Genomic DNA, 136,365 nt, shown 5'->3' with positions numbered 1-136,365 from the left:
ATTTGCTTATTCCTCCCTCTGTCAGTATACTCAGATCTGGTTATGCAGCATTGTCATAATATGAATACTATTCACAATGCAGTTAGGTAGAGTCAGAGGCATGCCTGTGCCGGAGGAAGCTATTCAGAATTACCACCCCCTCCCCACCCCAAAGAGAAAATAACACTTTTGTTTTAACACTAGCTGGTTTGGGACTTAGCAACTTATATTTATTTTTCTTTAATATCACAATTACATTTGAAAACATCATTATATACTTGTGGTAGGCGCCAGGGCCGCAATCAGAAATCGTGGGGCCCAGTACAAATGAAGCAGACAGCCCCCCTCTCCCTACCCGATCAACCTCCTCCTAAAATATGCCTGACCCTCCCCCACCCCTCCCCCCAATAAAACTCATTAAAGTATTTACTAACCGCTAATAAACAGAAAAAATTAAAGTTGTAGCTAGCTATAATTATTTCCAGTTTCGGAAGAAACTCTGTTAATAATACTGGTGGTAATTAAAGATACCAGTACAGTCAACTGTGAGAACCCGCCATCAGGGGGTACCCCCTGTACCCCCTGATGGCGGCCCTGGTAAGCACAACACACTGAGTGATAGGACAGACTGCCCACGCGAGCAACACAAATCTGAGGTTAACCACACCCCTAAATATACAACCAAAATCGTTAGAATTGGTGCTCAGCATATAAGACAGCATACAAAGAAAATGAATGAAATATCAGTTAGGGTGATGCACATGTACTATAAATAGACTCATTTAAGTCTATTCTAAAAGTGAACAAATAATCAAATGTCCATTAAATGTCCAAAAGTAGAGTTTACATTGGAAACACCATTGTCAAACTGGCATTCGTTACGGATGTAAAGTGATCTAATGACCTTGCATGTGAAGGACATTAACCAGACGGAACTAATGCAGCTCACACTCTTGCAGTCCCTGATTCTCCGTATAATGGTTCCCCTGACTTGCCGTGCAGAGTGATCAGCTGATTCAATAAAGCAAGCTAATAGGTGATGCGGATGTCAGTGAACTCGAGGGAGATGATAAGGGATTAAAAGAAAGGGAAGACAATCGTGAAACTATCAAAAACTCCTTTTAACAAACAAAGAATTGCACTTACATAAAAGCCATTAAAATCAGCTTTCAATAATGACAAAGTGTAGATCATGCAGTACACCCCCAACGCGTTTCATTCATATGTCTGGACTTTTCAAGGCCATTTGGACATTTAATGGACATTTGATTATTTGTTCACTGTTAGAATAGACTTAAATTAGTCTATTTATAGTACATGTGCATCACCCTAACTGCAATTTCATTCCTTTTTTTTGTATGCTGTCTTATATGCTGAGCACCAATTCTAATGATTTTGGTTGAACATTTGAAAAAAAAAATTCAGACCAGAGCATTTTAACATAAATACTTTTAACGCCCATGTATTGCTTTACAAAACAGTGGACTGCAGATACAATATTGAATTGGTTTTAGTTTTGTCTTTATAGATTGGTGCTATAGTGAAATGCACTCTGAAATAGTGTCTCAGAGGACTATGGGAGCAATAGCTAATACATATGCAAACACCGTCTTTTATCAGCTATTATTTCTTATTTTTACGAATATCTGGCCTTATTTAGAGCAAGCACAATTTTGCAGTCCAAACATAGGTGTAAGCCTAACGCCATACAATTGCAGCATTACATGTATATTATGAGTTGCATGTATTTTAAGTGCAACTCATAATGCAGTAGAGTTGTTTTACAATTGCTCTTAATGCGAATAATTAAACAAGTTGTCTGGAAGTACTGACAACTCTGAGTGAACGGTCGCAGTTGGTTTATTTTAAAGTTGAATCTAGGAAGGAGTTGAATCCAGGAAGGGGTCAAATCTTTTAAGTGGCTAGCAAAGGTTAGTAGTTTCGGGTCTACTCAAGATTATAAGGGGTTAAGTTAGTTATAATAAGATGAGTGGTAACAGGATTGAAGTTCTCACTCAATGCACATCTTGTCATATGCATGCACACTTGAAGCAATTGTTCTAAGGTATAATTGTTCTCTGTAATTGTTCTCTGTAAGAAATGTGAGCAATTTGTTTCTTTGGAAGCCCATGTAACTGATCTAAGACAGACCATTGCAACATTGAGGGAGATTGCCAATCTGGAGCAGAGGTTACAGCTCACCATTGATGCGTTAGCGGGGTTGGGAGGAGACAGAGGAAGATGCACAGGTAGGCAGCTGGGTAACAGTTACAAGGGGTAGCAGAGGGAGGAAGAGGTAGGCCAGTTCTGAGCTGTGCAATCCCAACAGATTTGCCAGATTGGATGAATATACTGTGGAAGGCAGTTCAGAATTGGTAGAGTTGGGTGAGACTGCTTCCTCTAGCAACCAGGGGAACGGTCTCTCCAGCATTGAGGGGACCAATGTTACTCGGAGACCTATGCAGATTGGGGCGGTAGGGGACCCAATTATTGGGAAAGTGTCATGGGGTCCACGAGGGATGAGTGGGATCCTGCTGTTTTGGCTGGGATTGACTTATCTCCACCCAGAGGCGCGGAGTCTAACAGAGCGGAACGTATTCACCAGGGGTCCCCACAAGGAGATTAGCGGCTTCCACCCTGCAGGTCACGGCCCTATATGGAAGTTCCCAGTGAGACAGGACAGAGAAATAACTTGAGAGGTGAGGGGAATACCCAATAACTACCAGAGGTAGGATGAGATGAGACTGAGGGATGAGACCCTAGGAAGGGTAGAGAAAAGGAGTCTATAGCAGTACACTGGAGAGGAGGAGGCGATGATCCAGGATAGTGCCATCCACAAGTGAAGCAGGTAAGCAGAGATCAGCTGTGCACAGAAGATACAGCAGACGATGGACCACAACTATTAACACTTGGGAGTGGAACGGATCAGCGGTGAGCGGTGCATACAGGATAGATAGTGAGCGTTGATCACAATCAGGAGAAGGGAGCTGCTTCCAGGCCAGGTGTAGACTCGAAGAACCAGCACTGAAAGGTGAGGGGAGGAGCCCTTCAGTGCTGGTTCTTTGATCACAACCAGGAGAAGGGAGCTGCTTCCAGGCTGGGTGTAGACTCAAAGAACCAGCACTGAAAGGTGATGGGAGGAGCCTTATAAAGGGGTGCCAACCAATGGAAAGATAGGGCAGGTAAAACAGGTGAGGTGACTTGCACAGGTGCAGAGTGCCGCTGACAGGACGGCATGCAAGTTAGGGAAAATCAGGATGAGGCCAGGTGTGCCAATCCTTGAGTGGTGGTCCCAGGAGGTCGGCGTGTGACAGAAAGTAAATAGGGCAATCTGTTACTGGGACCATGCGTGCCAAACAGTGTGTTGTCTCCTGGGTGCTCGGGCTCAACATATTGCGAATCGGGTGGACAGATTGTTGGGAGGGGCAGTTTGGTGCATGTCGGCAGCAATGGCCGAGTTAGAAGAAGATGGGGTGTCATAAAGAGTGACTTCAGGGACCTGGGACGCAAGTTTAGGGCAAGGACATCCAAGGTAGTATTTTCAGAAATACTACCTGTGCATGCGCTAGTCTAGGGAGGCAGCGGGATATTAGGGAGATTAATGCATGGCTAAGAGATGTGTAGGAATGAGGGTTTTGGATTCTTAGAGCACTGGGCTGATTTCTCAGTCAGTTGCCATCTTAATTGTCAAGACAGATTGCACCTGAATGAGAAGGGGGCTGCTGTATAAACTGGGACACAGTTTTTGAAGTAAGAGGATGGTTAGAAGGTTGGAGGAGATTTTAAACTAGGCTTCAGAAGGGGAGGAGCAAGCAAGTATTTATGGGATAGACATTGAGAGTAGTAAGGGGGGTATTTAACTAGAGACAAGGGGCTGGAGAGGGGGGAAAGGGAAGCGCAGCCGTTCAGGAGTGGCCCCTGTGAAAGCTAATAAGAAAAACAGTGATATCAAAGCAAAAAGGAATACTGAAGGAAAGAAATGAACTCAAGTGCATGTTTGCAAATGTAAGCATCCTGACAGGTAAAATGGGGGAGTTAGAACTAGTAGCAATGAACAAGCAATATCATATTATAGGTATTACTGGGACCTGATGGGATGATACACACGACTGGGCAGTCAACTTGGTGGGTTATACTCTCTTTAGGAGAGAGAGAGTATATAAAGGGGGAGGAGTATGTCTTTATATCAAGCCAGTGTTAAAACCAAGTATACAGGAAGTTATTATAAGGGTATTGGTGATAATATAGTGGCATTGTGGGTGGAAATATCCAGTGGAGGAAAAAGTTCAGAGAAGTTGCTGATAGGGACATGCTATGGTTAAGGAAGCCCAACTTCTACAGTAAATTGAAAAGGCTACACACCTAGGTCTAGTTATAATTATGGGAGATTTTAATTATCTGGACATGTTTCTGAGCACACTAAAAAAACATTACATGTCCCAATTAGTAGAGGAACCAACCAGGAACTGGACTGTACTGGATCTAGTAATAACAAATAATGTGGACGTAAAATCAAATATTCAAGTAAGTGAACACTTTGGAAACAGTGATCATAATATGGTCTCATTTAAAACTAGTTTCCAGAAGCAACAGTGTAAGGAATCAACTAGGACTTTAAACTTTAAAAAGGCAAATGTTAATATGCTAAAAAAGTCTACAAAGTGCATAAACTGGGACGCAGTTTTTGAAGTAAAAAATAAGAAAAGTGGATTTGTATTACAAACTCACTTGTATTTTGTATTAACTTAACAGTAAAAAATGTTTTCAAGCATTAGTGTTAAGTTAAATATTGAAACAAAACACTGCTTATGTCACACTCCGCTCCCCGGGTATCTCCACCTGAGCCTCAAAGCACTGATTCTCATATTAAACCTTCTTGGTACAGGCTGTCAGCCACGCTTTACATCTGTGATTACTTCACCTGTGGTTTTAGTCATTCTACTATTGGCCAGCCGTCCTTTATAAGACTCTTCCTTTCACCTATCCTTTGCTGGTTCTTCAAGTCTACACCTGGCCTGGTTCAGCTGCTTGTTCCCCTTATATCTATTCTGCTTATTTGTTCCGTTCATCTGTGGTAATCGCTGTGATCAACGCCCGCTAAGCTACTCTGCATACACCGCTGACTGCTGCTACTCTTTCCACATCCCTGTGGTAAGCCGTGGGTCATCGTTGCTGAATTTTCGGAGTTCGTTGATCTCTGCTCACCTGTTCCACTTACCTGTGGTAATCGCTGTGATCAACGCCCGCTAAAGTTACTCTGCATACATCGCTTACTGCTGCTACTGTTTCCACATCCCTGTGGTAAGCCATGAGTCATCGCTACTTAGTGTAGTGAGTCAGCGTTACTGTTACTTAGTGTTCGCTGATCTCTGTTCATCTGTTCCATTTTATCTGTGGTATCGCTGTGGTCTACCGTTAGCTCTCCTACATGCATCGCTGTCTACTGCTGAATTGGTCCACACTCTTGTGGTAAGCCGTGGCTCATCTTTGCTGTATTTCTGATTCCGCTGATCTCTGCTATCAACACCTGATAGCTACTCTGCATGGACTGCTGACCATTGTCGACTCGTTCCACATCCCGGTGGTGTCTGTGTCCCTTCTTTGTTATTGCATATATTGATACAATCAAACTTACATTCTATTTGACTTTTAGTGGTACTCACTGTTGCTAATGCTCACTACGTTTCAGCTTGAACCGTTAACTCCATTGACTGTGTCTATTCTCCTGTATAAACAGCCGTACACCACCATCTGCAGTATTGTCTGCACTCCAGTGAACGTTGTATTTGTATCCCACTTCCTAGGAGCCCTTGCTGTTGTCTACACTCACTATGTATTCTGCTTACATTGTGGAACTACGTTGATCGGTTCTACCCTTCTGCACACTGCCGTGGTTCATCATCTGCAGTGCATCCTGTACTCCATTGAACTTGCATTCATGTTCCCAGGGCCGTAACTAGGGCTGTGCGACAGGGGCGACCGCCCAGGGCGGAACCCTGAAGGGGGGGCGCAATTTAGGAATAGTTTAGGTTAATTTGGTTAAAATTGAGGGCTAGGGGGGCGGCATTTGTCTTTCTCGCCCAGGGCACTAGAATTCTAAGTTATGGCTCTGCATGTTCCACTTCTAAGTGGTAATAGTTTATTATCAATTGATACCTGAACTGTATCTCTCTGTATGCTGTTTAGATCTGTTCTCCCATCTGTTACACTGGGAACTTCCCTGGAGGGCAGCGACCTGCAGGGGGGGAGCCGCTAATTCCAAATTCCGTTGCGGGATTCCCTGGTGACTACCCTCCACCCTGTTAGACTGCGCGCCTCTAGGGGAGTCTAGCCAATCCCAGTCAAGACAGCAGGATCCCACTCACTTCTTCGTGTGCAAACCTGACAGCTTATCACTTTTTGGGATTTTTTTTTTATGATAGTACAGACATGTGGAGACTTTCTCTTTGTGCATATGTGTCTATATGTCTGATTATTTGCGGGTCTGACTGGAAATATGCATAGTGGGAGGTGTATAAATGTCACTACAAATTCCATCATATTACCACATTAGGATCACTCCTTTCATTATGTACAACTTTCCATTTCTCCAAAATACTATTACTTATAGTTTTATTAAGTCTTAAGAAAGGGGGCTCTATTTGTTTCCCTTGGAATTGGTCTAATGTAAATATCAAATGATTAGTGTGTGTCCGTGTGTATGAGAAATGTATTAGTGTGTGTCCTTGTGTCGCTACTTATTTAACATCTGGACTGGTTCACTCATGGCTCGTCTTTTCATATTTCCTGTACCTATCCTTTTTTCCCCCAAACAGGAGCCCAACATTACCTGATCGAGACAAGCAACTACTGAGCTTAGGACACCAGGAAGTGAAAGCTAAAAGAACAGGTAGGAGAGGGTAGGATAGCTGCCAACTGTTCTGATTCTGGTGGGACAGTCCTGATTTTTGGTGACTGTTCCGCTTTGTACTGATCTAGGGGCTGGGGTCCAGTCTGTGCACTTTTTGCATACACTGCTGTCACGGTTTGGTATTCTGGACTCTTGGATCCACCCAACAGATGTTACCCCTAACAGGGCATGGAGTCTAACGGGCGAATGGTTTTCACCAGCGGTCACCGCAAGGTGACTTGGATTTAGCGGCGTTCGCCCGCAGGTCGCGGTCCCTACCAGGATGTTGGGCAGAGTCCTAGGGGAGTGACACTACCAGTGTGAGGTAGACACACTGGTAGTGTCAGTTCTATACCCAGACAGCGAATAGACAACAGATGCAGGCTAAAAGTACAATCAGCGATTTAATGATGATTGGATGATCACAGAACAGTCTTGGTATATTGGCACAAGGAACATAGGAACAGGGTGAGCAGTGCCACCGGCAATGTAGTATGAGTGAATACAATATAGCGGTATAATCAGTGTATTCAAATATAGCAGTAGCATGAACAGTCCAGCAACAAAGTGGAGATGGTAATGCAGCAGGTATATGAGCCCACAATGAGGCAGCATGATATCGGAGGTACAAGTAACAGTCCAGCCAGCAAGGTAATCACAGTAGATGCAGCCAGAGTGGAATACCCCGTTATGCCACTGTATGCATAGATGAAAATAACAGTTCAGCCAGCAGGATGAGATAGGAACAAGCAGCTTAGGTGATACGACCTGTGATGCCACTGAGCCACTGAGACAAATGCAGAGTGGAGGATCTTGAGTGGTGCAGTCCGTGGAGGGGTAACACAGTAGAGTTAGATGTAACTTGAGAAGCACGGCCCGTGTAGTAGCAGCACAACAAAGATGTAGTGTAGCTTAAGCGATCCAGCCCGTGGAACAGCAATACAACAGAGGCAGGTGCAGCTTGAGTAGTGTGATCCGTGGAACAGCAACACAGCGGAGACAGGTGCCGCTTGAGCAGTATAGCCCATGAAACAGCAACACAGCGGAGACAGGTGCCGCTTGAGCAGTATAGCCTGTGGAACAGCAACACAGCGGAGACAGGTGCAACTTGAGTAGTATAGCCCGTGGAACAGCAACATAGCGGAGACAGGTGCAGCTTGAGCAATATAGCCTGTGGAACAGTAACACACAGCAGAGTCACTGACGATCCAGGTGGAGGCTCACAGAATTGGTAGGAACCTACTCAGACAGGTAACTTGATCAACAGGCCCAGAGGAAAGGGAGGAGGTGCCTTTTCAAGTTTAGAGCCAGAACCAGGAACCAATAGGAATCTTGCCAGCAACAGACAGGTACTCAGTCTGCACATGTGCAGATCAAGACTAAGGGTTTGAGGTCTGCTAATGAGGCACAGGTGAGTGTCTTAGTCTTTGTCTATGGAAGCTGAATAAGCGCCGTGTGACAACTGCATTCTTATATTCTACAATATGGTCCTAGCTATGTCCTCAGTGAGCTGACCATGCCATCTCTAGTCACACACTCAGATGGCTGGCCACACCCCCTTTGGTGGGCCCCTGCCATGACATCCCCTGGTGGGCCCTTCATGTCCCAGTCCGACACTGGGCTCTAGGAAACATTATTTGTACTTGGGTTGAAAACTGGCTGGAAAATAGGGAACATAGAGTTGTGATAAATGGAACATTTTCTAATTGGTCAAAAGTTTAAGTGGTGTACCTCAAGGTCCCATGCTACCACTCCTTTTTAATTTATTTATTAATGACCTTGGTGATGGTTTAGAGAGCAAAGTTTCCATTTTTGCAGATGACATCAAACTCTGTTGTCCCAAATCAATGCAGGAATACAGCTAAGGAGCCATGAATAAGGTAAAAAAAACATTCAAGTTTATTGCTGAAGAGTCTGAACAGATGATGTAATGAGATTGCAGTAATTACCAGGTATACAGCAGTTGCAGGTAAACAGGAGGTGTGGAAAGATTCCAGGCAGCAAGTACAGGGAAATGCAGAGGCAAATACTAGGTTCACAGATGAAACAGGTCAGCAGAATGTAAGTAGAGATCTCAAGCAGCATAAACCCAGGAGCACAGCAGGAGGAAGTGACCACAGAGTGTAACATCAATAACCAGCAATGAATGCTGGGGGAGACAAGTATTCATAGGGAAAATGAGAACACACTCAGGTGTATGGGATAATTAGTGAACAGGTTAACTCCTAACTCAAACAAGAAAGGCACAATAGCAGCACCTCTGGTAATCAGAGGTACTACTACAATACAATAATAAGGACAAAAGGCAGGAGCTGCCAGGCAAAGCAGCATGTAATACATAAGCTTGCAGACAGATCCTGACATCTGTAAGATAATAAAATCAGAGCAAGATGTAGTTTTTCTGCAGAAATACTTAAATAAACTGAAGGATTGGGCGGCCAAATGGAAGATGAAGTTTAACATAGATAAATGTAAAGTTATGCACTTAGGGATCAAAAACAAGCATGGAATCTATATATTAAATGGGACAAATTTAGGGGAATCTAAAATAGAAAAGGATTTGGGAGTGCTTGTAGAAAGTAGACTTGGCAATAGTGCTCAATGTCAAGCAGCAGCTGCGAGGTCCAACAAAGTAATGGCATGTATAAAAAGGGACATAGATGCATGAGAAGATGGTGTAATTCTGCTACTATATATATCATTGGTAAGACCTCATCTAGAATACAGAGTACAGTTCTGGGCACCACTCCATAAAAAAGACATTTTGGAACTAGAAAGGGTTCAGAGAAGGGCGACAAAATTGATAAAGGGTATGGAGTCATTAAGTTATGAAAAAAGGTTAGCCAGTTTAGGCATGTTTACTTTAGAAAAAGAAGAGGGGACATGATTACTATGTACAAATACATTAAGGGTCAATACAGAGAACTTTCATGGGAAATATTTACGCCAAGGGCTGTACACAGGACTCGCGGTCACCCCCAAAACCCAAAGATTAGAGGAGAGGAGGTTTCACAAACAGCAATGGAAAGTGTTCTTTTCAGTAAGGGCAGTTAAAATATGGAATTTACTGCCAGGGAAGGTTGTGATGGCAGATTCAATTCATATGTTTAATTCATATGTTAGACAAATTTTTATCTGAAAAAGGTATTCAGGGTTATGATCGCTAATTAAAATGAAGGACAGTAGTGGATCCAGGGAGAAATAAGACTCCAATATTGGGTCAGGAGGGATTTTTTCCCAATTAAAACAGATTGGCGGTTGCTTTATCTGGATCAATTTCAAATATAAGAGAGGGATTGCAGGAGATAGGTTAAACTTGATGCACTGGTGTCTTTTTTCAAACCTCATCAACTATGTTACTATGTTATTATTTTTTTAATTTTTTTTTAATTGGAGGTTTTAGCAAATTATAAATAAAGGGGAGAGAAAAAAGGGCTAAGGAAGGAAAAGCCACTATACAATTGAGGCTTTCAGCATACAGTAGAATACAGTCTTGTGTTTATACACAGCCAGAATTAACAATAAAGTTTAAATTACCAAAGCAGACAATAGACACAGCCAACATGGAAATGTTCTCAAACCATCATTTAGTAGTGTGCACTACTCTACAGTGGAAGGGGAGTAGAGAGAAAGAGGTGGAAGGTCTGGGAATGCAAAGTTGTCCAATGATCCTTATTTGATTCAAATAGTAGATTTTTAATTAAAAGGATCTGAAACTGTGTAGGCTCAAGATGCATTGTCCAAGTTGTCCAATCTCCTGTAAGTTTGTATGGTGTGTAATGCAGTATGCTTGTGCTATGTTCTAAGTGGCAGGTGTGATGATAGATGGGAGGGAAGGGGGGGGTCTGTTTGTTTCCAATGAGATGCTACATGATTAATATGATGTCATTCATATACTATATACCATGTACATCTATATAGTATTTTATAACAATTCTCTTTTATTCTCACACATATGGGACTCTTGGAGGAATTTTCTCTAATGGATAAAATTCATCTATATCCAATAATTCCCCTGTGTCCTGCTCCCACTTAATCTCATCTTTTATAGGTTGATTATATGAGATCAGCGAATGGTATATGATGGAGATAAGGCCCCTTGACAATTATCGGCCAAGACACAAAACCTCTAGTAAAGAGAATTCAGGCAGACTCCCAGGGTTATAAATCAAGGTGAATATGTTGAGGACTGTGTTTGTGCCTGTAGCTCTCATCAATGTGTATGTGTATGTGTATGTGTGTGTGTTTGTGTTTCTATACCTCTTTTTTTTATTAATTGTGCCACTTTGATTAATTTTCATAAAATAACACAATCTGACTGATATTAACATATTCCAAAGTTAGTCTCTTGTACAGTCACAAAACCTTTGATAATGACACAAGTATTGGTTTTCACAAAGTCTGCTGCTTCAGTGTTTTTACATGTGCACTTGTTTCCTTGCAGGTAACCATGGTTAACAGAGGAAGAACAATGATTTCAAGCACCACTCTCCTTTTAAAGCTTCTAGTCTGTTATTCTAACACAATCAGCATGACAGAGTGATCTCCAAACAAAAACCCACAAATTCTGTCAAACTTCAAGCATTGATTAGGCAAAAATGGGCAACCATCAGTCAGTATGTGGCCAAGAAGTTGATCGACAGCATGCCAGGGCGAATTGCCGAGGTCTTTAAAAAGAAGGGTCAACACTGCAAATATTGACTTTGCATAAACTTAATGTAATTGTCAATAAAAGCCTTTGACACTTAAGAAATGCTTGTAATTTTACTTCAGTATACCATAGCAATATCTGACAAAAAAGTCTGAAAACACTGAAGCAGCAAACTTTGTGAAAACCAATATTTCTGTCATTCTCAAAACTTTTCGCTATGACTGTAAATCTACAATAATATTACTGAACCTAGAATTTCGCATAAATAGCTTGACAGAGTACACACATATTTCCATGGCAGTTTGTGATTACCCTCATAGTTACCTAATTATTCTTAACAGCAATTCTATTAACCAAGTTTACATACACAGGGACTGATTCATCTTTGGATGTAAGTCCCTTTGCATGCTGTATCATGCATGAAATTTCTCTGCGCATGCTCAGAAAGGGACTTTACGCCAATGAACGAAATTGCATGCAATTCATGTGTGAACGCAAATGACACTTGGCCCTATATAAATAAATGTTGATGATGATAGGATTATGATAGAACAAGCATAAATACTGTAATCTAACATGATATCATGTATACAGCCATTAAGGAAAGATGTGTGGAGACAATGGACATGGAGAGCTCAGTCTGCATAGTACCGTGTGTCATTCCTGTTGAGCATAGACATATTGGAAAACTGTGCATTACGCTAACACAGTGATGGCTAACCTGTGACACTCCAGGTGTTGTGAAACTACAAGCCCCAGCATGCTTTGCCAGTTATCAGCTAGTTATCTACTGGCAAAGCATGCTGGGTCTTGTAGTTTCACAACACCTGGAGTGTCACAGGTTAGCCATCACTGTCCTAACACCAACTAATTCCATATACTGGATCCAAAGTGTTTATGGGCATGTACACAAGTGAAATGAAACACTGTACCCATCACACCAAAGGCTCTTCCTCCTTACCGCTACCTCCAGCTTTCAGCACATGGACAGATATGAAGAAGTATTTAATGCACTGTGCTTAGAAATACATACCTAATACTCAAGGGCAGAAAAGAATATGCTGAGTGATGTTGCTTATGGAAAGTTGAAATTGATGGATATTTATCCTCATTATTTCAACCTAAACATCTATGTAGCTTATTTTGCCTTCCAGTTTCATACATTTTTATTTCATTAATATTAATCCTTACCTCAACCACATTTAATTCACTTTTCCTAAAATGCAGTTCCATTGTTATTGTCAGGAGCCACCACGGCCACCGCTGCGACTCCCCGCTCCTGGTCTCTGGCGTCCTGGCCGTTGCTATGACGTCCCGCTTGCATCTCCCTGCCGCCGCGCCCAGCCAGCTGTCAAACAGCCGGGCACGCGCGCGCAGGGTTAGTTAGTTCAGTCTCCTAGGGCTCATTGGATGATAGTTCTTGTTGCAGACATCTGGCTGATTACTATGCAGCTGGGCACTGCATTGACTGGCAGAGCCATTTATTAATTAAGTAAAACCTGGGGATGCTTTCAGGGCTCTGCCCTGGTTGGCTCTAAGCATTATTTAAGGCAGTGAGGACTGAGCCTCACTGCCAGTTATACCATTCTGTCTCAGTGCTGCTGCCTGCTCCTATGCGTGTTTGGTGTTGAACCTTGGATTGATTTATCTGTGTATGACCTTCTGCCTGTCCCTGAACCATTGCCTGTGACCCTGACCCTTTGCCTGTAGTGGGATTCTGAACCATTGCCTGTGACCCTGACCTTTTGCCTGTACCTGGATTCTGAACCATTGCCTGTGACCCTGACCTTTTGCCTGTACCCGGACTCCGAACCATTGCCTGTACCCGGACTCCGAACCATTGCCACACATACTCCCTCTGCACACATACTTTACACACACATACCCCCTCTACACACATATTTTACACACACATACTCCATCTGTACACATATTTTACACACACATACCCCATCTACACACACATTTTACACACACATACTCTCTCTGCACACATATTTTACACACACATAATCCCTCTGCACACATATTTTACACAGACATAATCCCTCTGCACACATACTTTACACACACATACTCCCTCTGCACACATACTTTATTCACACATACCCCCTCTGCACACATACTTTACACACACATACCCCCTCCTCATTACATTACATTTCTTACACCTCTTTCTTCACCAGTGACAGTTCCAGCTATACAGAAACAGTAAGAGTTCCAGCAGCCTGTCTACACTGTGTACCATGTGACTGCTGCAGCCACATGACCTGGTGATGTCACAGAGACATTCCTCAGCAGCAGCTACACCATAGTTGCCTAATAACAAATGTGGTAAGGCGGCACCAACCAAAATACAACGTATGGGGTGGGCTTATTCACTAAAGAATTTTAAGGTGATTTTACTTGCTACTTCCTAACTGCTAAACGTGCATTTTTCGTGTATATGTAAATGACTACCTTAATTAATTAAAAATCACAGAAGACGAAATTATGTTTGTTCTATTTATTTTTTACACATATCTTACTTATCTTATCTATGTTTATGCTAAATGTGAAGGATCTTTTTTTCACTATTCTGCAATGGAACTCGTGCTTTCTACTCCATTCAATTGCTTTTGCCACAAATTAATGCATTGAAGGAGTTTAATTATCTTGCAATGACCTCATCAACAAGAGTAAAACAGCAATTACAACTGCAGCTCAAATGTTTTCGTTTGACATTAGTTTTTAATCCATTAATTCAAATCTTATTACAACTAGTAAGGAATTAAGTTACTTAAAATGATTACAAACTATTTTACCTACAGATTTACAACATGAGTGTGCCAAATATGTCACCAATCCGCAAGACAAAAAAGCAGAAGGAACTCATGGAGAAACTACATACAAATGCAAGCTGACATTTGTGTGTAACTTGCTCATATTGTAAAACCATTTATATGTTTGTTTGTGATAATCTGACATTGTATCAGTTCTGGGGGCCTGTTTATTAAGTCTTGAACCATGCAAAACGGCTGAGTTTTTTATGTTTGGTAAATATGGTAAATCCATGTCCTTGATTTAATAGGCTCCAGTAAATAATATTACCCTATGATTGGAAACAAGATTTGAAAGGAACAATTAATTTGTAGCAATAAAAGTTAATTGTTCTCTGCCAAATAATTTTGGATCAGTAAATAAATAACAATAGTATTGTCTGCCTGCCAAGTCTTGTTCTGAATATGGAAAGGCGTGTGGAGGGTGGGGTTATAGAAGGGGGGGGGGGCTAGAGGAGAAGACCTCAGGCGTCTGTGTTTTCAAGTGTACCATACATGTCAGCTGAAATCTCAGTCTCACAACAGAAAGGCTGCAGAAACCATAGCCACAAAAATTACAAACTATCTTAATATAAATTGGGGGTATAGATTAAAAAAAAAATGTGGCTTTTCACTTTAAGCAATGCCTTTTATGGAGTTGAGAGCTTCATGCAGACATAATGGGAAAGAGTCCTCGTTCCCTTTCTCTGGGTCCTCGGAAACAGCTAGGAGTGGTGACAAAGCATTGGCATTTCATGTCACCTCTCAGAGACAAGAGACACTCTTGTACTAGTTTTAGAGCTTATTCATCTGCCTTGGTATTGAGGATGAAGAACCCGACGGGGATAAAGTAATGACGGTATAAAGAAGGTTTATTCCTGGGAAGACAGACAATATCCTGGTTGATGTTTTGGAAGACAATAGAGAACGGTTGAGAGGTCATTACCTCTATATGTGGTTTTCTGCTCTATACAGAGCCATAACTTCTTACATTATAAACAGTATTATTGTATGTTTTGTAAGCATCTTTTAAACAGAACTGCCATGAACACGCTCCCAGCTGCCGTGACGTTGGGGTGTTTGCTGTATGAGGTCACACACGATTCCAGCCCGCAGTCTCTCTCTACCTATCACATAGGTTATAGACCTTTTACTGAATCGTCCCCAAGCAGCGCTCACACCTCACACACTTCAGGTTTGCCACCACCTATTGAATACAGGCAATAGGACCCCAATATACTATCCCACACTGGCACACAAGGCTTCTAGCTGCTCACAGACTAGCAAGACCCACACCAGTGAACAAATGGTTAACTCTTCATACCTCCAGACTGTTACACAAATGTAAATGCAAGCACATGCTAAGCTTGTTAATCAAATGTATCAATAAATCACACCCTGGCATTCAAAGGGTTAACTTGGTCGAGCTATATTCTTAACAGGCTAATGGATTTGTTAGAGTATCAAGGACGGAACATATTAAATTATAGATTTATTATACAAAAGTACAGGGCATTCAGATATAAAAATAACATACACAAGCAAAGCAGTTTAAAATAAAAGGGGTTACATTCAGAGTAGCACTTACATGTGTTGCATTTTCTGGCCAAGGGAAATTGGTTTGGAAGATGGACAGCTTATCAATGTGAATTGATTTCCCACAAGTGTGACAATTTGCTGTATCTGGTCTCAGCCTTTTAAAGACACTTCCACACCTTTTTCTACCCCCAGGGGGTTGTGGCCTGTGACACTTTTTTCAATCACCATTTGCATGTTGCCTGATTTACTAACCAATTCTAGTATGTGACCTAACTTTTCTGTGGAGCGTCACACAGATCCAATTTTATCATTAATACATCTCCTTTGAACTGGTCCATCTTTTGATATCAAACACGCCCAGATACAGTGTAATCGTAGAGCTTATATTAATTTCCTTAACTTCTCTGTGGGGCAGAATTCTTAACTTGACATATGAGCTGCCCTTCATCATGCTATTGAGGATTTTGTGGTTGATCACTACCTTTATTGATTTTAAGTGGCATATTTTAAAACTGATTTTTTTTTATCTATATCACATATAGCCTACATCAGCACATGGTCTCTTTGAACCAGACAACATGCTGAGTGGTTCCTAAAAGTCTATTCAGGTGTCACAGTTCCATTCCAGGCTGTCAGGATCTGCCTGCAAGCCCCTTGCAGTACATACTGCTTTGCTTGGCAGCTCCTGCCTTTTGACTTTATTAGTGTGTATTTGCAGCAGTACCTCTGATCACCAGAGGTGCTGCTATCTTGCCTTTCATGTTTGCATTAGGGGTTAACACTTTCTCCAATTATCCCATGCACCTGGGTGTGTTTTCTTATCCCTTATATATACCTGTTCCTCCCAGCAGTCATTGCTGGTTATTATTGTCCCATCCTGTTGTCACATCCTGAGGTTATTCTCTGTGGTCACTTCCTCCTGTTTGTGCTCCTGGATTTATGCTGCTGGAGATCTATTTCAACATACAACCTGCTGACCTGTTCCTTATGTGAACCTGGGACTTATCTGTGCATTTCCCTGTGCATGCTGCCTGGAATATTTCCTCACCTCCCATTTACCTGCAACTGCTGTATATCTGGTAAATTCTGCAAGCTATTATGTCATCAACTGTTCATACTCTCCAGCAATAAACATTGTTTGTTTTTTCACCTATCCATGGCTCCTTAGCTGTATTTCTACATTGATCCGTGACACAGGCCAGGGTATATCTCAACGCAGGAGCTATTTGAAACTGCCACAGGTGACACTCCTATCTTCTCAAACTGGAATGTGCAAAGCCATCAAATACATTTACATCAGACGTTTTACACTTTAGTAGCTAAACGTATTAATGGATTCATTTGATATAACATATTTACACTGCAGTTATGACTTTAGGCCTTATCCCCCACCATTATGTGTTGGGTTAGCCCTTAAAAATAACTGTAAGTTCTCTATGTTCACGACAAGAACATTTCCAGTAAAATTCCCTTTTTACAAAAACATTTGGAGACCCGTCATTTGGGCAGCATGGTTACTTAGTGGTTAGGACTTCTACCTCAGCACTGGGGTCATGAATTCAATTCCCGAACGTTGCCTTATCTGTGTGGAGTTTGTATGTTCTCCCCGTGTTTGCGTATTTGTGTGGATTCCTTCCTGGTGCTCCAGTTTCCTCCCACACTCCATAAAAATACTTGTAGGTTAATTGTCTGCTATTAAATTGACCTTAGTCTCTCTTGGCTTGTGTGTATGTTAGGGAATTTAGACTGTAAACTCCAGTGGGGCAGGGACTGATGCGAGTGAGTTACAGCGCGGCTGAATTTTTGGCGCTATATAAATAGATGATGATGATTTGACTAAATGGAGTGCCTCTGTAACATTCCTTCATCATCGTCAGCTATTTATATAGCGCCACTAATTCCATAGCGCTGTACAGAGAACTCCCTCACATCAGTCCCTACTCTATTGGAGCTTACAGTCTAAATTCCCTAACATACACACAGACAGAGAGAGACTAGTGTCAATTTTGTATGTTTTTGGAGTGTGGGATGAAACCGGAGCAACCGGGGGAAACCACGCAAACACAGGGAGAACATACAAACTCTACACAGATAAGGCCATGAAAATAAAAAATAATAATTCTTTAAGTGTGTCGATGCTGCGCCCCCCCCAGGACCCAGCGCTCCAGGCTGCAGCCTGAGCTGCCTGTTGGTTGATCAGGCCACGTAACAGATGTGATTGCTCAACCAGATCACAGAATAACTGGGCATGATCTGTGACACATGAAATTGCCATACATGTGGAAGTTTTAAGTGATGAAAAATAATAGATACATTTTAATTGGCAAATGAGTTTGATGCTTACTATCAATAAAACAGGACGTGCACATACAGATAGCTTTACTTTATTGGCTTGTACATGCTCTTAACATGACACCTCCATATCAAAATAAAGAGAATGATGATGATAACAAAACAATACATAAAATGCAAACAAATTATTTTCTACATTAAATAAATAGGATGTTTCATTTAGAAAGAATGTTACTCAAAAACAGCATTTCATGCACGGCGAGGCAGATTAGCAGTTGTCTGGCAATCATGGAGTTAAAGCAAGGTGTGTAACTAGACATCTGTGGGCCCCATAAATGTGAAGCAGATATTGTATAGCTACATTGACTTACTGAAGTTTCTTTCACTAATCAGTCTCTGCCTTCTGGTATAGTAACCAATGGGAAACATACTACACTGCAAACCAATCACAGGCTTCCTCTTGACAGCAGCCATGGCCTGTGATCAATATAGGGAGTTTAGGTAAGCTAGAGAAGGTGAGAAATGATTGCAGTCCTACTGCTGGTGCATGGGGCTTTGACAGGAGAGGTGTGCTCCGTTCCCCAGCTATGGGCCCCATAGTATCAGCACCACCTGCTACCTCAGTAGTTCTACCCCTGGAGTACATACTACATACTTGCCGTGGCTGAATTTAAGTGTTTAGTGATTTTTTTCACAGAGCTTAATAAACAAGTAAAACACTAAGTGAACAGATAACACCATGATCCACAGTATGAGCAATTACACACAAGACATCCCAAGAGAGTTTATCTTGTTTCATTTTCTTCTTGTTTGAATGCTCTGTGCTGCATTTTTTTTTATCATCTGGCACTTGTTAGCCTCCCCACAGAATTATATGGGGGTGAGTGATTATTATTATTCTTTATTTATAAAGCACCACAAAGGGTCCATAGCAATGTATATAGGGGATACCGTTAAACAGTACAATGAAAAAACAGTATAATACATAGCAAACTGCATATGATGCATTCCAGATATGCCTAACTTGCTTTAACAGCCCATTACACCCCCACCCAGAATTAGATTTCTGACTCTGAAAGGTCCTTCTGTAATAATAAAAAATAAAGTTCAATTTGTTGTAAAACAAACAAACAAACCAAAAAACAAACAAGCAAAAAAAAAAAAAAAAAATCTATAAAAGCTGCCTGAAAGCTTATAAAGCACACAGTGGACGTATAATAAGTGTATGCTAAAGTACAGCTAAACTACAAAACAGTTTTAACACAGTGTACGCAGCCTAATAGTGTAGTGTAATGCTAAGTAGCAGGGTTTTATAAACTATTACTATCTGCTTGCAATACACATTTATTATACCAAAACGTGCATATTTAGTCACAGAAATACCAACAAAGACATTGATTGGCTTTTATTCAAATATATATATTTTAAGTAAAAAAAAAAAACGAGATCAAAAAACAGTTTCACTCGTTTCAACATAGCATCACCAATCTATTTCTAGCCCCCCTGAAATATAAAAGGTTTATCTGGGAGCTATTGCCCCCGAATTGAGTCTATAAAAGGATTTGCTGGAGGGAGATTTCCCCCCTCCTATTCGGTCATAAACTCTGCCCCTTTCTCGCATCCTTTAGGTATCCAGAGAATGTGTTCAGACCCCAAACCCTGCATTTCGGTCAGACCTTCCCCTAATATGGAGTTGGGAAGATCAGACTGTGGAGGGGGGGAGAAGGTGGGCTGATACTCCCCCACATTACAGGCTAGGACATAACTTTTATCTCCCCATCCTTCTCCTCTCTCAGTCAGTACTTGGAGACAGAGACTATCGACCAGTAGCAACCCGTGAGTTGGGGCGAATGCAGAGTGGTGGTTTGGGGAGGGGGGCTTAGAATGTGGGCGCTGCGTTGATTTTGATGTAGATTTCACCTGTTTTACAAACGCGATCAGGATTTTATGTAGACGCGTTGTAAGACAGGTAATATCAAAGGAAGCTTTACTATGTATGTATGAAGATGTGAGCTCCTGCACGTATAGCAGAGAGTGTAGAACTACAAGTGGGTGATTAGAGGCCGTACTACAAAATGATCAGGTATCAGTGTGACATGAATTATGTAATAGGTAGCTGTGACCACTGACTGTCATTGATATGAGGTTACAGCGGGATTCTAAATAAGCAAAGTTATAAGAATGAAATGCTATCTCCTGTTAACTTTCTCTGTGGATTAATTGCTGAAAATTGCAGTTCTGTTTCATTTCCCTTATTCTGTTAAGACTAGGTAAATGTATCAAGCTGAGAGTTTGAAACATCAATCAGATTCTAGCTATCATTTATTTAGTACATTCTGCAAAATGATAGCTAGAATTTGATTGGTTGCTATAGGCAACATCTCCACTTTTAAAACTCGCTGGAAAACTCTCAGCTTGATACATTTACCCACATCGAGATCAAAGCAAGAATAAGCAGCACATAACATAGTTACAAGCTAATATAAATAATAATGGCACATTGGAGTTTAGATGAAGATTTAGCGGAGCAAGAATGCAAAACGTATGTGAGCATCGCAAATTGCACTGACATTAATTTGTTTTTCAATCTATAACCATAACAAGTGATTCAGTTTAGATAATTGTATTGAGGAAAGAGTGTTAGGGTCATGCTACGGCAGCAGACCAGTTAGTGACTGAGCCCACATAATAGTTACTCAGAAACAAGTGTAGTGATTTTACAGATGTTGGAGCCTCTAGATCAGAGTTCATGAAAGCTGTTGAAAATGTATCATTTGCTTAAGTGCCAACTGTCCCTAGTCTGCAGGAAGTGAAGTTCTAGAATCTAAAGAGTTCTCTGGAATATTTTGTCTCTAGCTACGCCTATGGTATATAGCATTTTTCTGTGATCTTTATAAGTAATTACTAAAAATGTGTATTTTAAAAGTACAAAATGCCACTAGAGCCATGTCATGATGGATTTGTAGTGGAACAATATCTGCTTTGCCTTCCCTGCTCCTGATGTGGTTAGATGCACCTGCACAGCAGTAGAAATTCTGCTCAAATGTAGACAAATATATGCTATACAAATGTTGTAATATCCATCTACACTTGTATTTAAATGTTATAAATTATGGTTGTATTATTAAGAAAAAAAATTGCAACATTGAATAAACATCTTCCCATTCAATAGTACATCAAAGCAAAAATATTGTGTATCTAACATGGCAGCTTACCAGTGCACTAGCTAAAAAAACACACAAGAGAACAGGCTGCAAAAAGTTTAATTTAATTAAGTTAATCTCGAGTTATTTGGGATATTAATTAATGTTATCTTGGATGTGATAGCTGTCATAATGCAGGACAGGCAGCCCCTTCTTATTGCCAGGATGAATTGTGCTTGATGTTTATTTCTTAATGATATATTGTTTATCACGTGTTCAGGTCCAAGCAGCCATGGCCAATAAAGGTCCGTCCTACGGAATGAGCCGTGACGTTCAGTCGCGCATAGAGAAGAAGTATGATGAGGAGCTGGAGGCTCGCCTAGTGCAATGGATTAAGTTGCAGTGTGGTGGAGATGTGGGAGAGCCACCTGAGCAAGGCAGATATGGATTCCAGCAGTGGTTGAAGAATGGAGTGGTGAGGACAGAGAGGCCCAAAGTGTCTCAGCTATTCACTCAGCCAATGCCAGAAAAGTTCACTATCTAGGTTGTAAATGGCAGACTGACAGGTCTATTTTTGAACCATTGCATTTCTGTCACATTAATTATTATTTTTTTATCGCAATGATTACAAATAATTTATCGCGATTGCAATCACTTTACTTACAAGTTTTTTAATGATCTTTTGAAACTTGCGATTGGGGAGTGGCGTACAAGGCCTGCTGGGGAGGGATGCGGAAAACCCTCTTCTGCGATGCTCTCCCCATAGGAGCGAATGGAGCACTAGCTGTTGGGGTCAAGTTCTGAATATCAGAGCTTGATAATAAGGACATTTTTGCAGCCTCTATAGACATCTATGGGCACTGCATTTGCGATGGAAGAGGCTGGGACCGCAGCAGATATTGGAGATATCTGGTGTGATCCTCTAATAATAAATAGCCTCTTTACTTTAAAATGCGGAAATCCGCCTAAGACCGCAGTTTGCAGGGGAGTTAAACCTCTTTGAAGGTTTATAGATAAGACCTAAGGAGTTACTACCACTGGGTCCATAATATCTTGTTCTGCTATTAACCTATAATATCATGTGTATACAGTTTACTGTGCTGGGATGTCCTCTATCACTCTACAGTGCTCTGGTGTTATATCATAGATACTTGTTGAGTATAGTGGCATAGAAAAAAACTATTGCAGCCATGTTGATCTAATCAACTGCCCTATTAACTGATTCTGGCTTATAGTAGAAAGAAGATACAGGAAAACAGAGCATAAAGCAGTTTCTTCCTACATTGCAGAATGATATGTCAGATCATATCATTCTGCAACATGTGAGAGGACACTTATCTCTCTGCTGTCTCATGTGAAAACTTTTGAAAGAGACACCCTAAATGTTATGGTGCTGTGAACTGTAAAGCTGTGCATTAATAAACATATACAAATGAAATCTGAGCCAGGCTCGTAGTACTGTAAAATCATGTAAGCATGTATCCAATAACATCATCCTGGATACAGGATATATAAATGACCCGTGCCCATAGAGATCAAACAATAAAATACTAGGTAGGGAGGCTGCATATTTTTCATTTATAAAATTTATGTCTTGGCATGCAATGTTTTGGAGAGATTATTTTAAGCGGCCCTTTTGTCACTTACTTGCATTTATTGAATACTAGTTAGTTCTGAGAGTGATAGACATCATCATAATCACCACCATTTATTTATATAGCGCCATTAATTCAGCAGCGCTGTACAGAGAACTCACTCACATCAGTCCCTGCCCCATTGGGGCTTACAGTCTAAATTCCCTAACATACACACACAGACAGACAGACACACAGACTAGGGTCAATTTGTTAGCAGCCTACTAGTATGTTTTTTTTTTTGGGCGTGTGGAAGGAAACCGGAGCACCCGGAGGAAACCCACGCAAACACGGGGATAACATACAAACTCCTTACAGATAAGGCCATGGTTGGGAATCAAACTCATGACCCCAGTGCTGTAAGACAGAAGTGCTAACCACTAAGCCGCTGTGCTGCCCATCCTATTAGTTCCATAGTATTAATTCAAAATCACTTGATACTAATCAAAGACCACAAAATGTTGAGGCTAGCCTATAATATATAGAGCCTATTGTCTGTGTTACTCTATCCTGAAATTCTCTTTACCTTTACTTCAGATCCTTTCAAAAATGATTAACAGCTTATACCCTAAGGGATCGCAGCCTGTTAAGATCCCAGATCCTCCTCCCAGCATGGTCTTCAAGCAGATGGAGCAGGTGGCGCAGTTTCTGAAGGCATCAGAGACTTATGGAGTGGTGAAAACAGATATCTTCCAAACTGTAGATCTGTATGAAGGTAATGTCTGCATAGATAAGACCTCAGTGATCCTAGTGCAGTTACTCTATACATACACTTTCTGCTCTTTAATAGTAGGAATGGTACCTAATCAACGGATAATAAAATACCCACATTAAGGTACTTGTACAGGTTACAATTTTGTCATACAACTGGATTGATTATTGAGTTGTACAGAAATCTTTGTGTGTGCGTGCCAGACATGCAATCATTTAAATAAAAAGGATACAATCGGATGGTTTCATATTAAATAAGCCGAGCTGGTGACACTTGCTGAGTTATTCCAACTGCAATCCAATGTGTTTCTGATATCATAAAATGTCAATGTACTGGGAGTGGGGTAATTACAAAGCAATTCATATAATCCACATACAAAAATTGTGATGTAAAAGATAGTAGTGTGTGTAGCTATATACTCATAGATAGTTGCAGAAATTGCGGTGTTATTAACCCAAATTCACACTCCTCCAGATCTTCCAACACTAAAAAATTGTTGTTTGATTGTTGCTTTCCATATTTAAATAGAACTACAGGTAGCAAATCTGTTTACCCAGAGACACCTGCAGTGAATGTGAACTAAATGCTAGAATCCTCAATGCATCAAAAAGAGGAAACTTTGTTCCACAAGTTTTTATTATATTAAGTTTGATGTGATATTTTAGATATTGTTAACTTACGGAGATCTTAAGCTTTAGGAATAGCTGTACCCACCTGAAGTACAGACCTATTTAAATAAGCTTTCTTTTCCAGTCATATAATCAATGTTATAACAGAAAATGTCCCGAGATAGCTGGAAACGTAGGCAGCTAGGCCAATCTTAAAACCTCACCAACAGAGCATGCTTACTGTTTCTTCTAACAAGAACATAGGTGGCTTAAAGATGTTTGTGACATGCAAGGCTAGTGAGACATGAGGACATGTTAAAGGGTTTCTCTACACAAATGTTAAACTTTGCATAGTAAAATGATAGTATCCATCAGCACCCATCAGCCGTTCCTATACCAGCATCTATGCACTCGCTGCACCGCGCTAAAGCAAGGTTTAATTTGATCTACAGCCAGGCTTTGACTACCTTCCATACTGTGCATAGAGGGGAAAGCTGTCAAATTGTAGTTCAGAGCTAATTATAGCCAATTTCAACAAGGTAGAGAGAAAACACCGGCATTGGCCTACGAACGGATGGCAGGCGCAGCAGGTGGCAAGCTCTATCATTTGTCTACGTACTGCCCATTGGGAAAACACTGTGATTTGAGATTACCCATTTAATTCCCTGCCAAACAAAACTCCCAAAAAGTACAAATGGAATGAATATTTATTACAATGATTACAATATTTTGAAATGAGATGCTGGTTGATTATAAAGGACTAGATGTGACTGATTCTAACAGATCTTCTGTTGCCTACAGGTTAAATGTTATGATTTTCATCTTCTCTGTAGGTAAGGACCTGGCTGCTGTGCAGAGGACAATAGTGGCTCTTGGGAGCATCGCAGTCACAAAAAATGATGGACAATACCAGGGAGACCCCTCCTGGTTTATGAAGTAAGTGATGACCAGAATGAACATTTCTGGAAAATAATCTGAATACATATTACCTACAACCTTCTAGAATTCTGTGAACTCAACCACATTTTAATTCTATTCCCTCAGGAAAGCCCAGGAGCACAAGCGGGATTTCAGCGAAGACAAACTGAAGGAAGGAAAGCATGTGATTGGTTTGCAGATGGGAAGCAACCAAGGGGCCACCCAGTCTGGCATGACAGGGTATGGCCGCCCAAGACAAATTATCAGTTAAACTGTAGGATAGAATGGTTAACCTCTGCACTGCTGGACAAATCCCTGAGCAACATAAAGCAGTGAAAAGGTGAAACACCATCCATGCAAGCTCAATATACAGTCCCCATCATGTCTATGTCAGGAGGTTCATAATTACAGCCCATCAGTGGCATGTATCTGCATAAACTTATTGCTTTCAAAGCAGTAGTCACCTTCTTGCAATGTTGTCTCAGATAATGTGTCTTACTGTACAATATTACAGACTGTGCCTCATAACCTCCTGTCACCATTAGTTACTGCTTGAAGCCATGTGTTAGATCACTTCATAATTTCTCGGTTGGCCCCTTTTCCAGAGTTGTGTGTGTGTGTAAACACTGCTGCTACTGTGTCAGGCTGATGTAGACATTTACTAATGTCTTGACATCATCTACCTTACATAGCAGGATGGACAACCTATAAGGCTACAACCGCTCCTGAACTACATTTCAAAGTATGCTCAGACAACCATTGGAGACGTAGTTCTCAAACAATGGAAGTCCCAGAATTATCCATGTATGTTCTTTGCTTGCTGTCTAGTTCTATTATCTTTGATAGTTCAACACTGTGCTCCATTCAGATCTGCATGTCACTTGGTCTTTTCTTTTCTATCCCACAGCAACATTTTAAACTTTCTTCCCTACAGCAGTAAAGAGGTTACTCTACTTAAGTCTTAACTAAGAAAATTTTCAACTTCAATGTTTAATAAGATTTTTTTTTTAACTTTTATTTTTTGGTCCAAATAAAACTGTCTAAAATATTAAGATTTTACTTTACTTTTTTTCATTATAATAGTGTGTGATGTTGTATTCGTGACAGTGTGGAATTTTGCCATCTATAAAATGTCTGTGCTTTTAGATATAACTGATCATATTCACAACAATGAAGTAGAAATACTTTAATCAATCAACACACTAAAGTTATGGTTAGGCACAGCGGAGGTATGGAAACTGTAAGTGAATGGAATTTGATAGTGAATTGGCGGTATGGCATACCACTGTATACACCCCCACTGCTACCACTGGTTAGACATGAGATTTTGTGTTCTATAAGAAAAGGTTACTGCCTTACGGCAATTCACTGGACACTTTACTGCACAACAATAATGCCATTTGGTGCTTTTGTGACTTTAAAATGAATCATATGATTCGGATATCTTGGTGTGAGTGCTCCCCACCTGTATAAAATGTAGGGAATAACCCATAACAAACAGATGACAGCCGCTTTCTTTGTGTGATTACACCGGTGGTGTTTTGTGACCTTAAAATGACCAACATCATTTTTCTATTAGCTGAGCATTTGTATAAAGCTGGAACAAGTATATAAATGTCTAGGGATATTGTCAGTGAAGGTCTCAGGGTAAGTCAGCAGCAGAAATGTATCTGACGGTTTCTGCTGTAAAACCATAAAACACAAAAGTTTGGATAGGATAATGTAATATTGTACCATACACTATCACCTCTCACCTCGTTAGAAAGAATTAAGACATTTATCCGTGTAAAACCTTTTATTGCTCTTAAAATATAATTTACATCAAGATATCCATCTTCATTAAAACACACACCATTCCCTCTCCCAGTCATATTTAAAAGAAAAAGTATTAAATAAATTAACTTCACGGTGTACAGCCAAGAGAGCAGATTATGTTTCATGATTTCTTTGTGTATCTTGTAAACTTTGCAGTTTCTCCATCCTGATAAAATACTTAAATGTTCTGTAACCCTTTACTTATGTCAGACAGGATCACAGTGAATGGAAATACAGTATGTCTCTGGGTGTCGTACTAAAGCAGATGGTCTAGATCGATGTTTCTCCACAATTTATTACCCAAGTACCCCCTATAAAATGTTCACCAATTACCCCATGCATGTAAATGTTTCCCAAGTGTTCAAAAGGTTAATAAGTAAATAACTTATTTTGAGTTAAATTTAAAAGGCTATGCCTTCAATTTGAGTTACTCTAAGAGGTTCACCTAACCTAGTTACTTTAAGCAGTCTTCCAATTTACTCAATACACTTATTTACCGGCTTTTTAGTGGAGTCCCTGGAACCGTATACCAAAACACTTATTCCTGGGGCCTCTCAGTTTCTGTAATATAAGATCTTTTTGTTCACCACTTTAAAATGGCTGCAGACAGGGAGTGTGAGCAAGACCAGTAAGAAGCTTCAATCTCTATTTTGGTCTGAGGTCACACCCGCTCTGTAGCTTTATATATCCCTGCTTTCAGTTGGGGCTAAGACGTAGGACAGTGCCCCGGGAAAAACGGCTACATGGAGAAGATCCAGCGCCTCCAGTGAAGGGAGCATTAGGTAGGGTGTGGAGCTTCAAACACTGGTCTATGAATTTATTCTATCATTGTATTACTGAATGAGAGCTAACAATCCTGCAAGAAAATACTGATCATATTCTTTACATCTTGGATCTGCAATTTTCATGGGAAAGTATTTTAAGGGACAAAACTCAATTATCCCACAATATATCTCAGCCAGCAGGGTAAAAAAAAACAGCTCTACAGAGAAACTGTAGGGTGACATTTCCCAAAACTCCATTCCCCAGCAGCACTGGTTAAAAAAAAAAAGAAAGCTTGCAGGACAGTCAGAAACCACACATACAATTGTAAATACCTTACTTTCTGTCCCAATGTGGCAACATTTACACAGCATGGGAGCATCCTGTACTTTGGGTAACAACAACATTACTCATTGCAGCAAGAGCATGGTAGTATTAAATAATTTAAATGGAATTATTAGGACATCATAACATACATGAACCGTTTCACCTGGTACACAATTACCTGTTCCTATTTACCCATACATTCTAATATGCAGTAATCTTGACTGAATTAAAGATTGTAAAGCGGTTTCTTTATATATCAATTGTGTAACTCAGTCCAGGTTATTGCAATAAAAGAATGATCTGAAAATTGGGCAGACAACTGTACAGGTCATGTGTGAAGGTATGATAATAGAGGACAGATTTTTTGCAAATATTGGGATTTACAGTATAATTAGATGCTCATGTAATGGATTATGTGGTGGGGACGGTGGTTCCACCCTGTAATGTATTTTAGTATAGGTGTCTCCTTCAACCACAGTGTCAAAACCCCATCCAGCCACTTCACTAATCTAAGAGGGTGATGGTCACTGACATATAAAGCTGTACTGGTGCAAGGATTGTTGGAGATGGACTGTGAGAAAACCAAGATTAATGGCTAAAATCCCTACTGTGTCACATTTTATAAACAGGTTATTACATTTTAATGACACGTTTTGTCAGCATGTCCATAGTGTCACTCTGCGACACAGACAACCTTAGTTGAGGTGCTTTTGCGAACTTAAACAAAAACATAAAATGGAAAAATCTAACAAAAAAAAAAACCCAAAAAACACAAAACACTTCTGCTTTTTGATCTTTCATACAATTCTGCATTTCCCTTTGGCATGATCAATTGGGCTCCACTCAGCAGCGATCTGAATAAAGGAACAGTAATGTGAAATACCAGTTATAATGTAAAGCATACGTTACTCAGCCGATTGTTATCTCTGCTCAACTTCTTGCTGCATCAAATTACAGGGGGCCAGTGACACCGCTGGTAGCTTATTGTCCCCCCACAAAACTATAAGTAGGGGCTACTTGTAGAAACATGTGACATTAATGAGGCAGTGAAGTCTATAATTGGTATTTAGGATTCATTTATGAAATCAGGTTTTTTTTCCCATAAAATATACACTACAGGATAAGTTTGTAAAAAGATTTTCTTTCATATAAAAAGTGTTTTTGAGGTTAAGTGTCCTTTGAAACCATGTGAAAATGATCACCCGTATTAAAGAAAAATCCTAAAAAATAAGAGTAGTTTTGAGGTTTTTTTTCCTTTTAAACTGCTTAAAAAGGGTCACCCGTATTACAGTGAAATCATAAAAGCCCAATTATATATATATATATACTCAATACTTGGAGACTGACAGTGTCCGCAGTCAGGAGATCACCGTATACTACATAGGAGCCCAGTGCAGCCTGCGCCTGGCCTCATCGCTTACAGTCATCACGTCACCCAGCATGAGACTAATGGGAAATCTTAGCATGTACTTTACACTCTGGGAGTCACTTTATGTAATAAGCTCATTATTTAACAAGACAAGTGGTGGTGTCTCACAGACGCTTTTCCAGCATCCCCAGTGCTCAGGCCTAATATATATATATAATTCAGCTGGTAAAGAGCAGGGCTTTTACAGCTCACAGCCTATAATGAGCGCTTGAAACACCCTGGGTGACAGGTTCTGCTCAGATATAACGGATTTCAAATAGCGATCCGTGTTATTCAGTGTTTTGGACACTGGCCCAAAAGTGTCCAAAGAGTTAAAAGAAAAAACAAAACGAAAATGCTTGAGATTAAACTGCTCATTTGACTTCTCCATTTCACGTAAAGAAGTTATTTTAATTTGGAGCACTTACACTCTGCGATTAAATGTAAAGTGAAGAGCGCCAGTGTGATACCACCCACAAAGTAAGGCAGAAAACATAAATTTAAATACTCTTAAGTGCAGACTGTATCAGAAACTAAGTTTCCATCCTGTATCCTTTGCTTTCTTCCTGCTCCATAGATCATTTCTACTTTTATCCATCTTCCTTTAAGTCACTAAAGTTTGTATCAAGATCACGCGTATCGAGTCTTATTCTGTCCATGTGCAGCTGAAAATCAGTGGCCACATTTTGCCTGTGTCCTGTCGGATTCATGTTTTGTTCTCTAATTTGATGCCTGTGCAGTGTAGAGAGCTCTTCCTCCTCTTCGTCATCCTCTAAAACGGTGTCCTTTAACCCGCAGAGAGGCAACGATTCTATCTCACTGCCTGCTTCTAGCTGGCGGGGGCTGGGACTTCCTCGGCGGCGGGTCCAGATACAAGGGGATCCTTCACAGCTTAGGTCCAGATCTTTACTACTGGAAATCCGAGATAGGTACAGCTCCACAGTGTAATACAGGGACCAGAATACAGCAAAACAGCCAAGGAGCATGAGGGTCTGGGAAATGAAATCAGATAGAAAAAGGGAGTCAATAAAGGATACAGAAAATGTTGAACAAAAAAAAGGTTAAAAATAAAGAAGAGAACGAAGCTAAGAGGGAGATCAGGTTTTTAATCAGCATTTAGGGTTATGTTTCTTATCATAATGTCAATGCCTATTAATCAAATGTGATATATTTAAATAAATATAGACTACAATTTGGAAAAGGAAGTGTTTATACAGTAATCCATAATTATTTTTTTTCCGGAAATATATGCAAGTTCAGCAGCACTCTTGATAAGTGATGTAACATGGCTTTAATAGCAAACAATATAATTTGCCTTAAGAGTTTAACTCCAATCTCATGTAATCCAATGTGCTACCATTTGTACAGTTAACAGGAGTTTATGTTAGTATATGGCAGTAGGTTGTATATCTACATCCGCATTGTAGAGAAACAGACTCTTACCCGCAGGGTGTTATTGGTGATAAGATAGTTATCCTGCTCAGAGATTTCCAGGCCAGGGGGACAAGGAAGGGAGAAGTTATCGTTCAGAAATTGCCCACTCTGTGAAATTTCCACCAGACTAAGAAAAAGAAACAAAGGATGGGTATGTATACATAGATGGTAAAACAGAATGCACCCAGACGTGTGTTACACCTCTTAAGATGCATGTCCGGACAATGCACTAAAGATACATCCACACACGCCGCTATGTATGGAATCAATATATTAGAAGCTTTAACACAGATCTCAACTGTGCCTAGAATGCATGAAAAAAAGAGAGTCTTCATTTGTACAGAAAAAGTTGGGACAGAGACAGAAAATCATGTTTCAGTATACTCTAACTATAATCAGTACAACATGTTCTATGTACTCCCAGAAATGCAGGGTTTTGAGATCTATGTGCTGACTACACATATGGAGACTTATGGATGTTTAAAGCACCATATATAATTTAGCATCTTTCATAAATTCAACGCAATTATTACACTTTCTTTCACTTCCCTCTATTTACCTTCTTCTTTCAGCAACATCCTCAGATGTCCAAGAAGAACCATAGAGTGTTAGCTGCCAGGAATGAAAAACCCCTGTTTTGAGAGACTCGTCTCCTGTTTGAGAAAAAACCATGGGGATTGAGAAGTTGACAGAAGATTACCCAATGCTACAAGCCCAGTACAGGAGCTTTTAAACCCACACACCAAGTTCTTCTCCGCTAGACGTGGAAGAGACACTAGTGATCATTAATCACAGCCCATGCATGCAGCATTCCTTACGCAACACAAGATGATGGATATGTCCATCCTGTGCTATGTAAAGACGACTAGATGTATGGGCCATGTATACAGGATATGCTTTCACTGACATAGAATGATCACTAGTTTGCAATGTATCTTCCATCTACTAAAATAGGAACAAGCAGATGAAAATCTCCCATGTGCACAGAACCATAATATACTATTATATTACTACATGTGACAGAAAGGTTATGTGTGCTGTAAACAACCCAACATGTCCTATATACATCACTTTTTGTGTATGTGCAGTTTTATATTGTAATGGTTTCTATATACATGGTATAATTGTGACACACCACACTATTGGAAGCTTACCCATGTCACTGATCAGAAGTCTGTACATCCCTTCTGCATTCTCTCCCCAGCAGCGAACTGTGGAGAATGTCCAGTCAGAGAAACCACTTGGGTCACTAAAAATGAGGACAATAGCAGTTATATACAGCGGCAATAAACATTCACCCCTTTACTCCACTATTCCAAAACCTGGAAACGGTGATTTCAGTGAAAGGTTACATAGACACTTGTGATTGATCATTATAAAAGAAATAGCGATTACACGTGTTCAGCAATGCACCATACTGCCCAAATAACTAGCAACGCCAATTACGAGGATGACACACCTGTCAATTTTCCGTGTGGCTCCAATGAGGGATGACATTCCACTCGGACAAAATAGCTGTATTTGCAAGTTTCCACGGCGTGGGTGTGTGATAGTCACTGTCACAGCTACATGCTCCAAGGTTCTCATCCCTGAGAGCAGCAGGTCAGCAGAGGTCACTAGCAATGGAAAAGCAGAAAATTCATTACAGATGAAAGGAAGATAGATAAATGCAGCACTGCTAGAACTGATCACAACTGTAACCTTTATCAAATAACACTTAAGGATAGTGGGACGAGGACACAGTACAGACAAAGTAGAGAGAGATGTAGAATGAGGTCATTAAACTCGGGTAACAGGCAGGATAGGGAGAAGATGTCAGCCAGGAACTGAACCTGGTAGGATGGAAAACATGGCCTGTCTCTATCCACAGAAACAATTAGCAAGATTATCCTTATTGCCTTCAGCAGATTCCCTCTCCATTGAAAATGACCATATAAGGAGCTGACCTGGGGAGGATGACTTCCCAGCTCTGGTCCAGAACCAGACCCCAGTGTCTGACAGATGTGTGAAGGAAGAGTGAGAATGATAGTAAACAGTGTGTATACCAAGGGATCCATGTGCCGATGATGTGAGCATGGTATATAAGCTCTGTAGACCAGGTATTTTACAGTTTCTGCTGTATCATCTCATGTTGAGTCATTATGACCACTTTGGAGGTGATGGGGTTACAAAACATACAACATGGGTTGGAGAATAGACTTTGGAAGAGGTTAAAGGAGTTTTAAGATGGCCTGGAATATGTAGTGTCAGAAAGGGCACTTCTAAGTGTAGGTACCGTTCTCTTTATCCCCTTTCACCTGCACCATCTAAATCCTAACCCCATTACCAAATATTTCCTCTCCTCCTCTCACACAGCCCATTATACTGTTCACCTCCATCCTACTCCACCCCTCCCATCACACTGCTTCTTTTCTCCTCTTCTCACATATTTGCTGGCCAAGTCAGAAGCAGTAAACATTGCCTAAAAAGGACAGAGAGAGAGAAATCCTGAACGTAGCTTGGCAGATGCCCAGAGGAGGTGAAAGTGCCAGTTGCACAACAATTCAAATCAGCAGCAAGGGATTGTACAGCAGAAAGGAGCCTGCACCGGGAAGCAACAGGTTAACGTGCAGGATCCAGATTTACAGTGCGCTTGGAAGCCGTCCTATACACGTCAGCGTTCATTACATAAATCAGATGGAAGTGATGTATAACCACACTCCGATTTATGTAATGTGTAAAACATACATTCCCAGCTCACCATCTCTCTAACAAATGGAAATCCTTGTCTGTACAATTTGGCTTTTAGAATGCGCTGTTTCTGTAACATGAAAGGGGATGTGTGATAAAGAAATGTGTTCTTACAAGTGTCACTTCATCAAACGTACTTTACCATGTGCATTATAAGTGTTAAGCTATTTTAGATAGCAATGAAATATTTCATATGCAATATATTTTACTTCATCTTCAACTTCCCCATTCTGGCATAATATTCTCAATTCGTCCACATTGATAACTTCATGAGGACAAACCTCAGTTCAGGGAGTACATGTTATGTTTTCAATTAAATGAAACAAAAGTTTGTCATATGCTGTCTGAGGGCTAATTTGCCACTAAAACTCAAATATTTGTAATATTAGCAAACATTTAGTGAACATTTCTCCCATGGCTGGATTTAAAGGTTGGATTTGCACCCTATCTAGAAAACTGCAAGTTACTGACCTCTATGATTAGTTCTCTGCAGTGGCTTTCATTAGATGCAGTGAGAATGAGGTGAAATGTGTTTTGTTATAAGGTCCCAAGAAGCTTTCTCATATGTATTTGTGAAGGCTAGCAGCATCTCTTTAGTATGAGACAACGGTATACAGATTTAGCGGTACACCTCATTATAGAAAACAGGGCAACACACCACTGAAAAGAATGTGAACGAGCGTCTCCATGTACAAAATATCCACTATTTCCATGTCAATCTTTCTAATGAGCACACTAAATCAAGGTAAAATAAGTAAACAGTGAATTCAATATTAAGTGAACACAATCAGGTATTTGGTTATATAGTGAACTTTATATGCTTAGTTGAAGTTGAAATTTCCACTAACAAATTTTCAAGTAATTGATTACTTTTAGAGAGAATTTTTCAATAAAATGTAACATTTGTGTAAATTAGTACCCACAAAAATCTGTGTATTTTAATTCAAAGGGATGAATTAAGATAAAAAAAATATACAATATTTCTAAGTAATACTAACCACTACATTTCTGAATAAATTAACCTGGGTTAAAGGAATGAATTCACAGTAATACATTCTTTTGTCCTTAAATATGCTCTATGTCACTCAGACATGCAGGCATACAGAACAGGAAGAACATGCACACAACAAATGTCTTTTTATTACTTTTACTCGCTTTCAATGACAATTCCATATAGGGGAGCTGGGCTCTCTCTGCTAGTATATTTCATATATAGTGCTGTCTGTTAATGCTGTCAGCTTAAAACTCTGCCCAAAACAAATGAGAATGATATACAATGGAATTGAATTTGAATGATCTTTTATTGCGAGAAAATACCTGTCCGTGAGCAATGCTGTCACTACTGCTAAGCGCTTAAAAGGATAAAATTAAATTTTTATATTTCATTGTTTATTGTGTTAAATTTTTGTTTCATGCTGTGTCTTCTTTAAATAGGTTTTTTTTGTTTGTTGTTTTTTTAAAAGAATGAAAAAAACAAAACAAAAACAAAAGGATCAAATTTACTATAATCTGACTTCCGATTGTAGAATTTTGCAAGTCATTTTTGTAAAACAGGATGTAAGCAAATGTTTACGCTTTCAATATAGTCTTTATTACATGAAAACTTGATTGGTGGCAACAGTCTACCATAACACAATCTAAATTATTTCCCTAGCAACCTTATTTTTTCCTAGCTTCTAACTCTGTTCTCATCCCAACCACTCTAGTTTACTTTAGAGTTTGGGATGAAAGATATATCCTGTTTGGAACCACTTAACTTTTTCCTTTCCTCCTTCACTGCTGCCTGATGTTGACTTAAGTAGTCTTTCAGTATAATAAGAGCGAACATCAGGTATAGTGGCGTAAGCATTATGTACTATTTGGATTTCTCACAGCAGTAAGAAATATCACTCTTCTGCACCATGGTGGGATAAACATTAGAGTGTACCTTTTTATGTTTGTGTAGAGAACATGTTCTCTGCTTATTCACAATCCTAGATTTCAGTGGGAGCATGACAATTATCCATTACACAAATATTGAAAAAGCTCCACTTAGCTAGAATATGGCCATAGTCTTGAAAATAAATGAAGAGAATGATTCCCCAAAAAATGTAAATACTACATAGCTAAGAGAAACATATAAGGGCGATTCAATTGAAAGTGATGGGTCACCAGACATCACTGCGATGAAAGATTGTGCAAATTTCTGGCAGTACATTAATAATAGATAGAAAATTATAGGGCAACACAGATGTGGAATGTAAGCAGTCAGAGGGAAATAGGGAACCCTAGACAAAATAGGATATAATAGAAAGTACCTCGGCGCTAAAACATAAAATGTATAGTGTGTTTATTGGTACACAAAAGAAAAATGTGGTCTAGCCAGACCCATAAAACAAATGATATTCAGAGAAATACATATGATCACATAGTGAACGGAGTCACAATAGTCGCCATAGCGTGGTGTTCTTTAAATAGTTGTTTGGCGCCAGGCTGATCCAACCAAATAAAAGGCTTTTTTAATTGATAGTATCCGTAGGTAATCAATTGGACTTTAAGTACTATTAACTCTTTTATCTCTAATAAAATTACACAGCGCTATATATAGTTTGTTCCCGAAGACTAGAATGTATGAACAACTTCAGCAAATCAACGGAAGTGCACACCGATATACAAACTACAAGTATGTGTTTAAAGTCCAATTGATTACCTACGGACACTATCAATTAAAAAAGCCTTTTATTTGATTGGATCAGCTTGGCGCCAAACAACTATTTAAAGAACACCACTTTAACACTACTACATTCCCTGATGAAGCCCGCCCAGTGCGGGGGAAACGTGTTGGATAATTGTACTTATTACCACTGTGACCAGCCGAACTTTTGGCAATTATTGGTCTCACACCAGAACTGAGATCCCTGCCCGCTAAATACCTAAATACCACACTGAGCACTTTCGTGGATTTGCAGCACTGCACTACACTGTCTGAGTGTACATCCACAACAAACAGCTGGGACGCCAGCGATGCTCTGCGTATGCACGCACTGAAGGACTCCAGTTTATCAGCATTTCACTGTTCAACTACAAACCGGAGAGGACTTCTCTGTATCAACAGGAAACATCAGGAGCTGATCGCTTCATCGCAATAGTAAGTCCACAGCCGCCTTACACACGTGAATCCAGCCGATTGAGCTGGTTGCCAAAACGGACATTATCTATTGATTGTGGGAACACAAACTGCTTACTACACCTGCATCTATTATAGGATTTATCTGCACCTAAGGGAGGATTTCCTTCCAGAACTGGAAATCCTACAGCACTATCCGGCTGTTTACACTGGTCATTGACATTATTGACACTTATGCCATTTATTTCTATGGCGACTATTGTGACTCCGTTCACTATGTGATCATATGTATTTCTCTGAATAACATTTGTTTTATGGGTCTGGCTAGACCACGTTTTTCTGTTGTGTACCAATAAACACACTATACGTTTTAGCGCCGAGGTACTTTCTATTATAGTACATTAATAATACCCCAACATTGCAGATTTTCAGGCGCACCTCGACAAGGTGGGAGGAAAAATCTGCAGTGCTGCATCGCCTTCATGATTATTCTGGAGGCACTACGCAGCACATCGCCTGAAATCAAATCTTGCTCATAAAAAGTTTGTAAAATAACACAGACGTCAGTAAAGTAATGGGATGTACACAGAGTGCATAGTGCATGACGTGTGGTGAAAAAGAATGTGTTCCCAAAATATTAGACCACTCAAAGCCAGCAACAAATAGTGTCCAGTTCCAACAGCAACCTGGACAAGCCAATCATCTAGGTCAGCAAATGGGCAACAGTTGGCCCAACAGGCCTTCGGCTGCAGCCTCCCAGCTGGCTGTTCCTAATCTTATAGGACGGGGCAGCCGACTTCCACGTCATGTGACCTCACTGCACAGTGCAGGGAGGTCACACATCATACATGAAGAGACTGCATTATGCTCTCCCCTCCTTCCTTTGTGCGGCCCCCTGAAGGTTGGAGGGCAGCTATTTCACATTGCCCCGCACTACTCCAGGTGGTCAGGCAGTACTTACAAGTGCTATGCTTTTCTAAACAGGCTTCATGGCCCATCGTTGAAGGTTAGTGTAAATGTAAATCACTTGTTTTAATATGGACATGTCTTTTTATGCCAACAAAAGTACATTTCTTTATCACAGTAATTACCAATTATTCTTATGTTCCTATTTTTAATGTAGATTTTGCCTAGATCTCAATTACCCAGTTTCCAATGCTTTAATGTGTATCTTTCACTTACACATACTGAAGCAGCCATTTGCATTCATCAGAGTGGAGGCTATAACTAGATCCAGTGCCTCATTAGTATTCGTAATATGTATTAATTAGTCACAAAGCTACTAACCAATATCTCCGGGATTCTTGTGAATAGGCTGCCTTTATTTATGAAAGATAGAAGGTACAAACAAATCTAATCACATTTTAAAGCAGGGCTTATGCATTCTTTCCAATAGCTACCCCACATTCAACTGTCAGGGGTATATTTACTAAACTGCGGGTTTGAAAAAGGGGAGATATAGCAACCAATCAGATTCTAGTTATCATTTTGTAGCACAGTTTTAATTACTCAGTGTCCACCATCTGCATACTCAGTGAGCTGATAATCTGGAAAGTTTCAGGGACTGTGTGTGGCTCAATGTAACCTAACTCAATAAACACTGCCACTCAGGTACTACTTGCTGTGGGGGCGTATCAGCAGGGATAATCAGGGTTGCATGCATTTAATAGCCAGATTTTGGAGCATTCTGAACAATAGGATACTGGATAACAGGTCACATACCTGTATAAATCATTTGACGCTGTGCCTTAAGAGGCTTGCTGCATTAAATCTATTGACAATTCAAAGTATTTACATGAATAGGGTCACATTAATATTATGACTACTTGGTTGCAGGCTGAATACCATTAAAACATGATGTCATACAATAGAGCATATGAAGGCTGACAGGGAAAGCAGCCCATGGACATCCAACTGAGTAGGCCTGATCTGTAGCATACCAAGATAGAGAGTTGGCTGAAGTAAAAAATATACAATCATCATCATCACCATTTATTTATATAGCGCCACTAATTCCACAACGCTGTACAGAGAACTCACTCATATCAGTCCCTGCCCCATTGGGGCTTACAGTCTAAATTCCCTAACATACACAGAGACACAGACTAGGGTCAATTTGTTAGCAGCCAATTAACCTAATAGTATGTTTTTGGAGTGTGGGAGGAAACCGGAGCACCCGGAGGAAACCCATGCAAACACGGGGAGAATATACAAACTCCACTCAGATAAGGCCATGGTTGGGAATTGAACTCATGACCCCAGTGCTGTAAGGCAGAAGTGCTAACCACTAAGCTGCCCAATATGCAAAAGTGTAGGAGGCACTATCAAATTGTATGTTTCAGCGACGCTCTTAAGTGACCACAGATGGCCATTACCTTAAAAAGGAAAAAAAATGTTTTTTTTGCATTTTAAAAATAAAAATAATAAAATATAAATAGGACACATGCAATTGATCATGTAGCACTGGTAGTCAGTGTGGTGAAACAAGGTATTAATATCACCCTAACCATCCTGTCCCTCGTTTCTCACAAAATGTGGATTACAGAATGTAATTTTTATAGCCCTTGCTTTTGTTCCCCAGCCCAACTGCAGTGTCTAATTACATGTGGATAAGAGGACATTGTAGCTTATTGTAAATATGTATATTGTGTATCGTATATTGATGATGTGGCAGCGAGGTTGTTATTCATTGTCCTTAAAGTGAAGCCAGAAGTGTTATGGGTAGGAATCAAGTTGCAGGATACAGGTGAGAGGGAATGCCAATTAGTATCCATTGTTCTCAACATGACTAGTTCAGACATTTTGTCTAGAGCCCAGCAGGGGACCTTCTGTGGAAGTACAGCTCATCTCCACTCCCACTCCCCCTCCAACGCCCTGGAACAGGAACCACCAATGGTTAAGAAGGATAGACACAGGATTTTGTCCAGGGTAGGGGAAACACTGTAGAAATTAGACCCTAGCTATAAGGAGCCACTCCAGGGAGGGAGAATATATTCATTCTGGGACTGGAAGCTGCAGGGTGGCTGGTTTTAGAGTTGCCATTCTCTACCAGTGAAATACATTGGCAGATCCATGGGTCGTCAAGACCAGACAGCCAGGTGACTAACTCTTTAAGCTAGTGGGGTAAGGGACAGATAATGTGGTAAACCTGCCTGGCATTTATTTACTGTGTGTATATAATAATCTACTGTTTTTGTCACAATAAATGTATTGCTTTATTCTCTAACTGCATTTGCCTGAGTGACTGAGAACCCTAGAAGGTACTGGGAAGACTTCCCTGGCATAGTAAGGCACCCGTGGGTGGCCAGCCAGTGTGAAGTGGGTAGCATTGGGCTAGATAAACTTGGTATCTTCACAGTCAGCACTTTGTTTCCATTAGCTAGCCAAGACAGTTTTCCCTTTACTCTTGTAAAAAAATACATGTGCGTCCAATTGAGCATCAGGCTCCTCTTTTTTTTTTTCTAAACATCAATTGCTGCTCTTGTCGCAAGGAAAATGTGGCCCAATCCGCGTATATAGTGGGGGGGAAAAGATGTGGAGTACAACCTCTGGGGAGGGAGTTCCAGTTGTATTTAGGACCTTGCTCGCCAAGCTAAAGACCTCCCTACCTAGAGGTTGAACTAGGGCAATTCCCGAAAATATGCATAATATCTCCCATTTCATTGTAATTACACCAATGTAATTTCTATTTTGTAAGGACACTGTGTAATTTAGTGAGGTGAGGTATAGTCTATGTAATAATTCAACCTACATCTTGGGGTGTTTAGTAAAATCACAGTTCTGTGTTAGATTCAAAATGTTTTTTTTTAGTTGTTAAAAATAGAAAATAGTAATGATGCATTAATTTGTAGCAAGATACTAGCACAATATTAAGGTTGTGTCAACTTCTTTTTTTACTTAGGCAATCATTGAAACACAAAATGGCTTATATAATCAAACCGTCACGAACGACAATGTTCTCTAAGGCAAGGCTTTTTGTGTCCCGAGAACTGATTTTTGATCTATTAAGTGGGGTTCCACAATGTTCTGTCAAGGGGCAAACATAAATAACATACAAGCTGGTACTACTAGAATAGTCTATGTTTTTTCGAATGACACAAAATTCTACAGAGTCCATAGAATGGGTGGCATCTTTACAAGAGGGCAGACACAATTTAGCAGATTGCACAGCAAAATAGCAGCTGAGCTAGAATGTCAATAAATGTAAGGATATTAATTTGAGGACTCTAAACAAAGAAGCAACTTACACCATAAATAAGACAATGTTAAGTGTAATGATGATAAAGACCATCAACAAAGCTGCACCAACATACATCTCCTCTCTTGTCTCAAAATATCTCCCAACTCGGCAACTCCGTTCACCACAAGATCTGCGTCTCTCATCCACCCTCATTACATCCTCCCATTCCCGGTTACAGGACTTTTTCCAGGCTGCACCCACTCTATGGAACTCTCTCCCTCGCACAATAAGACTCTCCTCTGGTCTACAAGCTTTCAAGTGTTCTCTGAAAACCCACCTCTTCAGACAAGCTTATAATATTCCTCAAACACCCTCTTAACCTCACTACAGTACCCTATTACCACCCCAATTTCACACAAGGCAACTACCCCCCGACCAACACTGTTGTGTGACAGGATCATTTAGCTTATGAGTCACTTTTACCTTTGCAGTCTGGCTGGACCGAAATGCAAAATGTAGACTTAGCCTTAGCCTCATGTGTCAAACTCCCATTGTCCCATAGATTGTAAGCTTGCGAGCAGGGCCTTCTCACCTCTTTGTCCGTTTTACCCAGTTTGTTTATTAGTTTACTATGTTTGTCCCCAATTGTAAAGCGCTACGGAATATGTTGGCGCTATATAAATGATGATGATGATAAAGAAGTATCTTATAATATGTATCAGACAAATTGGAACATTGTTTTGAAATGACTAAGCAAATGTAACAGGGCATGTGATGGAAATCTCACATGTTCTATTTGATAAAGAAAATAGTCTGGCATTAAGTGTGATATATCTAATTTATTCCAGACATCTCTTCCACGTAATACAGACTGGGACAGGAATGTGAGCTTTTATAGGTCTTCTCATCTGACGCTGCTCCACAATATCTCATCTCCCACCAGCTCTTATTCTATAAGAAACACATCATTTGCAACAATTTCTTTAGTGAAATGCAGCACCAGAGGTGGCTATAATGGCATAAAAGATCTGAAGCTAGTGCTACCTTTGTTTGACCTATTTCTCTCTATAATCTGAATGTCTGATTTCTTACAAATGATTTTCAAAGTTTTTACTGGAAACTAGAACTTCGGCTGCTGAGTGGAATATGATCACACATTGATTTCCTGCTATGAAGAACTGTATGGCCATTGTGGTTGAGTTTCAATAGTATTTAGCAGTGGTTCCCAAACTGTGCCCCGAGGCTCCCTCAGGCGATCTTACAGGGGTACCGTGGCTAGGGCCGATGGTTATGCAAGGCAGGGGACTACTTGGTAAATATTTTGGCTTAGGGATGCCCTGAAAAAATTATGGAGACCCTAAGGGTGCCTTGAACGGAGAATGTTTGGAATCCACTGGTATATGGTTTCAAACTGCATTCTCATCTGCATGGAAAGTCATCAACATCAAGATTGTCAACATTTTCTGACAAAACAGAGTCACCTGCCTTTCCCCCTAAGTAAAAAACCCAAAAACAAATATATACATGGCTTAAATTGTATTATCTGAGACATGTATAGACACTGAGATAGCAAATCACAATCTGCAAATACCTGTGCTGGTTTCTGCACAATAGCCGCAGTAAGAGAAAACACCCACCAGAGGGGGCAATTACTACAATTTTACCAAGTAGTCCCCACAAGCAGTACATAGTATTTTTTAGTTTCAGGTATTGAATTCCTTTAACTAAACAATAGGAGCAGCATATACCTGCCTAATTAGAAACCTGAAAGCAAAAGTTTGTGTATGCGAACCTAAACAACCATTTCACCTGTAAAATACGACACCATTGATTGGAGCCAAATTTTTACTCATTGGTTTTGCAGAGGGAAGGAAATAGAGGACAGCAGCAATTACGTTGCTATTATATTGTACTGTATTTTGTGGCCTAGTGCCTTAGAGAATATTATTTCCATATATTAGAAATGTACATAATCCACAGTTTCCTGCCAATTCATGTACTCTCAAAATTGCATTTGACACAACCCTGAACCAAATCCGAATTGGAATAATAAAAAAACCCCAAGAAAACACAAAACAAAAAAAACATACAAAGCATGAAATGATCCAATAGAGTTTAGGAGTTATTTGAAATGAAGGCACAAAGACGACATATTTACTAGAGGGTTACACATTTCCAAAGTTTTGTTTTATGTCACAGTAGTGGTTATATGTTACTGAACTGACTGTGCCAGAAGAAACCGAAAAAGAGTTTCTATTGTTTTATCCTCTCGTCTCTTAATGTCACTCTCCAGTTTCTTTATTAAGCCACTGTTATATCTTCACACCTCATATCTTCATTAAATCCCCCACCACTGATTTGCCATCACTTCTATACTTTTATTGCTGCCTACATTCTCTCACACCTTGTTCCTTTATTAGTCCCTACGCTGTCTCTATTTCCTGTGCCTTTATTAGTCCCTATGCTGTCTATATTTCCTGTGCCTTTATTAGTCCCTACGCTGCCTTCACACCTTTGTCCAATCCCCTTGATAAGTTTCTATAAACCCTCCCTTCCACTTGCTTTTCCCTCACCTCCTATTGACAAATAGTAGTATAGAGTATATCTGATCTCCTCCCACTCAGACTCAACTCCCTGAGTCCAGCTTCTGGCTGTCTCATTACTGAGAACTATGAGTGACTATAGCTCATTGTATCATAACCAGATGTCCAGCCATGTAGACCTGTCTGTTTTATGTTTACATTTGTACTAAACATGGGCAACCTATTATACAGGAAATAAAGCTTATCAGTGAGGTTGTTTTTGTTTTTAATGAATATTGGATATAAAACGTATCCTTACTCTGTCCAGAGCACTAATTTCTAACTCAGGCTCCCAAACTGCTTATTTGGCCAATGCAAATAAAAATAATTCCCATAATCCGCAACAGAACATTGCCCCCAACTGTCAGCTTATTCTAATCAAATCACAGACTTTGTATATTCATCAAGCAGTAACTATTGAAGTTTTATTCAGCAAGAGGGGCTGTTATTCTACTAAAACACTGACATATTTGCAGAACATCTCTGCACAAGGGTTACTCTGTAATTGGACAGAAGATCTGAAACCTCACAGTACTACATTATTCCACCTATTAATGACCATTACAGACATATGCTTAAATGACCATGAAGCAGGAATTAATAAGTGTATTCGTACATCAAAAATAAATGCAGTCATTCCACAATACAGCATTTTTCTGACCCAACGCTACTGAGTTACGTTACAGGCATACATTGCAGAGAAAACACAAATGCATATCTAGCAACACTTAAAGGAAATCCTTAATAGGGGATGACTTGGGAGTATTGTAGGAGCTTTGCAGCTTTACACTTGGTTGAGATAATGGCAAAATCCAATTACGACTCCAACAGATCGTAAATATCTTGTATGCTTAGATTAGTTACTTAATAATAAAGTTGACAGACAGTTGTTCTAATGGACTCATAGGAAATGTGAGTTACTAAAAGCACCGTCCACAGAGATCAGATGGAAGGGCTTTAATAGGTGTTCTGTAAAGCAATAGCAACAATGACTCAACCACTTGTGCTAGCAAGCACCCCATTAAAAACACATTTAAAGAGACACAACCACTTTTTATGGTATGGTGGCTGATACTTGCCATCTTGTGGTTACTAAAACATATGTCTTTATATGAGGAAAAGATATTTCTATTCATTTCCCTGAAATATAAAAAAAAAAAACCACACACCACAACAACAACAACAACAACAACAATAGTAAATGTTGCAGGGAGGCGGAAAGGTATGTACAAGCCAAATCATAAAAGCAGAAAACCACAATTAAATGTTTTTTTCTCCTTTAAAAAAAAATAAAAAAAAATATTACTGCTTTTATAACAGGCTAGAAGTTGGATATTACACCTCGATTGTATTTTTTAACTGAAATTGGATCTATAATCGGTGACTAACAACAAGGGTAATTTTAGAAAAACAATCAATACAAATGGGCATAGGACAATGATGGAGGAAGGCATAGGGGGTGTACACAGAAGAAAAAAATGGGGTACATACTAAAATATTAACAAGATAAGTACCGACCATCTATGATTATCAGCTGGGGTTCCCTGGGTGTGGGATTCTGGTGCACCAATGCAGTGTTTTTTTTCTCCCATTTGGGCTATGAACCAGATTTCGTTACTTTATTCTAGAACTGATGATAATGTGGGCTATTTCCATTTTCAGGTTATGGCCATTCTAGCTTCTACAAGCTAATTCGCTGCTGTGTTTATTAAGGTTAGGAATGTCTAGTTAGCAATAAGCACCAAGAATAAATTAATAGCAGTGTTCAGAAGACTTGGGGGGAAAGTGTGTACCTTTATCCAGAGGTTCGGAATAAGAGGGCAGTGCCACCAAATGTGTTTAAATGTCCCTATATGACCTCAATTCCTGCAGTACAGAGGGTGGGCAGAGGGGGGGGGGGGGGGGTTGGGATATATCTAAAGGAGTCACCAATGGCACAATAGTTTCTAGGAATTTTCTTTAATATTCTTACGAATTGGACATTTCCTCTCCGTTTCCTGGATCCTTTCCCACTCTGATGTCTTGGTTCAATTGCAGTATATATTACTAAGATTTGAAATGTTTTCTTGTGGACCAGACGACACACAGGGTTTCTTGAGAGGGCTGGGAAGCCTGATTTGGGTTGTAATGAAACTATAAAATGGATATTGTTCAAAAAAATGGTCTGGTCCCAAGGATGTTATTTGAGAGCATAACTCAATGTATAAGTAAAGCCTATTTAAATAGGGTTAGGTGTTGTATACAAGTCAGCCCTTTATATGTCCAGGCATGAAAATGACTAATGATTTGGCCAGGTGTAAAAAAAAAAAAAAAAAAAAAAAAAAAAATAGATGAAAGATGGAGAACATTGTTATTCGTTATGTATTTAGGAACATCTGAATCTCAGTAATTCTGGGTTCATAGGGTCTCAATTGGGAGTACAACTAGTAAGGAATATAAAATTGTTCCCCTGCCTAGTCTATGGTTTTTAAGGAGTTGAATATCCTGGGATTTTGAGGGCGTCCTGTTTCCAATAAGGAAAGACCCATTAAATTATTTTACAGTACTGAATTGTAATAATGTGTGAATGCTGCTTTGATGGGATGTGTGTCCTATGTGATGAAGCCTAATTACGCCTCTTAATTTGTTGTCTAGGAATCTCTCTGCCTTATTATTGTTTTTGTAGCATTTTTGTTTATTCCACTTCAGGGACTTCTCAATTGGTTTGCTTTTGATCAGGCTAAGTTTGCCCCTGAATTTAGTAAATTCAGAAGCCCTAGATGAGTGGCCATCTTCTGAAGCAATCGCTAATTCTAGACCTACTGTTCTCCTGAATAAGGCCTGCATATTAGTTTGCTACAAATAGACAGCTTTATGGGTAACTTGCTTGAATTTGTAATCATAATCTTTACTGCGGTGACTTTGTTTCCACTTCTGGACTTTAGAGCATAGTCCAGTGCATTTTACTTCCTTGTAAAAAACGTATAATTTTCGTTAATTTTATTAGTACTTTCCTTGTTCATTTAAAGCCTCTGAAAACCTGTGCATAATTTGAACATTTCTGGAGATTATTACGGTACATGAAGAAAGGGCTATATCTACAGCGTCTTAGAACAAGCTGTTGTAAGTTCTTTAGTTACACATAATACAGCTATAGATTAAGTAACCAGACTTAAGAGTTTCTCTGTCAAATAAAATATTCAGAAGCAGAGTGACAAGATTTGTGTTGTCTAACTTCACATTAATTTGCAGTCCAACACTTTCATTAAACAGGTTTAGTATATACAAATGTGATTCTCCGTTAAACAGGGCAATTAATAGCTTTCTGATGTAAAAGCATCATAATGTGTTACATAAGAGGATTAGTTGTATATTTATGAACATGTGACATCTCAGGCACTATAAATGATCTTACTCTTAAAACTAAACCTGAGGTAGTAAGTTTGTGCAGATCAGTTCAAATAAATGGGGGAATGTTAAAAATTAACTGCAAGTCAATAGTTCCCCCTAGAGTGTGAAATGTGTAAAACATAAAAGAGTTACAGGACAGATTATATTTTGCAACAAGTAATGTCCAAACATTTTACCCTACAGTGAACACATGTATATAAAATAGATTGTTTAAAAATGTATTCTCAGTCTTCAAAAACACACCTAATTTCCCAACATATGTACATACAATTCAACATTGACAGTTCATGTTCCGCTTCAGCTACAGATATACAATTATCCTGCACTTAATTGCTGTCTGTGTTATATTTCATCTGTGATCAGTGGCATGTGTTACACACTGACTACTTATCTTATAGTATCTCAGCTACAGGATGTCACATGATAGTTCACTATAAATTACACAAGATTAGAATATTTATTTTGGGTAGTTAAAGAGAACTCAACCAGAGAATTGGCCAGCGCCAAATTCAAAAGCAAAATAACAAAAAACACAGAATGACCTTATAGTGAAGAAATAATTTTGATTTATGGAACGGCTTGCATATAAATTGAACTATTATACATTGTCATTACCGAAGGTGAGAAATGTAGATGACGGAAGCCGTAAATTTAAATTAGAATATAAACAAACCAGCAAAAAAAAGTAATGAACAGAAAAAGCAGAACAGACGGGTAACTCACTGTGGACGCGCAGAGCGGACGGGTAACTCACTATGGACGCGCAGAGCGGACGGGTAACTCACAGGGACATGCAGAGCAGATGGGTAACTCACAAGAACATGCATGCTCAGTAATTTCATAGATCAGCAAAGTCTCATTGTTCTAGACTCACCATTCCAGCTTAGTTCCAGCATGTTGGTAACTAGAGGGATGTTCTTGTTCTCTTTAAACACTGGACTAACATAGGAAGCTAAATACGGAACAGACTCCCATACCTGCAAATGGGGGAAAAAAAAATAAAAATAACTTTACTGTCCTGTAGGAAGCCATTATCAACTTAACAATGGGGATGGAGAGCCTGTCTCGGCTGAGCCAAAGATCTAGAGACCTACTGCCTAGACTACTAAGGTAGTAGAGACTGGCTGTCTGGGTTATACATTACATTATTTTGCCTTTGATAAAAGCAAGGGTAAAAAAAAAAAAAAAAAGGGATAACAAATTTGGGACAATAACTTGATGTCTAATGATGTAGAATATGGTAAAGAAGAAGAAAAAGAAAGAAGTTGAAATGACAATCATGTAGTGCTTGCTGAACAGTGGATACGAGCCAGTAACTCTATTACACTAGAGTGGAAGGAAAACGGTCACAGTGCAGGGGATTGGTCCAACATATTCTCAGTATCACCTTAGCAGCATTAGTAAGACGCCAGGCATTCAAGAGGCCAAAACCATGCTGATGACTATGACTAAACCCAGCTCCATTGGTTTCCCAGGCTGCTTGATGGTCTTCATACTGCAGAGATATGGAAAGATTGAGATGAGAATTAAAAATAGAAATATAGAGACACGATGATATGCAAGTAAGATATTATATACAAATAATAAGAGGCATACAGTGGCTATTAAAAGTTTTCAGCCCCTTTGGCATTGTTCACATTTTATTTTCTTACATAATGGAATGAAAATGTATTTATTCTGGAATTCTTAACACAGATCACTACAAATACTTTGTGATGTCAAACAAAAATGCTTTAAGAATTTTTTACAATTACAAATCAAAAACAGACAGTAAATACACCCATACCTATGTTGTTTGTGTATGTCATGAAATTTGTTCTGTTAATTGCATCCATGCATTTATTATTATTCTCCTCTGTAGCCATTGTTATGCTTACTGTTCTTATGTATGTCTATGTTGTATGATTGTGTCAGGTGCAGTGGCGCACGCAGGGGGGGGGGTTTCTGGGTCTCCAGAAAGTCCCCCCTCCGCGCTAAAACAGTGCCCTGCATATCGGCACTGTAGTATACAGCAGCCACGGCCGTGCTGTATTGTATTGTATACAGCACCGCTGCGGATGCTTCTTTGACAGCGCCGCGGCTGCTGTATACTACCGTGCAGCCGAAACGGAGCTGCCGCGCTTGCGCGGCAGGTCTCTAGGGTTTGTTTTTTTCCCGGGGGTGGAGGAAACCCCCCCCCTGAAAAATCCTCTGTGTGCCCCTGAGGTGCTACAGAATCTGTGGCACCATATAAATAAATGATGACCAACTACAGCTCTGAGTTCATTTGGATAAGTCTCTACCGGCTTTGCTTATCTAGACACTACAATTTTTGCCCATTCTTCTTTTCAATATTGCTCAAGAATTTTAATACAGGTATCTGTTTTATATACATAAAACTAAATTATATATTTTGTGCCAAATTTTATTATTTAAATGCATTTTTCTATATGGTGGAATGGAGATTGTGATCTCTGTATCTTTTCTCCCTCTCTCAATAGCACGTTACATTTTGTGGAAAGGGGATGGCTACCAATTCCACTCATCAGTCAGTTCCCAATCTGTGCAACCAAATGGTGAGCCTGCGCCCACGAGGACTCTAAGTCAGTAAAGTAAAACAAGGAAAAAAAAAAAAAAACAAGAGAAAATTTGTAAGAAAAAATTTGAGACAACAAATATTCATTTCTGTACTGTACCTTTGTGGCTGCGAATACGATTATGTGCTGAACATCCCGCCAGGTCAGACAAGGTCGGACCTGCAGCATCAGAGCAATCATTCCTGCAGCTATGGGCGCTGCTGCAGAAGTTCCTGTATGGCCTTCTGTACATCCTGTTCCCTTCTGCAAATCCCAGTCTGAAGTTACCTGAGAGAAGGGGGAGAGATGTAGCAAAATTGGCTTGATAACTAAAAGTATTTGTTTCATTTGTTGAAGTGAGGTTCCACTCCTGTTTACTTTGTCCTAAAATTCCATCTTTTGCATGAATTTTATTCTGTCCTACTCCACCTTGCTTTCTTTAACTGGTGTGATCCAAAATCTCTTACCATTTTATACCTGCTAAAATTGAGATACAAATTTGAGAATTAGAGTCAGAGTTGAGTATTATATTTTAAAGATCTGTGTGAGTTCTGTAGTACCATAAAAAGTAACAGTCTGAAGCCTGGTGCAGGCCCACAGGTTAAGAACCTTTAGGAGGTTGATGTACCGGGAGCCTGTCAAGCACGATACAAAAGTAATTTTAAAAACTGAGAATTAGACTTAATTCTTTTTACAAGACTACTTCAGGATAGTGCTTAACCAATAGGAAATACAGTCCTAACCCTGTACATACATAGCAAACAACACCCATACTCAATAACAAGTCTGAACAAAAAAGTACTGCTTAAAAAATATTTTAGGATGGAAATATAAGATGCTGTCCTAGGAATTACCTGGAAAATAAGTATAGTAACGCTCAATTTCTATTACATTCACTGTGCAGCAAGAGGATAGCTAGGGAAGAACTATGGCTTATAGAACTTAATGCCACAACAACAGGTCTTGAGTATACTATACATCAATTCTGTAAACGCATAAAAATGAGGATTCTGGTCGCAGCTTTGTGCTAGATAGAGGCCCTACCTTCCTTTGGGTCAAGAAGGGACAACTGTTCTGGTAGAAAGAGAATTAATTAATCCTAGTAGAATTTTCTTTCTTCAGCACTTTATATGCTTCCATAATTGCCAGCTCAATCCACCTGGCAATAAATGCATTAAACGTTTTTTTTCCCATTATATTTTCCTTGGAATGGGATAAAGAAGAATGTAATTTGCTAAAATTGGCCAACACTTTAGAAAGAAAATCTGTATATGAATGAAGAATCAATCACAATCTTCTAAAAACAGTGGAGTTTGATAACAAAATGTGTGTAGCTCTCTTCTGGAAGTGATCTCCAACAAAAAGGCCAATTTAATAGTGAGGTCTTTAATAAATGATCTTTTGACTGATAACTAATTAAGGTACCTTGGGGTGGATGCCCTATGCAAGGCTTTTGAGGAATAGGACAAGAGGTGTCCCTGGCACTGTCGTAGGGCCGAAAGGTAGATCCCGAAATTGAAAACGATGGGACTGCATGGCACTGGTGTCCATCCCAGATTGGAACATGCAAATACGCGTCTGATGTCCATGGACATCATGAACTCATTCTGTTCCAAGCTGTTGACGACTGACATCAAGGACTCCATCTTGAACCTGTCAAACCAAAGCTGGATGTTTACGATTTTCAGGTTCAGTATGGGTCGAAAGGATCAGTCCGGCTTCTGAAGAGATTTGAGTAAAAATCCTAACCCTTCTGCTCTTCTGGGACTGGAACAGCTGTCTCTAAGATCAAGTCTTCAATGGTTTCACGTAGAGCAAAACACTGTTTTGTCTCCAGAAAGGTTGGTGGTAAAAAGTAGCCTGGGTTGGGACTTCAGGAGATGATGTATCCCCGATAATGATTCTGCTTTCCCAGGAGTTGGAGGTGAAATTGAACCACCAGTCCCAAACGAGAAGCAGAAGGGCTCCTACCGCTGGAGATTCCAGGTGGGTGGCCTGCCCTTCATGTATGCAGTTTGTCCAAATGCTTGGGATCTTAGCTGCCCAAGACTGATTTGAGCCTTCAGCCAACTCACTTTCCTTCTGGGATAGTCTGATCCCTCCCAGGTATGCAGAACAGGCAGAATCTGATGCTTCTGAAGTCTAGAAGTGGTCATAGTTTCCATGACCCTTTCCAAAGAAGATGAAACCTTGACCAGTACCTGCAGCGACTTCAACCGCCAGGCCGACTAGTCAGGTGCTGCAGAGGAGGGGCCAGAAGGCCCCTGGTCAAGAACCTCAGGGATTGTGCCACTACCAAAGGCTTTGGTGGTAGGGGTTGTGGAGGAGGGAACCCTCTTTTTCAAATGTTCATAAAAAAATACACTATTATGAAACGATAGGGGACAACAATGATGGCAGGATAAGCATGGAAATAATTTAGCAAAGACATAATAAAGCACCAGAGTGAATGTGTACACTGTAAGCTAGGGAGAGAGATGGTGCAGCAAAGGGTGTAACAAAAGACTATAAACACAAGTACTCATTTAGAAAGGATGAGGCGAGAGACGTAAATGGTTACAATAGGAATTATTTCCTTCTACTCACAATACTTCTCATCTGTCTGTCTCCGCTGCTGAAGGTCACCGCTAACATTGAAGCACATTCTTCAGCATAGAAGGGCATTTTACCAGCCTCATTAACAGCACCTGCAATAATAATATTTGAACTTAATTATACAGTTTTGGGAGTCTTTATTTTAGCTCTATGACAGTAGTTCAACAAGCACTGGTACATATGGTACATATTAAAAAGTAAATTATGATTTTAAGTTAAAAAATATATTTTTAAAATGTTTAAATTTACAAATTGAAGCCAAATAAGATACTTGAAGATGGAATAAAAAAAAAATATCTATATAGTACATATGCAAAACTTCAAAAAGCAATTTCATTGCTATTGTTTTACAGATGAACTTCTAAGCTATGAAGAATATGTGGAAGTAGAAGACTTAGTATGATAAGGGGTAAAAAAGGAAAAAAAAAAAGTTTGAGAAGAAAGAGCCCAAGTAAAGGTAAACAGAGGATACCAGGGAGCAATGAGAATAAAATCACCAGGGAGACCACTAAATGCATCCTGAAGTGAACTTGTGGACTGAGTACTGTTACAGAACTACTTCTACACCATGGCACAGCCAGAAGATGTTTTGGTCCTGGAGAGCAGCCAATAGTCACCAGGCATGCTGCCCATTGCACGACACCAAACATTCCTCACCAGTCAAAAATGGTATGTGAAATATATGACGGGGAAAACCCAAGTATCGAAAGATTGAGGAAATGAGGAGGGGCAGCCATCCTGGTAGTATACTAATTTAGAGCAGTTAGCCAAAACACGTGTTTTGTAGGACGAATATTCCTTGTATTTGAACAAGGAGAACCATGTAGAAGTGAAAAGATCCTCCAGGAGAGAGTGATATCATCCACCCATCCACACTGATATCATGTACTTTACTTCCCAATTGTTTTATTTTCAGACAATAGTTATTGAGGACCTTACAGCATTGCCTATGTAGATTATTTGAGAAGGCTATTGCTGGGTGCACACTACAGAAAAATTCTCCTAATGTGATCTCTGTAATGATTTTACCAATGATTTATAAAAAAAAAAAAAAAAAAGTCAGAATCAGCATTCATTGTTTTACAAGATTTACTTCAGATCTGTGCTCTTCATCTGTCTATAATTGGCTGAAAAATCATGACTCTGCACATTCCATAGTGCTCTATGGACACTGTCGGTCCTGAGTGCATACACACTGCAGAATTGTTCATTGTTGAACAAGATTTTAAGTTCAGTTTAAGAATCAAATTAAACGATACCAAGTGCTTTGAAAAGATAATCGTTCATCGTTGCAGCGTACACTAATGCTATATATAGGGCCGAACGGTCATTTATCGTGTGATTGGCCGATCATCAGCTGAAAACACTGTTGCGAGTACCCAGCCCTTTACCTGCTAATCTTAAATCGATTTTGGTGAAGTAAATAAAAGGGCTGGTCAGCTAATCAGTTACTTCCATCATGATTCCAATCAAATTCTGACAGATTCAAAAGACATGGAAAAGTATTCCCTTCTCACTTCCGTACCTCCAGCACACCAAGGAGAGCAACAGAAAGAGTTATTGTAAAATAGTCAGAATGCTAAACAAGCTGAACAAGATTTTATAACCAGGATTCTGGTAGAAACTAAAGACTTGTATGGAAATATTAAGTGCCGAGACAAGTGTAACTTGTACTTGGGGTCAAGAGTGCACTTACTCCTTTCTTTATAGAGATTATAAGCATCTAAAAAAAAGTTGTTTAAAAAGCACAACAAATTTTCTCTTGTTGCCGAGACATTGAGCATTACCAAGCAAATGCGTGAATGTAGTTAAATTACACCTTTGCCCCCTCCCTTCTTTCCCTTTTAAATTTCTATCCCCCATCCTACAGAGTGTTAAGCAATGACACCTCTTTTGGTGTGTTCACTTATATTTTCTTCAGCTCTGTGAAGCAGAAAAGGATGTTTATTTTCCTAACAAATTGCAAGAACCCCCTTGCGGATGCTGTTGAATTTGTGAGTGTTGTTTTGTAACAAAAAGCTAAAAGTACTGTACCTTTGTTTTCATATTGTTACATACCTATGTACCGTATTTCCCCATGTATATGACGCTCCACTGTATAAGACGCACCTGTATAAATCATGTGAAAAAATTGAGGATAATGTTTATTGTCTTTTGCAGACTAATTGGTGACTGCAAAAAACATTATTCTCACTTTTTCAGAGTAACTGTGCAGCGGGTACAGAGAGGAGAGACGGAGTTCTAACCCTATTGCTAATTCTGCCATACCCTGTCAGATGCTTCCTCTGTCCGGTAAAGTCTTCTTTCTTCTGTCCATTCTGATCCTGATGCTGGAAAGTCGCTTACCGTCCTCTTCTTGATGACCGGATGTCCAATCAGGACTTTGACAAGGTCCTGATTGGAAAAACACCAAATGCAGAAACCGGAAGTGTGAGTTCTAACTGCGGTTCACGCACCACATCCGGTCATCGCGGAGAGAACGGTAAGCGACTTTCCAGCTTCAGGATCAGAACGGACAGAAGAAAGAAGACTTTACCGGACAGAGGAAGTATCTGACAGGGTAAGCGCTACTACCCCTGTATAAGACGCACCCAGTTTTTAGACCCAAAATTTTGGGGAAAAAGGTGCGTCTTATACATGGGGAAATACGGTATACGCAGTTTTATTTTCAATAAAAAGAGATTATATAAAAGAAAAACTACACCTTTGCATATACAACGGGAGAAGGTTAGGAGCAGACATAGTTTTCTTGTAACATTAAGAGTAATTTGTAAATGCTAAAGCCTGCAGACTTGCAGTGACTCTATAGTGTGACCACCCACTTGTCCACCAAGTGCATTCCAAGGTGCAGATCCACTTTTTGGAAAACACAGTCATAAAGCATTTCCTCAGTAGTTTTGGCAGATAAAACATGCGTAGATCAAGCAGCAACAACATTACTTCAAAGTCCAAACTGATGCCACTTCAAGGCAACACACTTTAAGAATATATTTACATTTTGACCCACAGATCCATGCTCCTTCCGAGAAACTAAGCGCACTTGCAGGCATGCAATGTCACAGAAGGGTTTGTGCTGCAGTTTTCAGCATACAATAAAGTCTGGATGTTGCATCACACTCTAGAAATAAGCTCTCTTATTACTATTGCATGGTATATGTTAACGGTTATATATAAACAGTATGCAGGAGACATCTGATAAAGATGTTGGTAAAATGATTAAGACTATACAAAACCAGAACACGCACAGGACTGCCTCGCCAGCAATCTTGCAGTCTATCTCCCAACGTAACTTAGACACTTGATATCACTTATATTATTTCTACGATCAGTTGTGTGAAAGTTCCTGCTAGTAACAGATCATTGGACTGACAATTAGAAGAATGGCAGTGGCATTTTGCCTGCTGCACTTATTATAAACTGTGTTAACTTGAAAACGTGAATAGCAACAAGTACATTTACCTATCGTTACAGTGTAAATAGAGTTGGCATATCCATCGTAGTTACAGTTATCATTGTACCGTCCTCCGTTACCACTGGCAACCACAAAAATACTCCCAAAACCTTTCCGCCCAGCAATGACACCATGCTGAAGTGCAGCCTAAAGATGAAGGAAAATGAAGTCAGTGATTTGTATATGAAGCCAATGACATTTCATCCCTGCATGCTAGGGTACAGCTATAAAGGAATACAAGCTGCATGGGGACAGTTCGTACCTTTCCCAGCTGATGAGGTCCATCAACTGTTTTCCCATCATCATCAGGGCCCCAGCTACAAGAAAGTAAATGTACACAGTCACCAGTATAGAAAAACACACTTGTTTGCACATGTTTCCTTACACTCAGAACTGGTATTTAGATACAATAGTTTGGATTAATTTTAAATGTAAACCGAAATGGGGAGCTGAAAATGAGGTTAATAAACAATACTCACCCATTTATCCAAAGCACAAACCAGCACTAACCTTATATATGAATGTATAGTACATTACCTGCAGCTGTAGATATCATTGATCTGATAGTGCTTGTTGAACGCAATGGCTTCCATGCTGTCTGTGAGAGGTCCGTCAAGAACTCTGATCCCTTAAAAAAAAAAAAAAAAGAAAAGGATCCGCTAATTACAAATAACTGTGTGGTGCAATAGGATGACAGAGGGGTATTCTTTTAGCAGGGTTTAGAAACTTAGAAGGAGGAAGTTGAAGTCTGTTAGTGTATTTATGAAAAACGTGTGTGTCTGTGAACATTAGACCCAGTACTGATGTCAATCAGATTTACAGCTGATAAACACTGAACCACATTTTAACAGGAGGCGGTGAATATACCAGTTTATTTATTATTAGAAGATGCTGTATTATTGGATGTAGTGCAGAGGTGGATGAAGCGATATGATCAGTGAAATGATTTAAGTGGGATATTGTTTAACTGATGCCTATAGTCACACACCTGCAATCCTGCTCCCATATGCCACTCCAACCGCACAGAAGCTATTGTTAGGGACAGCAGCAATTTCCCCAGCACAGCGAGTTCCATGGTGGTTATCACTATATCCATCAGGATGTGGCATGGGGTCTGGGTCGTTGGAGTTCAGATCATAGCTGCCTTCAGGACTCTGCAGGAGAAAAATCTTAAGTTATAATTTATGGTCTCTACATGTCCCCTTTTCTGTGTAATATTCTACTAACATGATATACTTCGAGCCATGGCTCTTTCTTGTCCAGAGTCAAAGATCCCTGCAATCTGCCCTCTAAAACCTGCACATCATAGTACACCCTAATCCTTCCCCCGCTGCCATGCAAATGCTCACATAATTTGGCTGTATGTCCTGAATAGTGTGCTGGATACCGTCATCCACAACCACCACAGTAACCCCCCGGCCAGTCACATTTCTCTCCCACACACCGGTAACATTAATATCCATTCCAGGGCTACGAGCATTGTGCTGCAGAAGAAACAATAACTGACAGTTAGGTGATATAATGTACATGCAAGGTGTTAATTACATAAAGATACAGGCATAGGGAAAGATCACATAAAACACAGTGTAAGTAAATGTAGTATGAAAATAAATACATCATTTAGAGGATCAGCTTATATTCACTGTGTTTTTGTATACATATGATGCATGGGACACAAGTTATTGTGGTCAAACGCCCATATCTGTAGTTATGTATGACCAGATGCTGCCATATTCATTGCATTGTTGTTATAAAATTAAATATCCTCTGTAAAATCTGAAAATGTGAGTTTACCAAGCAATAAAACAAATTACAGGTCTTTTAACAATGTGCAAGAGAACAAGAGGAGTAATTATATGTAAAAAAAAGTCAAATGATCTGTACGTGGGCTATAGTTTTGTACACTGCAACAAAAACGAAAGAGATGTAATAACATACGGGTTAAATAATGTTACATTTTAACTAGCAAAAGAATTATGGAAAGAAAGACATCTCACTAATAGACGTTGTAGGGATCTTATACAAGACAGAAGGAGGAAACAATATATATGGAGCATGTGTATGATTTTAGGGGAGTATCCTTACATACAATGTTGCAGTCATGTGTCTATAGAAGCTAAAATGCACCCTATTTCACAAACTTATTAATAGTAAAAATAAACATTAATAATCTTGAGAAAAGGAAGGGTTAAAAAATAAATAAAATAAATATATACAAACACGGAGATGTAGTGCACAGAAGGACTCTATATTATCACAAATTCAATGACTTTTAGGTGTGCCCTCCACCCATGGGTTAATCCTGCTACTCGTCCAATAACTGGGCAACAGGATAAGCGTCCAATATGGTCACATATATACGGTGTGTATGGGCCAAAAAAAGACTGTGCACAACAAACATTATCTGCGTGTCCAAACATTACTACTATATGAACATGAGTGTCCAGCAACAAGCAGCATAAAATTTACATTTTAAGCAAGGAGGACCAAAGTCATGTCCAGAATCCCCTCTGTATACTGGTAAACTGGTCATTTCAACCAGATATCTTTAAGACAAATTCCTTCCATAACTGAAAATTCAGCTTAATGTGGCAAATCATAAGGAATCCCTGCTCTCAAAAGACTACTTACCTGGAGACCAGTGTTCATGCAATCCAGCAGGTCCTATGTGTGCAACCTCAGATGTTGCTGCTCAGGTTACTAACAGTGTGTTATCAGTAGACAATACACTGCCTGAATGCAACATGACTGGGTTGGTAGATGCAAAGAAAGTGCAGTACACATAGCAATACTCTCCTTGCTCCTGCAGATCCAGTCTTTGTTTTTCCACCACCAACACACTGCCAGCAGCAGCATGGAGGACTGCACAGAGACCATATACACCTGATATAAAGTCTTTTTGGACCAGGTTTTAGTTAGGATATTCTACCCATTATTCACTATGGGACGATACTAGAAAAGTTAAGTGTTCCGATGGAAATAAAACTATGTTGTAGGATTTACATAATGATGTTCTGATATGATGAACCTTGAATTTATTATAACTAGTTTAACAAAAATTGAAACATACTGGTTGAATGCCTACATTAATTCCCGGTTTGTCATCTCTGCCTTCCCCTGATATAGAATTGTTGCTTTTCTTTCAAGTATTTTGGTTTTGTTAAGTATAATTTATTTTATATAATAAATACATTTAAATGAATGGTGATATATGGGTATCAAATTAATATACAGTGATTGAATCTTTTTATAAAGAATGCATAAGCACCTGACCTCAAATGTAACAGTGTTCTACACATTGGGCCTCATTCAGAGGAAAAAAAGGAGCAAATTTACTCCTGGACAAACCATGTTACAGTGCAAGCGGTGCACATGCATTTATTTTTTTATTTTTTTTACTACAGGGGGAAAAACTGGCTGCTTTTGCCTATAGCTAAACAAATACTGGACAGCTTTATTTTAACACTGCAATTTAGAGACGAGTTAGGACACACTCACTCCCAACTCTAATCTGCCCACACATTTTAAATGCGCCACCCTCCACTCTCCTGCAGTGCAATATGGTTTTACATGGCTTTTGTTTCTTTTTTTGCTTGTGCCTAACTCTAAATGAGACAAATGACTTGGTCAAGGACAGGATTACAAAACAGAAAGGAGAGTTGCTCAATCAATTTATAGGCTAACAGTGGTACTTGAAAGGATGTGGTTATCCTGAGGATCAAATACAGAGAATAATCCACCAGCACACAGTTGTTAACCAGTAACTAGGCTGCTATTTCTACTTGTACATAAAAATGCTGAATTCTTAGTTACACACATTTGCAAATGTATGCTGAGCCACCCGCCACTTCAGGGCGCCTCTGCTCATAGGGTGGTCCTAACTCTAATCAATGAGAGTCCCTATTTTAGGGTCACACATATATGTGTTTTTAAATTAAGAGCTAACTTTCCAAAAGGTACCACAAGAACCTCCAAATGGCAGTATAGCACCAGCGATCCCCACCAACTACTGATACCAGAGTTATGCCTCTTAAGCAAACAAAACAGAAAGGAAAGTTGCTCAATCAAGGACAGGATTAACAAGTAAATATTTACTTTTTCTGTGTTTATGGAACTTTCTGAACTCCTCGGTCTCTAAACAAAAAATCCCAAAAATATGTGTACTTTGCTAAAAACAAACATTTGTGCACTTCCTTTAAGCATTTCTGTTGTGTACACATAAATATTGATTTACTAAGATGACTATTCCATAAGAAAATTTCCTCAGCCAACAAAAAGGATAATTCCATCTTGTTAAAATTTCCATGAAAAAAAAAACACTTCACTTCTTCCTCCTTATGTAAGTTTAGGGGGTTCCCCTCCCAGGAGACCCTGTCCACTGCTCTTCTAGGGTATATTAAGATATAAAGCCAACATCCATACATTGTGAGGAAGCCGCCAGAAGAGCCTTATGATGACACACCTTGCTCCCGTCAAAGGATTACTTTAGACCACTGACACAATGGTCCCAGCGAGGCTTTAGCTTCCGCAGAGACTTTTAACATCATTGGCCCTAAGTGGTAAAATGATGAATGGAAGAGGTGAGGCTGACATATGGCTCTGCTTGAGGTGTACAAGCTTTTCTTGTGAGGGCACAATATCCTCATACACCCCACCACCAGTGTAGAGGATCCCAGGGAAAGGCCTTCGTAATTCAGAGACGGAAATATTTCAGTCCAATTTTTATACTAAGGGGCATATTCAATTGTCCGTGGGATTGTCTGCGCGGAAAACCCGTAATACGGTAATTTACTCGCTGGATTTCTGCCAGCAAGAGATTACCATATTAACGGTAATAGTTTTTCCGCGCTCGAACCCGCAGATAATTGAATACCCCCCTAAGAGGGCAAACCAAGCATAAATAGGTACAACAATGTTTGTGTGCATATAAGGAAACAACATGCAGATGCGTGAAAGTGGTGTATATGGTCCCTGTACAGTTTATATAATCAGAAAGACAGTGTGACTTGGATTCCTCTGCACAAAGATGAGGAATGAAAACATAATCTCACAGCACACACTCATACTTGCAGAGCAGTCAGGGTCTCACCAAATGCCATTGTTGTGGGTATTTGGGGTCATTAAAGTGCAAGCTCCTTTTGGATCTCTTTAGCAGTTTTTGTTCTGAGAACCATCTCACACTGTCATGTTGTGTGAAACAGTCATGGGCTTTCTTCCGAACATCCTCCTGATACTGTCCACTGCCCACATATGCAAACAAGTAATGGTCTCTTAGCTCTCCTATAACACCTCGGTTCTCCAGCCCCGTAGTGTGTGATAGTTCTTCTGCAAGAGCTTCCAACTCCTCTCTCCGTCCAGAGCCTTGAGAGAGGTCCAGACGGACAGCCCATGTCAGCTCTTCGCCAGAACGAGTGGCATCAATGTTGGGGTGAGAGCTGGCAGCATGTGTTGGAGGTGAGAAAAAGAGGGACCAAGTGAAAAGAAGACAAAGGCACATATGGGTAATGGAGAACTGATACATTGTGAAGGCCCATTACACAAGAAGTAACCCTCCGAGGGCATTGGGACCTGGGGGAAATAGAACAGCATTATTACTATGATGAAGTGAAATATACCAAACTCCTATGAAACTGCCATCACCCCAACCTTCTTATACAGTCATCTTTTTTTTTGTTAGCACCACAATATCAATTTAGTCCTAAATTATTATTCCCACAATCACATCTTATATAACATATGCATTTGAATCCAGTTCTCACATGCCTTAGATATAAGAAGAGGATACAAATGATAGACATTGTACAGTAGTTAGAAGCATTTTTCGGAAATTACACTATGCAAATACACACGTATAATCAGTTAGTTTAGATTTAATAAATCTTATAAGAAAAAAACCTGTATTTTTCAACTTTTTCAATGGTAGAAAACAAAATATTATAAAAAGATAATAACTATGGTTAGCAAGCTGGATATGTTATTTACCTGTACAGAAGTGTCCAAAAAGTGAGAGAATCATATTCTGATAGTGTCAAATTCAACAAGCAGTCTAGACTTGTTCCAGTCTAAGAATGCACACTGAAGTAGTGGCAACCAATGACCTAGTCAAAGAGAAACAATAAAGAAATAAAACATGTTTTCACTCTTCTGTTTTCAAGTAAAGGGCATTGTCTAAAAATCAAAGAAGCAAAAGTAAAATGCAGGGAACATTTTTCTGTGTGCTAGTAAGTCTTATATGTATCTTGCTTCATTCACTTAAGTAGCTGGGATAACACTATCTAGCATACAGCCAGCACTATCAGATATTAAGTGATAAGATTAAGTAGCTTTCAGTTTCTGCATAAACAGAATTAACAGATATAATTGGCCTTTGCACTAATACAATATTAGCACTGCAAATGAAACTGTTTTAGACTATCTGCATTTGACTCTTTCCTTTCATTAGCAACAAAAGCACTCTTAAATGACAAACTCCCCTTTCATGGGGTGGGCTTATTTCATGCGTTTCAAGTAAGGAGTTAGGCCATTCAATTGATTAGACTTGGTGAAAAATGCTCTACCTTACTTGTCTTCCTATTGTAGTAACCAGGGCTAAATTAAATTAAGTTAAAAACACCTTTCCTATCAGGTTACAGCAGTAGTAAAACATGTTGGATGTTCAGGAGCAGAGCATTTTCTTCCACATGTAATGCGTTAACATGGAAGATCTGCCTTTGAGAGAGAGGTGGAGAAGTGATAGTAAAAACATCTGAAACTATACAACAGTAAAAATGTTTTTTGTTCAGAATGTTCTACACACAAAATAATTATAAAGGATGCACTTCTAAAAGTTATCTTTATAATTAAAATTACACTATTTTGATGATTGTGCCCTTTACTCCAGCTGGTGACATTTTATTATTACCCCAATAACAACAAGCAAACCACACTTCCTAAAAAAGGCATATTCATGCATTAATTATATTGCTCCATTAGGGTCTATGGTATTGTATGTGTATGCTTGAAGCCAAAACCTGATTTTGCTTTAAGTGAGTAATACACCTGATTAAACATTCCATACACAGAATCTTGTGACAAGAGGGTTTTCAATCTATATTTACTGTTTATTTGATTACAATAAGAGTTCTTCACCTGATTGAACATACTAGTTTTGGATTACTAATATGACTACACTACACACTATATCAAAATTGCTTCAAATGTTTGTCTAATATACTCTGATCATAAAATCAAATAGATCTATTGTATCTTCTTCTGTGGAATCAGCCATTAAGATTGTAGTATTATATTTAATCTAAAAAAATATTTTTGAATTTCAATAAATATTATTTGTGCTTACCCCATACTTGGTGTTGTCAAGTATTATATTGTACCTAATAAATTCACATTGGGCTGAGAAAGTCTCTATACTTCAATAATAACCCTCCTCACCCCCACACTATCCCCTCCATATCCCATACCTATTCCCATCTCAATCACCCCACTGGACTACTTACCTCAGTTCCTCAGGTCAAGCCAGCCCTCCCTATTGTGGGTTGGTTCGGGATAGCTGAACTAACCAGCAACAATCATTTCAGGTGAACAATAATTGAGGTAAGCAGCCCAGTGGGCGTTGAGGGCAGTGATTATATCGGAAGTACAAACAGAACGATAAATAATTACGTTTAGTCATAAGCTGTACAAATCCACTGATGCAGAATTTGCGGCACTAAACTGCATGATTACAAACTGAGATCGCGCCTGTAAACAGGGACATGTACCCACTATAGTGAAACCCATTGGCCCCGTGTGAAGCATATGTAGTAACTCTTCCTGTGAGGATCCATGCACACACCATGTACCACAGTCTATGGAAGTGACAGCAATATATCACATTATACCCATCACTGTCCAGAGAAGATACGATGTGGAAACAAGCACAGGTTAACCATAGGACTATTAGGTGAAGGTAAAGCAGCAGACATACCTGTCTCTTACTGCTTCCCTGTTCTCTTCCGTATTCACTATGCCAGTGGCAGTGACGGTAAGAAGGGCGCAACTTCCGGGGCGGGGCGTGGTGGACCGCACAGACCGGAAGTAGGGATCTGTGGAAGGCATACGGGCATGCAACAGGTAAAGTAACCGAGAAATCTCTTATCTGAGGGCATTGTGAGTGTGGAGAAGTGTGGTAGTCCGGTATGAGGAGGTGTTGTAGTTGTTATAGGGACATATGACAGTGTGGAGGGTGTCATTATTACTGGTGGGGATAGCATGTGGGTCCTGCTGGTATAAAGCATGTGCACTGTTACCACAAGATTACACTGCTGTCAGCTAGCATCAGAGGTCTGGGCATTGTGGCATGTACTGGTATAAGGCATGCTGAGGTTCTGGCGGTATAATGTTTGGTCGCACATTTATGAATAATAGAATTACAGAACAAACTCCTGTTTCTTGGTGTCACACACTTTGCTGGTGCACCTACATTTCTGTCAAACTGCATGTGTTGGAATATAAGTATGTATGGCTCATTGGAGGAGTAGGGTGGAGTGTAGAAATTTCTTGTTAGGTATGGAGAGGGCACACCAAATTTTAGCTATGTTTATTGCTATACACAAAGACGGTCAGCCATATTAATTCCTCAAATACAATAGATATTTTATACCAGCTCAGAGCTGGTAGAGATCACATCTTGGCATGTCCAAAATTGAGTTCATTAGTATCCCTCCTTTGAATCATTGCCAATATACACCCTGTCAATCAGGATGTTACCAAAATCTGTATTCATCCTTTCATTATCTCCTGCCTTTACTACTGCAACCACCTCCGATCAGGGTTTTCCCCTCACCTGTCTATCCCTGCTACAGTCCATCCTAGGTGTTGCGTCAGAGTGTTCTTTCTCTCTTGTCTCTCCACATCTGCTTCACCACTCTGCAGTTCCCTTCACTGTTTCCCCATAACCTCCAGAATCCAATTCAGGATACCCTCTTACATGCCCTATTAGGTCATCTCTGAATTTTGATTCGCCTCATTTCTGTTAACTACCTCTCACTCCCGCCTCCAAGACTTATCTTCTGCTGCTTTCCACTTGTGGCACTTTAAACCCCATCTAACTATACTCTTCCCCCACCTTAAAGACACCTCTTCTTCACTATAGCCTATCCTAGGCCAACCCGATAGAACACCCTCTAGTTACTATCAGCTATAATCCTGTCCTACTAGTTCCTGTTGTCTCAATATCATCCTCTTTCTTTAGATTCTAAGCTGTCACAAGCAGGGCACTCTCTACCCTCTGTCTCATGTCTGTACTTTCTCCATCAACCTCATATTTTTTTGTTCAGTATTTATGTATTATATGTTTCTCCATCATCCATTCTGGGGGACACTGCTACCATGGGGTTGTCTGAGGGCGCTTGGAGTTGGCACTGAAATAGTTAAGAACTAAACTTGCTGCTGACTCCTCCCCTCAGCAAGACCACAAACTCCAGTTATGTTTAAGTGCCCAAGGAGTTGGGCTGTGTTTGATACTGCTTAGCAGTACTTGCTGTGGAGTAATAGATATTTTTTGTTTTCTAAGTTTTTATTGGTAGTGTAGGTGGGGATAAATGTTGTTAACATTTTTTTTCCTCAGGAAAATTTATAATGGAACACTTCCGATTTTTTATTAAAAAATAAAAAAGAAAGACGAAGAAAGCAAAAGTCTTTTACAATATTTTTGATAGTGACAGCGCTAAGCACCTATCACTATTCAGTCCCCACAGTCCGGCGCTGCCACAGGCAGAGAGCGCCGCACTCCGTCCGAGGACCTGACATTTGGGAGATACCAAGTTCCCCGCTGAGGCGGTGGGGGAACTTGGATATCTCTAAGCCTGGGCTGTGCTGAAGCAAGGCAATCACCCAATACAGCGGAGTCTGGAAGGGGTAAACAGTGCAGTCACGGAGGCTCTAACGGTGGTAAAAAGGCCATATATAGACAGGGAGCAGTAATCGAGACTCCCCCCTGTCAGTGAGACGGTCCAGAGCGGGGAATCTTCGCGTCCTTTCCTGCATGACGGAAAGGGTCGTTTGGAGGCACAATGTGAGCTGCTGCTGGCTTTTCCCCTCGGGATCCTCAGGCTTCTACCACTTATTTACGCTAAGTACCCCATAGGGGACATATGTATTTCTCACATATATATTTATTTATGGATATATAAGTATACTATCTGCATTTATACTGCTGGAGATTTTGTGAAAATCATTAGAAGTCTCTATGATTTAAGTGGTTAATTCCCTCAAGGGCTAGTTATCCCCCTTCCTGCCCCAGCTAATGTTCGAGTTGGGACTGGATGATCTGATGAAAAGTTGGTAAATTTACATTATTTCCTATTATAGGGGAAAGAATGGCATAGTTTACTGGGCATCTATATTCTCAGTTTTGTTTCCTTCTATTTAAAAAAAAAAAAAAAAAAAAAAGTAGAAAAGTACTAAATTAAGAGATATTGTTTTAATTAAAGAAAATAATATCCCTTTGGAAGGATTGTGTGTCACAATGTCGGCTAAGGGAAAGAGTGCCCTTGCTAAATATTTTACCTGCTCTAAATGTTCGTCTAAATTGCCAGGGGGACAGTTGGACCAGGAGGCTCTTTGTGCGCAGTGTGAAGTGGGAGTCCAGGGCGTGCAGCCCCGGGGTGGTCCTTCCGCCATAGTGGAGGAGCCTGCGTGGGTTTCCTCTCTGGCATAGTCTGTTTCTTTACTCGCCCAAATTATCAATAAACAAGCAGAATCTAGCTCTGCTTCAGTAAGTGTAAACGCTGGTTCTGCTTCGGCTACTTCTGCAAATGTGGTTAATGACGTGGATGTTGCAGGGCGCAATTTATCTCAATCCCAGCCCTCTGCATCTCAGACTTCTCAACCTGAACCTGCTTGGTCTTCCGCTCTGGGGAAGCGTTTAGATAGATTGACCAGTTTCTTAGATTCTTCCTCACGTTCAGACCCTAGGGCAAAACGTGCTCGTCTTTCTCATCCTCTTTTGCTGTCTGAATCAGAGGGCTCATCTGGTGAGGAAGGCGAAGATTCCGATTCAGTACAACTAGGTGACTTGGAAGATAATTCCAGGAACCAGGGGATTCAGGATTCAGTCTTAGCTGTTCGTCAGACACTTTACCGAATGGAGGAGGAACAATCCCTTCCTGCCCAGGGATTGTTTAAACGAAACAGACCTAAGACTGTTTGTTTCCCGTCTTCAGCTGAGCTTATAGAAATTGCTGAATCAGCATGGAAACAACCGAATAAGAAGTTTACCGTGCCTCGCCGGTATTCTATGCTTTATCCTCTACAGGAACAGGAGGTATCTCGTTGGGAACAACTACCCAAAGTGGATACTCCGGTAGCTAGACTAGCCCGTCATACTACTAAGATCTTTAGAGGCTCATTCATTTTCAGGGTCCGTTCTCTTTGGTCCTGAATTGGATAATATGATCACTCAAACTATCGGAGGCAAAAGCTCTTTTCTGCCGGTTAATGCATCTAAGCCCAGGACTTCACGTTTTGGTTCCTTTCGTCAGTCCTTTCGTGGGAATTCAGTCTCAAGGGGACAATCCTCCAGTAAGGGAAGGCCTCTCTCGAACAGGGGATTTTCTAAGAAAGGAAGAGGCTCCTATTCTAAGAGGCGTCCGTCTTCCAAATCCTCAGATAAATCTTCCGCATGAAAGGACTCCACCCCCCCTCTCCTAGCGGCTGCAGGGGTGGGGGGTCGCCTTCGTTTGTTCAGGGACCAATGGGTGGCTTCCACCAACGATGTTTGGATATTGGGAATAATATCCAGAGGTTATTTTTTGGACTTTATGGGTCCAAATTTTTTCCAGGTCGATGCATCAATCAGTCGCTTCACTTCTTTCCGCCGGGGTCATTTGCAGGGTCCCGGAAAACCAGAAGGGAAAAAAGTTTTACTCAAACATGTTTTTGGTGCCAAAACAAGACTGATCATTTCGACCGATCTTGAACCTCAATACTAATCTTCGAGTAACAAAGTTCTGTATGGAGTAAATTCGCTCGGTGATCAATGGATTGGAAACCTTGGAGTTTCTAGCATCTATAGACATTCGGGACGCATATCCACATGTTCCAATTTGGGAAGGACATCAATCCCTCCTTCGTTTCACCATAGGGAATTCGCATTTTCAATCTCGGGCTCTTCCCTTCGGTCTTTTAACTGTTTCCAGAGTGTTCACGAAAGTCATGGCAGTGATGGCAGCAGGTTTGCGTGCCCAGGGAGTGAATATAGTTCCATACCTGGACGATTTACTCATCAAAGCTCCCTCACAGGTGATCTCATCTCAACACCTGACCCTCGCCCTGAGTTTTCTGGAGTGGCACGGCTGGATAGTTAATTATCCAAAGTCGTTTCTTCAGCCGTCACAAAAGATGGTGTTTTTTGGACTTCTAATGCACACGACCCCACAGAAGGTTTTTCTCCCAGAGAAAAAGATTTTCTCCATTCAGAACTCTGTCCGCCTGCTTTGGAATCATCCTCACCCCACAATGAAATTGGGAATGCGGGTTTTAGGACTGATGGTATCGGCATTCGAGACTCTTTTTCTACGGTCAGTTCCATTCACGGGCCTTCCAGTGGGATCTTCTGAATCAATGGTCGGGGTCACCAAAGCATTTGGAGTCTCAAGTGATTCACCTCTCCAGGAAGTCTCGCGATTCTCTAGGTTGGTGGCTCATTCCGGACCATCTGCGAGTAGGCAAGTCCTTTGCTCTAGTGGAATGGATCGTAGTGACTACGGATGCCAGTTTGCAAGGCTGGGGAGCAGTAGTCCTCCATCTTCGGCTGCAGGGACTCTGGTCCATCAGGGAGACTCTTTTGCTGATCAATATTCTAGAATTGCGAGCGATGTTGCTAGGCCTTCAAGGAGCACAATACTTCCTGCAAGGAAAGCCGGTTAGTCTGCAGTCAGACAACGCCACAGCAGTGGCGTACGTGAATCGTCAGGGAGGAACAAGAAGTGCAGGAGCAATGCAGGTAGCGGAACAGATCCTGTCTTGGGCAGAGACCTGGATTCTAGCGATATCCGTGGTTTTCATTCCAGGAGTGGAAAACTGGGAGGCTGCTTATCTAAGCAGGCATGCAATTCTTCTGGGAGAATGGAGTCTACATCCGCAGGTTTTTCAACAACTTGTTCAAAGATGGGGCCTTCCAGACCTGGATTTAATGGCATTCAGATACAACCATCAGGTACCAAGGTTTTGCGCAAGAACCAGGGACCATCTGGTGGCAACGGTGGATGTGATGTCAAAGAAGTGGGATTTCGGCCTGGGATACCCATTTCCCCCAATCCCAATGATTCCTCAAGTGCTACGAAGAGTCAGAGTAGGACGTCATCCGGTAATTCTAGTGGCGCCAAATTGGCCAAGGTGAGTTTGGTTTGCAGACATATTACGTATGGCGGTAGGAAGAGGTTGGCCTCTTCCACTCGGACACGATCTTCTCAGTCAAGGTCCATTTCATTATCAGGACTTAACTCGATTGGCTTTAATGGCATGGCTATTGAGGCCAGTCTCTGCAAATCAGGAGGTTTCTCACTGAGTGGTGGACACCCTAATGAAAGCTCATAAGCTAGTATCTGCTAAAATATATCATAGGATGTGGAAGATTTACATACAATGGTGTGAAAAGAAGTGTTGGGACCCAGCACTTTTCAGCCTGCCCTGGTTACTAGCCTCTCTCCAGGATGGTCTGGAAACAGGTCTTACGTTAAATTCTCTAAAGGTGCAAGTCTCTGCCCTCTCTATTTTCTTCCAACAACGTTTGGCCTCTTTACCAGATGTTCGTACCTTTCTTCAGGGAGTGCTGCATATTCAGCCTCCCCATGTCCCTCCGTTGGCTCCGTGGGACTTGAATCTAGTCCTTGATGTTCTCCAGCCTCCTCCATTTGAACCTCTACAATCGTCTGACATCAGATTTATGACATGGAAGGTGGTCTTACTTTTAGCTTCTGCTAGAAGGATATCGGAATTAGGAGCCTTGTCCTGTAGGGATTTATATGTCACGAACCGCGGCGGCTCCGGGCACCACCGCGACTCTTTGCCCCAGCAAAGGTCGGGACGCTTTCAGTGTGTAGCACTGCGCCCCGGCATCCAGGGCAGCCGGGCGCGTGCGCAAATTAAGAAGTGGCCAGCTGGCTGATTAACCCTCCTCTGGCTAAAATATTTTCATTGCGCCATGCTGGTATTTAAGGCAGGAAGGGAGCCTCCCTTCCGGTTATAGTCCCTGCAAACTACCCTGCTGTGTCATTGCTCCCTGCTTGCTATTGATATCCTGATTATTGTTGCTGACCCCTTGCCTGAATACTGACTTCATTGATTGCCTGTGACCCTTGAACTTTTGCCTGGATTCTGACTTTCCTTATTGCCTGTGACCCTGACCCATTGCTCTGATACTGACGCTGCCATATTGCCTGTGACCTGTTTGACCCCCGGCCTGGACCTAGACGCTAGGTTTTGCCGGCGACCCTCAAAACCTCTGCCGGAATCTTCACTCCACCTCTGCGTGTACACCAGCATTACGTTCTCATGTTATCGGCTCCTACTTCTAGAGTACAAGACCCAGGGGCATCAGAGTACCTGTGAGCACATCTTGCTCTAAGCGAAAAGCGGTTCCTATAGGTGAAGACCTCTGAAGCGGTTCTAGGAGCAGATACCTGGGGCGTGAGCCGTAACATTATAACCGGCCCAAAAATATATAATAGGAGTGAATGATCTGTCTTGTATTCGATCCTATGGAACCAAGTCCGGCTCAAGTGTTGGCAGGACAAATCCAGACCTTGTCCCAAATGGTCCAAGAGTTGTCTCAGCAGCAGACTGCCCAAAAACAGACGTCAAGAGCTTCGCAAGCCGCTCAGCCTTCTGTGGTAGAACCAAAGATGAATTTACCAGATCGCTTTTCGGGAGACCGCAGACTCTTCCTCAACTTCCGTGAAAGCTGCAAGCTTTATTTCAAATTGAGACCACTCTCGTCTGGATCACCACAACAAAGATTGGGGATAGTTATCTCTCTGTTACAAGGGGATCCTCAATCTTGGGCATTCAGCTTGGATTCCAACAGTCCTCAGTTACAATCTGTGGATGTATTCTTTACAGCTCTTGGTTTGATTTATGACGACTCGGACAGAGTGGCTTCTGCAGAAGCACAGCTGCGATCTTTAATACAAGGACGACGTTCCGCTGAAGAATATTGCTGCAATTTCAGGCGTTGGTCCTCGGACTGTGAATGGAATGACCCAGCTCTCCGTAGCCAGTTCCGGTTGGGCCTCTCCGAACAGATTAAAGATTCGGCTGTCTTCTGAGGAACGTACCCCGAGACGTACTTTGGGCCTCTGCTCATACTGTGGAGAGAAGGGCCATCTGCTTTGTACCTGCCCCGTCAAACCAGGAAAAGACCAGGCCAAGTGAACACGGAGGGAGTACACTTAGGCCTACAAGCCATCTCTCCAAAAAATTCTCTACAAATTCCTGCCCAACTCTCATATGGTGGACAAGTTATTTCTGTTCCATCATTTGTGGACAGTGGAGCTGCTGGAAACTTTTTAGATTTATCCTTCGCCCAGTCCTTGGGTTTCACAGCCATTCCTCTTGACTCCATAATTGCTGTATACGGGCTGGATGGGAATCGCCTGAACCACGATGAGATTCATCATCGTTCTCCTCCTCTGCAGTTAAAGATAGGTGCTCTTCATTCTGAGACTATCTCACTGTATTTAATCCATTGTCCCTCGGTACCGCTGATCTTGGGCCGTCCCTGGCTTGCCCTTCATAATCCCTGTATCAACTGGACTAAGGGTGAGAGAACTCAATGGGCTCCTAAATGCTCTTCTTGTTTGTCTTTGCCAATTAGGATCACCCATACTGGTTCCGAGCAATTACCCTTTCCTTACCATGAATTCCATGATGACTTCTCGAAAAAAGAAGCAGACACTCTTCCTCCCAACTGGGAGTACGATTGTGCTATTCACATCATCCCTGGTTCAAGATTGCCCAAGGGAAGATTGTACGCATTATCTATTCCGGAGACCCAAGCCATGGAATTATATGTAGAAGAGAACCTACAGAAAGGCTTTATTAGGCCTTCCAAGTCACCTGCCGGGGCAGGCTTCTTCTTTGTGGCCAAAAAGGATGGCGGACTGAGGCCTTGTGTTGATTACAGGGGGCTAAATTAAATAACCATCAAAATACTTACCCCTTGCAACTTATCTCAGTCATCTTCGACCAACTTAAAGGAGCTAAAATCTACTCTAAAATAGATCTGCGTGGAGCATACAATCTGATACGAATCCGGAGTGGCGACGAATGGAAAACGGCCTTTAATAGTCAAACGAGGCACTATGAATACCTCGTCATGCTCTTCGGCCTCAGCAATGCTCCAGCTGTCTTCCAAGATTTGATTAATGATGTCCTTCGAGAATTCTTGGGCTCCTTTGTAGTGGTCTATTTGGATGATATATTGATTTACTCCCGCTCCTTAAAGCAACATCGAGAACATGTGCGGCAAGTACTTCTGAAACTCCGTCATCATCACCTGTATGCCAAATTAGAAAAGTGCGAATTCGAAGTCTCCAAAGTGTCACGGGCACTAGGAGTCTTTACCCAGGGATCACCAGGTGATAGGCTTACCAGAGCAGTATAGGTGGTAATATGGTACTCTGGTAGCAGGGTGATCACGGAACAGGAAATAGCAGATGATGAGATGCTCAGGAAAGTCTATGACTAGCAGCACTGGCAATATGGAGGTAGTAATACACGAGGAACTGTATGGACAAAGGACACGTGAAGGTAGTCAGTGGTCTGCGGTAGCAAGTTGTACCACTGCTATAGTGAGGAGGAATGTCCAACAGAAACGAGGAGGTGATGAGAGTCAGCGGTCTGCGGATAGCAAGTTGTACCGCTGTCTGAGTGAAGGAATGGAATCCAAGTGGAGGTATCCGGGGAGTCAGTGGTCTGCGTTAGCAAGTTGTACCACTGCTATGTGAGAGGATACTGGAACAGGTATATATATGTGAGGAGGTGCACGGGGAGAGACTGCAACACAATATATACACGGGCACCTTGACTTTGATCCACAGTAATATGCACAATATAAATGTATAAATGACTGAACAACACTGCCAATATAGAAAGTCTCTTGAAGTAGTCCAGCATAAGATAACACAGTCAATGATGGCAATAGACTCAGCGGATAGCACACTCCAGAGGAGAACCAACACAGTCCAGCAAGGTATGCAATACACAGCACAGTCAATGAGAAGTATGCATACCGTGGTTCAGGAGGCAGTCAGACAGGAGTGCAGAGATACCTGAACGGCAGGAGGCCGGCAGGATGCGAAGTCCCTGGATGGGTGAAGCGGTGGTCTAGTAGGTGCAGCGCACGGGTAGGTAGACCAGCAGGGAACACAGGAAAGCGTGGAGAGCGGATCAGCAGTAGATGGATGAGTAGTGCTGAGGAGTAGCAGCAGCGGGTCTCTGCGGGAACACGGAGGTAGCCAATAGCAACCAGCAGGTGCAGTAACGATGGGACACGGGAGAGCAGAGTTGAACAGGCACTGTTGATCACGGAGAATAGCGGGTAGCAATAGTGGAGGCAGACTCAAGGAAACACGGGAGCGTTGACAAGGACTGAAGACTGAAGCGCACAGAGGCAGCGGATAGGAATCAGCCAAACAGTCACGATGAAACACAGACGGGTTGCAGGTTGAAGACTGTAGTGCACGGAGGCAGCGGATAGGAATCAGCTAGCAGTCACGATGATGAAACACAGACGAGTTGCAGGTTGAAGACTGTAGTGCACGGAGGCAGCGGATAGGAATCAGCTGGCAGTCACAATCATGAACAGGTGAGTGGATGTGGTTGAAGCCTGTAATGCACGGAGGCAGCGGATAGGCATCAGCTAACAGTCCCAATGATACATGGTAGAGTTGAAGTGATTAGAAGACTGTAGTGCACGGAGGCAGCGGATAGGAATCAGCTCACAGTCACGATGATTCAGTAGATGGTAGAAGTGGTATGGGAACCACAGTAGTAGAAGTGGTTTGGAAACCACAGAGGTAGAAGTGGTTTGGAAACCACAGGAATCAGCAGGGCTGAATAAACAAGGAAACACAGGAACACCTTCAGAGACTCATGGGGAATGAGACTCCAAGATCAGGCAATGTGGTGATGACCACAGGTGCTTAATATAGGGAGGTTGCCTGATCTGCCAATTAAGTTAAAGGAACATACACTGGAGGTATAGAAAGGGCTGCGCATGCGCAGTCCCTCAGGATGGAGGACGGCCACGGTTCCTAAATGTCCGGGAAGAAGCACTCACAGTCCGGTGAGTGACAGTACCCCCCCTTTTAAAGGTGGGCACAGAACGCCTGGAACCGGGCTTGTCCGGATTTTTGGAATAAAACTTCTTCAGAAGGGCAGGAGCATTAAGATCTTCAGCTTTGATCCATGAACGCTCCTCAGGACCAAAGCCCTTCCAATGAACGAGGAAACGGAGGACTCCTCGCGAAATTTTTGCATCCAATACCTCAGTAATCTCGAAATCCTCCTCCTGATGAACTTGAACTGGCTGCGGTGCTGAGGAAGGAGTCGAGAAACGGTTGATGATGAGAGGTTTGAGCAAGGACACATGGAAGGCATTGGAGATCCGAAGATTCTTAGGAAGAAGAAGTTTAACACATACTGGATTGATAACTTGAATGATCCTATATGGACCAATAAAACGAGGGGCGAATTTCATAGATGGAACCTTCAAACGAATATTTTTGGTAGATAACCAAACCCGATCTCCAATTTTTAGTGGTGGAATAGCCCGCCTCTTCTTATCTGCGAAAGACTTATATTTGTTAGATGTCTTCTTTAAACAGGTTTTGACCTGAGACCAGATATTTTTGAAGGTCTGACAAGCAGTCTCCACAGCAGGAACTTGGGTGGGTGGGAGGGCAGGAAATTCCGGAAAAGACGGATGGTGACCGTAAACCACAAAGAATGGAGTTTTGGATGATGACTCATGGTACATGTTGTTATGGGCGAATTCAGCCCAAGGGAGCAATTCTACCCAGTTGTCTTGGTTGGCTGAAGAGAACATCCTAATAAAAGTCTCAAGATCTTGATTGACTCGTTCCGTTTGTCCGTTAGATTGCGGATGGTAAGACGATGAGAGTGCTAATCGTATGCCCAAGGTTTTACAAAGGGCCCGCCAGAATCTGGAAACGAATTGTACTCCTCTATCTGACACAATCTCAGACGGACATCCATGGATGCGGAAGATTTCTCTAATGAAATGTTCAGCCAGAGTAGACGAGGAAGGTAAACCGGACAGAGGGACGAAATGAGCCATCTTCGAAAATCTGTCTACCACTACCCAAATAGTATTGTGATTCTTACTTGGTGGCAAATCAGTAACGAAATCCATACTAATATGGGTCCAAGGCTTGGACGGAATGGGTAGTGGTCGCAGCAACCCTGCTGGAGTTCTGCGGGAGGATTTGAACTGAGAACATAAATCACAGGAAGCAATAAACTCTTTGACGTCTCTCCTCATTGAAGGCCACCAGTAACTACGAGAGAGAATCTCAAAGGTCTTATGTTCACCGGCGTGTCCAGAAAAACGAGAGGCATGGAACCACGAAAGGATTTTCCTCCTCAGAGTAGGAGGCACGAGGGTCTTCCCAAATGGTAGCATTTTGGTGGATGAAGCAGCCAGAGAAATACATTTGGGGTCTAGAATAGCATGGTTGGGAACCTCTTCTACATCAGAGGACGTCACAAAAGCTCGAGATAGAGCGTCAGCTTTCTTGTTCTTAGCAGCTGGTTTGAAGGTTATAATTAATTCAAAACGGGAAAAGAAAAGAGACCATCTTGCTTGACGAGGGTTCAGGCATTGAGCAGATTGCAAATATGACAAGTTCTTATGATCCGTGAAGATCGTCACCGGATGGCGAGCTCCTTCCAACAAGTATCTCCATTCCTCTAATGCAGCTTTGATGGCCAGCAACTCCTTGTCCCCGATAGTATAGTTTTTCTCTGCGGGCAGAAGACCCCGAGAGTAGAAGGCACAAGGATGTAATTTTTGTTGCTCCGAGCGTTGGGAGAGAATAGCTCCTAAGCCCACATTAGAGGCATCTACTTCTAGGAAGAAGGGGAGTGTCACATCAGGTTGTCGCAGAATGGGAGCAGACGAGAAGGACTCTTTGAGGATTTGAAAGGCTTGGAGAGCCTCAGATGACCATTGCTTAGTATTAGCCCCTTTTCGAGTTAAGGCTACAATGGGAGATGCAATGGATGAGAAGTCTTGAATGAAGCGTCTATAGTAATTGGCAAAACCTAAAAAACGCTGGATGGCACGAAGAGTAGTTGGCTGAGGCCAATGTAGTACAGCATTTACTTTGTCTGGATCCATCTTCAGGCCAACTCCGGAAACTATATACCCCAAGAATGGAATCTGGGGTAACTCGAATGAACATTTTTCCAATTTACAGAACAATGAGTTTTTCCGTAGTCTGGAGAGGACCTCTGCCACATGTTGGTGATGAGAAGGCAGGTCCTGTGAGAAGATCAATATGTCGTCCAGGTAGACAACGACACATACATATAATAAGTCCCGAAAGATCTCATTGATGAAACCCTGGAAAACCGCGGGGGCATTACACAGCCCGAAGGGCATTACTAAATATTCGTAATGCCCATCTCTGGTGTTAAACGCGGTCTTCCATTCGTCACCGGAACGGATTCTAATTAAATTGTAGGCACCACGAAGATCCAACTTAGTAAATATCCGAGCTCCCTTGATGCGATCAAATAGCTCAGTGATCAGCGGAATGGGATACCGATTCTTGATAGTAATAGCGTTGAGTCCACGAAAATCTATACAAGGGCGTAATGATCCATCCTTCTTTTTGACGAAGAAGAACCCAGCTCCAGCGGGAGAGGTGGAAGGTCGAATGAACCCACGCTGGAGATTCTCCTGTATGTACTCAGATGTGGCTTGAGTTTCAGGTAACGAGAGAGGATAGACCCGGCCCCTGGGAGGAGTCTTGCCAGGTAGAAGGTCGATCGGACAATCCCAAGAACGATGAGGAGGAAGACGTTCAGACTGAGCTTTATCAAACACATCGGCAAATGAAGCATACTGAGGAGGGAGTCCCGGGGAGGAAGATGAGATGGAAGATCGCTGTACTTTAAGAGGAATAACTTGAGAGAGACAACGATGGTGACATTCAGACCCCCAAGACGTAACTTGAGGGGTGCGCCAGTCAATCTGGGGAGAGTGACACTGAAGCCATGGAAGGCCTAAGACAATCGGACTTGTCGTAACAGGAAGAATTAAAAACGAAATTTCTTCATGGTGTAGTACACCAATCTGAAGGGTTACTGGAGACGTACTCTGGGTGATGAGACCATTGATGAGGCGTGATCCATCTATAGCCGTCACAGTAATGGGTGTTTTTAAAGTGATCACTGGTAGGGACCATTGATTCACTAGTGATTTAGAAATGAAATTTCCTGCTGCTCCGGAATCAATCAATGCCTGTGACTCAAAGGATTTGGTAGCAAAGGAAATCGTAACAACGAAAGCGCAGACTTTAGATTTCATAGACAATGGAGAGGACTCCAGGGACCCTAACTTCACCTCTCCAGAACTAGTTAGGGCCTGGCATTTCCCGATCTCTTAGGGCAAGAACTGAGCATATGTGTGGAATCAGCACAATAGATACAGAGTCTATTCTTTACTCTTCGTTTCCTCTCTTCTAAAGATAATTTGGAACGTCCTATCTCCATGGGAATCACAGAAGGTGAAACTGGACGAAATTGAGGGTTTAAACGAAGAGGTGCTTTAGCAGAAGTTGTTTTCTCAGATTCTCTTTCACGAAATCTCATGTCTACACGATGGCAAAGAGAGATCAAATCTTCTAGTGACGAAGGAAGCTCTTGGGTAGTCAGTGCATCTTTAATTTTATCGGAGAGCCCCTGCCAGAAGGCGGCAACTAATGCTTCAGTGTTCCACTGAAGTTCAGAGGCTAAGATCCTAAATTGAATGACATACTGTCCTACTGTATGGGAGCCTTGTCGCAAACGAAGAATGCTGGAAGCAGCGGAGGTCACACGACCTGGTTCATCGAACACACTTCGGAACGTGGAAATGAATTTGGCACTATCTTGTAGAATTGGATCGTTTCTTTCCCACAGAGGGGAGGCCCAAGCCAGGGCTTGTCCAGAAAACAATGAGATAAGATAGGCCACTCTGGAACGATGGGTAGAAAAATTTTGAGGTTGGAGTTCAAAATGGACTGAACATTGGTTAAGGAAACCTCTACAAGTTTTGGGGTCCCCGTCATATTTTGACGGAGTAGGCAGGTGAAGCGTAGGAGCTGTAGACACCTGGGATGGCACTGGGGAAACGGAGGAAAGTACAGGAGCTTCAATACTAGCTGTAACAGTCTGTCCAGATGTTCCTTGGGAGGTTAACGATTGATAACATTGAAGTAACAGCTGTTGGCGAGCATCCTGTTGCTCCACACGGCTGACCAGATGCTGCAGCATCTCTTTAGCAGTAGGTTCCGTATCTGGGTCTGTCATGGCCTGATCTTACTGTCACGGGCACTAGGAGTCTTTACCCAGGGATCACCAGGTGATAGGCTTACCAGAGCAGTATAGGTGGTAATATGGTACTCTGGTAGCAGGGTGATCACGGAACAGGAAATAGCAGATGATGAGATGCTCAGGAAAGTCTATGACTAGCAGCACTGGCAATATGGAGGTAGTAATACACGAGGAACTGTATGGACAAAGGACACGTGAAGGTAGTCAGTGGTCTGCGGTAGCAAGTTGTACCACTGCTATAGTGAGGAGGAATGTCCAACAGAAACGAGGAGGTGATGAGAGTCAGCGGTCTGCGGATAGCAAGTTGTACCGCTGTCTGAGTGAAGGAATGGAATCCAAGTGGAGGTATCCGGGGAGTCAGTGGTCTGCGTTAGCAAGTTGTACCACTGCTATGTGAGAGGATACTGGAACAGGTATATATATGTGAGGAGGTGCACGGGGAGAGACTGCAACACAATATATACACGGGCACCTTGACTTTGATCCACAGTAATATGCACAATATAAATGTATAAATGACTGAACAACACTGCCAATATAGAAAGTCTCTTGAAGTAGTCCAGCATAAGATAACACAGTCAATGATGGCAATAGACTCAGCGGATAGCACACTCCAGAGGAGAACCAACACAGTCCAGCAAGGTATGCAATACACAGCACAGTCAATGAGAAGTATGCATACCGTGGTTCAGGAGGCAGTCAGACAGGAGTGCAGAGATACCTGAACGGCAGGAGGCCGGCAGGATGCGAAGTCCCTGGATGGGTGAAGCGGTGGTCTAGTAGGTGCAGCGCACGGGTAGGTAGACCAGCAGGGAACACAGGAAAGCGTGGAGAGCGGATCAGCAGTAGATGGATGAGTAGTGCTGAGGAGTAGCAGCAGCGGGTCTCTGCGGGAACACGGAGGTAGCCAATAGCAACCAGCAGGTGCAGTAACGATGGGACACGGGAGAGCAGAGTTGAACAGGCACTGTTGATCACGGAGAATAGCGGGTAGCAATAGTGGAGGCAGACTCAAGGAAACACGGGAGCGTTGACAAGGACTGAAGACTGAAGCGCACAGAGGCAGCGGATAGGAATCAGCCAAACAGTCACGATGAAACACAGACGGGTTGCAGGTTGAAGACTGTAGTGCACGGAGGCAGCGGATAGGAATCAGCTAGCAGTCACGATGATGAAACACAGACGAGTTGCAGGTTGAAGACTGTAGTGCACGGAGGCAGCGGATAGGAATCAGCTGGCAGTCACAATCATGAACAGGTGAGTGGATGTGGTTGAAGCCTGTAATGCACGGAGGCAGCGGATAGGCATCAGCTAACAGTCCCAATGATACATGGTAGAGTTGAAGTGATTAGAAGACTGTAGTGCACGGAGGCAGCGGATAGGAATCAGCTCACAGTCACGATGATTCAGTAGATGGTAGAAGTGGTATGGGAACCACAGTAGTAGAAGTGGTTTGGAAACCACAGAGGTAGAAGTGGTTTGGAAACCACAGGAATCAGCAGGGCTGAATAAACAAGGAAACACAGGAACACCTTCAGAGACTCATGGGGAATGAGACTCCAAGATCAGGCAATGTGGTGATGACCACAGGTGCTTAATATAGGGAGGTTGCCTGATCTGCCAATTAAGTTAAAGGAACATACACTGGAGGTATAGAAAGGGCTGCGCATGCGCAGTCCCTCAGGATGGAGGACGGCCACGGTTCCTAAATGTCCGGGAAGAAGCACTCACAGTCCGGTGAGTGACACAAAGTCACTTTTCTGGAATATGTTATTTTCGCTGAAGGCTTCGCAATGGATCCGATGAAAGTACAACCTCGACTGGGTGCAACCCTCAAATCTTAAGGCCATCCAAAGGTTCCTAGGATTTGCTAATTATTACAGGAAATTTATCAGTTCTTTTTCCATTCTTGTTGCTCCCATTACGGCTCTGACTCGCAAGGGAGCTGATCCCAAAATCTGTCCGCCTGCCGCAGTATCTGCCTTCGAAGCCTTGAAACGTGCTTTCGTGTCTGCTCCTGTTCTGAGACATCCTAATCCAGACCTTCCATTTATCGTCGAAGTCGACGCTTCAGATGTAGGAGCTGTGCTATCTCAAAGAGACCTTGGAGACCATCACCTTCATTCCTGTGCTTATTTGTCCCTAAGATTTTCTTCCGCTGATGAATATTACGATGTGGGCAATCGAGAGTTACTGGCCGTCAAGTGGGCATTGGAAGAATGGTGCCACTGGCTTGAAGGAGCAAGACATGTTATCACAATATACACTGATCATAAGAACTTGTCTTACATTGAATCAGCTAAAAGGTTGAATTCCAGACAAGCACGGTGGTCCCTCTTTTCTCCCGTTTCCATTTCATTATCACCTTCCGGCCTGGCTCGAAGAACCTTAGGGCGGATGGCACCTCCTGTCACCAACCACAGGCACCTCCTGAAACTCCTGCAGACAAACTTTTTGTACTTGGTATACAGAATGACACTTTCTATAGGCGCTGATGTTAAATCATAGAGGTGTATGTGACATACATAAGATAAAAAAATAAAATATCTTTATAAAAAATTATTGTGTGACATACACACAAAATAGAGACTGAAATACAGTTGAGGCTCAAAAGAAATTAAATAACATATCCAGAAAGAGGAAAGGAATTGAGAAAATGAATGTCAATAGTAAAATCCATATGTCCCCAAATCATATGAATGAAGTTCCTATGGGACATCTATGTGTAGTGTGGACCGACATCCAATTTGTCATGTATTATCCTCTTCAAATCCTCATCACATCATATGTAAAAAAGAGAAATAAAAATTCCATAGTGCATTATCCTTTTAAGGATTTTTATTGGATATGGTAATAAAAACATATATGTATAAATCCTAGACAGGTATATTGGCTGCTTACCAGAAAAAGATGTTGATCAATGCACGTAACAAGATCTTTAGTTCAAATTGAAGAATGATCCACCGCATACAAATCTGATCGTCAAAACCAAGTATACCAGTCTCCACCAACGCGTTTCGACCCTCAGGGGGCTTTTTCAAGGTGTATAGTAGAAAAGCTTTGAACTAAAGATCTTGTTACGTGTATTGATCAACATCTTTTTCTGGTAAGCAGCCAATATACCTGTCTAGGATTTATACATATATGTTTTTATTACCATATCCAATAAAAATCCTTAAAAGGATAATGCACTATGGAATTTTTATTTCTCTTTTTTACATATGATGTAAATACAATTCCTCAGTTTGCGGTGTTTTGGGCAAAATAAAAAGCCTCTTCTATAAGTAAAACATTCAGAGTCAGTGATTTCCAGCAAAGTATTGAGACAATGTATTGTGGGGGGGGGGGGGGGGCTTTTTAAAGCAAAAAAAAAAATTCATGCCTTCTTCCTGCTTTCCACCATTTAACCAAGTTGTGGTAGAAATCTTGGTGTCCCACAAGCGTAAAAAAAACAAACATGTTTGAGTTCATCAGGGATATTCTTTTGCAATTGACAGATTTCAATAGCCAACACAAAGACTGATCTTTCAACTTATCAGGAAGCCCACTTTCAATATCCATCTATGAGTAAATTGTGCTGCAAGATTATAACTGTAGCATAGATAGCGCCAAAAGGACCCTGATGTTTGGCCAGGTGCATGACAGACAATGGAATTATAGTTGTCTTATTTAATTAAATAAAGCAAGACACATCTCTCTGGAGCTGCCTATATGTGTTGGGAGATACTTAAGTTGGTAAAGTACAGAGCAATTAAAAAAAGGCTTGTTAGGAATGTCTACTTCTGACCTCACCGAGCTATACAGGACATGGGTGCACTGTGTACTGACTGGTGTACAGTGTTGGAGCATAGATGTATTCATGGCATAGGAACACTAGAATGACTATTGTCTGGTGGATATGAGGAGGGTTGAGTAAAAACACTTCTAAATCTCCATTAGCATGTTGCATTTACATCAGAGATTTTCTCTACAGTGACTGCTCTGTTGTGTAATAAGCGATGTGCATAACAGCATAATAACATGTACTTTGTAACAACCAGATAAACCACACGGAATATTATAGATACATTGTATTATTATGAGTGCACTTCAACACATGTGAATCAGCAATCTGATACACAAGATATCTTCCTCTCTATTTATGACTAGTTTAAGAATTGATATTTTGCAGATGTGTAATCTTTCTAACTTGTATTTAGTAGTAAACATAGCTTTATTTCTAAATATTAATTTTATTTTAATTTTCACAATATTGCACTTTTACTTATTTAATATTTTGCTATCTATATGTATTTATATTATAAGTATTGGGAAGATTTTATTGATTTACGATGTAAAAGTTTTTTTGTTTTTTTTTAAAGATGTTAATGATTTGAGTACTTACATGTGCCTCAATTAGTGACCCTTTATTTCTTCTTTGTTTGATTTCATGTACAGCTCAGAGAGATGCTGATAACACTGTATGACCCAGAGCCTCCACATAATTAGTAATTAATGGTGACAGTCCAAAGCGGTAGACAGACATCATTGCTTGAACCAATGGGCTCTGTCCCGTCCATGACAGCAACTCTAAGTCCCATAGCAGGGGTAGGTCTGTGCAGTGTGGGGCTGGGGATCCCCAATTATTTCCAGTTTTATAATGTTTGCATATACATTCATGGCCAAAAGTTTTGAGAATGACACAAGTATTGGTTTTCACAAAATGAAATCAATGGCATGCTGTCAACTTCTGGGCCACATACTGACTGATGGCTGCTCATTCTTGCCTAATCAATGCTTGGAGTTTGTCAGAATTTGTGGGTTTTTGTTTGTCCACCCGCCTCTTGAGGATTGACCACAAGTTCCCAACGGTATAAACAATCTGAAAAGGGATTCATCAGTAAAAATGACTCCATTCCTCAGCAGTCCAATCCCTGTACTTTTTGCAGAATATCAGTCTGTCCCTGATGTTTTTCCTGGAGAGAAGTGGCTTCTTTACTGGCCTTTTTGACACCAGGCCATCCTCCAAAAGTCTTCACCTCACTGTGCGTGCAGATGTTTTGGGGATAAAGTTCATTGTCATGGCAAAGAGGGACTTTTAAATTAATTGTAGTTCATCTGATCACTCTTCATGACATTCTGGAGTATATGCAAATTGCCATAATAAAAACAGGCAGCATACTTTGTGAAAAATAATATTTGTGTCATTCTCAAAACTTTTGGCCATGACTGTATACTGTATTTTGAAATGTTAAAATATTGTCATCGGTATTGAATAAACTGTGTATTTTATGTTTCATGGGCTATTTGAATGTACTGCATATGTTTTGGTAAGTTTCTGTGAGTGATAGAGATCTGCAATATTAATTCTTCTGGCTTGTTAAATTATATCAGCTGCAGCCTTGATGGAAAGTAATCTTTTGAGAACAGGGTACAGTTGGTCACACAGTGGAGAAAACAGGAGACATGCAGTCGTCAGAATCCAAACTCACAGACATGGATTTGGTGTCTGAAAAACAGGATCTATCCCATGCTGTAAACATGTCGGAGCTTCCAAGTCCAATTGAAGGGGATGTTGTAAAGGAGCTGGACATGGAGGAAGACCATTGCAGACCCTGCACGGATTCGTTCGAGGGGGACAGCCCTGATTCTTATGCTGAACGCCCAACTAGATGCATTGCTGTGCAGGTGAGATATAGTTATTTAGTTAACTGAGTAGTAATTCTAGTAAGAACATAGTAGGAAAGTCATTCTAATGACACTGCATTTACAAACTGTCAAACACATAGGCATAGATTGATTAAATATAATTATATCAGGGTACAGTTGGTTACACAGTGGAGAAAGCAGGAGACATGCAGTCGTCAGAATCCAAACTCGCAGACATGGATTTGGTGTTTGAAAAACAGGATCTATCCCATGCTGTAAACATGTCAGAGCTTTCAAGTCCAATTGAAGGGGATGTTGTAAACGAGCTGGACATGGAGGAAGACCATTGCAGACCCTGCACGGATTCGTTCGAGGGGGACAGCCCTGATGCTTATGCTGAACGCCCAACTAGATGCATTGCTGTGCAGGTGAGATATAGTTATTTAGCTAACTGAGTAGTAATTCTAGTAAGAACATAGTAGGAAAGTCATTCTAATGACACTGCATTTACAAACTGTCAAACACATAGGCATAGATTGATTAAATATAATTATATCAGGGTACAGTTGGTCACACAGTGGAGAAAGCAGGAGACATGCAGTCGTTAGAATCCAAACTCGCAGACATGGATTTGGTGTCTGAAAAACAGGATCTATCCCATGCTGTAAACATGTCAGAGCTTTCAAGTCCAATTGAAGGGGATGTTGTAAACGAACTGGACATGGAGGAAGACCATTGCAGACCCTGCACGGATTCGTTCGAGGGGGACAGCCCTGATGCTTATGCTGAACGCCCAACTAGATGCATTGCTGTGCAGGTGAGATATAGTTATTTAGCTAACTGAGTAGTAATTCTAGTAAGAACATAGTAGGAAAGTCATTCTAATGACACTGCATTTACAAACTGTCAAACACATAGGCATAGATTGATTAAATATAATTATATCAGGGTACAGTTGGTTACACAGTGGAGAAAGCAGGAGACATGCAGTCGTCAGAATCCAAACTCGCAGACATGGATTTGGTGTTTGAAAAACAGGATCTATCCCATGCTGTAAACATGTCAGAGCTTTCAAGTCCAATTGAAGGGGATGTTGTAAACGAGCTGGACATGGAGGAAGACCATTGCAGACCCTGCACGGATTCGTTCGAGGGGGACAGCCCTGATGCTTATGCTGAACGCCCAACTAGATGCATTGCTGTGCAGGTGAGATATAGTTATTTAGCTAACTGAGTAGTAATTCTAGTAAGAACATAGTAGGAAAGTCATTCTAATGACACTGCATTTACAAACTGTCAAACACATAGGCATAGATTGATTAAATATAATTATATCAGGGTACAGTTGGTCACACAGTGGAGAAAGCAGGAGACATGCAGTCGTTAGAATCCAAACTCGCAGACATGGATTTGGTGTCTGAAAAACAGGATCTATCCCATGCTGTAAACATGTCAGAGCTTTCAAGTCCAATTGAAGGGGATGTTGTAAACGAACTGGACATGGAGGAAGACCATTGCAGACCCTGCACGGATTCGTTCGAGGGGGACAGCCCTGATGCTTATGCTGAACGCCCAACTAGATGCATTGCTGTGCAGGTGAGATATAGTTATTTAGCTAACTGAGTAGTAATTCTAGTAAGAACATAGTAGGAAAGTCATTCTAATGACACTGCATTTACAAACTGTCAAACACATAGGCATAGATTGATTAAATATAATTTTTAGATTTAAAGGGGCATTGCACTGAACTGGTATCTATTTTAACTATTTAGGCGCAGGCACTGTATGATTTCAAATGATGTCAAACACATAGGAGCACACTGATGTAAATTCTACATCTGATGGTACTTGCTTCTGTTGCCGCTTAAGACTTTAATGAACCATGAGGGACTAAGCTTACATGTAATTAACCCTTGAGTGTCCTCCTGGACACCTTGTCGCTAATTAAACACTTGAAAAAACACATACAGACATCTATCCTAAAGCAATGCGCCATTATGACTCCGTAGTGACTTGTAGGAGCAGCCAGTGAGGTTACTTCTATTGTTTCCTGCATGGAAGAGATGATCTGAGTCTTGTAAGACCCAACTTGGCCACAGCGCCCCTATGTTTGGAGTGTATGTTAACATGCTTTGACATAGGCTGGAATGCTCATGACATCCAAGCCTTTTAGTTACACATACATTATTGCAAAATATTTGCAAGAAAAATTAAATCACAATTTTAAGAAGGTTTTATCTGCACTGAATTTTTCTGCAAATGTTTACGAATACAGATAAATATCATTTCATAAATCCAACAAACATTTTTTGTTGTACGTTTGTTTTTATTATTGTGAGTGAAAGCTGGAATATTGCTTCACTATTTTTAACTGAATATAATCCATTTGCTAAAAATACAAATACAGACTCAATTTATGTACAAAGTTACGGAACAACTGGACTATAATGTGGTAATTTTTGAACAGTAAACAATAATTGATCTAATATAAAAAAAAAAATACTGGCCCATTTATTTGGGTATAAACCTAAAGAAATGTAATTAGCAAATAATGGGTGACAGAATTTGTGCAGAATGACAGTTGGCGATTCAGAGTTCTGCTATAGTATCTACTATAGCTGAAACCCAAGGGGTCATGTGTATATATAATTAGAATTGCGTGAAAATAGAAGTGTAAGGATCATCAAGCCCTTTACATTGGATCCTGTCACACAACTCTTTGGGTTAGAGGAGCTTTTCTTACTTAATCACTCTGTGATGAGAAACAGTAGAACAGTGACTAATGGATTATATTTCTTTTGCCTCATCATAGTATTATGGCCAGTACTGTCTATGTATATCGGAAGGAAAGTAAGAAAGCTATTTCAGCTTTTTGACCCATTTACTAAATATTTTACCCCTTGCTTCACAAATTACCATTTAATGAGTTAAGTTATGGTAACATTAACCTTGATTACAATAATGTAAATTATGAGATGCAAATGAACTATTGTTTATACATTTTGTTGCCCCTCTCCTCCCTGCTCTTAGACAGATTGTGGGAAGCAAGATGCAGAAACGATTACTGATGGGGACACAGAGCAAATCTTGGTGAGTGTGTAATATTTGCCTGTGATAGCTTGTGTAATTCCGTTTTAAATTGTTGTACAATGCCTTACAATCTTTCTCTTTATTACTATCTTCATACTGCATCTTCAGAAGCAGCTTGTTGAGCGCAGGGGGCAGCTGAAGGACAGTTATCAGAAGGTGCTGGACAGACAAACCCAGGCAGAGAAACAGCTGCAGGTTCAAATAAAACTGCTAAAACAGCAGAAAGAAGAAGAAATGCAGAAACAGAAGGTATGAAATAAAATAAAAATTGGGCATTTTATCTCATGTTCTGAAGATTTCAGCCCGCATGCCGCAACCTAACCTTGAGAAGAAATAGAAGACAGGTAAGAGTTTACAGCAAATCTATTCATTGATTTATTGAAACATGAATGTTTTGGCTGCTAACAGTATAGATTTTTAAACAAGGATACACCAAAGGTGTTGTAAAGTCAGCGCTACCCACAATATATAAAGAAGGTTATTGTCCAAAATAGACCAGTAAAAGGTAGAACCAAGGATCAAAGCCTCAGGATTTTGAAGTATAAAGAATGTAGGGATAGTCTTCTGGATTTAGCATAATTGTACATATATCTATTCATTTTATCGATCCAAACCCTTCTTGCATGTAATGTGGTATTCTTTGATGTTTTGTCCTGGTGCCTGTGCCTCCATTTTTGATACTACAGCAGTATAGATCTACTCCAGGTGCCAAAAAAATAAATAAATAAATACAGCAATGTTGAACCTTGATTTTCCCCCCTTTCGCCCGCAGTCTTTCATGCCATGTAAAACACTAACCACCAATTTTTGACATGTTTAACAAATATAAATATTACTTATACCTACATTCCACTTGTGAATTATATAAAGCTGCACTACAATTTGGGTATAATAGCCTTGCTGCCTCCCTGGGGGCTTCTCGGTACAGCTGCTTTTACAGGTCTTTCTGGTTAGTCTCACAGCCCCAACTGATAGTGAGGGGATTATGAGTGCAAGGACCAATGAGATTCCACAAATGAGGACATTGCAGCTTCTGATTGGTGCTCCCACTCACACCCCTCCCCACCTTCTGCAGTCATTTTAAAGTGGTGAATGAAAGTGTTTTGGCACATTAGGTAGTAGTGCAGCTTTAAACTGTGTTGCACTTCAAATTTTCCAATTTATTTCATAACATGATATCTCAAGCATTTAGTTAAAACTTATTTATTTTTCGCACCGCAGAATCGTTTTATTATCTTGGACCCTTGAAATTCACTGTTGTTATGTATGCTTTAGTTTTCAAACACAAAATGTACCACTATTTGCTGCTGGTTTTTGTCACAAGTGCTTATTTGACATATCCCTGTGGCCTAGAGTTGCTGCTCTTGTGTTCATTTATTTCACAAGTTCCTTATACTCTGATAGGGAAATCTGAAATCCATTCAAGACATGATAACTAAGAAAGAAGAAACCAAGAACAGAATGGAAAAAGAGCGGAAGGAACAGTCCAACAAAGAACAAGATCTGAGCACTGAATTGGTGAAGTTGCAGAACAAGAGTGAGAGGTATTTTGTTGTGTATCAATTTGGGAATAAAGAAGGGGAATTGTACATTCTCACCTGCGACAGGGTGCTTCATCTTACTTCCCATGAGTAGTGAGAGAAAAGCTATTTGGGGAAGAAAGTGGAAGGAGGAGGAAGAAATCATAGTCCGTCCCCAGTTTCATGTCGGATCTCAGGCAGAGCCTGACGGATGTAATTGTCAACTTACTCAAAGAAAAAAATGTCCAAGAAAATATAACATTTCCTGGCACAGCTTGCTGAGAGGGGAGTGGTTTGTAGATACTTTAAAAGATTTTTTTTTATTTGTTGTAAAGTGGTTGTAGAGTGTGTATGGTACTATCGTCTTTCCTTGAATCTGTTCTCATCTTTGTTTCTTTGCTTAATGAAGCAGCATATGCACATCCTTGATCATTGTCACAACAATTTTTGATGGTGTGCTCAATCACTGTATTCCTAAACATTTTGCCTCACTGCATGATAGGAAGGTTGATAGCCTAAAGATTTTAGGGATTCTACAGGTAATGGACACAATTAAGGTTTCTGATAGGTACAAGTGTTTTACATATGGGGGAGGCATTTTTTTTTATTTTTTTTGTTGTTTAGGAACATTTTATCCACAGCAACTCAGTGAGACTTTAGATATGGCTAGTCTAGATTGATAGACTGGCACTTTTGAATACTTATTATTGTGGTGTTTACAAGCAATACATTATGCGAGTTCAACCAGACACAGTGGAGGACTGTTATTACGTTATTGTTTGTGCCCGCAACACACTCAGCAGCTGATTTAACTCTAGGAGACTACATCGGATTAGGAGTATTTTTTCTTAATTCCAAAGACCAGTCCTCTCCTCCCCCACAGAGGCTGCATGGATTTGGTAGTTATCTCCCTAGCAAGCCGGATATTAAATTGAACTAGCCACATTGTGGTTGAACCATAGAGCCTGGTTGTATTACTATTCTAATTTGGTGGCTGTGAGACTTGTTTATTACTCAAACGATAAGGCATGAACTTGCAGGACGTTATTTGCATCTGTGATACTCCATTGCATGTGGAGAAAATCCTCTTTTTGTTTTGTATCAGTGGACAATTAAGGTCCAGCATTCATTCTGGACACACATACAAAGTCTGGGGAATGTTTTCCAAAACATTAAAAATGTAATTAAATTTATTAAAATGATTGGTTTATATTAATTTAGTCTGATTATAGATAATGATCTAAGTAGACATTGTCTATCTGTAGAGATTATACCTATTTTTATTTATGTGTGTTTTATTGAGTTATTCTTTAAGAATAACATCTGTGAGGGAAATTTTTATTATTGTATGCTATTGGGAGCCAATATAGTTTATATACATACTTCTATTTTTGATGAATCATTATAATACATATCGCATATGAATTGAAAAAAGCCATTTTATTGTACCAAATTTAATTTAATGATTATTTTTGATTATGTTCGACTAAATTTTTTTTAGATAAACATAATGTATGTTGATTTATTACATTTTAATGTATGTATTTTTACTGTTAAAGAATTCCTTTCTCTCAAAAAACAGAAAAAGTTGATTGGAATACAGTCTATAATCTGGAAGATTCCAGTGATACAGTGCATTGTCTGATGCTTATATTTATAAGTAACCTCTTGAATAAACAATTATAGGGTTATAGGACTTTACCTAGTTTCTGTATTGGTGCTAGTAAGCTTCTTGCAGAGCTCACAATTCACTAGCTATGTGTTTGTTTTTCATTTCTCACCATAATTCATTTATATTACATCTAATTGGGCATCTGAGTTTACATACACTGTGAACAGTGAGTCAGAGTGAATTTAAATGTGATATGTGGATATTATTTTTAAATCCATATAATTAAGGTTTTTGTTGTATTCCAGCCTTCAGCAGGAGCATAAGGAACTTGAAAACAAGATTGCGGGACTACTTGTTGAGCAGACCACAGAGAGGTGTGTGTTTATATTCCTTTGTACCATAAAGATGGAGAAAATGTATTAATGTTGACCTTCCTTCTGTATTTGTATACCTGAAATGTAGCAAGTAAGACTGCTGAATGCAAACAAAATGAATCTAGAACTATATAATGAATGATACTTTTTATTACATTAGAGGAGCAGTACTGGTTATCCAGTCAGGCAGTGTCTGCTTTAGAAAATGGTAACTTCCTATCTGGTAACTCCCTTCCTGTGGCACAAATGCACATCCGGACTCTTCCCTAGCATAGGTGTGCATATATATATATATATAATGATAAAGCAGCAAGGCGCCTCATGGTGTAATATTGTCAAGATGTATGAAATTAGTATAGGTAAGTAACATGCGTACCAGATAGAAGCTTGTCAGCGCGGATTTTGGATTTTGTCATGATGTCCTCATTAGAAGAGACTATGCAGGTGCCTCCTCTGTTTTTCTCTTGCACAAACAGTTGGGGTACACTGCTCACCATGGGGTATAAAGGGAGCTGTGTGGAGTTGAGCACTGAAAAGACCTGTTTGGCCTGCCCCCCCCTCTATGCTCCCTCTAGCCAGAGATTACAGTTTTAATTTTAGTGCCACTGGAGTAGGCACGTATTTCTTTAACTTAGATTTTTTTTTTTTTTTTTTTCTAATAGCAGTGTCCCCGCAGCATGGAGGGAGAGCGCATACAGCGCTTAAAGCCGCACTTTCCCCTCTAACTTAGGTTGAAATAGGCTCCCGGGCAGAAGTGATCACTCGGTCACTCAGAAAGTGACTGGGGGCACATAGCACTAGACCAGGACAGCAGGCAGACCGCGCTAGGAGCTGCAGCAGCAGTTCCAGTCTCCCATTTTCAGCTGGGTTGAGACAGAGCTGCCGGTGGTCTCTGTCCATATCTGCGCACCACAGCACCGTTGACGGCAGACAGCGGGGGATGCCATGTACCAAGTTGTGGGCAGTTCACTGGCAGAGAGCTCTGCCCAAACAGCTCTTACCAGTTTTTTCTGTGGGGGATACAGGCGCGATTTTGTGTATGGGAGGAGGTGCTTCTAGTTGGAAGAGAAATTTCTTCCCGAGCTTTCCTCACAGTGCAGCCATTTCACACTGCTCACAGCCTCTGAGGTGCCTGTCACGATTGTCCTGAGGGAAGAAACTTTTCAAACTAAGTGAATGTTTTATCTCCTGCTCTTTGCCTGTGATTGATTGTATATTTTCCTATATAGGTATAGTCCCCTCTTTTTATAAACCGGACACTAAGTCACAAACACACACACAATCATATATAGTACTATACTGTCAGACTGTTTTATACAAAGTGTGTCTTGTATTTTCTCTCTCCTTTCTGTGGTGTCACCATGTTAGTAAGAGGGACTAGTTCCAAGTCCAAGATTGCCGGTACCAGTTTGGTATCATATTTTTCTTATTCAAGGTGCCAGACAAAATTACCTTGTGGACAGTCAGATCCGGATGCCCTATGCGCGACTTGCGAGGCTGAAGAACTAGGCCAGTGCCCATCTGGGGAGGCCTCCTGCGTGCTGGAACAAGCCTGGGCCAGGAAACTCGCTATCTCTATTGCAGAGCTAAAGCGAGACACCATATGGTCTGGGTCGGTCGGTGTTGACAATCCTAACTCTCTTGTCCTAGGGTCTCAGTCTGCGGACGGACTTTCTTAGGGACAGGCGTCGCAGTGAGTCCAGGAGGTGTCGGCGATTGCCATTGCTCCTTCTTGGATGCAAAACCTGAAAAGATCTGTACAAGGTCTGGTCACAGTTTCTTCATTCCTGGAAAGAATATTAGTCTTCTTCCTCAGGTAGGCAGCACAAACGCCAGGTTCAGCCCCGGGCCCAAGAGCTGCCAGAGTCGGACACTGACCCCTCTCTTATGGAGGAAGGTGAACTTGTTGAAGACTCAAACACTGAGAAGTTATCTGCCTGGGAGGATAATTCCCCTAACAGCCAAGGAGTGGAGGACCTCATTCTAGCAATAAGACAGGTGCTAGACATTTCTGAGGAAGAAAAAGTGACCTCTCGGGTATCCATGTTTAAACGGAAAAAGAAACAAACAATTTATTTTCTCTTTCATCCAGTCTGGGGGACACTGCTTACCATGGGTTGTGGAGGGAGCTTGGGGAGTTGGCACCTAACTAGTTAACTTTTAGTACTGCCGACAGACCCCTCCCCTCTACAATCCCCCTGCCCCCTCTAGTTCAGTTTTTTAGGTGCCCAGGATTTGGGCAGTGTTTTTTAGTACTTTAGTAAATTTTAAAAACTTTTATTTCATTTTATTTGATTCTTATTTTTTTATTACAGGTGGCAGCGCTGGAGTGTGTTCTACTATAGAGAACACACTCACAGCTGTGTAGCGCAGGCATTCCCCTGTTAGATGAGAGCCAGTGGCTCTCACTGACAGGGACAGGAGAGAAGGAAGCAGATGGGTGCCTGATTTAGGAGTGACAAGCGGTCTCACGGACCGCTGTCACTCCTCCAGCCTCCCCGATAACCGGCACTGCCATTACAGGCATAGAGCGCCGGTTATCGGATACTTAAGATGCCGGCGGCCATCTTGGATTGGGTCAGTCGGCGCTACGGAGAGAGGAGGAAGGGGGCTATACCAAGATCCCCCCTCATACATAAGAGGGGGCATCAAGGTATCTTTCGCTGTGGAGACCTCAGTCTTAGAGGTCTCCAATACTCTGCCACCATTACAAGAAGATTTTTTTTTTTAAATCATAATCCGCTGCAGAGACAGCATTACTGAAGGGGGGGAGCTAAAGCATAGAGTTCCCCCCTCCTTCCAGAGAGAGATGGTCTATCCCAGCCTTCTGGCGCCAAGAAAAGCCCGGTAGGAGTGAGGGAGCAGGCACAGGACACTGCTGTTGGACTTCTCCCCTTTGTGGCCTATGGGCTAAGTACCTGATTTATTTAAACACATAATCCGTTTTGCTGTGCACAAACTGGGCAAGTAAGGGTTTACATTATAGTCTCCCTACTTGCCTAAATATTATATTGTGTTTGAAAAATTACAAGTACAACTTTTATGACAAGATTAGTTGGTTACTTGTTATTTCAATCTGTTCTCTCCATACATTACTCTCTCGCTCTCTCTCTCTATCTCTCTACTCAGCTAAATTTAACAATTAAGTCTGTGTGTTTGGTGTGCCTTCCTTTATAAAGATGACAAATAAGGGAAAGGGCCCTATAGCAAAATATTTCACATGTTCAAAATGTCATGTAAAATTACCTTGTGGGCAGAAGGACCCTTTGACGCTCTGCATGCGAAGCAGGGGTCCCCCCTGCGTAAACCCAGCAGATTTCAGGCCCACTGAAGGAGGAGCCGGCCTGGGTGGCCTCCCTGACACAGTCGGTTTCCTCCCTAGCACAGATGGTTTTTCAATCTAATCAGTTGCTATCTACTGTGGTAACTTCCGTGGCTAATAACACTAGCACACATTTAGGCCTCCCGGCTTCCTCGGGGTCTATTGGAACGTCTATACCAGGACCTTCCTCATTACAGTCTGACCCAGCCCCTGTCTCCACAGTACCGGCATGGTCTGCAGCATTTATAAGGGGTTTGGATAAGCTTAACCAGTTGCTTGAATCCCCAAACATCCCGCCTACTAAAAGAAAGAGGCCAAGATCTGTAAATCCCCTTATGGTCCTTTCAGACTCTGAGGAGTGTTCTGAGGATGAGAGGGAAATTTATTCCGATCCTGACCAGGTTCAACCCTTGGAACAGGAAGAAAATCCTAAAAGGCAATTTATTAACGATTTGGTTTTAGCGGTTAGACAGGCGTTGGACCTCCCAGAACCGGAGGATCCTACCCCTAGAGACAGAAGTCTCTTTAAGAAGGCCAAAAGGAAGGCTAGCCGTTTTCCCCCTTCTGTAGAACTTAGGGATATTGCAGAAGGAGCATGGAAACAACCTGAAAAAAGGTTCTCTCTTCCCAGAAGGTTCTCTTCCCTGTATCCTTTGCAGGAGGAAGATGTGGTTCGCTGGGAGAGTATTCCCAAGGTGGATATTCCTATAGCCCGATTGGCAAAACACACCTTACTTCCAGCTCCTGGTTCAGCGTCCCTTCAGGATGCCAATGACCGCAAAGTTGAATCCCAGCTGAAATCTATATTCGCGGCTGCGGGTTCTTCTTTTAGACCCACATTTGCTTCAGCTTGGGTTGCTAGAGCCATGGAAGCATGGGCAGACCAGCTAGCAGAGGCCTTACAGGACTCCGATTTGCTTCACCTGGCTTTGCATTTGAAGGAGGCATCGGGGTACCTTTATGAGGCGGCCCAGAACACAGCGGCCGTCTCTTCTTCTATTCAGGCGGCATCTATTTCAGCTAGAAGGACGCTTTGGCTGAAATCCTAGGAAGGAGATGCGGAATCAAAAAAGTCCGTTGAAACCATTCCTTTTTCAGCAGCAGGTTTGTTCGGTCCGGAATTAGATACCTTGATCTCTCAGGCAACGGGGGGCAAAAGCACTTCCTTGCCGGTATTCCCTGGCAGAAGCTGGAACCCTCGGGTCAGCTCCTTTCGTCAGCCCTTTCGGGGGACCTCCTTGTCTAGAGGACAGTCCTTTAGAAGTAGACAGCCTAACGCTCAAGGCTCCTCTTCTAGGGGGAGATCCTCGTTTATGGCTAGGCGCCAGGCCTCCAAGAACCAGGAGAAACCTGCGTCCTGACGACCACTCTGTACTCCTGGAGGGGGCACCAGTGGGGGGTCGTCTGTCTTTGTTTCAGGAACAGTGGGCAGCGTCCTCCCAAGACTTTTGGATTCGTGGCATTATATCAAGGGGGTACAGGATAGACCTGCTGGGCCCCCTACCACATCGGTTCTTTGTAACCCCACTACCCCGAGATCCAACAAGAAGACAAGCAATACAGGATTGCGTCGCCTCTCTTCTTTCGCAAAGAGTTATCTGCAAGGTCCCAGACTACCAAAAGGGAAAGGGGTTTTATTCAAACCTGTTCCTTGTCAAGAAGCCGGACGGCTCCCTCCGACCTATCTTAAACCTAAAGGGCCTCAATGTGCACTTAAGGGTGGACAGATTTCGGATGGAATCCCTGAGGTCGGTGATAAACGGCTTGGAGAAAGATCAGTTTATGGTGTCCATAGACATAAAAGACGCGTACCTCCGCGTTCCTATTTGGAGCGACCATCAGTCCCTCCTCAGATTCACAGTGGGATCCTCCCACTATCAGTTTTGGGCCCTCCCCTTCGGCCTCTCAACAGCACCAAGGGTTTTCACGAAGGTCATGTCAGTGATGGCAGCGCGCCTTTACCTTCTGGGAGTTCAGGTCATACCTTATCTGGACGACCTGCTCATCAAGTCCTCCTCAGAGAATTGCTTACGTCATCACTTGTCCCTCACCTTGGCGGTTCTCGAGGACCACGGATGGCTGATCAATTTAAAGAAATCCCAGATGGTCCCGTGTCAACGCATGGTTTTCCTAGGCCTCATCATGTACACCAGCCAGCAAAAAGTGTTCCTGCCTGTCGAGTAGATTGGTTCAATTCAAAGCATAACAGCCCAGGTCTTGTCTTCTCCCAGCCCCTCAATCCACTTGTGCATGCGGCTGCTGGGAAAGATGGTGGCCTCCTTCGAGACCATTCCCTTTGGTCGAGCTCATTTTCAATGTTTTCAGTGGGATCTGTTGACGAAATGGTCAGGATCCCACCTACGCTTAGATCTTCAGAGGATCTCTCTATCCACGAGGACGAGAGAATCACTCCAGTGGTGGCTGATTCAGGATCACATGACGGTAGGCAGGTCCTTCGCTCCATGGTCATGGATCATAGCCACGACAGACGCCAGCCTGAAGGGTTGGGGGGCGGTAATCCTACACCTCCGGCTCCAGGGCCTTTGGTCGGTTCAGGAATCGACCCTATCGATAAACGTGATGGAATTGAAGGCTATTCTTTTGGCCCTCAGGGGAGGCCAGGCCCTCCTCCAGGGCCACCCTGTCAGGGTTCAGTCCGACAATGCCACGGCTGTGGCATATGTCAACAGAGAGGGAGGAACCAGGGGTGCAGCTGCAATGAAAATTGCAGCTCAAATCTTGATTTGGGCAGAACAATATGTTCCTGTAATATCGGCAGTATTCATTCCAGGAATAAAAAATTGGGAGGCCGACTACCTAAGTCGAAACCAGATGATGCCGGGGGAGTGGTCACTCCATCCGGAAGTGTTCCAGTCTCTGGCTCAGAAGTGGGGTCTTCCGGATATAGATCTCATGGCCTCAGACACAACAGAAAGGTTTACAGGTTTTGCGCAAGGGCAAGAGACACCTTAGCGGTGGCAGTGGATGTAATGCCGATGTCATGGGACTTCAGTTTGGGATACCTGTTCCCTCCGATTCCCATGCTTCCTCGGGTGCTCTAACGAGTAAACAGGGAGGTCTGCCAGTAATTCTAATTGCTCCCTCATGGCCGCGCCGAGTCTGGTACGCGGACATACTCTCAATGGCAGAAGGACCGGGGGTTCGTCTTCCATCTCGAGACGACCTTCTTATGCAGGGTCCCTTCCGTTACCAGAATTTACCTCAGCTCAGTTTAACGGCATGGCTGCTGAAGCCAGCCTCTGGAGGACTAGAGGTTTTTCCTTCAACACTATGATGCGAGCCAGAAAGCCAGTCTCGGCTCGTATCTATCACCGAACTTGGAAAGCGTATATCCGATGATGTAAAAAAAAGGTCATGTCACACGTCCTCATTTCGTCTCCCTCGTTTATTGTCTTTTCTTCAAGATGGCCTGGAAGCAGGGCTTCGCTTAGGTTCCCTAAAGGTTCAGGTTTCGGCACTTTCAGTCTTTTTTTCATCTGAAATTAGCGGATTTGCCAGACATTAGGACTTTCCTCCAGGGAGTCTTACATATTCAGCCTTCCTATGTAGCGCCTACAGCACCGTGGGATCTCAACCTGGTGCTGGACATGCTTAAAGGGCCTCCCTTTGAGCCATTACTTGTGACTGATTTGAAGTGGTTGACCTGGAAGGTCCTCTTTCTTCTGGCTATTGCATCTGCGCATAGGGTTTCAGAATTAGGTGCTCTGTCTTGCAGGGAACCATACCTAGTTTTCCACGAAGACAGAGCGGTGTTAAGAACCCTCCCTTCCTTTGCTCCTAAGGTAGTTTTGGCTTTCCACCTGAACCAGGAAATTGTAGTTCCGGTCTTTTCTCCCTCTTCCATTTCGGATTCAGAGTCTATGGAAAAGTTAGACGTGGTTAGGGCTTCTGCATTTATGTTAAGAGAACTTCTCAAGTGAGGCGTACTGATTCCTTGTTTGTTCTGTATGATGCCAATAAGAGAGGCTGGCCAGCCTCAAAACAGTCCATTGCAAGATGGATTACGGCTACCATTAAGCAAGCTTACATAAAGGCTAACCGTCCGGTGCCAGAGAGACTTACAGCCCATTCCACCAGATCAGTAGGGGCATCATGGGCAGCGAGAAATGGGGCTTCTGCAGATCAACTTTGCAGGGCAGCCACCTGGTCCTCTGTCCACACCTTTACAAAATTTTATCAGTTTAATGTATTTGCCTCTGCGGATGCAAATTTCGCTCGTAGTGCTTTACGAGCGGGGCTTTCAGAGTAGTCCCACCCTTAGGGGCCTGCTTTAGAACGTCCCCATGATAAGCAGTGTCCCCCAGACTGGATGAAAGAGAAAAGAGGATTTATGTACTTGCGTTAAATCCGTTTCTCCGATTCCGTCTGGGGGACACTGCGATCCCTCCCTTCTGCTTTTCTTCTGTGTGCTCTTGTTTGACTGGCCTTTTCCTTGGGCTTTTTAATTAACTGAACAAGAGGGGGCAGGGGGATTGTAGAGGGGAGGGGTCTGTCGGCAGTACTAAAAGTTAACTAGTTAGGTGCCAACTCTCCAAGCTCCCTCCACAACCCATGGTAAGCAGTGTCCCCCAGAATCAGAGAAACGGATTTAACGTAAGTACATAAATCCTCTTTTCCACCCTCCCCCACAATTGTTAGAGATTTGGAAAGTAGTCAAAATGAAACCTGATAGTAGATATTTGATTCCAAGAAGGTTTTGACTCAATTATCCATGTCCAGACTCTGAAGTGGTGTCATGGGAAAGTCACCCCAGCGTGGATGGCTCCCATTGCGCATTTAGCTAAATTCACCATTATTCCACTACCCAGTGTTGCTAACTTTAAAGATGTCACTGATAGAAAATGTGATAGAAAATGTGAGGACATACATATATTTGGCTTCATGGGCTTCCCTCCGTCCTATGACGGTGGCAGTATGGGTGATTAAAGCAGTGGAAAAAGTGGCCTCTTCCCTCAGTGATGGCCTTCAGTCGGGAGTTCCTAGAGCTGAAATGTCATCCTTGGCCAACCACATTAAGGAGGCTGACGAATATCTGGGAGATGCAGTACTTGACATAGGTCAGGGATTATTCCGGACCTCCTCCCTGGCAATAGCGGCCAGACGCACACTGTTTTTGAAATTATGGGAGGCAGATTAAGAATCCAAGAAAGCTTTGTAAGCATTACCATATGATGACTCAGCATTATTCTGTCCACCCTTAGAAAAATTCATCTTTAGGCCACTGGGGGACGAAGTGCGTTTCTGCCAGTGGTTGCTCCCAAAACAAAAGGTAGGCGTTTTTGCTCCTTTAGTTTTGCAGGCAGAGCCAGAGGCACCCCCACCCAGGGGTCATTACTCAGTACCTTGGGGTACTGTCTAAAGCCAACAGACAAGCAACCTGCATGACTCTGTTTCCTCATAGAGCTTTTGGAATCGCCACCTTGGCCTTTTATGGTTACTCCCCTTCCGTGAGAAGGAACCAGGAGAGTGGCCCTTCAAAAAGCTATTCTCTCCCTGTTGAGGTCAGGGTTGATTGTAGCCGTCCCAAAAGAACAGCAGGGGTATAAAAACCAGACCTGTCATACCGTTCCATTCTAAACTTAAAGTCCCTCAATGCTCACTTGAGGGTTCCCAGTTTCCGCATGGAATCTATCCGTTCGGTAATAAATTCAATGGAACCAAACAAGTTTTTAGCATCCTTGGACATCTAGGATGCTTACCTTCATATACCAATATGGCAAGGATCTCACAACCTCCTCAAGTTTGTGGTGGACCAAACTCACTTTCAATTCCAGGCTCTGCCCTTTGGTCTGGCAACGGCATCAAGGGTATTTATGAAAGTGATGGCTGCAGTCTTACGTCAGCAAGGAGTAACGGTCCTTCTGTACTTGGACGATCTCCTGATCAAGGCAGTTTCGGTGTCTCGGCTGAGGTCCCATCTGCGTCTGACTGTACAGACCTTGCAGTCTAATGGCTGGATTATAAACTTAAATAAGACCCGCTCAACGCATGGTTTTCCTGGGCCTCTTTTCGACACCAGTTGGCAGAGAGTCTTTTCACTCCCAGAAAAGATCCGAACCATGCAACAACAGGTAAAAGCTCTGTTGTCCCCGAAGCATGTATCCATCCTTCAGTGCATAAAGATGATGGGACGCATGGTGTCGTGCTTCGAAGCGGTACAATTTGCGAGATTCCATTCCCGTCTCTTCCAGCACAAGCTCCTTTACAAATGTATCAAGTCGAATCCCCGCATGGAAGCCCAGTTCTTCCACCTGTCACCAAGAACCTACCCTGTCCTTGTTGTGGCGGATGTGAGCAGGGAAGACTGTCTTTAGTATGGGATTGGACCATTGTGACCACAGATGCTAGCCTGTCATGCGGGGGGGGGGGCGGTGACGTTGAATCTCCGACTGCAGTGGCTCTGGTCCACGGAGAAGAAGTTGCCCATCAATGTACTGGAGTTAAGGGCGGTCTTCAAGGCGTTGGTCCAAGCACAGTCTCGATTGAGAAACAGATCCATTCGGATTCAATCTGACAATGCCATGGCAGTGGCATATATTAACCACCAAGGGGGATCCTGAAGTCTTCTGGCCATGAAGGAGGTGACCAAGATCATGGTGTGGGCAGAACAGTGGCTTCCTGCCATCTCAGCGGTCTTCAAACTAGGATTGGACAACTGGGAAGCAGGTTACCAGAGTCACCATGCTATTCACCCAGGAGAATGGTGCCTCCACCGGAGGTGGACTTGATGGTCTTTTGGTTGAATTGCAAGGTCACCAAGTATTGTGCCAGGTCACAGGATCCCCAAGCGTACCTTGTGGATGCCATGGTGGTTCCTTGGAGTTTTGGGATAGTTTACATTTTCCCCAAATATTGATGTTATCCCAGGTATTGAAGAAGATCAGGCATAAAGGAGTCAAGGTCTTTCTTCTGGCACCTGAATGGCCAAGAAGACAGTGGTATGCGGATCTTGTCACCATGATAAACCTTGGAAACTTCCTTCCAGGAAAGATCTGTTCAGCCAGGGTCCGTCTTTTCATCAGGACCTAGCATGATTGGCTTTGACAGTTGGAGGTTGAAACCTTAATCCTTCGACGTAAGGGCCTTTTGGATAGGGTCATTCAAACAATGATAAAGGCTAGAAAACCAACATCTTTCAGAAATTACCATCGTGTCTGGAAGACGTATGTAGGTTGGTGTGAGCAGAAAAGTATGTCAAACTCTTCTGTCCGTTTAGCCACATTATAAGTATTCCTTCAGGATGGTCTGGATAAGGGCTTGCAGCTGGCATCCCTTAAGGTACAGGTGTTGGCCCTGTCAATTTATTTTCATAGGCGTCTGGCTCTGCTACCAAAGGTACAGACTTTTCTCCAGGGGATCCTACATGTTTGGCCACCCTTTGTTTCTCCGGTTGCTCCTTGGGACCTAAACTTGGTCCTAACTGCGTTACAGAAACCACCGTTTGAACCGCTGGAATCTATTTTCTTCAAACTTCTCACTTGGAAAGTTGCATTTTTGTTGGCAATTTCTTCAGCAAGACATGTTTCAGAGTTGGCAGCACTCTCCTGCAGACCTCCCTTCTTGGTCTTTCATGACGACAGGGCTGTCTTGAGGACTCTGTCCTCCTTTCAACCAAAAGTTGTGTCCTGATTTCATATAAATCAGGATATAGTTATCCCGACGTTTTCTAGAGATCCTTCATCCAACAGTCAGGGCTCTCTGATGGAATTGGATGTGGTCAGAGCCTTACGGATCTATGTGGATCGCTCATCTTCAGTTCGCAAGACAGACAGCCTCTTGATTCTGTATGATGCTCGAAAACGTGGCTGTGAAGGCCACAAAGCAAACTATAGCCAGATGGATAACGGCTACTATTAGGCAGGTCTATGGTTCTCAGGGGTCTCTGGTTCCTGAGGGCCTCACTCCACTAGGTTGTTTGGTTCTTCCTGGGCGGCGGGACATGAATCCTCGGTCGAGCAGTTGTGTTGGGCAGCCACATGGTCGTCTGTCCACACGTTCATTAAATTTTATCGTTTTCATGTCTTTACTTTCAAAGACACCAGTTTTGGCCAAAAAGTTTTGCGCGCAGCTCAGGCTGCGTGTTCCCGCCCATGAGGGGCAGCTTTGGAACGACCCCATGGTGAGCAGTGTTCTCCAACTGTATGTGCAACAGAAAGCAATATTTTTGTAGTTACCGTAAAATGTCTTTCTCTTAACACAGTTGGGGTCACCCTTGTTTGTTGTTCCTAGCGGTTCATGAGTGTTCTGTTAATTTGTGTTGCACCTCTCTTGTGGCTTTGTAAGATAAATAACTGATATCTCTGGCCAGAGGGGGCATAGAGGGGAGGGGAGCAGGCCAAACAGGTCTTTAACTTCACACAGCACCCTTTCTATACCCCATGGTGAGCAGTGTCCCCCTAACTGTGTTGAGAGAGATATTTTATGGTAAGTACAGAAATGTTGTTTTTTTCCCCTCTAGTCTTTTGTAGATCTAAAACACTAGAGAATTACAGGTGTCTGTGAAGGCAGCCGCTGTTTTTAATCCACAATCCTACATATCAAATTTATTCCTGTACCTCCTCAAACACTACACAGCACCCCTTATGATATCAGTGAATACATATTTCATGCTTCTCTCTCATTGCTGCTGTGTAAAACTATTACTGTTTTGCATGACTGTCCATATTACTAGTTAAAGGTTTTGTCTACTTTTTTGATAAGTCCTTTTTTTAATCTTCCCATCCCTCCCTTACCTGAAGTCAGGAGCCGCCGTGCAGCTCACAGCACAGGAGGGTTTGATCTGTCCAGTACTCATTGGTAGAGCAGAACAGTGCTTCTATTCAGACTTGTTGAGCAGGATGTACTGGGTCCTGCTGCACGAGTTGCAGATCCCAGCTTCAGGTAATGGTATGGATTCTGGAGAAGGGACCTCTCCCTTGTTGCCAAATGGTGGGGCAGGTCCTGAAGAAAGGGGGTTGTCCAAAAGCGAGCAACAACTTTAAAATTCAAATAGACTTTTCTGAATCACTATATAACTTAACATTCTCTTGCAACAGCAATATTAGGAAGATCTTTTTTTTTTTTTCTTTTTTTTTTTTTTAACACAACTAGAATTATTATGAGCTTGTCTCCTCTTTTACAATTCCGTGTTTGGCATTTGGCTTGATTGAGCTTTTCATTGTTGATATGTGGCTTACATTTCCCAGGGAAGAGTTGAATGCTGAGTTGGCCTCATTGAAGAAAAAAGACAGTGAGCTGACACAGAGTGCATTGGAGGAGCTTGAGCGAGCAAAAACAGCTGAGGTAACAACACAAATGTTTCATTTGTAATTCAACATGACTTTATGAATCTTAGATTATTTTATTTTTATATATATATATTTTAAATGGCCCAAGACTGAACCTCAAGATGTCACTGACAGCTATCTTTAATGAGCAGTTAATAAATTGCTTACAGAGATTTAGGCTCTCCTAAGTGTTGCACTGGATGTATTACATCACTACTTAGATTCAACAAATATTTGTTGAATATTAAAAAATGAAGTTGGCTCAATATTTCATATATTATTGCTTTGTCCCTATTATGCAGAAGTATTGGCAAAGCAAATTATATACAGTTTTGAATATATCACAATTTTAAATTGCTTCTGATCCGAATGAATGTATTTTCCATGACATAATACTATATACGATCTTAAGTTAGTTTGCTGTTGAGAAATTATCATCAACTAGAATGTTAATACCCCTACTTTATAATGACAAATGTGCTCCAGTGCTAATTGAATGTATTACTTAATCTAACAAACTGCAAGTAATGGAACAGGATGTACTTGAAAAGTTGACAGTGGACATTTCTACACCAAAATGTGTATAGTCATAAGGTCGACCGTTAGATTGTCTACATGTTCATAATGCCTACACAGGGTCCCAGCATGCCCAGGCTGCCTTTCATTGTTTACGCATGCTGGTGCTTGAAACACCAGCATACTCATTGCTGCCAAGGCATGCTGGCATTTGGGTAACCACAAGTGCCAGCATGCCCTGGCACCCAGGACCAGCTGGGACCTGTAGTACACAAAGGAAAAATCTAATAAAACACCCCTACACTACCCTCATTTATCAACTTTATTTCTCACCTAGATCAAGGGTCTTCATCTGTACTAAATCCATGAATCCTTGGCAAAATAAAAAACCCTGATAGACAAAGCAAGACTAGCTCCTAAGAGCTCCTGACAGCCATGGGTATGCTGGTGGCTGCTTGTAGTGCTACAAGCGCCTGCATGCCCGATGACTTAATGGCAGCCTGGACATGCTGGGATCTGTTGTACACCGGGGATAAAATACTTTCATACATACTAAAATTATTATTACACTTCACCTATTGCCCAGGGGTGTGGGAAGAGTCCTAGTGCTGTCAGCATGGAGCTGCGTACACCTTCGGGAAGGGGCTGTTTGGTTTTTTTTTTGTTGGTTTGCGGACCTGACCTCCCTAGGGAATCCGGCCCCTTGCTGACCAGCCTGGGGATGGATTGACATTCTGGCTGGGGGACCCCATGCTGTGGTTTTCCCTGCTTGTAGTGCCTCTAGCTCAGGCTGGCAAAGCCTAGTATTGGTAGTATTTTGTCCCACTGATTTTGCTAGTACCAGCCTAGGCTGGCAGTACTATTGTTGATTAATCTGTTTGGGGAAGCACACCGTTGTGTTTTTGTTTTTTTGTTTTTTTTTGTTTTCCATTTCCTCCATTTTTTTTCTTTTGTTTTACGTGTATTGCGTTTTAAATATAGTGATTTATGTCCACATTTTACAATCCTGTCGACATTTTACATGTCTACCTTTTAACTGTGTGGACATTATGAACATGTAGACATTCTGACTATCCGCCTTTTTAATTGTGTCGACCTTATGACTAGACGTTTTTCACTGTATGAAGTTTGTATTTCCAGCATGTTGATCAACTCTCATTTATCTTTTCATTATAAATTCATGTTTATTTCCCATATATGGGAAATAGTTCATCCATTTTCCTTCTTTATATTCTGTATTTTTTCTTTTTGTTTTTTTCATATTTTGTACCCTTGATTTCCTCACAATGAGATTCCATGGGCTACTGTCACTGAATACAATTGGAAAAATAAGCAATGTTTCAAGGTTGCTCAAACAATAAGCAGGGCTTAAATGGAAAGCAATTTATTTCCACTCTTATGCCCTTGTTTGTGTACACCTCAGACCAGCCCACACTCCCTCCTTCAGACCTGATATCTCCTAACTTCCTCTGCCCCTTCCAGCTTCACTCAGACGTGGGAACAAAGGCACCACCAGAAATGCCCCTACACTCAGACACTTTTTACGTTAGATGCGCTGCCCCTAGTTACCCCATGGAAATTCCGTTATGTACAACGGAGGCTCTACAAACATTTCACCTAGGTATGATATATGCAAGCATCTCTGCTTTATGGTACGCTGGTTGAGATACATTACTAAACTAATTGATTACCTTCAAATCATATCACATTGATTGGAATTTGTTTAAAAATACTTAAAAACTGGAATTAACATTATTTGGAAAAATCATATGAAAAATCTGAGTTTATTAAAGTTTCACTAATTGTTTAACTCCATGTGAATCCATTCATTTAAATAAACCGTTATGAGTTATTTATCTCTTCACATTAGAAATGTTGCATACAGGAATTTAAGTCCCAGGGAGTGTGTTTATGTGTATGAGGTTTATGTGTAGTGTATGTGATCACTGATTTGGATTGAGTGCAATATGTAGGCATATCAATGCCTGTTTGTGCTATACTTATAGATGAACTTAAAGGGTTGAGGTATCTCCCAAGTGGCACTAACGTCATATGGGTTAAAAAAGTGACTGGTGTTTTCCACTTCAAAAGATTTTTGCTTTTGTAAGATTATCACACTTGAAACTGGTATTAATATACTGTAACACACAATTACTTTTGTATACTGTATATGTATAAATATTTATTTTTTGACTGCATTGAAAAGTGGTCTTACAGTTGCAGTTTCCTCAGATGTGTTGCATTCATATTTATGTTTTATTGTTATACCTAAACTTTACCTTCTATCACGTTTTATACATTTCCCCTGATTTATACTGTATATAAAATGGTAAATAGGCAGTTACAATACTTATAATAGACAGATATAATGTTTCTCTTAGTCCTGTTTAGTGTGACATGTAGCTTCACTTCACTACAGGTCCTGTCCCTGGAGAGTCGGAGAGACCTTTTGTTTATATCCTTAGAAGAGGCAGAGAAAGAGGCTGAAGTGACACTGTCATATCTAAGGTAAGTAACTAATAGGCTAGCATGCAGAACATATCATGCAAACTGAAGTTAAGGGAGAAATATCACTTATGTATGTGTACTATGTTGGGTTAGCTATGCTTTCATTTCTTAGTGGTTAGGTATTCAACTATCATTAGGAATTAAACAATTTATAGCAGTTTTGTGGGGGTGAAGTGCCTATTAACGGTACTGCAATGTGAGTTGCTATCATGAGAAATTTTGGTTGGATTTTTAAACCAATCAAGTACTAGGGGACTGGTTTAAAACTACTTCCACCATTTTGATTGGTTGGAATGGACAGCCAGTCAGATGCAATCAGAGCTCTAAGGAAGGTCTACATAAAAATTTCTTTGCTGAATGCCAGACCCTGCTCCAAAAGACATGCGAGAGAACACCATCTCATGTCATCAGGGTGCCTAGAAAGAGTTTTTGTGTTTATCATTGCTGAACATGGTTGTGAATAGTAGAGTGGGGCCTTCTAGTAATGATCTCTTTGTCATGGTTAAGGGTGACCTCATACTTTTGGCCCTTAAAAAAATACATAGTAGCAAGCCTAGCAAATGAGATGCAGTGGGCTGAGATTTTCCTATCTATCACCCATTACAAATGGGCTCAATGACTAGTAGCATCATTTTATAAAATTAGCCTTTAGGCAAGAACAAAAATGTTAATTTCTCTTTCATCCAGTCTGGGGGACACTGCTTACCATGGGTTGTGGAGGGGAGCACGGGAGTTGGCACCTAGCTAGTTAAGTTTAGCACTGCTGACAGACCCCTCCCCTCTACAATCCCCCTGCCCCTCCCTGTTCAGGTTTTTGTTTTTTTTAGGTGCCCATGGAGTTGGGCTGTGTTTTAGTACTGCTAGTGGTTTTTTATTTTATTCTCACCTAATTTTATTTTATTAGATTCCTTTTTTAATAGGAAGTTCTTCTTTTGGTGGCAGACCTGGGAGTGTGTTCTACTATAGAGAACACACTCTCAGAACAGCAGTGCAGGCACTGCTCTGTCAGATGAGAGCCAGAGGCTCTCACTGACAGAGTAAATATGGTGCCTGAAAACAGAGTGACAGGCGGTCTCTCCGGACCGCTGTCACTCTTGGAGCCTCCCCGATAACCGGCGCTGCCACTGCGGGCATGGAGTGCCAGTTATCGGACGAAGCTAAATGCCGGCGGCCATCTTGGATTCAGCGGAGGAGAGGAAAAGACAGCAGAAGGGGGCCATACCAAGATCCCCCCCTCATACATAGGAGGGGGCATCGGGGTGCAAATCCGCTGTGGAGACCTCAGTTGAGGTCTTCACTACTCTGCCGTACACCACCCATTTTTTCTAAAGGTGGCTTCTAAAAAAAAAAATTCAGAGAGACAGCATTATCAGAGGGGGGGGGGGGGGGTGAGCTAGAACATAGAGCTCCCCTACTCTCCAAGAAATATTGGACTAGCCCGGCCTTCTGGCGCCAAAGAGAAGCCCGGGAAAGAACACAGATCAGAGGGAGCAGGCACCAGGACACTGCTGTTGGACTTCTCCCCTGTTTGCCCTGTGGGCTAAGTATCTGATTTATTTAATCTCATATTATTGTAATATCTGATTGCACAGTGGGCTAGTAGGGGTTATATTGTAGTTCTCCCACTTGCCAATATATTATTTTCTGGTTTAACAAATTACAAGTACAACTTTTATGTTAGATTAGTTGTTTACTTGTTTTTTTCCACTGTTCTCTCAGCTGCTCTCTGTCTCTCTCAGCTAAATTAACTATTTAAGGCTGTGTGTTTGGTGTGCCTTCCTTTATTTTATATAAAATGACAGATAAAGGAAAGGGCCCTATGGCAAAGTATTTTACATGTTTAAGATGTAATGTAAAATTACCATGTGGGCAGAGAGACCTGTTGGCGCTCTGCTCTGTCTGCGAAGCAGGAGTCCCCCCTGCGCAAATCCAGTATATTACAGCCCCACTGACGGAGGAACCGGCCTGGGTGGCCTCCCTGACACAGTCGGTTTCCTCTTTAGCACAGATGATATCGCAATCTACTCAGTTGCTATCTAGTGTGGCAGCCTCGGCGGCTAATAATGCTAGTTCATTGGACCTCCCTGCTACCACAGGTTCTATTGGAACGTCTATACCAGGACCTTCCTCATTGCTTACGGACCAGTCCCCTGTTCCCACAGAACCGGCATGGTCCGCAGCATGTATAAAGGGTTTGGACAAACTAAACCAGTTACTTGAATCCCCAAACACCCCGCCTGCTAAAAGGAAGCGGACTAGATCTGCTAATCCCCTTATGGTCCTTTCAGACTCTGAGGGGTTTTCAGAGGAGGAGGGGGAAATAAATTCTGATCCTGACCAGGTTCAACCTTTGGAACAGGAAGAGAACACTAAAAACCAATTTATAAATGATTTGGTTTTAGTGGTGAGACAGGCGTTGGACCTCCCAGAACCAGAGGATCCTACTCCTAAAGACAGAAGTCTGTTTAAGAAGGCCAAGAGGAAGGCTATCCGTTTTCCCCCTTCTGTAGAACTTAGGGATATTGCAGAAGGAGCATGGAAACAACCTGAAAAAAGGTTCTCTCTTCCCAGAAGGTTCTCTTTCCTGTATCCATTGCAGGAGGAAGACGTGGCTCGCTGGGAGAGTATTCCTAAGGTAGATATTCCAGTAGCCCGTTTGGCCAGACACACATAACTACCAGTCCCAGGTTCAGCAACTCTGCAAGATGCCACTGATCGCAGAGTGGAATCACAGCTGAAATCTATATTTGTGGCAGCGGGTTCTTCCTTTAGGCCCATATTTGCTTTAGCTTGGGTTGCTAAAGCCATGGAAACATGGGCAGACCAACTGGCAGAGGCCTTACAGGACTCTGATTTACTTCCCCTGACTTTACATTTGAAAGAGGCATCGGGGTACCTTTATGAGGCGCCCAGAACTCAGCGTTTGTGTCCTCCTCTATTCAGGCTGCATCTATTTCAGCTAGAAGAACGTTATGGCTGAAATCCTGGGAAGGAGATTCGGAATCAAAAAAAATCCGTTGAGACCATTCCTTTTTCAGCAGCAGGTTTGTTCGGCCCGGAATTGGATACTGTGATCTCACAGGCAACAGGGGGCAAAAGCACTTCCTTGCCGGTATTCTCTAGTAGGGGCAGGATCCCTCGGGTCAGCTCCTTTCGTCAGCCCTTTCGGGGGACCTCCTTGCCTAGAGGACAGTAATTTAGAGGTAGGCAACCAAATGCTCAAGGCTCCTCTGTCAGGGGAAGATCCTCGTTTGCAGCTAGGCGCCAGGCCTCCAAGACCCAGGAGAAGCCTGCGTCCTGACGACCGCTCTATTCTGCCGAAGGTGGCGCCAGTGGGGGGGACGTCTGTCTTTGTTCCAGGAACAGTGGGCAGCGTCCTCCCAAGACCCTTGGATTCGGGGCATTATATCAAGGGGATACATGATAGACCGGCTGGGTCCGGTACCACATTGTTTCTTCATAACCCCGCTACCCCGAGATCCAACAAGAAGACAGGCAATACAGGCCTGTGTCGCCTCTCTTCTTTCGCAAAGAGTCATCTGCAGGGTCCCAGACGATCAGAAGGGACTGGGGTTTTATTCAAATCTGTTCCTGGTCAAGAAGCCGGACGGGTCCTTTCGACCCATCTTAAACCTAAAGAACCTCAATGTGCACTTACGGGTGGACAGATTTCTAATGGAATCCCTGAGGTCGGTAATAAACGGCTTAGAGAAGGATCAGTTTATGGCTTCCATAGACATAAAAGACGCATACCTCCACATTTACATTTGGAGCGACCATCAGTCTCTCCTAAGATTCACAGTGGGGTCCTCCCAATACCAGTTTCGGGCTTTTCACTTTGGCCTCTCCACAGTGCTGAGGGTTTTCACGAAGATCATGTCAGTGATGGCAGCGTGTCTTCACCTAAAGGGAGTTCAGGTCGTGCCTTATTTGGACGATCTGCTCATCAAATCCTCCTCAGAGATTTGCTTACGTCAGCACTTATCCCTCACCTTGGCGGTTCTCGAGGGCCATGGATGGCTGATAAACTTAAAGAAATCCCACGTGGTTCCGTGTCAATGCATGGTTTTCCTAGGGCTCATCATGGACACCAGCCAGCAAAAGGTGTTCCTGCCTGCCGAAAAGATCGGTTCAATTCAGAGTATAACATCTCAGGACTTGTCTTCTCCCAGCCCCTCAATACACTTGTGCATGCGGCTGCTGGGAAAGATGGTGGCCTCCTTCGAGACCATCCCCTTCGGTCGAACTCATTCTCAATGCTTTCAGTGGGATCTGTTGACAAAATGGTCAGGATCCCACCTATGCTTGGATCTCCAGAGGATCTCGCTGTCTCCGAGGGCGAGAGAATCGCTCCAGTGGTGGCTGATTCAAGATCACATGGGGGTAGGCAGGTCCTTTGCTCCATGGTCATGGATCATAGCCACAACAGACGCCAGCCTGAGAGGTTGGGGAGCGGTGGTCCTGCACCTCAGGCTCCAGGGGCTCTGGTCAGTTCAGGAATCAGCCTTATCAATCAACACGTTGGAATTGAAGGCGATTCTTTAAGCTCTTCGGGGGGCCCAGACTCTGAGTTCAGTCCGACAATGCCACGGCTGTGGCATATGTCAACAGACAGGGAGGAACCAGGAGTGCAGCTGCAATGCGAGTTGCAGCTCAGATATTCCTTTGGGGAGAACAGTACGTTCCAGCAATATCGGCTGTAAAAAATTGGGAGGCCGATTACCTCAGTCGCAATGCGATGATGCCAGGGGAGTGGTCCCTCCACCCGGAAGTATTTCAGCCTCTAGTTCAGAGGTGGGGTCTTCCGGATGTAGATCTCATGGCCTCCAGACACAATAGGAAAGTTCACAGGATTTGCGCAAGGGCAAGAGATCCCTTAGCAATAGCGGTGGACGTGATGTCCATGTCATGGGAATTCAGGTTGGGTTATCTGTTTCCCCCGATTCCCATGCTTCCCAGAGTACTCAGACGAGTGAGGCAAGGCGGTCGGCCGGTGATTCTAATAGCTCCCTCATGTCCGCGTCCAGTGTGGTACGCAGACATATCCATGGCGGTAGGGCAAGGATATCGTCTTCCGGCACGAGACAACCTTCTTCTCCAAGGTCCCTTTCGTCACCAGAATTTACCTCAGCTCAGTTTAACGGCATGGCTGTTGAAGCCAGCCTCTGGAGAGCTAGGGGTTTTTCCCCCAGTGTAGTGGACACTATGCTGCGAGCTAGAAAACCGGTTTCGGCTCGCATCTATCATTGCATCTGGCGAGCATATATTAGATGGTGCAAAAATAAGTCCTGTCACACATCTTCCTTTCGTCTCCCCCCGCTCGTTGGCTTTTCTTCAGGATGGGCTGGAAGCTGGCCTCCGTTTAGGTTCATTAAGAGTTCAGGTTTCAGCACTTTCAGTTTTCTTTCACCTGAAATTAGCGGACTTGCCAGACGTCAGGACTTTTCTTCAGGGAGTCTTGCATATTCAGCCTCCTTACGTTCCGCCTACAGCACCATGGGATCTTAACCTGGTACTGGATATGCTTAAAGGGTCTCCCTTTGAGCCATTACCTACGGCAGATTTTAGGTGTCTTACCTGGAAGGTCGTCTTTCTTTTAGCTATTGCATCTGCACGTAGGGTTTCAGAATTAGGAGCTCTGTCTTGCCGGGAACCATATCTGGTTTTCCACGAGGACAGAGCGGTGTTGAGAACCCTCCCTTCCTTCGTTCCTAAAGTAGTTTCGGCTTTCCATCTGAACCAGGAAATTGTAGTTCCGGTCTTTTCATCTACTTCCCATTCTGATCAACAGTCTATGGAAAAGTTAGATGTGGTTAGGGCTCTCCGCATTTATGTCAAAAGAACTTCTCAGATTAGACGTACCGATTCTCTGTTTGTTCTTTATGATTCTAATAAAAGAGGCTGGCCAGCCTCAAAACAGTCCATTGCAAGGTGGATTACGGCAACCATTAAGCAAGCTTACATAAAGGCTAACCGTCCTGTGCCAGAGAGACTTACGGCCCATTCCACCAGATCAGTAGGGGCGTCATGGGCAGCGAGAAATGGGGCTTCTGCAGACCAGCTTTGCAGGGCAGCCACCTGGTCCTCTGTCCACACCTTTACAAAATTTTATCAGTTTAATGTATTTGCATCTGCGGATGCAAATTTTGCTCGTAGTGCTCTACGAGCAGGGCTTTCAGAGTGGTCCCACACTCAGGGGCTGCTTTAGAACGTCCCCATGGTAAGCAGTGTCCCCCAGACTGGATAAAAGAGAAAAGAGGATTTATGTACTTACGTTAAATCTGTTTCTCTGATTCCATCTGGGGGACACTGCGGTCCCTCCCTTCTGCTTTTCTTCTGTGTGTTCTTGTTTGATTGGCCTTTTCTCCTTGGGCTTTTTAATTAACTGAACAGGAAGGGACACGGGGATTGTAGAGGGGAGGGGTCTGTCAGCAGTGCTAAACTTAACTAGCTAGGTGCCAACTCCCGTGCTCCCCTCCACAACCCATGGTAAGCAGTGTCCCCCAGACGGAATCAGAGAAACGGATTTAACGTAAGTACATAAATCCTCTTTTCTCTATCGCTGTAATGGGGGACACTATAACAATGGGTGTATAGAGTATGTTGACTGGAGGAGCACTCTACAAACTTACCAGCAAAACTGTCGCTCCCCACCTCTATATTCCATTGGCTGCCTCCTGAACCCCGGTTTTGAATAGTACCTGTCAGAGCTGGGCGCATTTCTATGGCTGTTGCTAGCAGCCTCTGCTCTTAGTTTGTTTTATTTCTTTTGATTAATGTTTTAAAGGCCATTCTCTACTTATTCAGCAGAATTCCTCAGCCACAGCTGGGGATTCCTGAAGGAGGCGCCAGAGGTTTTGCAATTAACTTCTCCTGTTGCCTGCAGCCAGCTCCTGCAGTGGGATCGCCTCCATGGAGGGGACCCGGCCAATAATGACACAAGTAGTGGGCGGGTAGTAGTAGTTGGTACGGTAACAATGACAAGTGGCCCCCGACCCTTCTTCTGGAATGGAGAGTAGCATGGTAGTTTTGGTCCAACCACTGGCACCGGGACCCAATAGTGGGGTCCCCCTTTTACTATTTTTGGGATCCAAGCACTGGGCGACTAAGGGGACTCTCCTCCCTGGTGTGGCTTTCCATTTAGGCAACTCCAAGTCCACCAGAAGAGACTCAGTGGACAATTTGGGAGCAGAGCAACAGCTCCTTGGGATACACATCTGCTTGGATAGTGCAACTGCTTCTGTCCTCTTTAGTTCCCTAATTTTCTGCTGTGTATGGGAAGGGAAAGTTCATCCAGGACTAATCCTGGAAATGAGACAGGGACAAAGGTTTTTACCTGTTCCAGATGTCACTCCAAATTGCCTGGGCATGGCATGTGATGTGGAGGATCGCCTGTGAGTGTGCATACTGAAATGACAGAGTAGGCCCAGGCTGTTTCAGAGCTGACACAGCTTGCTACATGCCCTAGTGAGCAGGGCAAGGATGCTTCCTCTGCCCCTCCCACAGCAGTCTCGAGGAGCATGTCTTCATCCCCTGAGATTCTCTCGCAGGACCCTTCAGGTTCTTCCCTTCGAGAGACAACTGCCACCAACTCTGGACCATGTAAGCATCAGACTCTGGAAGTGTCTGATTCTGATTCCTATTCCCAGAAGAAATGGAAAGTGTTGGAGGGTTCCTTATATCTTGAAAAGGAATTCCTACTACACGCAGGGAAGGGATTATTTAGGTTGTATTGTTAGGTAGACACTAAAGATTAAGAACAGTGAGGAATCGGAGATTCTGGACACTTCTCTATTCAAGAGAATAAAGAAGCATTCTGTTTCACTTCCATCATATGTTGATTTGGAGGATCTGCTTAGTGTGGATAGATCTGACCAAATGTTTCAGGTCTCATGCAGATTGCATTGCCTTTATCCACTCTAGCAAGGATATAGGAAAATGGGAATCCTTGACCAAGGTGGATCTCATCAATCCCAAACCTCTACCATTCCAATTCCAAATTTTGCTACCTTAAATGATAGCATGGATATGAAAATTGAAGGCATCCCATAGACTCAGCTTAGATTTAGCTTGAGTCAATAAGGCAGTTGAGAGTTGGGCGGAGCAGTTGGCAGAGGATCTGGAATCAGAGATCTAGATCAGATTTTCGAACTTGAGTGGAGCATACTTGGGGGCCTCGCAGTGTTTTGGATATGCCACCATTGATATGGCGCTCATTGGTGCTCAGCCCCGGCCTGTGTGGCATTTTGTGTCCTATGGCTTTTGACCTGGGAGGAAGATGCAGAGTCTAAGCAGAGCCTGGAGTCCCTTCCATACTTTGGAGAGGTCATTTTTGGTACGGTACTGGATAAAATAGTTGCCCAGGCCACAGGAGGAAAGAATTCCTTCCTCCCAGGTAATGATTCTAGGCCTAAGGGCTCTAGGTTTAGCTCCTATTGTCCTTACAGAAAGGCAAGGAGTTGGCCCTCAACATGTCAATCCTTCGTTCCCCAAACAGGCATGCAAAGAGGTAGACATGCTTGGATGGCGAAACATACAGAACATGAAGATCCTGGGAAGAATGGATTCCACCTTTGAGGTAGTGGAGTTTGCACAGTTCCACTAGAGGGCATTCCAAATTGAGTTGACTTTAAAGTGGAAAAGTCACACCATCTCTTAACCAGGCAGACCTCCAGACTCTCTGGAGATGCGGGTTTTGCCCCACTGATGGTTGAGGAGCAGCAACCTCAACAGGGGGTTGCCCGTTCGCCATCTGGGACTATACATAGGCGACCACAGATAACAGTCCACGAGAATGGGGGCAGTTGGGCTTCAGCTCAGGTTCCAGGGTCGTTAGACTTGGTGCGAGTTGAAGTTGGGAGTATGCTGGAACTCTGAGTGGTCCTCAATACTCTAGCTGCAGTTCTTGCGAGGAAGGGCCATAAACGTTCATTCAGACAATGCCATGTGGCGTCCCGGCCGTAACTTTAACGACTGGGACGTCATTTCCGACTAAGACCTGACCGTTGCACAACGGTTGGACGCCTCTTGTTCAGCGCCGCGTCCCGGCAATGTGGGAGGCCGGGCGCGCGCACGCACAGTGCCCTCCAGTTGATCGGTCCCAGCCTGTGGCTGGTCAGTTTATTATTATGCTACCGCTGTGTATATTTCAGGGACAAGCCCTGATTGGTTGCTCTGGGTATAAAAGGCAGGGAGGGCTTAGCCTCCCTGCCGGTTATAGCTTTTCTGTCACAGTCCTGCTGACCTGCTTGCTCCTAGTTTCTGTCCTGTGGATACGCTGTTGGATTTCTCGTGTATGACCCCTTGTTTGGATTTGGACTCTGCCTGTTTTGCTCGTGACCCTGACCTTTCTTGCCTGTATCTTGGACCTTGCTTCCGTGCCTGTGACCTCTGACCCCAGCTTGTTTATTGGATTTGTTGTCTGCTGCCGGCCCTCGACCCTTGCCTGGACTTCACTCCGCTTTCCTAGGTTCTCCCCAGCCGGTACACATTTCACGACCCTTTGTTAGTCTGCGGCCAAGTCTGTCCCCACCACTAGGGGTGAACACCAGACTTTCAGAGCAGACTCCAAGTTTTGCTGTACCGGCTAGGGGGGTTATCTAAATCCCCATGGGGACCCCAAGAGTGCCCTGGCAATGAGAGGGCAGCAGGCAGGCCCGTCATCCTGAGGAATGGTCTCTTCACCCAGAAGTATTCTAGCAGCTGGTGGTCAGGTGGGGTCAACATGATGGCATCTCAATTAAACCACAAGATGTAGCTCTTTTGCTTCAGGACAAGGGATCCACATTTTAATTGTCGACCTAATAATACTGTCTATATTTCAGTTGTTGCCCTAATACTACTGTCAACGTTTGAATTGGTGACCTAATAATAGTGTCTACATTTCAATTGTCGACCTAATAATACTGTATGTCATTTTTGTTGACTTTTCAACCCTGTCCATACTATGGTGTTGATTTTGTAACTGTCGAACATATATATCACACCTGTTAGTAGTCAAGAGGAGAGCAAAGCTAGAGCCTTCCTCGCTACACCCCACATAAGTAGACATTTGTATTTTATCAGAACTTTGTGAACTCCATCCAGCATTAATATTTACATTTTGGATGAAGCTCTTCTTAAAAAAAGGCACCAGTAATATATGCTCAATAATTTTCACCAATAAGCCCTCAGCAGTAAGGAGTCCCAGTAATATGCCTGAAGTAGTGGTGTCCAGTAATGAGCCAGTATTAGCTGTAAGTGAATAAGCTACCAGCGGTATGGCTGGCAGTTCTACCTTAACGCTTTTGCTGCTGCTGCTCCTCTACAGATCCAGATAATTGTTTTTGTTGCACTAGTTCTGCCCTAGTAGCACAAATTGTCCCATATACTGCTAATTGACAATTAGAGGCCAACAAGGCATAGCCATGATTATACCAATATTTGGAAAAATTTGAGGATCTTCACTCCATGGCCAATAATTCCTTCTAATTAGTGTGTTTGACCATTTCAGCCGCACCTTTTGCTAACAGGTGCATAACATCAAGTATACAGCGAGGCAATCACCATAGTCAAACATTAGTAGTAGAATGGGTCGTCCAAAAGAGCTCAGTGACTTTCAACATGGCATAGGATGCCACACTTCCAATAAGTCAGTTTTTCAAATTTCTGCTCTGTGCTGTTATTGTGAAGTGGAAACGTCTAGGAGCAACAACAGCTCAGATATGAAGCAGTAGGACACACAATATCACAGAACATATTGGACTGAACCGCGCAGCGGCTAAAAGCCGTATGTCCTTGCTTTTTACTTCCGCACAAGAATGGTTTCTTGGAAACTTCGTGGATTTAGGTGCCCATGTCCCAGCACCTGTACACAAATCTCAGATCACTATGCACAATGTTAATGTTGACTGGAGTGCTGTAAAGCTTACCGCCATTGGACTCTGGAGCAGTGGATATACATTCTCTGGCACTATGAATCACGCTTCACTACCTGGCAATGTGACAGATGAATCGGTGTTTGGCTGATGCCAGGAAAATGCTACCTGCCAACTGTAAAGATTGATGGAAGAAGAATAATGGTCTGGGAATGTTTTTCATGGTTTGGCCTGGGCCCCTTAGTTCTAGTGAAGAGAAGAATTTGACTGGCCTGCACAGAGCCCTGATGTCAACACCATTGAACACCTTTGTGATTCACTATAACACTGACTGCAAGCCAGTTCTTATTGCCCAACAACAGTGCCCAACCTCATTAATGCTTTTGCGTCTGAATGGATGCAAATCCCCACTGCCATGTTCCAATCTAGTGTAAAGCCATCCCAGAAGAATGAAGGCTTTCATGTCAGCAAAGGGGACAAACTCCATATTAATGCCCATGGTTTTGGAATGAGATGTTCATCAATCACATATGAATATGATGTTCGGGTGTTCAAATAGTGTTGTTGGAATTGAAGATATTTGAGATATAACTATGACCGAATAAGATCTTTTTTTCTAAAAACATGAGATATCTATACCAAATGTAGAAAAAGTAAATACAATGTTCAGTATCTCAAAGTTGTGCAAATAGTCCTTACATGTAGGGGATCTATTATTATTAGCATGCCTTGGACTTGGATTTCTGAGTAAAGAGCAACTGAACATCATGCCTAAAACCAGTTGAAACATATTTTAAATTCAACACTGTCTTTTCCCCGTACTGACCCTGGCACCCTCTCTTTGTTTAAATTGTTTAGCAGAGATCCTCATAGTAACTGTAGAAAGAAACACATGGGGTATATTTACTAAACTGCGGTTTGGAAAAGTGGAGACGTTGCCTATAGCAACCAGATTCTAGTTAATATTTATTTAGTACATTCTACAAAATGACAGCTTGAATCTGATTGGTTGCTATAGGCAACATCTCCACTTTATTAAACCTGCAGTTTAGTAAATATACCCTATAATCTTGTCTGTGTGTATAACAAAATAGTAACGAGCAGTAATTTACTTTTTACCTTTCTGGTTTCCCAAACTTTTTTTATATTAGAATTTTAAGTAAGATCACCCACACCTGTATATAATATAATAAATGTTAGGTGTGTCTTCTTCTAAACTCAAAATCCTGTACAGTCACAACATCCACACAAAACATTTTTCCTGGCTGATCTCCCGTTACTAGACCCCTTTTCATATTTGATCAACAAGTATTTTAAGGCTACATGCCCTTCTATTCTAATGCTTGTTGCTGAGTTCTCTAACCTCCAGAAAAGGACCTCTTGTCTAAGCAGCTATCATTGTCGTTTGTATTATAGAATGTATGTATTTAGAAGCTTCTATCAACTCTTACTTAAAATATATTTATCATTTATCAGGGTTGCTCCTGCCAACTTTGAGTGGATTCAGCTAAAGCAGAGGTGGGAGGCCAGGTTAGCTGGGATCCTACAACTAAAAGCAAATCTTCGGGTAAGTGAATCTTGTGTATGACTTGGCACTGAAACACGTCAGGATCTCTAACTCTCAGTGAACCCCGCATCCTAGATCCCTCGGCCATTTGTGGGTTTTCTGTGACTTTTTATTGGCTAGGTGTGGGTATAGCAGAAAGCATGCCCTTAAGAGTTAAAATGGAAGGTTGCATATGTGAAGAAAATAGAAGAACATTAGAGAGAGAGAGATGGCTATGGGTGATAAGAATTTGACAAGTAAAAATGGCTGTAGTAACTCCTTTTTTTATTTACTTTTTCAGGATCAGATTGACACACAAATTAAGCAGGTCAAAAATGGAACGAAGTTGAGTAACCTTCCATCAATATTGGCCCCAAATCTTACTCCTCCTCCATCTGATGTAAGTGTTCTCATCCTTACTAACACTGTGTAAATTACACAGTATAATATCTGCCACTTGTTCTCTTTCTCCAGCTGGATTATATAGAAAAGTCTTATGTAAGTGTATAGTGTATTTATTTTCTCTGTCAGCCGTCTGGGGATTAAATGGGTTGTTCACCTTCTGTTGCTTTATCTTTCCGGGTTTCTTATGTGCTTTTCACTTGTGTATTTATATCTTTACGTCAAGTTGTTTATTTTTGTTGCTCTGCATTATGACAAAGCTTTGCTGTGCTCTGAGTGTAGCTTTGTTTTATATCCAGTAGCAATACAAATTCATAACTGTACGTGGTTTACATGGCAGACTGTCAGTCATAGAAGGCAGTTGGACAGTAAATGCGTGAGGATAGCATGAATAAAATAATCTGAAGATGGTAAGACAGTTTGTCAGGCACTCCTGGCAGTGCTGATTGTGAGAAGGCCACACATCACACTGCTCCTCTGGTGTGCAGCAATAAAACTCTGGTAACTTTGTGGCAGCCCTAATAAAACAATGCATATGATAGCTCTAAAGGATTAAAGAATAGATCCTGCATATTGCACTATTTCTCAAATTCTTCAGGGGGCTTGGTGCTTTATGTACTGGTGGTTGGTGATAAATTCATTGCTGGTTTTTCTGTACGCAAATAAGAAAAGAAAGAGCGGTTTGTTTGTTTTTCCCCTCTCTGTTTATCACCAAAGTGACAGCTATTTTTTCCTGCCATAAAAGGGAAGGGATACCTGGACCTGATTATTTTGGTTGCTTCCTACTCTCTGTTTTATTTATTCTGGAACCATGGCTAACTTCTGCTTCTCCTGTGCCTTTTTCCCTTCCTCTCCCAGCATTGTTTCTCACTACCAGGAAAGTGCTATTTGCTCTAAGAGCTAGTCATAATTAGCATTAATACCCACAACATTGTAAAGGCTGATAACTGTGTATAGCATTACTTATTCAAAGGTGGGAAATAGGGTGTCATTCCTCTGTCGCCTGCAAGCCATTTCCTGCCTCCCTTACCTCTCCCTTTCCCATTGTGTGGATATGGTAACCAATGTCTCCTAAACTCCAGTGTTCTGGCAATGTATAGGGGACCATTCAAGCTTTTTCTCAGAAGTTAATCATCTCTGGATTAGGACTACAGCCATTGCACCATAGACCCTTGTGGATGTCACTGAGTTGCCAAACAACATTTCACATTTTACAAAACACCCAATTAAATTTGCTCGGTGTATTGAAGTGTCCCTTTGACTTTGGTTTGGTGCTAAATGCAGATGAACAGGTATAGAATTCTATCCCTACCACTCTTAGGTCATTGTTGTTGTCAGACCACTCTAATGCTTGGCCAGTGGCCCCTCAAGCTTCTACAGAAGATGACTGTCCTCATACCACTTGCCATGTGCAACCTGGTTGGTCTTTACACATGTTTGTTCTGTACAAGGCCATATTCCATGTCAGCCCTGTCCTTATATCGCAGGTCCTCATTTATACCTAGAGCCTTCGCTATATCTATTACCAATTTGATCATCATCACCATTTATTTATATAGCACCACCAACTCTGCAGTGCTGTACAGAGAATATTTATCACTCCCATCAGTCCCTGCCTCATTGAAGCTTACAGTCTAAATTCACTAACACACACAGATATCCAGCCATGTTTTATATAGTGGTACATTGTTGCATCTTTTAGGTGCTGTCCTTGTTTACGCAGCATGTCTTCTTATGTTACTCAGTTGGCCATAGGGTGGAAGTATTAGTCACTGCTTTTGTACTTTATTGCATCTTTTGTAAGCTCGGTACAACTTTGCCCCTTTTCATTTCAATAACAACATTGTTGTTTTGTGTTTTATGTCTGGAGTGTCTTCTGTGAAAGTATGTTAAATATCATGTGACATTCTTTTCTAGAAGCCTGTTTATCAACAAGGCCAGATATTTCTAAGCACGGGTTTAGATGGTGTCTCGGTTTCACTTGTCTTGATTAACCTGTGACATCATAAATTTATAGGGTTGTAGCAGTCCTAGGATTTGCAGTATCCTTATCATTCTAGCATGTAAAACAAGTTATGGCATTTTTGCTTGGTTGAGTTTGTTAGCACACATGCAATACATTATTTTCTATTTATATATTACTAATGTTACCTGTGTAAGTAAAGTATTCTCTTTGAATTGTTTATTTCCAGCCCAACCTCATGTTGCAGAAAATTGCATTGGCGCCTCTTACAGTCAGCCAGTCAACACCATTAGCAGCATCATTGCCACTCAAAGATTTTGCACCCCAGCAGTCTCTGGGTACAACTTCCTTTCCACTCCAGTCTTCCGCTTCATTAGCTTTTACTCCAGGATTTTTCCCTGGTACTGTGCCCTCAGCTCCAAGATTACTCGGTGCATCTCAGCATCAAGGTAATAATGATGTTCCATGTCCACCAACTACAGACAAGTTAAGCAAAATTCTGGAAAAGCTACAAGCGAGATTCCCACACTGCAACCAGTGAGTCTATTACAAGTACCACCTTGATGCTTCCATTTTATAAAAAGTCAAATAGTTTACAACCTTGGAATTCAGATGTTTACTGATGGGATTATTGGGGTGGGGGGGGAGAGAAATATAGCACACTAGGGTTTACATATGTGTGTCAACAATTACTAAATATATATATATATATATTTTTAACTACACTTTTAATTATTGTATTTATGTGATATACCCTTTTAGATTCAATTTTTATACTACAGATAAAACTCTACATTTTCCTAACATTTTTCTGACTGTATTCTATTCTGTCCCAGAGTGCATTTAACTGACATACTGCTGCAGGTTAAGATGAAACGTGGAACGCTGTCCGGCCTCACCGTAGAAGAACTGTGTCAGCTCGTTGCTACACAGATCCAAGAACGTCTACTGCAGGAAGCCTCAAATCCAGCTGCCAAAGTGAAACAGGTGATTGTAGTAGCACTCTGCCTCCACAGTAACATGACAAATTAGTAAAACAATGTTACACTATATTGTGACCCATTGTATTATTCATTAAATTATGGAAAATTGTCTTCTGTGCCATTAAAATAAGAACCGCTATTGTAAATATGCACAGTAGCTTACATTTTTCATATTCAGATCTGCTTACTTTGTTTATTGCTGCTGATTTGTGTATTTAATCTTTTATTCTTCCAACCAATACCTGTGACCCATCTCGTTGTATCTGCAAAAGAACAGCTAGGTGAAAGCTCTGCATGGAAGTGTGCACTGTGTGTATAATGATGTGTAGTTAGGGATGTTATCATTTGGATAGATTCTGAAATCTTCTGGCTTTTGCATTATGTTTTGTTTTCTGCAGCCCATTGGCCACGGGAGACCTTTGTTTCAAACCACACAAAGACCTTCTACACTCCGGCCCTCAACTCATGTAGCATACTCAAGCAAACCCCAGGTATGGTTTGTATAATGAACTTAAGTCACAAATAAATGTAGAATACATATCTTGACTTTCCTGAAAAATGTTCCTGTTGCTTCCCAGTTGTGCCTTAGGTGTCAGCAGATTGTACAGCCCCTTGATCTGCAGCCTATGTCTTGCAACCATGTCATGCACCGAGAGGTAAGGACAGTAGACATCAAGGGATTTTTACCTTTCCATCCCCCCCCCCCCCCCCCCCGCCTTATGGAGAATGCTTTTTAGGTATTGCCAGTCTCTTGAGATGCCCTTAAACAAGCATATTCAGCCACTCTTCCTGAACGAATAACACTGTCATACATGTCCACATGTCAGACATATCTGTTCTGTGCTAGGGTTATATAGCTGGATATTATGGAACAAAATTAATGCTCTACATAGAGGTCCTCGCACATTATGGTCATTGGCTATTTGCATTTTCTCCCACACAATCAACTGTGTGATTCAGATCTGATGTATATTGAGATTATTGGTTATTTTGGTCACACACTACAATTAGCAGTTTAAAATGGCCTGTTTGAGCTTTGGAACCACAATCCATATGGCAACTTTTAGGCAAACTGTGTCAGAAGGAAAAAAAAGTCTTAATTAAAGACAATTATGCTGGCATGACTTTTTCTTTCCCCCAACTCTTTATAACTTTGCAGTACTTGATTGTTATGGATGCTTGTGATATATCTTAAGGAGATCTCACAGGAACAAATAAAAATCCAAATGGGCAAAACCTATATTGCTAAACCTACTATTTTCCTGTAAGTACTAGATATTAATAATATTGTGGCCTAATGATGGTGTGGAGATTGCGACCCCCATATTCTGCATTGGTTAGATGAACAGTGATTGGGACGAGATAAAACATGTAATTTATGTAAATTTATCAAGCTCCATCTAATGGTCTTCCTGAGATCTGTAGCAGGCATATGCGTTAGCTTTGGGGATGATAAGAGGTAATAATTTTAGTCCATTATGTTCATCTTTGTGGTTTAGGAGATTTCTAAATGGCAAAGCAACCCACCTTAAACGTATACCATGCTGTCTGTGCTTTACTCTGGGTGGGAGGAGGGGTGGTTAGTTAGCTGAAGCTGCAAGCAGGGACAGATCATATTTCAAAAGTCCTGACATATGAAAAATGTGATATCACTTGAAATCAAAATGTTGCTGTATGAATTTGTGCAATAAGCAATTTGTGAATCCATGAGATTATAGACAGTGATCTATTCATTATAGACATATACTATTCTTGTATAACGAAGTCTGTTTTTCTCCCGACAGTGTATTAAATTTTGGGCCATCGTTAACCCAAACAACTCCTGTCCCTTCTGCCCAAGCCAGTGATAAGCAATCATGACCTACAAAGGAGATGGAGGCCTGGAGTCATCTAATGTCACTGCTCCCACAGTATTAAAGTGTGTTTGTACAGAAATGTCTTTATAACAATTTTAAACCCACCTATCCAATAAACAATGTTCTAAAGATTGTCTCTTATATCCTTAATCATTCCAAGTGGCCATAGTTATACACATACTGTAATATTGTACAGTATTTTTCATGTCAAACTGATTTATTCACTATAGAAGAGTAACGGAGCAGGCTTTAACAGAAAAGAAATGGTAAAAGGCTAAAGTCTCAAACTACTCCAAAAAGTCAGAGTATTATAAAAAATGTGCAGAAAGAAAGTGCTGCACTTTAAGTGGTCAAAAAGTTGTTTTTTTAGTAGACATTACATATTGTAGAATATTTTGACATTATTTTTTAATCAAAACCTGTGCGTTCTTGGCTAAATATATACACCAATAGCACTCCTCTGCTCCAAAAATCAAGTACTCCAGCACTATTTATGTTAGTACATAGAGACCTTGGTGATATTTATTCCTGATAAGTTTAATGATGCAGAAAGATGTCCAAGTAATGGTACATACTCTCAGATGGTTGTGCAGACCTCAGAATGGTAAGCAATATAACACTATGAGGGGGCCCTTCAGTCATTATTCACAGTACGTGTTCCAAATTCAAGACCTACCAAATATGTATCTTGTCATATATACCGATCAGCCACTACATTAAAACTACCTGCCTAATATTGTGGAGACTCCCCTTGTGCCGCCAAAACAGCAAACAGCTCTGATCCATCGAGGCATGGACTCCACAAGAGTTCTTAAGGTGTCCTGTGCTATCTGGCACAAAGACATTATTCATAGATACCTTAAGTCCTGTAAGTTGTGAGGTGGGGCCTTCATGGCTCCGACTTGTTTTTCCACCACATCCAGCAGAAGCTCGATCGGATTGAAATCTGGGAAATCCAGAGGCCAAATTTGAATACTTTGTCATGTTCATCACACCATTCCTGAACAATTTTAGCAGTTTGGCAGGGCACATTATCCTGCTTTAAGAGGTCATTGCCATCAGGGAATACCATTGCCAACAAGGAGTGGTCTGCAACAATGGTTAGCTAGGTGTATGTGATGAAATGAGTTTGATATCACCTTAACCAGACTGTCCCTCGTTTCTCACAAAATGTGGATTATACCTTGTACTTTTTATAGCCCTTGCTATAAAAAGTTCCCCAGCTCAACAGAGTACAACTGCAGTGTCTAATTACATGTGGATAAGGGGACATTGTAGCTCATTATAAATATGTATATTGTATATTGTTGATATTGCAGTGAAGCTGTTATTTATTGTTCTTAAAGTGTAGCCAGGTGGGTTATGGCTACCAGGGTCCATGATACAGGTGAGGGGGCTGTAGCTACATTCCTTCTTCACACTCCTTTCTCTACAGGAAGCATGAATCAGCTGGGGACCCTGTGACATCACAAAGTAGTGCAAGGGGTTAACTTATCTAATATTTGGAGGTGGCTAAGGCCAATTAGTACCCATTGTCCTCCACAGGACTGCCTAAGACATTCTGTCTGGGAAACTGCAGGGGACTTACTGTGGAATAACAGCTCGGGGTAAAAGTATCATAGTGCGGGTTGTACAAGTCGCCGGAAATCGTCGAGATGACAGCTGAAATTTAAAGCAGCGCTGCCTTGTAAAGGGAAATTTCCCTTTACAAGGCAGAATACTGTCGCAAACACACAGGTATCTCTCTGCAGAGCAGCACTCAACACATATAGAAGCTGTGGGGGGTGACCATGTGGATAGTGCAGCACATCTTTACAGAGTTCTCTAGCTCAGAGTGATGAACGCCTGCTTTCGGTCTCCCACAGAACAAAACAGGTTTTACTAGTTGTAAACCAGGGTCGTAGCCCAGACTCAGATCTCCCATCGGATGGGGATTTAGACTTGGGTACACAGGAGGAAGACTCGCTGAGCATTATGTCTGCCTCGGTCGGTAATATTGAGAGTCTGGTGTTAGGTATTAGGCATACCTTAGGTTTCCCTGATCCTGCACCCTCGGCTCCCTCAGGTTTCTCCAGTTTTAAAAGGACTAAATCTCAGGTGATGTCTTTTCCACCGTCTTCAGAGATGGTGCAGATAGTGACGGACGCTTGGTTAAATCCAGGAAAACAGTTCGTTATGCCGAGTAGATTTAAGAGTCTTTATTCTCTTCCGGCAGAGGATTCTATTAAATGGGAGGAGTCTCCTATAGTGGATAGACCGATCGTCAGGTTGTCCTCTTCCTCTGCATCCCTACCCAGGAGAGAGTTTCTTTCAGAGACCCTACAGACAAAAAGTGCAATAATGCTCTCCGTTCTGCATATATTGCCTCCGGCAGCTTGTTTAGACCCACTATGGCCATTGCATGGGCAAATAAGGCGGTACTGATGTGGGCGGAACGGTTGGTTTCGGGCATTCAAAGTAATGCTCCGCTGCCAGATCTCCTTGCTCTGGCTGAGCATGTTCAGGAGACGGCGGACTATGTAGGGCAGGCATCCATGGATGCAGTAGCAGTCAATGCTAGGATTGGCGTCCTTATTATTGCTTCACGACGTTCCCTATGGTTACGCTCGTGGACTACAGATGCTGAGTCAAAGAGATCTTTGGGGATCCTGCCTTTTGTTGGAGTCACTATGCTTGGGGCGGAGCTTGAGAAAGTAATTGAGGTAGCCACAGGGGGCAAGAGTAATGTTCTCCCCATGGGATCCCGCAAACCTCGCCAGGCTCGTTTTCGCTCCTTTCGCTCCTTCTCTCAGGGTCGCAGTGGCCCACCAAGGGGTCAGTCGGCCGTTTCTAGAGGAGGTGGCGGCAGAGGTAGGGGCGCTTCCAGGCGGGGAACATCGCGTCCCAGCGATAAGCCTGCAGCATGACTCCTTCGCCCCCACTCGGGTACCCGTGGTGGGGGCACGACTCCTTCTTTTCAAGCGCCAGTGGTGGTCAGTCATGACGGACGCTTGGATTCGGGGAGTGGTGTCAAGGGGTTATGTCATAGACTTAATCCAGCCTCCACCAACAAGGTTCCTTTCCTCACCGGTGCCCGCTTGTCCCCTCAGACGTCAGGCCCTGCTGGAAGCAGTGTCAAAGCTTCAGGGTATGGGAGAGGTGGTTCCTGTTCCGGCACAGGAAAGAGGTCAGGGGTTCTACTCCAATCTCTTCCTGGTGATGAAACCGGATGGAACTTTTCACCCAATACTGAACCTCAGGTCTCTAAACAACCAAATGATAGTCCAGAGGTTCAAAATGGAGTCCCTTCGGACGGTCATTGCAGGGATGGAAGAGGGAGAGTTTCTGGCTTCCATCAATATAAAAGATGCTTATCTGCATGTCCCCATTTGGGAGCGTCATCACAGTCTTCTGAGGTTTGTGGTAGGACCCGCCCATTTTTAGTTCAGGGCCCTCCCTTTCGGTCTGGCTTCCGCACCTCGAGTTTTCAACAAAATCATGGCCACCATGGTGAGTGTCCTGAGACGAAGGGGAGTCACGATAATCCCTTATCTAGACGACCTACTCTTAAAGGCAAAGTCTGCAGAGATCTTAGCTCGCCAGGTTCAGACTACGATGGAGTTCTTGGAGGGCCATGGGTGGATTCTGAATGTGCCAAAATCATCCCTCATTCCAGCTCAGCGCATGCGCTTTCTGGGGTTGGTGTTCGACACGGTTGCACAAAGGGTGTTCCTGCCTCAGGACAAAATCATCGCCCTCCAGCGGAGAACGAGAGTGCTATTGGATCGTCCTCACACATCCATGCTCACCTGCATGAAACTGCTGGGGACCATGGTGTCTGTTTGCGAGGCGGTTCCGTTTGCCCAGTTCCATTCCCGCTCTCTTCAACTAGAGGTCCTTCGGAAGTGGTCGGGGTCGCGGGAACATCTAGACAGACAGATCATCCGCCTGTCATGACCAACTCGGCTATCGTTGACGTGGTAGTTGTCCACGAGCAATCTGACCAAAGGTCAGACCCTCCAATCGGGCCTCTGGACCTTAGTTACCACGGACGCAAGTCTTTCGGGCTGGGGAGGAGTCACGGGATTTTTAAGGTGTCAGGGACTCTGGTCTGCCCAGGAGGCTGCTCTACCGATAAATGTATTAGAACTGAGGGCAGTTCACAGGACCTTGACAAAGGCGCAGGGGTTTCTGATAGGAAAACCCCTTCAAATACAGTCGAACAATGCCATGGCCGTGGCATACTTCAATCATCAAGGAGGAACTCGCAGCAATGCAGGAGGCGGCCAGGATTATGATCTGGGCGGAACATTATGTGCCCCAGATTTCGGCTGTATATATCCCGGGAGTAGACAACTTGGAAACAGATTTCCTCAGCAGGCAGAGGTTCACCCGGGGGAGTGGTCTCTGTGCAAAGAGGGCTTCGCCCTTCTAGTTCAGCGATGGGGTCTGCCGGAAATAGACCTCATGGCCTCCAGGCTGAATCATTAGGTTCCCTGGTATTGCGCAGCAATCGCCATGGCGATTCCGTGGCTCTTCAGTCTGGTGTATCTGTTTCCACCATTTCCGATGCGGTCACGGGTTCTGAAGAAGCTGAAAAGAGAACGTGTTCCCGCGATTTTAGTAGCCCCTCATTGGCCTTGCAGGGCGTGGTTCTCAGACATTCTAGGAATGCCAGCAGATCATGCGCCCAGACCTGCTCGTTCAGGGCCCCCTTCTCTACCACGATTTAGATCGTCTGGCTTTGACGGCGTGGCTACTGAATCCTTAGTTCTCAAGGCTAAGGGTTTTTCGTCATGGGTTATTGCCACCATGATCAGGGCAAGGAAGTCATCTTCTTCGGCAATTTATCACACGGTCTGGAAAATTTATATCCTCTGGTGTGAATCCAAGGGTTTCCATACTTCCAGGTTTAGCCTGTCTAGACTATTGGCTTTTTTGCAAGAGGGCCTGGATAAGGGACTCAGGCTGGGTTTCCTTAAGGTTCAGGTGTCGGCGCTATCAATTTATTTTCAGCGAAAGCTGGCGCCTCTGAGTGAGGTCCAGACTTTTTTGCAAGGGGTTCTTCATATTCAGCCCCCATTATCTCATCCTGTAGAACCCTGGGACTTAAATTTAGTGCTGAGAGCACTTTGTCTTCCGCCATTCGAACCCCTTCATACCGCAGAATTGCACCATCTCACTTGGAAGAAGGCTTTTCTTCTAGCTATATCCTCGGCTAGGAGAGTGTCAGAGCTGGCAGCGCTCTGTTGTAACTCTCCATTTTTGCTGTTTCATGAGGATAGAGCGGTGTTACGTACAAAGCCCTCTTTTATTCGAAAAGTAGTGTCTAGGTTCCATCTGAACCAGGGGATTGTAGTTCCGGCATTCCGGCCTGAATTGTCTTCCTCTTCTTCTTCGGTTGACTCTTTGGATTACGATTTGCACTTGTTGGATGTTGTTCGGGCTCTCCGGTGCTATGTTAACCGCACAGCCTCAGTTCGCAAAACTAAAGATTTGTTTGTCTTATACAATGTAAAGAAGCGTGGCTGGCCGGCGTCAAAACAGGCTATTGCTCGGTGGATCACCTCCACCATTAGCTTGGCTTATGTCCGAGCATCTCGGACAGTTCCTCATGCACTTAGGGCTCACTCGACCAGGGCAGTTGGTGCATCTTGGGCTGCACGTCTTGGTGCTTCAGCTGAACAGCTATGCAAAGCGGCCACTTGGACATCTGTTCATACTTTTGTCAAGTTTTACAGATTGTAGGCTTTTGCATCTTCAGATGCGAGTTTTGGCAGGAAAGTTTTACGCGCAGCCACTCCAGAGCATTCACTCCCATAGGGACAGCTTTGGTATGTCCCCAATGTCTTGCAGTGTCCCCCAGTGGTAGGCAAGAGAAAAGAGGATTTTTACTCACTGTAAAATCAATTTCTCTTACTCCACTGGGGGACACTGTGATCCCTCCCTTGCTCTGTAGACAATCTGATGGTGAATGTTTTTGGCTTCCATTCTTTGCCCCTTGGGGCAGCTCCTTATAGTACACTTGGTTAGTCAAAACTGAGGTATCTACAGGAGAGGAGGGGCATAGCAGAGGAGGGGAGTAAAAATCATAGAGGATTATTAGTGCCTGAACTCCCACACCCACTACTATACCCCAATGTCTTGCAGTGTCCCCCAGTGGAGTAAGAGAAATTGATTTTACGGTGAGTAAAAATCCTCTTTTATCAAAGCAGGCCAACTTCCATTGTTTTATGGTCCATTTGTGGCACTTATAAGCTCATTATAGACTCTTTCGGCAGTGGACAAGAGTTAGCATGGGTATTCTGACTGATCTGTGCTATGTAGCAAACAGTGATGCATTGTGTGTTTTGACACCTTATCAGCCATTATTAACTTTTTCAGCAGTTTGTGCTACAGTAGCTCTTCTGTTGTATTAGACCAGATGGTCTAGCCTTCGCTCCCCACGTGCATCAATAAGGCTTGGGCACCCATGATCCTGCTTGGACCACTTCTGGTAGGTACTAACCACTGCATATCAGAAACACACCAAAAAACCTGCCGTTTTGGAGATGCTCTGACCCATCACATCTAGCCATCACAATTTGGCCCTTGTCAAAGTTGTTCAGATCCTTACCTATGTTTCCTGCTTCCAACACATCAACTTCAAGAACTGACTGTTCACTTGTTTCCTAATATATCTCACCTCTTGACAGGTGCCATTGTGATGAGCTAATCACTGTTATTCACTGCACTTGTCAGTGGTTTTAATGATGTGGCAGATCGGTGTATGTTTGCCAAGTTCTCTGTGAAAACTTTGTAGTTTCAAACGTTTGTTTATGTTGGTTGACATGACTCTACTGGGCTGTAATATATGTTATTACATTTCTTAGGTGAAACTGCATTTTTTTCATTTATACATTTGTGATTTTTCCAGTCTGGATTTGCCTTTAGCTCATATCGCCAAAGTCCATGTGCTGCTCTTCTCAATAGTTATGAAGAATCTGTAATAGAATATGGCTTATCAGGCAGTAGGTCAACTCTTGCCTGGATAGTGTTAGGCTGCTGGCCCTTATCCCCAACCCACAGAACCAGATGAGGAGGTCTTTGCCTATAGCAGCCGCCTTTCCCTTAGAGCTTGACGCGCTCACCGTTACTCGGATGCCCCCAGGACTTGGCTCCAAGAGTAGTGTGGGTTGGAAATACAGGACCATAGCGGCGGGCCAGGAGACTGGTAGAAGGCAGCGGGTAGTCAATACAATAGCCAAGGTCAAGAGTCACAGGCAAGCAGGGTAATCGATAAACACGCCAGAGGTCGGGGGTCACAGGCACGGTAGCGAGGTCCAAGGTACAGGCAATAAGGGTCAGGGTCACGAGCAAAACAGGCAGAGTCCAATAATCCAAGCAGGGGTCATACATGGGGAATCAAACAGAGTATTCACATGACAGGAGAAGTGAATAGGAGCCGGTCAGCAGGACTGGTACAGATACGCTATAACCGACAGTGAGGCTCAGATCTCACAGCCTTAAATAGTACTAAGAGCCAATCAGGACAGAGGAGGACAGGGCTGACAATCAGCCTCAGGAGGCAGCTAATTAATTGCTAGCTAGAACTAGCATAGGTAATAACATAAACCAGGAAGCATGTATAAAAATATAAATGAACCAGTTTAAATCATATGAGAGCTCCCCCTGGTGTTGGGGGATGTCCCTACACCCTCCTACATCTATTCCACAAGGATAATAACAGAGCATAGAAACTAAAGCACACGCCCGGCTGCTAATTCACTCCAGGATGTGGCGTAGCGCCGCGGCACGTGACAGTTGCTATTTTCTTATATTTAACCCAATGCACAGTCTGGGACCACCCTATTCTCATATTATTCTGGGGCAATATCAATAAATGAAAGCAGTAAAACAGGAGAGTATTTTGTGTTCAGTGCTTTAAAGTGTGAGTGGCTGTAGAAACTGTTTTCTATTGAAACATTCGGCACAAGTGGTATGTTAGAGAGGAAAGGGGAGAACAGGTACAATGTATTTTAAAATGGTGGTACATAAAAGTCCGCTTCCAGTCAAAGCATGAAGTCATTTTATCCCACACAAGAAAAAATAGGGAAATAATAGGTAAAAAAGTTCTGATTTGAACAAATTTTTAAGTTTCTGTAAAGGGGAATGAAAAAATATATTTACCTAAACATAACTTTATACATACATACATACATACATACATTGCTCCAGGCTAAAACTGACACTAATACAGGGCTTAACATATAATGAAACTGATACATTTTGCATGTAGTTGGTGGCTAAGGAAATTGACATTAGAAAGAAATGTAATATGAAAATATATAAAGTAAGGTATTTAGTCAGTCTTCACTTATGAGAATATTGCCTTAAGAAGCCTTAAAGGAGATGTCTAATACACCATTCTTTATTATTCAATGTCCTCATTAACACGACACTCTTGACAAGGTCCATGGGACATTACATAAACATACTGTCACGAGCCGCAGCTTTACTACAAGCTGCTGCGGCTCACTTCTGCCCCTTGTCCCGGCCATCGTCATGACGATCGGGGCGTCACTTCCGCCTTTCCCCGGCCATTGCCAGGGCAACGGTCGGAGGCTTCCTCAGCCACTGACGCGTCCCGGCAGGCAAACACAGCTGGGCGCGGGTGCAAATAATGTAGGTAGCGCTGCGACCCGGCAAGCTGCTGCTCAGGCGCATGCGCAGTTTACACTTATCGGCTGGGGCTCATTGTCTGTTTATTGAGCTTGCTCCTGATTGGTCATTATCTGTATTTAAGGCAGGGATGGCTTAGCCTCTCTGCCGGTTATAGCGTTCAGTTTCCTGGCTGCTGACCTGCTGATTGTTCTGTGTTCCTGTACTACTGTGATTCTGGATAGACCTTGCTGTGCATGACCTTTTGCTTGTTTAATGGATTGTGATTCTCTGCTGGTGATCCTGACTCCTGCTTGACCTGACCCTTTGCCTGGACCCCAGTTCACTGACTGCCCGTGCCCTTTGACCTTGGCCTGTCCCTGACTTTGTTTGCCTTGTGCTCCCATTTCCTTGCCGTGCTATGGTTTAAACCATAAGCTTGTACTATGCAGGGCATAAGACCTGGGGGCATCTGAGTACAGCGTCGGACTGGCCTGCCGGCAAGCCGGACTATCCACCGGTAGGTTCCGACGCTGGTAAGCCACGCCCCCACCTAATCTGCTGTTCCGAGTGCTAAGCCAGCTGCAGAGAGCCCAAACGCTACAGCGTTATACTTTTTACTTTTACACAGCAGCAGGAGTACGCGGCTGTGCCTCTTAGCCAAAAACTGGAAGTTCGGCTATTGACACGCAGGCTTGCGTTCCAAGGCGGAGGAAGTATCAGAGAAGTTTATCGTTTGCAAACTGAGGTTGGCGGTGCACCGCCGTTGAAAAAAGGTGCCAGTCTCATTACATTTAATGGACTTCTGGATCCTTGGGATACCTTTGGGACAATATTTATGAGGTAATCTTCATATGACTGTTTTTTTTCAATACACGCTACCGTTTTGGATGTACTCCATGCTTTTATATGTTTCTTTTTACTGGATATTCTTTTTGATTTTTTCTACTTGGATTGTATCTTTTTATTATAAAAGATTGCATTTTTTACTCTTTTGTTTGTTATTTATTTGTGCATATTTTCTTTCCTCCATTCATATTGTCCATTCAGGATTGCTTTTGAATTGGATTGGTTTCATTTATTTATTATATATTCATATATTTTTTATTTTGCTTTATATACACATTAATTAAATTAATACAAATAATATTTTTTCTGTTTTTGGAGAGCATTTGTCATTTCCTTTAGCACATAGCGCCATGGGTCATCATCAGTATTATTATTCTAATGTCTCAGCAGTCTTCATTGCATAAAATTACTGTGAAGTGAGCCTGTTTTAGAAATTCTCACATTTTGTTATCAGTGAAAAAAAAAAAATATTATGCCAATAAGCCTCATTTTATTAGAGAATACAAATGCAGTTAATGCTTTTTGCCATAGTTATTTGAGAGTCAATACATGTTAAAACATGTTTAAAAAATATATTTCAAGAATGGGATATGGATAAATAAGGACATTGGAGAGGGGAGAGAAAGAAATGTGGCATGTGAGATGAGGCACAGTGTGAAGGGGAAGCAAAGTAGCATGGAATAGTGTGATGAAGGGCGGCCAAAGCAGCATGGCACAGGGTGATGAAGGGGGGCCAGGAGAAGAGGGGAGCAAAAGCAGCATGGAGGGCGCAGTGTGATCATAAAGAGGCACAGCATGGTGATGAAGGGGCACATTGATGTGTGTGTGATGGCACAGCGGGTTTGTGGCAATGTAATGTGTGTGTGGTAGGTGGTGGCTAACTAATGGGTGCTATTTTATAGTGGGGACTATTAATTTTAAGATGGGGTGGTTTTGGGGCTATTGAATGTGGGGCTGAGTTTGAGGAGCATGAGGTCTATTTATTAAATGTGAATATGAATTATTTAATGGCAGTGACGGTTGCGGGAAATAGGAATATTTATTATGCGTAAATGCTATTAATTTATTGCTGGGGCTGTCTGGAGGGAGGGAAATAGGTTTATTTCTTAAATAGTAATACTATTACTTTAATGTTGGGGCTGGAGGAAGGCCTAAGTATTAATTGTGGGTCCTATTGATTTAACGCTGGGCTGGTTAGAATTTTCTAAATGTACCCATTTTTTTTTCCAAATAGGGCCCCCAACATTCCAGGTTCCAGACAAGCTGCAACTAAAGAAACCAGCAGCCACAGGTGGTGACAAGTACAGGTAGGACAGTCTGTCAAATGTTTTAAGTCTAGTGGGACGATCCCGATTTTTGGTGACTGTTCTGCCCAATCTAAGGGGCAGGTCAAGACTGTGCACTCTTTATATATGCACTGCATTCTTTATATACTACACTATGGTGCTAGCTATCCTTCGTGGGCTGACCACTCCCCCTCTAGTGTCTGTTCCTGCCCCTTTGATGGCTGGCCACACCCCCTCTGGTGGGCCCCTAGCATTGCAGTCCCCCGGTGGGCCCTTCATGCCCCAGTCCGACACTGTCTGAGTACCTGTTTGCACATCAAGCTCTACAGGAAAGGTGGCTGCTAAAGGCGAAGATCTCTATCACCTGTTCTACAATCTTATTACTATAACCGGTAGTCGTGACACATACCTGTGTTAGATATTCTGCAGATGAACGCAATACAAACACATACAAATTGCATTATAATACAGCACATACACTTTTGATGAACTTTCATCCATTTTCCTAAAGGCCATCCATTTGAACAAATGGGAAAAATGTATTAACTGAGAAGAATGCATCATGATGCACTGCAAAAGGAAATAATAAATACTTGTCTACTCTCCCGGAATGTCCAGGAGACTCCCCAATTCCGGGTAGGTCTTCCGGACTCCTGGGAGAGCAGGTCATTCTCCTGCATCCTGTCCACTTCCTAGTGAAGTGCTCAGGATGGGAAGCATTTGCCTTGTTTCGTCACGGGGTCGGGAACAAAATGACGTGATTTACCACCCCCTGCTCCCTTCCATCCTCACGCATCACCACATCACCTCCTAGAGGGGAGGGGAAAAAAATTGGTAAGTATGGAATAATGTACTATATTGTCAATTTAAATCTTTGAATGGTGCCACAGGACTCGAGGCTAATTTATGAGCTGCAAAAATGACCTGCACTGCTTCTCTATTATTTAAGTGCACTTATTTGTTCCCCAAGCACATTTCAAGGGAAAAGTCAACGTTCTGGTCCTTGGAATTGCCCCACTGAAAGGGGAATGTACCTTGTTTTGTACCTTTGTCAATCCACTTGAATGGTGGAAACAATTATAGGGTTACTTCGATGTCCAATCTGCATCCATTATACCAACCTATAACCCTTTAGGACCACCCCATTCATTAATTTAAATGTTTTCATTTTTCGTCTTAAATGAATTATGAGACAAGGAACATCAAGACTGTCATTATTATATGAGGCGTTTAGTGTGTTTGAAGATTTTCTATTGGTTAAAATGCTCTTAAAGATGCTTTACTGCAGAAGTGCAAATGGAAGGTGCAATGTGCATCCCATTGTAAGTATGGGGACAAGATCTGGGGGTAAATGTATCAATGTCCAGATTCTTCAACTCCGGCGAGATCGGCGTCTTCAGCGCTTAAATTTAAAGCGGCGCTGCCTTGTAAAGGGAAACTTCTCGCCGGAGTTGAAGAATCCGGACATTGATACATTTACCCCCTGATCTCTAACACCTTTTGATATGATGGAAAAGGTGAGGTCTTTTGATAGGGGAAAAAGGCTGTACTCCCTCCCACAAGGCAGGGAACACCTCTGTAAAGGCACCTTCTACTTCCCTTTATCTCATTAAAACAATTCTGTCCCACAAAGTAATGAAACCCTTCAAACATACAAAAGTTACAGGTAATAAGTCCAAATGTCCCCTCATTCATGATTAATTTTACTCATATATTAAGCTAAATATAGTAGTATTTTGGAAGAAAAATTAAAAAGCTTAATTGAATAATGTGACGTCCACTTTCAGGGTCACTGCAAGGTTATTCAGCACTCTAGGCAAAGCTTCAGCCTCCTCCTCCACCCAATACCCACTTCCTAGCTCCTCACACACTTGACATTTGTAAAATAAAAATAACTCTTACCTGCTCCTTGCTGACAGGTTGACAAGGCTGTATTCCAGATGCACTGATGCAGAATGCTGTCCAGGCTCCACTGCTGCCCTAGCATAAACACAGGATTTCTAGAGGGGTGGTTGCAAATGTTAGATTTCAGAACAAAGCAAAAAAAAA

At 42.2% G+C, this 136,365-nt stretch overlaps 3 protein-coding genes across 6 annotated transcripts; 2 read left to right on the top strand and 1 right to left on the bottom strand.

The window, feature by feature from the left end:
* Positions 1-19,847: 19,847 nt before the first annotated feature.
* On the top strand, positions 19,848-26,215 carry TAGLN (transgelin). The gene is made up of 5 exons (XM_075190095.1): positions 19,848-19,984; positions 21,572-21,766; positions 23,463-23,640; positions 25,079-25,181; positions 25,290-26,215. Exons 2-5 carry the CDS (start codon positions 21,584-21,586, stop codon positions 25,432-25,434), a joined length of 609 nt encoding a protein of 202 aa, XP_075046196.1. The 5' UTR covers positions 19,848-19,984; positions 21,572-21,583; the 3' UTR covers positions 25,435-26,215.
* Positions 26,216-26,939: 724 nt separating this feature from the next.
* On the bottom strand, positions 26,940-63,525 carry PCSK7 (proprotein convertase subtilisin/kexin type 7). Its single transcript, XM_075190094.1, has 17 exons — positions 63,462-63,525; positions 61,481-61,596; positions 60,588-61,066; positions 56,848-56,982; positions 56,487-56,652; positions 56,036-56,126; positions 55,761-55,815; positions 55,507-55,645; positions 52,039-52,139; positions 49,573-49,740; positions 48,285-48,392; positions 47,772-47,874; positions 32,369-32,525; positions 32,064-32,158; positions 31,469-31,562; positions 30,919-31,036; positions 26,940-30,467 (listed from the first exon to the last, which is right to left on the bottom strand). The coding sequence occupies exons 3-17, from the start codon at positions 61,017-61,019 to the stop codon at positions 30,066-30,068; spliced, it is 2,364 nt and encodes a 787-aa protein (XP_075046195.1). The 5' UTR covers positions 61,020-61,066; positions 61,481-61,596; positions 63,462-63,525; the 3' UTR covers positions 26,940-30,065.
* On the top strand, positions 63,512-123,691 carry RNF214 (ring finger protein 214). 4 transcript variants are annotated; one of them, XM_075190093.1, is made up of 19 exons: positions 63,512-63,607; positions 83,474-83,767; positions 83,899-84,156; positions 84,288-84,545; positions 84,677-84,934; positions 85,066-85,323; positions 86,758-86,817; positions 86,926-87,066; positions 88,222-88,361; positions 90,255-90,323; positions 102,852-102,948; positions 105,868-105,956; positions 118,289-118,379; positions 118,660-118,758; positions 120,953-121,260; positions 121,560-121,710; positions 122,105-122,197; positions 122,285-122,362; positions 123,491-123,691. In XM_075190093.1, the coding sequence occupies exons 2-19, from the start codon at positions 83,546-83,548 to the stop codon at positions 123,551-123,553; spliced, it is 2,733 nt and encodes a 910-aa protein (XP_075046194.1). In that variant the 5' UTR covers positions 63,512-63,607; positions 83,474-83,545; the 3' UTR covers positions 123,554-123,691. The 4 variants fall into 4 exon arrangements, with proteins under 4 accessions (XP_075046194.1, XP_075046193.1, XP_075046192.1 ...); XM_075190092.1 differs by having other exon boundaries at positions 63,544-63,607; positions 83,510-83,767; XM_075190091.1 differs by lacking the exon at positions 63,512-63,607 and adding an exon at positions 82,488-82,687 and having other exon boundaries at positions 83,510-83,767; positions 86,929-87,066.
* The last annotated feature ends 12,674 nt before the right edge of the window (positions 123,692-136,365 follow it).

The sequence above is a fragment of the Mixophyes fleayi genome, chromosome 11, assembly GCF_038048845.1.
Source record: "Mixophyes fleayi isolate aMixFle1 chromosome 11, aMixFle1.hap1, whole genome shotgun sequence".
Lineage (NCBI taxonomy): Eukaryota > Metazoa > Chordata > Amphibia > Anura > Limnodynastidae > Mixophyes > Mixophyes fleayi.
The sequence above is the reverse complement of the archived record's forward strand: the minus strand, read 5'-3'. Positions and strand labels throughout refer to the sequence as shown.

What these genes read in the sequence shown, in the direction of transcription:
- TAGLN (XM_075190095.1), top strand. Translation starts at nt 21,584, where the DNA reads ATGGCCAATAAAGGTCCGTCCTACGGAATGAGCCGTGACGTTCAGTCG. An exon ending in AGTGGTTGAAGAATGGAGTG is followed by an intron (nt 21,767 to 23,462) that starts GTGAGGACAGAG and finishes CCTTTACTTCAG; the next exon opens with ATCCTTTCAAAAATGATTAA. An exon ending in AACTGTAGATCTGTATGAAG is followed by an intron (nt 23,641 to 25,078) that starts GTAATGTCTGCA and finishes TCTTCTCTGTAG; the next exon opens with GTAAGGACCTGGCTGCTGTG.
- PCSK7 (XM_075190094.1), bottom strand. Translation starts at nt 61,019, where the DNA reads ATGTATCAGTTCTCCATTACCCATATGTGCCTTTGTCTTCTTTTCACT. An exon ending in GTCTTACTAATGCTGCTAAG is followed by an intron (nt 47,875 to 48,284) that starts GTGATACTGAGA and finishes CCCCATTTGCAG; the next exon opens with GTATGGGAGTCTGTTCCGTA. An exon ending in GATGTTGCTGAAAGAAGAAG is followed by an intron (nt 31,037 to 31,468) that starts GTAAATAGAGGG and finishes TCTTTTTCTTAG; the next exon opens with TCTGGTGGAAATTTCACAGA.
- RNF214 (XM_075190090.1), top strand. Translation starts at nt 82,595, where the DNA reads ATGGTGACAGTCCAAAGCGGTAGACAGACATCATTGCTTGAACCAATG. An exon ending in CTAGATGCATTGCTGTGCAG is followed by an intron (nt 83,768 to 83,898) that starts GTGAGATATAGT and finishes TAATTATATCAG; the next exon opens with GGTACAGTTGGTTACACAGT. An exon ending in AGATTCCCACACTGCAACCA is followed by an intron (nt 121,261 to 121,559) that starts GTGAGTCTATTA and finishes ATTCTGTCCCAG; the next exon opens with AGTGCATTTAACTGACATAC.